Source organism: Heloderma suspectum, chromosome 6 (assembly GCF_057233095.1).
Source record: "Heloderma suspectum isolate Gila_16-S chromosome 6, 16-S_ref, whole genome shotgun sequence".
NCBI classification, from domain to species: Eukaryota; Metazoa; Chordata; class Lepidosauria; order Squamata; family Helodermatidae; genus Heloderma; species Heloderma suspectum.
Window position 1 is genome coordinate 85,674,212 of NC_139463.1, and position 144,179 is coordinate 85,818,390.

The 144,179-nt window shown below is 44.5% G+C and overlaps 1 protein-coding gene across 1 annotated transcript; it reads left to right on the forward strand.

Annotated features, from left to right (window-relative positions):
* The first annotated feature begins 21,672 nt into the window (after positions 1-21,672).
* Positions 21,673-89,210, forward strand: LOC146341677 (scavenger receptor cysteine-rich domain-containing protein DMBT1-like). Its single transcript, XM_084805152.1, has 23 exons — positions 21,673-21,709; positions 24,947-25,285; positions 25,462-25,533; positions 26,102-26,440; positions 26,624-26,695; positions 28,266-28,604; positions 28,785-28,856; positions 29,446-29,523; positions 30,457-30,795; positions 30,975-31,046; positions 31,641-31,718; positions 32,649-32,990; positions 33,171-33,242; positions 33,832-33,909; positions 34,838-35,179; positions 36,640-36,717; positions 40,420-40,497; positions 62,588-62,665; positions 64,214-64,603; positions 65,660-65,734; positions 68,783-69,136; positions 79,148-79,501; positions 88,336-89,210. The coding sequence occupies exons 1-23, from the start codon at positions 21,673-21,675 to the stop codon at positions 88,518-88,520; spliced, it is 4,263 nt and encodes a 1,420-aa protein (XP_084661278.1). The 3' UTR covers positions 88,521-89,210.
* The last annotated feature ends 54,969 nt before the right edge of the window (positions 89,211-144,179 follow it).

Here is a 144,179-nt window from a genome sequence, read left to right on the forward strand (position 1 = left end):
AGCTCCCAGCATACCCCAGCCAGCCATGCTGGCTGGGGCATGCTAGGAGCTGTAGGGCTTTTTTCTGTCCAAACTTGCATAGGATTGTGCCCTTAAGAGCTTTACATACTTACTTCCAAGAGCACAGCCTTCCCCAACCTGGTGCCCTCCAGATATTTTGGAATACAATTTCCAGCATTCCTGATCATTGAGCATGCTGGCTGGGACTGGTGACATTCAAAACATGAGGAGAGCACCAGGTTGGGGAAGATCGCTCGAGTGTAGTTTTTCAGCATTAACAATTGCCCTCTTCCCACTTCTTTCTTTCAGTGATGTGGTTCTCTAACCTTCTTTACTTCAGAACTTTTGTTTTCTTCAACTCTGCTCAGGGACATCATGACAACTCAGCCAATAGCTAAAGGGGCTTTCAAGCAAAAGTCTGGTGAAATCCAGGTATTTGCTTATATAAGAATCAACTTACACTGGGAACCCGTAACAACTTTGTGATCTGTGGACTGGATGCAGATTATTGGTACATATATATTTTTACTAGGACTGGGGAGAAACAATGACATTGACTAAGTAATTTGAGGAGAAATAGTTTTGTGAAATGCTGCTCCTGCAATGTTGTTTGCTGATTCTTCAGCACCTTTACTTCGGAGTAAGTCCCATTGGACTCAGTGGAGAGTACATCTGATTAGTCACCAATAGGATTGCACTGTTAATTTCTGAGTTTCACACACACCCTTCCAGCCCCAAAATTTCATGGGAATTGCATTTTAAACCTTTGGGGATACTTTCAAATAGAGATGGGTGGCAAGTCGTTCTTAGTCATAAAGATTCAAATACAAAAAACTTTTTTAAAAATAGAGTTGCATGGAATGGGACTCCGTGAGAATATTTTTAGCACGCCTGCTTCACTCACTGTCCTTTCATTAAAGAGGTATTTAACTGTACTGCATCTCTCAAATAATATGAGTTGCTGGGAGAATTGGCCAACTCCATTAAAAAGTGTGCTTTTCTGGAGATATTCCATTGCTGTCCACTATAATGGCAACTCCCAGTAGCAAAGGAGAAAGCAATTGGCAACACCCATGTTGAATTTCCCCAAATTCAAAAAGCACCTCAGAATAGGGCTTTTGGGGAAAAACAAAATGGAGGCTGCTCCAATTCTCTTCCCCACAAAAGAATTTCACCTCATCCCTGAAATATAGCCAAAACAAAATAGCTGGCTTTGTGCTGGGTGAAACAGCTGAGAAATGGTCTTTGTGATTTTCGTACAGCCCTAATAATTTCTAGTGTTGCTTCTTCACAGCTGAGAATGAACTCTTTTTCTACTATGCCTGTTACAGTATCATCATTATTAGGTATTTGAATACCAAGCTTAGTAATCCTGTGCCTATCAGTTTGGAAGTGAAACAGGGCCACCCACAGAAAAGGTAGTGGTTTTAGCACATTTGGGGGACTTCTCAGGTATGCAGAAGTATCTTTATCTTTTTCTTTTAAGCACTCGGTGGGAACTGAGGGTATTCAAGTGGCTTCCAGGACCATAGGGAGGGAGGGGGCTAGAAAAATTGAGGAACAAAATTAGCCTACTTGAGCCCCTAATACCTTACATTATCCTGTAGGGGGGATTATGGTAGGATGCATGGATTCCATGAGGTTAAAATACTTACCTTCCTGTGCTGTATGCATGCAGGGGTTCCAAGATGTGGGATAGAGAAAAGAACGTACTTCCCCTTTCCTACTGTTTAGAAAGCCCCCTCCCCTGACAAATAGCAACAAAGCAATCAGGTTTGGTGTTGGCTGCCAGCACTTAAACTGAGCCTTTTTGCACTGTACAGCACAGAGGGGGTGCATGAAGATTTCTGGAGGGTGGAAAATAAAGGAAGTGTCCTTTTCCTTTCCTCTCCAGAAATTTTCCCCACTAAAACCATCCGTGCAAATCAAGAAAAAAAGCCCCAAAGTACTTATGCTCAGTAGCCTCCAGAACCTACAGAATGTTGAGGGTGGCTATTTCAAGTGTGTGTGTGTGTGTGTGTGTGTGTGTGTGTGTATTTGGGGGGTTGGCCTGTCTAAGCTTCTAAGAGCACATAATATGCTGGGGGAAATGGTTGTATGGCAAAAGGTTGAACAAACTCCTCTCCTTGCAATATAAAGGAAGGCTTCAGGAAGGAGGAAAGGAAAAAGGACACCAGTCTTCTTGCCCACACTCCAGAAATGTTTCCACCCTGATATATGCATATTTATTTGTGTATGCATAAATTCATTCACTCACTCACTCACTCAGTGAACTGCCTTTCAGGGCATAACTGCTCTCCCAAGGTGGTGTACAAAATTTCATTTAAAACCAAATAACCGTAACTATCCCATTAAACCCAAAATACGCAACATAGAAAGGGAGTGCTTTTCATTTGGGCCTGCAAGCCAGTCTTCGACCTGAGCCTTTTAATGCTATATAGCAGAGTATGAAAAGCAGAGTGCTTTCAGAAAGGTGTGATAGATAAAAGATGTCCCTTTCCCCTTTCTGAAACGTCTCACTCCCCCGCCTCCATGAGTGTCAGAAGAACCTGACTTCCCGGAAGCGAGGCACAAGTCACAGTACAACCTTCTATTGCAGTAATTCCAGTAATTAGCTATAAGCCTTTACAGTCCCAATAAAGATCCACAGTTAACGGATTACAACCTAAGTCCTAGACCAGAATCAGCTCATGAGCATCCCAACAAAAGACCCAAACAGCCCTGGGTTCCCACAAACAGAATAAATCCAAATTCAGATTCAGAGAGTTCTAGTGAAAGCAAGGAAGCTTTCCAGGTTATCAAAGCGTTGTTTCCATCAGACTCTACAGCTGGTTCCTCTGGCTTAAATACAAGGGAGCGGCCACTAAAGATCAGTACTGGACATTTGATCCTGGTAGGGAAACCTGGCTGTCAGGTGGTTGCTGCATCTAACCAGACACCTCTGAAACGCCCTCTTTAGTTGACGATGCACTAAAGGAGACACCCCTGAAACTCTCTCTCCTGCAGAGAGCTCCTGCTGCTGCCCTTTTCCTGTGGAAGACATCCCTGGTCGAGGAGCAGGGGCCTCCATCAAGGTCAGGCCTCCTACTGTAGAAGACATCCCTGCGTCTCACCTGCTCCCGGCTTGCAAGCCAGTGGGAGGCCTGGAAGAACTGAGTTCTCAGGCATCTGGCTACCCACAGCTGGGTCTGCCTTTATAGCATCCCATCTGACTCAGAATTGGTGTCACAGGCCACAGCTCCCCCCGAACTGGGGCAAGGTCTCACACTGAGTCCCAAACAACACTACAGGGAGGGTTGGAACCTTGAACAGGAACACTTCTATTAGGGCTGAACTTATACCACAACATTTTGTTGTAGGTCCCCACTGTATTTGATCATATTTCTAGGAGAGACTCCATGTGAATGAGTAAAGGGAGTACTTTCCAGCATGGAAGACTGGATAATGATGTACTGCCGAAAAGAGAAATCGTTTTAGATTGGAAGGGGAGCAACAATTTAAAAAGTTTTCCCAAAACATAAACAACACATGAGCTGTATGTGCACTGATCATACATGGGCTTGGGAGACAGCTTATTTACACCCCTCTGAACAGCATGTGGTGCATCCTGGACAAAGGGGAGAGGATGGCGTGGGGGAGAAAAGTGGCTTTGTTGGTTGGAGAAAATCCTCTTAGCTTTCTACTCTTTGTTGAAGAATGTGTAGTTATACTCATAAGAAATGCTCCTCCACCATAGTCTAAGAAAGTGCTCTGTCAGCAATGAAGAGGAGTTGGCTTGCCACAAGTGAATGGTTTTCATGTAAATAGACCACATATGAGTGTTCAGTGTATAAGCATATCCTCTGTGTGTGCATGTGAATGTCAAAACAAGAAGTTCCTCTGAAATTATGTGGGACTCCGCTTGTTCTATATAATTCAGAGGTTTGCATAAAAGCTTTTCGAAGGAAAGCCATCTCTGTAAAAGATATCCATGTGCCTACAATTCCACTTTTGTTTAACAGCCCAGCTACCTGTCCTATTGTACTTTGCCCCTCTGTTTCACTGCTAAGTATGGCCCAGAAGCACAGTTCAATCGCTCTTTCATGGAGGGGACAGAACAAAAAGAGGGCTGGAACAATGAGAGCACCCTGTCACCATATCCTGTAGCTTTCTCGTCCTGGTTGCAGGGCAAATTTCCACCGGAAAATTATTGCACCAATGATTTTTTAAAGGAATTTTAGAGGTAATTTTCCTTGCTTGCCTAATTCAACTTGGCCTTTATCTTTTTCATTGTGCTCTCTTTTACCATAGAAAATGTAATCAGACTCTAACCATAATAGCATCAGAAGAGCAATCCCATATAGCAATAGCAAACTCATTCTCCAAATGCACTGGATAGCCATGCACAAGAGGGAGATATCAGCATGCTTAGGGGAATCTCAATTTTTGTGGAAGTACCCCCCCCCAAAAAAAAAAACTTAGGAAAAAAATTAAGGGGTCACCCTAAACTGCCCAGTGACTGACTATACTCAGTGGTTATAACATTGACTGACAGTTGAGGGGGAGGGTATGGCAAACCAGGACAAAAGGGGATGGAATGGAGTACCCCAGAAAGAGGGTGTGGCTGGCTGGAGCCCTGAATGGGAGCACACCACATTGCAACCCTTTGTTGCAGGCCCCAATTGTTTTTGTTTTTTTGTTTTTTACTTTGCTTGCCGTCCCTGTGTTAGCCGTGATAGGCTACGTAAGTATTTACGTAGCCTATCACGGCTATGATGAAGATGCAAATGGTGGCTGCAGAGTGGCCACCATTCGCAAATCAGCACGGATGGCAGCAGGTAAGTGCTCCGTTTCGCGCGCCTTTCGGGGGTTGGGGGCTTCATCCCACGCGCCTTTCGTGGGTTGGGGGGGTGGGGGCTTCATTCCGCCATGGATTTTGGGGGGCCGAATGCACTGGCATTCGGCCTCACCGAGATCCGTGGCGGAATTCTCTGACATTCCTATTAAACATATCAACATTTAGCTGTACACTGGATTTCACACCCAGTGTGGTGTAGTGGTTAGAGTGTTGGACTGGGACTTAGAAAATCCAGGTTCTAGTCCCTACTCGGCCATGAAGCTCACTGGAGGATTTGGGCCAGTTATTAACTCTCAACTTAGCCTGCCTCACAGGGTTGTTGTGAGGATAAAATGGAGAGGAGGAGGAACATGTAAGCTGTCTTGGGTTCCTTGCAAGAGGGAAAATAAATGTCATAATAAATGAATATAAAATAAATAATAGTATGCATTTAATAAGTGTATAGTTTTTAGAGGAAACACACATCTAAATAAAATTTTGAGAGAAAATTCACATTTAAAATACATTTAAAATACATAATTAAATATGTACTTTGGAATGATTTTTCTTCTTAAAATTGCAGAATTTTAATACAGAAACAGTACAGAACGAATTAAGGGTAAAAAAAACACATGAAAGTGACACAGATTGAAAAGAGACAGTCACCCTTCCCTAACCAAGAAGAATGCACTGGAGTAAGGGGGTTGAGGCTTTTAGCTTTTGATTTCAGTTGAAACTTGAATACTGTAGGGTTCAAAATAAAACCAGCCCAGGTGACACTGAAATTTGACTGTCACATCACATATTTATGGAAAATATTTATGGGAAGCATTGTTTCTACTTGCTCTTGACATGGACATGAAAATGACAAAACCTGGTTATTGCTGCTAGGTCAAATAAATTCTAATGAGGCAAAATTCCTATTACAAAGTTTTTAGAGGCATCAAATTTTAATTTTTGATTTTACCATGCCTGCTATTCTTTTGTTGAGCATTACCATTTTTCTTCCTCACATAATATAATGTGGCAAAGGACAGAAGCTGTGATTCCAAATCTTAATGTTAGGATCAGCCTGCTGCCACCTACTGGATGAAGCAAGATGGAACAGTTAGAACATTTAATACAGAGCAAGATGGACAGTTCCATCCTTATTGTAGACAACATGGACATTATCCACAGTAAGTAGTTTGGTAGGTAGGTAGGTAGGTATGTAATGTTAGTTACCCTCTTTTTATTACACCATCAACATTTATCATATGATTCATGGAATTTTAAGAGGGGTCTAGTCAATGCTGTCTTCCACTTCTAACTTCCCCATATTTTCCCACTGCTCCTTTCATCTTTTTCCTGAATGCAGAAAATCCATTAAGAAAAAAACCCAGAATAGTTGCACAATGCCTTCTGATGGTTAATGCTAGGAGATGTCTGTCTGGAAGCTCCTTTACAGTGCAAACCTATACATGTGTACCCTGAAGTAAGCCCCACTGAGTTCAATAGGGCTTACTCCCAGGGATGTGTGTATAAGATTGCAGCCAAAAAAAGACCACCAAGAGATAACAAAGAATTTTTCCCAGCTTTCAGGATGTTTCCGATCAAGCTTCCCTCAATTTAGTCTCTTTGTCCATCAACTTGTAGAGGGAAAAACAAGGTTCCTGTACACAAGCTTACTTGTCTTCACTGAACATGATCATTTAAAATGTGAAGAAGGTGTGTACGTGGGGATACTTTTAGCAGATTTTTAAAAATCTGTATTTCTGCTGAAGTATAATGCAGACACAATCTGTCTTTCAGACACGGGTTTGATGCTGGTAGTGAGAAAGTTAGCAAATTAAGAAACAGGTGAGGGGATCTGTAAAACTACTGTAAAACCTCACTACGCCATCCTAGAGGTCTTTTTAGTACTACTGAACGAGGTACATTGATTATGTCCTATCTTTGCTTTACCATAGTAGCTTGTTGCAATGGGATGGCATCAGGCCGGCAGTCTCACAAATCAGACATGACCCACTTGACACAGGATGCTACTGAAATGACATTGGTATTCTTCATACAGAAAACATCTGTTAAATGCAGGTGGTGTCAAAATAGATACCAGGTGAGATTTGGGTTTATTATGCCAGGAAAGGTAAGCTAGCTCTTGTGCCTTTACTAGCAGAAGCTTGATCTGAAGAAATTACCAAGCAAGTGAAACTTTTCATGGATTGGGGGTGGGGGTGGGGAGAATGATAGTAGCAGTTAATGGTAGATCAAGCTGCAATACAAGGCACAGAAGCAGGGATCATTTAAAAGTCTGGAACAAAAGATGAACAAAGTTCTGATCAATCAATCATCTATCTACGTATCTAGGTACAAATAGAAAGGGCTGGATGTGCCTCATCTCGGAAGTTAAGCAGGGTCAGCTCCGGTTAGTACTTGGATGGGAGACTGCCTAGGAACCAGGCTTCCTGCACTGAGCAGGGAGTTGGACTCGATGGTCTTGTAGGCGTCTTCCAACCCTATGATTCTGTGATCTCACTTCCACATAGTACATACACAAGATAAAGTTTGCTTCTCCCTTTATTAAAAATTCAGACTAAAGATGGCTTGCATACATTACTTTTCTTCCAGGTTTTATTCCAGATCAAAGTCACCTCTTTGCAACTTTGCTCCTCTGAAAGCTATCCAAAAGATATGCAACATCCAAGCAAGTGCAACAAATACTGTAGAAATACAGCCAGTGGTTCAGTGGGTTGGTTGGAACCAATGTAGGAAGTCTGGCTCTCCTACTCCCATACCATTTCATATACTATATAGATCCACAGGGCTTTTGCTGCGTCCCTTCTCTGTTCAGTGACATCACAGCTGCTCAGCCAACAGGAAAGATGGCTTGCAAGCAAGAATATGGTAACATTCAGGTTTTGGCTTATGTAAGAACCACTTCCTTACTGAAGCTGTGGATGACATGGAAGCGGCTGATATATCAGGAGCTGTGGAATGAATGCAAGTGACTGATATAATCACATTTTATTTATTTATTACTAATTTTGCATCATATGAATTGGGTTTTTTTTTTCCTTTCCTAACACTGCCTGTAAAAGTATCTTCATTATTATTATTATTATTAAAAGTTAAAGAAAAGCCCCCTCCCAAAAAGGCCCAAAGAGGACTGCGCATGCTCAGTGGCATCTAGGAACCATGGCATGTTCAGGGAATTAGGCCTGGGAAAGCCCCTAGCAGTTTATAGTATCCACTAGGGAGAGCCCACCAATTGGTTCTATTGTCAAAGCGCTCTTACTGTCAATTGTTGTTGTTGTTCAGTCATAGATATGATGGTCACCTGAATTAAATTCGCCCATGCTTGTTCGCTGATTCCCAAGATGTCGATGTTCAATCTTGCCATCTTATGTTTGACCACCTCCAGCTTACCTTGATTCATTGATTTTACATTCCAGGTCCCTAAACAATATTGTTCTTTACAGCATCGGATTTTCTTTTCACCACCAGACACATCCACAGCTGAGTGTCCTTTCGGCTTTGGCCCAGCCACTTCACTCTTTCTGGCGCCACTTGGAAATTCTCTCTGCTCTTCCCCAGTCGTATATTGGACACCTTCCGACCTGAGGGGCTCATCTTCCAGAGTCATATCTTTTAGCCTTGTGATACATTCCATGGGGTTTTCTTGGCAAGAATACTGGAGTGGGTTGCCATTTCCTTCTCCAGTGGACCACATTTTGTCAGAACTCTCCGCCATGACCTGTCCGTCTTGGGTGGCCCTGCACGGCATAGCTTATGGCTTCACTGAGTTACACAAGCCCCTTCACCACAACAAGGCAGTGATCCATGAAGGGGCTTACTGTCAGTACATTTCCTCTAATGTTCAACCAAAATCAACCACCATGTAATTTTAGCCATTACAACAAATCCTGCCCTCTGAGGCATCAGTGAACAAGTCTCTGCCCTCATCTATGTGGCAGCCTCTCCAGTATTTGAATGAAATCCCACCCCTGCTCAGTTTTCTCTTCTCCAGGCAAAACACACCCAGTTTGTTCAATCTTTCCTCATAGGACTTGCTTTCCCATACTGCTGACCATCTTCGTTGCCCTCCTCAGCACCCGTTACAGTTTGTCCTCATCCTTCTTAAAGTGTGGCACCCAAAACTGGACACAGAGGAGGACTGGTTAGTGCAGCTGGCTATTGCTGTCTAATCAGCATGAAATAGCCAGGATCACATTCTAATTCTCTCCTCCATTTCCACCAGCAATATTCAGTGGCTGAATCTGCTTTACGGTTCCAGAGTACAGGCACAGAGCCACTGAAGCTGTAAGGTTGCTGATCTGCCTTGCCTGGTGACCTCACTATGCTCCAAAGTAACACTAAATCTGTCACTTGCAAATGTGTGATTTTATTTTTTTTTAAACAGTGAATAGCACCCATGGGATGGTGGTGATCAGGAGGGAGGCAAGTTTGGGGGGTTAGTATCCATGGATCATAATAGCCAACGTCTCTGTAATTGCAATTAGAGGCAGAGTGCCCGAGGTTTGGGGTTTCCTGGTAGAAAGGAAGCCCAATAGCTCTCTCTTTGAAATGAAGTACTGTTTCTGTCTCGTACATGATATTCTGAGAGTATGGACAATTGCTTCAACAGAGACTTAATGCACCAGTGAGCAAGAGCTTTCAACCTACAGTAGTTTATGAACATGTAACCACACTGCATGTTCCTTTGCTCAAATTGGTAACGGTTTGTGTCTTTCATATGACAAGTGGACTGTGGATCTCTGGAATGATACAGATGCAAAGATGTCACATCTACAACAAAATGTACTGTAGTGTGCAGTAAGTTGCATGAACAAATAACTCCAACGGTAGGGTATCAGCCAGGCTACCAGAATTTAAATATCAGACCTTGGCATCTATACTATGTCTCTCTTCTTCTTTGCATGACGATTTTAAACAAAGTACTCATTTGTCCAGTTGTGTGCATGTCCCCCGGAAGGGGTACATTAAACTCACCCTCTTCCATAGCTCCCATAATTACCAGAGTCCACCAGTAACTGCATGCAGCTTTTATTTGTAAGCCTTTGCCTCCAGTTACAGCACTGAGGCCAAGCCAGTGCATAGACTTCCAACTCTGGGAAAGGAATTACACCTTCTTTCCCCGTGCCCTTACTTTAAATTACAAAATATCACTGTAACTCAGAATTCTACAAGCTGACCCTTTCCCACTTCCACCAATTCTCTGAAAATACTTTAAAACCTCCTAGTAGCATCATATAAAAGGCTTTGGCATGAGATGGGCACCAACACTATAGTCAAGATGAACTACTAAACAAGTTAATTTATTAAAGGGATAGTTTGTACATAAAGGATTACTAATATTTACTTTAAAGACTGCTTGCTGACACTTACTAAGGACTCAGGAGACCATGTTTCTAATACAAGCCTTTAATGACTTCTTTTACCTCAGGTCAAAATCCCTAAACTTCACCCCAGCCAAATACACTCACTACCAGGTCCAACTCTTGGTAATAGTCTTCCTCTGACACCAGTACCCTCATGTTGGTACTGGTTGCTTGGCCAGTCTATCTGGGTATTTACTGTTAGCTTGTGTAACCTTCCTCTGGCAAGATCATAGGCCAGCCTCCTGGCATAATGCAGTGACCTGCTCCCTACTCCACATCTTCACCGGCCATGTATGGTTATCCCACAGAGGAGGAATAGCTGAATATTCAGGCTTTAGCTATTCACTTTCTCCTCAGCTTTCTCCTAAGCCTTCTATAACACCACCCACCAACCAGCAGACCTTATCCCTTTCTGACTCCCCACAGACTGACCATCTCAAAACTGAGCTGTCAACTGTCATTTCCCAACTGCTCTTTTCCACCTAGCTGGAATCTCCAGACAATCCACACGGACTTTACCTGATCCAGGTCCCATCTATAAATATTCAAAGTGATTGTCTCTCTCCCCCTTCAGAATATTACCAAGCAGCTACTATTAAATAGGCCTTCAACCCAGCAACAACACTAGGCCTCAGGCATACACAGATACTTCAAAGTCTTTCAGAGGTCACACTGAGTATTTAAAGAACAATAACAGTTCTATATATGGCATTTCTTCACACTGCACTTAACTAAGCCTTAGGAGAGTCATTTCAACCTTTAAGAATGTGGGGAACACTGCTCAAAAGTCAGAACTGCCCCTCACACATATTATTGGAAGTTGGGGGGTGGGGCTAGGAGGAGGACATGTGCCCCTCTTGGAGTCCAGGATGACTAGATTGGGACTCCAGCTTTGGCCTACAGGCCTGAGGTTCAACACCCCTGTGCTAGGGGAACCTCTTTCTTCTGTAGTCCTGGCTGTATTGCTGCTGGAGGATAGGCTGATTTCAGTATGATAGAGCTGGCTTAGAAACTAGCACATTTGCCAAATTCACAACAGGACAGCATGGGAAACTTAGATCTTTGACATGTCACATGGGGAACTGAGGTCTTTGGTGTGAACAGTAGAGTGTCCCTGCAAGGTTCCTGGCAAAGAAAAACAGAGCAGAGCTTTTAGGCCTTAACTCACAAAAAGAGCTGTATTAAAAGGCAACAAGACAACATCACCATTAAGTTACTGAAGGCTGCCCCAGAAGGGAAGGAAGAATGGGGGAGCAGCAGTGATCCAGCCATGTAGGTAACCTACATGGCTGGTTCTAGATGGAAAGAGATGGGGGAGAGAAGGCAGATTGGGGACAAGAAGGAGGGGAGGAAAAGAGAGGGAAGTGAGCCAAAAGAACATGCAGGGGGGAAAGAAAGAAGCCACATTTTTACCCCACCTTAGTCTGCTGTGATGAACTGAGAAGGGAAGAAGAAATCTTCAGCAGTGATGAACTGAGAAGGGAAGAAGAAATCTTCAGCAGTAGATTACATGAAACATCAGGGGTAATGGTCACTATCAGGCCATGGCAGGTATCTACCGCAAAGACTCAGGGGAAATAGGCATAGCAATGAGATTACTCTCTGGAAAATCAAGGGATCCCAAGGCAAATATTAGAAGACAAGAACAAGGGTGTCTTTATGAAAGGGGTTCTCTGGGAAAAGCAAAAGAGTAGAGCTGCTAGGTTGTTGTTCAGAAAAGTGGTAGTAGATACTTGATGGGTGTTTTTGGTGCTAAGTAGACAGTTACTTGCTCAAGGCTTTTGCTATTGTCAATTGTCAATTAATGAGTGGCAATCAAGTTGTTGCCTTAATTGAATTGCAGTCCAGGGAGAGATTGGCTTAGTGCATCTGAGAGTTCTGTAACCCAGAACATTAGGGGTTAGGATACTCTTTTTTTCCATTTCATTGGTGGGTGGAGACTTGTCTTGACAGTTCAGCATCCTCATTTTTGATTGCCACCACTTACCAACTTGGCAACCATAGACAGACAAGATGGGAGAGAAACAGAGACATTCTGGCAACATATATGTATTGTGGGGTGTTCTTCATTGTTTATTGTTTTCTTTACAAACCTGTAGTGGTATAGACTACTACAGGATATGATACCTCCTGTGAGTAGCTTTAGGATGTTCTATTAATTTAACATACTATGTTGAAAAGCACTTTCCAGTACATACTTTTTGCAGAGTAAGCAAACAGGACTAGCATCCCATCCCACCCTTCAACTCAGCTGACAATATGACAAAGATGAATGCTTCACAATGTAGCTTTCATTAACATGATCTGAGTTAACCTGGGGAAGTGAAAGGTGCTTCCTTCAGCTGAAAATGTCTAGGAACCACAACATTGTTATAAACCAAGTAACAAAACAAAAAGTGAAAACTGAGGAGTTGCTGTCAGGGCAAAATCAAGTGGCTTTTTTCAGTTCAGGAAAATTTTAAAACCCTGTTCAGCAGGTCTTTAAAGACCCTTGTGACCTCCTCAATAGCTCCATTCTTTCACCATATCTAAAGGAGCATTTGCCCCAGTTCCGTAGGTTCCTGTACCAACAATCCACGGTTTGTTGGGGTGGAAATGAGTGATGAACTTGAGTGCTTCTTTCTCCCACTCTCACTTTCCCTCCAAGTCTCACATGTTTAGTTTGAGAAGAGACCTCCTGGGTCAAGTTTCCATGACAACGGAAGGAGAAGCTAATGGAGGAGTACCAGATTTTTAAAAGGAATCAGCTTTGCTGCGATTTGGTCCATGCAGGGCTCCATGAGCAGGTTCTCCGCAGCAGTAAGAACTGCTTCATGGACTATACTTCCTGGTGGGGGTTGGAGTGAATGTCATCTGACTGGCAGGGGCTGCTCAACCAATGAGAGACTTCCCCCCTCTCCCGCCTTCTCCTTTCCCCTGAAAGTCCAGATGCACCTGCCTTTCAGGAGCAAGCTTCATTGAGCACAATGGTAGTTACTTCCGAGTAGACACACATGTGCTTGTGCTAGGAAAGGGGGGGGAGAACACAAAGATGGAAACCAGCCCCCATTTTAACTTGCAGGATCTCTGTAACAAAGGGTGGAAGTAGTTTCTTCCTAAGGCAATAAACCAACCATAGGAGAATCGGAGCCTCAAGACCATGCTTTATCACTTTAAACTGTGCCATGTCAGTTAAGGGGGATCTTTGGAAGTTCTGTGGGCATTCAGAGGGCAAGCCTCATTCAGCACAACAGGAGGAAACACCCCTTGACCAGGGTCATAGTGAAAGGCACACCCCTGGGCAGGGCTAGCATACCCAAGGTCAATGCAGGGGATGGGGCACACAGCAACTATAACAGGGAGAGCCCGACTTGAGGAAAAGAATCGGAGTTTAAGCAGTCTCAGGAAATCTGTTTTTTTCCCTGATAAGCTCTGGGGTGGCTGCAACCAGCCACACCACCAGTGCCACAGGCAAGAATAAAAATAGTTGAAAAGGGAAAGAAAGGAAGTGTTGCTATTATCACCAAGAAAAATAAGCCCCTCCCCAAGTTTATAGGTGCTAACATTTGTAATATGTTATTTATAAGATCAATATCCCACCTTATGGCCACAAGGGCTCTCAAAGTGGCTCACAATACTGATAAAGAGCATATACAGCAAAATAGCCATAATATCACAATCCAATCCAAAAGAACTGAGAATCAACAGAACAGCAATAAAGCAATTAAAGTGCAACAATAAAACTGTAACTATGGCTGGGTCACACTGCAGGGAAATCCCGCATGAAGAGGAAGGTCTTAAGCAGAAAAATCAGAACTGTGGGCACGTGTCTGACCTCAATTGGGAGTGTGTTCTGGAGGGTGGGTGCTGCACCACTAAATGTTCTGTAACTTGTACTCCTAAGGCAAACCTCAGAAGTATGTAGCACCATCAGACGTGCTTCTCCTGAGGATCACAAAGGCCAGGCAGGGACATAGGGGGTGAAGTGATCCCTAAGGTAACCGGTTCCAGGTTGTTTAGGGCTTTGTATGTCAACAACAAAAACTTAAACTTGGCCTGGTAGTTGGAACATGCTGCTGAAAAGAGGCCCCTGTTAACAGACTCACAGCTGCATACTGCACCAGCTGCAGGTTCTGGACCAAGCCAAAGGGTAGTCCCATATAGAGTGCATTACAATGATCCAGTCTTGAGGTTACCAATGCCTGAACCACTGTGGCTAAGCTATCACAGTCCAGGAACTGTTGAAGCTGATGTACCAGCTGAAGCTTACAAAAGACTTTCCTAGACACCAATGCCATTTGAGCCTCCAGTGACAAAGATAGATCTAGAAGCATCCCCCAAACATTGCCCCTGTTGCTTCAGAGGGAGTGCAGATGCACCTAGAGCAGGTCACTGACACATTTTCCAGTCCTATGACCCACCTACTCACAGTGCTTCTGTTTTGCCAGGATTCAAAATCAGTTATTGGCCCTCATCCAGCCCACCAGCATGTCTGAGCACCAATCCAGAGCCTGCATGGCCATACCTGATTCAGATGTTAAGGAGAAATAGAGCTGGGTGTCATCTGTATACTGATGACACCTCACTCCAAATCTCTGGACGATCACCCAAAACAGTTTCATATACAGTCAGGGCCAGAAATATTGGAACAAGGATAATTGTTTTGGCAGTTGGCCTCTGAATACCACCACATTGAAGTTGAAAGGAAACACACCCAGATGGGAACGAAGTCAGGACTTTCAGCTGTAATTCAAGGGGTTTGATAAAAGTGGGGCACTACCCATTCAGGAAGGACAGCCAGTGGCATACACACACACCCATCATTGGTGGCTTATAAGTAATGGAACAAACCAACATCATTTCAAACTTAAGGATCGCCTTCAATACCTGGATGAAAATCCTTGGCAGCCAATGACTGCCTGAAGTCTGGAACCCATGGACATGACCAAATACTAAGTTTCCTCCCTTGAGATGCTTTGCCAGGCCTTTACCGCAGCTGCCTTCACCTGCTGCTTGTTTGTGGGTCTTTCTGCCTTCAGTCTTATCTTCAGTAAGTGAAAAGCATGCCCTATTGGGTTGAGATCAGGTGATTGACTCGGCCATTGAAGAACATCCCACTTCTTTGCCTTGAGAAACTCTTGGGTAGCTTTTGCTGTATGTTTTGGGTCATGATCCATCTGCAATATGAAGTGGCGTCCTATCAGTTTGGCAGCATTCGGCTGCATCTGAGCAGAAAGTATAGCCCTGTACACTTCAGAATTCATCCTGCTGCTTTTATCAGCAGTCAGGTCAGGTCATCAATAAGCACCAGTGACCCGGTTCCATTGGCAGCCATACATGCCCATGCCATAACACTGCCTCCACTATGTTTGACAGATGTGGTATGCTTTGGATCATGAGGTGTTCCTTTCCTTCTCCATACTTTTCTCTTCCCATCATTCTGGTACAAGTTAATCTTGGTTTCATCAGTCCAAAGAACCTTATTCCAGAACTGGGCAGGCTTTTTAAAGTGTTTGCTGGCAAAGGCTGGTCTGGCCTGTCTGTTCTTGAGCATTACCAGTGGTTTGTACCTTGTTGTGAAGCCTCTGTATTTACCTTCATAAAGCCGTCTCTTGACTGTAGATGTTGACAATGACATGCTTACCTCCGCAAGAGTGTCCTTGACCTGGCAAGATGTTGTGAAAGGGTTCGTCTTCACCATGAGCAGAATTCTGCAGTCATCTACTTTAGTTGTCTTCCATGGTCTTCCAGGCCTTTTGCTGTTGCTGAGCTTGCCAGTTAATTCCTTCTTTTCCAGGATGTTCCAAACTGTTGCATTGGCCATTCCCACTGTTTTTGCTATCTCTCTGACGGGTTTATTTTGTTTCCTCAGCCTAATGATGGCCTCCTTCACTCGCATGGACACATCTTTGGACCTCATGTTTGGAGTTCCAGTGAGCAGCTACCAAATGCAAATGTAACACTCAGAACCACCTCCAGGCCTTTTATCTGCTTGATTGGTCATGGGGTACCCAGGAAACAGGACACACCTGGCCATGCAGCTGCTTGTCAGCCATTTGTTCCATTACTTATGAGCCACCAATGATGGGAGTGTGTGTATGCCACTGGCTGTACTTCCTGAATGGTTAGTGCCCCACTTTTGTCAAACCCCTTGAATTACAGCAGAAAGTCCTGACTTCGCTCCCATCTGGGTGTGTTTCCTTTCAACTTCAATGTGGTGGTGTACAGAGACCAACTGCCAAAACAGTTATCTTTGTTCCAATATTTCTGGCCCTGACCGTAGATGCAAAACAGCACTGGAGACAGAAGGCACCTCATAGCACAAGTGCCAGTGGGCATACTCCTCCAGCATCACTCTCTGAGACCAACCCTGTGAGTAGGAAAGGAACTACTGCAGTTTAGCCCCCCAATACCCATCCCATGGGGCTGGCTCCAGGAGTATACTATGGGTGATGGTATCAAAAGCTGCAGAGAGGTCAGGCAAAAGGAGCAAAGTTGCACTCGCCTTGACCATTTCTTGGTAAAGATAACTCAACAAAGTAACCAAGGCTGATTCAGTCCTGAAACTGGACCTGAACCCAGACTAGAATAGGCCTAGATACTTAGTTTCATCCAAGAATGCTTGCAGCTGCCCTGCAACAACCCCTCTCAAACACCTTCCTTAAAAGTGGGGTATTCATGACTGGGCAGTTGTTGTTGTTGTTCAGTCGTTCAGTCGTGTCCAACTCTTCGTGACCCCATGGACCATAGCACGCCAGGCCTTCTTGTCCTGAGCTCTCTCCCGGAGCGTGATCAAGCCCATATTCATTGCATCAGTGATGCTATCTAGCCATCTCATCCTCTGCCGTCCCCTTCTCCTTTTGCCTTCAGTCTTTCCCAGCATCAGGGTCTTTTCCAGAGAGTTTTCTCTTCGCATTAGGTGGCCAAAATATTTGTGCTTCAGCTTCAGTATCTGTCCTTCCAATGAGCACTCAGGGTTGATTTCCTTTAGGATGGACTGATTTGACCTCCTTGCAGTCCACGGGACTCATAAGGGTCTTCTCCAGCACCACAGTTCGAAAGTATCAATTCTTCGGTGCTCAGCTTTCCTTATAGACCAGCTCTCACAGCCATACATTACTACTGGGAAAACCATAGCTTTGATTATACTAATCTTTGTTGGCAAGGTGATGTCTCTGCTTCTTACTATGCTATCTAGGTTTGCCGTAGCTTTCCTCCCAAGGAGCAAGCGTCTTTTAATTTCATGGCTACAGTCACCGTCTGCGGTGACCTTGGAGCCCAAGAAAGTAAAATCTGTCACTGGTTCCATTTCTTCCCCTTCCATATGCCAGGAAGTGATGGGGCCAGATGCCATGATCTTAGTTTTTTTAATGTTGAGTTTCAAACCAGCTTTTGCACTCTCCTCTTTCACCCTCAACAAGAGGCTCTTGAGATCCTCTTTGCTTTCTGCCATTAGGGTGGTATCGTCTGCGTATCTGAGGTTGTTGATAATTCTCCCGGCAATCTTAATTCCAACCTGTGATTCATCCAACCCGGTGTTTCTCATGATGTACTCTGCATATAAGTTAAATAAGCAGGGTGACAATATGCAGCCTTGTCATACTCCTTTCCCAATTTGGAACCAATCGGTTGTTCCATGTCCGGTTCTTACTTTTGCTTCTTGACCCTCGTACAGGTTTCTCAGGAGACAGGTAAGGTGGTCTGGTACTCCCATCTCTTTCAGAATTTGCCACAGTTTGTTGTGATCCACACAATCAAAGGCTTTAGCATAGTCAATGAAGCAGAAATAGACGTTTTTCTGGAATTCTCTTGCTTTCTCCATGATGCAGCAAAAATTGGCGATTTGATCCCTAGTTCCTCTGCCTCTTCGAAACCCAGCTTGTACTTCCGGTAGTTCTCGGTTCGCATACTGCTGAAGCCTAGCTTGTAGGATTTTGAGCATAACCTTGCTGGCATGTGAAATGAGTGCAATTGTGCGGTAGTTTGAACACTCTTTGGCGTTGCCCTTCTTTGGAATTGGAATGTAAACTGACCTTTTCCAGTCTTGTGGCCACTGTTGAGTGTTCCAAATTTGTTGGCATATTGAGTGCAGCACTTTAACAGCATCATCTTTTAGGATCTTAAATAGCTCAGTGGAATACTGTCATCTCCGCTAGCTTTGTTGTTACTAATGCTTCCTAAGGCCCACTTGACTTCACTCTCGAGGATGTCTGGCTCAAGTTCAGTGACCACACTATCATGGCTATCAGGGACATTCAGATCTTTCCTGTATAGTTCTTCTGTGTATTCTTTCCACCTCTTCTTAATCTCATCTGCTTCTATTAGGTCCCTGCCTTCTTTGTCCTTTATCATGCTCGTCTTTGCACAAAACGTTCCCTTGAAATCTCCGATTTTCTTGAAGAGATCTCTAGTCTTTCCCATTCTCCCAGTTGTTTTCCTCGATTTCTTTGCATTGTTCATTTAAGAAGGCCTTCTTGTCTCTCCTTGCTATTCTCTGGAACTCTGCATTCAGTTGGATATATCTTCCCCTTTCTGCCTTGCTTTTCTCTTCCCTTCTTTCCTCAGCTACTTGTAAAGCCTCATCAGACAGCCACTTTGCTTTCTTGCATTTCTTTTTCTTTGGGATGGATTGAGTTGCTGCCTCCTGAACAATGTTACGGACATTGTAACTTCTGTCCATAGTTCCTCAGGCACTCTGTCTATCAGGTCTAATCCCTTAAATCTATTCCTTACCTCCACTGTATATTCATAAGGGATATGATTTAGGTGATACCTGAATGGTTTAGTGGTTTTCCCTACGTTCTTCAATTTAAGCCGAAATTTTGCAACAAGAAGCTCATGATCTGAGCCACAGTCAGCTCCAGGTCTTGTTTTTACTGACTGTATAGAGCTTCTCCATCTATCTTTGGCTGCAAAGTACATAATCAATCTGATTTCGATATTGACCATCTGGTGATGTCCATGTGTAGAGTCGCCTCTTGTGCTGTTGGAAAAGAGTGTTTGCTATGATCAGCGTGTTCTCTTGGCAAAACTCTATTAGCCTTTGTCCTGCTTCATTTTGTACACCAAGGCCATGCTTGCCTGTTTTCCCAATGATTTCTTGACTTCCTACTTTAGCATTCCAATCCCCTATGATGAAGAGGACATCTTTTTTTGGTGTTAGTTCTAGAAGGTGTTGTAGGTCTTCATAGAACCCATCAACCTCAGCTTCTTCGGCCTCAGTGGTTGGGGCATAGACTTGAATTACTGTGATGTTGAATGGTTTGCCTTGGATTCGTACTGAGATCATTCTATCATTTTTAAGATTGTACTCCAGTACTGTTTTCCCCACCCTTTTGTTGACTATGAGTGCTACTCCATTTCTTCTAAGGGATTCTTGCCCACAGTAGTAGATATGATGGTCACCTGAATTAAATTCGCCCATGCCTGTCCATTTGAGTTCATTGATTCCCAAGATGTCGATGTTCAATCTTGCCATCTCATCTTTGACCACCTCCAGCTTACCTTGATTCATTAATCTTACATTCCAGGTTCCTAAACAATATTGTTCTTAAATAATATTGTTCCTAAACAATACCTTCTGACCTGAGGGGCTCATCTTCTGCCGTCATATCTTTTAGCCATGTGATACGTTCCATGGGGTTTTCTTGGCAAGAATACTGGAGTGGGTTGCCATTTCCTTCTCCAGTGGACCACATTTTGTCAGAACTCTCTGCCATGACCTGTCCATCTTGGGTGGCCCTGCACGGCATAGCATATGGCTTCACTGAGTTACGCAAGCCCCTTCACCACAACAAGGCAGTGATCCATGAAGGGACTGGGCAGTAGCTATCACAAATCCTTGAGACCAGAAGTGGTCACACTACCACGCCCATCCTTCAAGATGGGAGGCACCACTTCTTCATACAATTATGCATTAATCATGCCCTGGACCCACCTGGTCATCCCCTACCAGCCAGCTGTAATTAGTTATGAGCAACAGGGATCAAAAGGGCACTTGGTTGGCCACATGACTGCAAGTACTTTGTCCACTTAGCCAGGCTGCATTAACTGAAACTGATTCCACAAAACATGACTAGATGAGGCATAGGATGCATCACTTGGATTTGCCATAACTATGGCATCTAAATTACTTCAAAGCCAAATGATTTTATTATCAAAGTGTGATGAAAAAGCAGCACAGGGGGTCTCTGCAGGCTCTAAAAGAAGTCCCTTTGGGGTAAACAATCTCTAAACCACTCTGCTAGGTGGCTACCTTAAGGCTGCAATGGAGGTTGCTAAATTAGCCTATTTCATAATAACTATGATGATATTTCTGATGTATCCAGAGATCCCTTATAAGGCCCTGGTTCCTAGAGGTCTCTGGGTCCAGACTTTTCTTGGGACTCCCCAAAACACCAGCTGCCACCACCTACCGATTTATAGAAAGCAGTAGGACTTTCCTCTTAATATTCATAGTACATGCAGTAAGATATGCCTATCTTCAAATCCATCCAGACCCGAACATAGGTGTTTAAAAATATAAACATGTATTTATTTAACATGTCAATGTTCAGAACAAACAATAACTGATAAATAATCACAGTGATGTTCTAAAAACCTAACACAATGTATATGCTTTCAATGGCTTCTGTCCCTCCCTTCTCACTCACACCCTGTCTCTTACTCTACTGACTAACCAAATTAAATAACTCTGGATCCTAATTCCTCTCACTGTCCCTCTCCAAACTCAACTCACCCTTTCCCTGACTTCTTCCTAACTTTACATATCCTCCTTCTAACTGGCTTCTCCAACCACCACTAACTCCACCCAACATTCCATTCTGGCCTTGGCTGTCAAATATTCCACCACTCACTGTCCTGTTACAATATTGTTTGTAGATTTAAAAAGCTTCTAATCTGTACTGCCTTAAATTGTATTCTTGGCTGAAAGCAATGAGGAATGAGCAGGATGATTATATGGTAGCTGGGGGCAGGGGGATTACTTGAAGAGACATTTGGGAGCATCCCACATGTGAATGTGTAATCATTCACTGTTGAGGAAGAGGGACCATTAACATTCTTAGATGCACCCATGCTATCCCTTCATATATTGCAGAGTGGACCTCCCTGTCTGAAGAAAGGACCTAAGGCAGGATGCTGACTCAGATTAAGCCCTAACTATACTTACAGGATTCATGTGAAATGACCTTGAGCCATTTGAGGGAAGTGAAAGTTGTTGCACAATGTCACAAATGCAGGCAACAGCACTGTAGGTACATGGGCAAGTTAAGCTTGATTAGACTCCTCCTTCCCAGTTTCCACCAGCCCCTTGCCAGCATTTCTTATCCAAATCTTTGCCTATTTTATCAAGTTACATGAGTGTCCCATCAAAAGAGGCATCCAAGCTGAAAGCAATCCATCCAACTGAGGAATCTGCTCCTAGCTGGGTCTCTGGGACCAATGGCTGCCTGCACTCTCCCCTCTTTGGGGAGATATCTAGTAAAGGGGCTGAGAGAGATGGCAATGACCCTTATTCTACTGGCTTGTCTTTGGGGTGAGTTGATCCTTCTCTTCTTAAATCTTCTAGTTAGAGAACAAGTACCTTTTATACTTCTCACAACTCCTTCCATGACTGCTGTGCCAAAGTCAGCTTCAAAAACAAGCAAACTCCTGGGATATTAGAGATCAAACAAATAAGGATCTATAACAAAATGATGCAGCGTATCCCTAGCCCAGTCCAGGAATGTTCTTGTTCAGGGCTCCAGCAATCCCATAACAGGAGCCTTGTAGCACTGTTTGGGTCAAGTAGTATTAGAAGACTATTCAGCTGGAAAGGAGGAAGGAGATCTTTTCTATTTCCCATTCTCCTGAAACCTTTTTTTTTAGTATTATAATGTATTTAAAAATATTTACATCCCACTTTTCCATTAAACAAAATGTCCTTGGCAGTTTGTAAACAGTATTAAAAAAAAAAAAAAAGATGGGTGGGGTGGGGACTATTACAAGTTTTTAAAAGATGGACTCAGGGTGGACAGTACAGAAAAGCAACATAACAAATCTAACAATCTAACATTATTTTGAGGCTGCGTTGAAGGGTGAAACCATCTCAGGGCAGCATACAAGATAAAAACCACATGGATTCATTTTGCAGATTCACTAAAACAATTATCGCAGCATACTAATTGTCTCACGGAAAAGAAAGGTGCTCTGTGATCAGTGATGATGCTTGCTGTACAATATTGAAAACTGAGCTTACAACTTGCATACAGCACAGGTACAACATGGGCCATCTTTGCTGGCCCCAGGCACTCCTCATTGGTATTTGGGCCTGAAAGACCAAGGAAAAGCGTGGGTGCATGGAGGGTAAGTTGTAAGCAAGCATGACAACCACTGAGCTATTTCAACAGAGCTAAACTCCCTTCCGGTAAGGTTGTTGGGGCACTTTCAGTTTCGCTGTCACTGCACTGCTTATTAGTTCCATTTCACAATGAGGCATATATGTATTTCAACGACCTATGCATTTTTTTTTACATACTTGCTAGGAATAATCACCTTAAATACGCTAATTCAATGAACAGAAAGTTATGGTTTACCAAAAGAAAGTTAAGGCTATACAGTTTGCAAACTGTAAGTCTGAAAGTTTTTCAGACTGTAAGTTTGAAAGTTAAGGCTATACATTTTGCAAACAAGCACCAAAAAGCAGGGAAATTGTGAGCTAAGGCTCACAAGCCTTAACACCACATCCTCCCTAAGGGGGCTGAAAGTACAAGTGAAATTCTCTCCCAAAGCAGATAAAACATGTGGACAGGATGGAGAAAATGATATGTAGAAGAAATTATTGGGTTGTAGAAAACAGGTGACAAATACCTTAGGGACACCTATTTTCTTTTCTTTTTCTTAGAGCAGCCCTGCCCAATCTGGCACCCTCCTCCACATGTGTTGGACAGCAACCTCCATCACTGTTAACACTGTAAATTGCTCCCTGCAGTAGAACTCATTACTTCAGTCCTTGCAGCTCGTATGAAGTTCTGTTTGGCAGGCTTGTGTGTGTGTGTTGGGTTGGAGGAGGGCGGGGAGGGGAGGGGAGGGGGGTTGAATCTTCTAGGAAACAAGTATGCAAGGAGCCCACTTTTCCCAGCAGCTTCAGTCACCCCCCCACGAGTGCCCCACACAGCAAAACCTTCTCTTTTTCTTTCTCAGCCACCAATGCTGTGTCACAAATGGCAGCCCCCCGCATTCCGAAATTCAAAATTAACTGTAGTGGGGGAGGGGGAGGGAGGGAAAGAGAGAGAAAGAAAGCTACTGAGCATGTCTTGGCATATTCTTACTCCCATTGACTATCATTACATGGGAAAACCTTAGTAAAAAATAAAAAATTGAAGTTCAAAGAACAATACTTTTCAACAACTCCAATACAGGAAGAATAGAAAGCCATCATTGTTCCACGTGAACACCTTTTGGTCTCTTCAGACACTGTAACTATAAAAAAGGATGCCAAACTCCTCACCCCCCTCAATCACTTTTGACAGAGGGAGGTTTTTGATGGTTTGTTTTGGGTCTTTAAAGTGCTCTTTCTCCCTCAAAATTTTCACGGTATGTAAAATGAACACTTTTTTCCTGAAAACTGAAATCTTCAGAAAGATTGGTCAAGCTTTCAGTTCAGAATGGTCAGAATGCCCCACTCACCCAATCGATCCCTAACAGTAGAACGTTCAATTTACTGAGGTGCCTTAACATTGGTGTCACTACTGCAATGCCTGTAATTACAACTTTGAATGTTCCAAGCTGGCCTAACATTGCATGTGGAATTGGCACCCACCCATTGTTAGTAATGAGGCCTTGCTCAATGTGGATGTGTCCACATTAAGTGTCCAACAAGTATAGACATGTCCAACAGGTTGTACAGTCTGGATTTTGCAAATAAATTGCTACAACACTTCAGTGTTTCTGCAGTCAACAAAGACAGTAACCCATAGTAAATGGATGGATACAAACCTTCCCATGGCTAGAGACATGGAACTACAGAACCTATACAGAGGTTATCTTCATTAAGGAGAGAAGAAGGTTTACCCAATTCATTTACAAAAGAATGTCCAGTAATGTAGGAATAGACAAAATCACAGTGGAGAAACGATATCCAGGGGGAGGGATAACTGAAATGACAAATTTCTTAATAGCAGCCCCTGCCCCTCCATGGAGCAGTCTGACAAGTAGTCCATCTAGCCCAATAATGTCTACTCTAACTGTCCAGCGCTTCAGCCAAATTCTCCCCCCAATTACCTAAATTCTACTTGAGAAGCTGGAGAATGAACATATGAACTTCTGCATAGGGTGAGAAATTCCTTTCAGTTGGTTTTTGACCAGCATTAATCCAATTTCCAGTTCCCATAACTGAGCACAGACTAGAACAAAAGCTGCAAACTAATGTACACAATCTGTACATTTCTGAGCTTGCAGAGTGATTTGCACAATGAAAATAATGCCTTTGAAACATAAGTACATTTGAAAAATGTGCATGAAAAATGTACAGATGCGAATAATGTGAACAAATAGGCTTCTGACAATGGGAAATATTGCATACATTCAAAACTGCTCGTAATAGACGTGTAACTTTTGCAAAATGCACATGAAAAAAAACATTAGCATATATGAAATCCTCCCCCCAAATCCTCCTGCTTGCACCAGGATGAAAGACTCCATTGACATTCGTGGAGGCTTCTTTGCAAATGATCATCCACAGAAGGCACAATACATCTGCTGCTAACCACTATTTAAATTCGATTTTACCTAGATGTGGGTTTCACTGCAAACACCGGCCAACTTGAGATCAGGTTGATGAATGGTCCGAGTCACTGCAGTGGAAGAGTTGAAGTGTTCCATCATGGTGAATGGGGCACCATCTGTGATGATAACTGGGATATCAGCGATGCCAGCGTTGTATGCCAGCAGCTGGGCTGCGGGGATGCAAGATCAGCCCCAGGTGAAGCACAGTTTGGAAGGGGAACTGGTCCCATCTGGCTGGATGATGTCCAGTGCACTGGGATAGAACCAGCACTCAACCAATGCCAGGCAAACTCTTTGGGAGAACATAACTGCAATCATGGAGAAGATGCTGGCGTTGTGTGCATATGTAAGTTCATTAACAATGTGTTCATTCACACTTTACATTTGTCACTGATGATGTCCTCATTATCACATTGTCTTTCTAGTAACTGAGTTATCTTATAGACATTAGTGTCACTATGATGAGGAGCTTTTCTTGAATATGAAAAAAATCACTATTTTCCACTCTTTGATTTCAACCAGCTCCTCCTGACATGGCAGCCTTGCCCACTATGGAAGGATGGCTACAGACCACTTCAGAACTCCACACCTCAGGTAATAAGGAATATTGTATTGTAGAAGAGTCAGACAAGTTGCAAAATCTGGGTTTTGCAGTTCCATTACTCCCACACCTTAGTGTTTCTGCAGTCAATGAAGGCATGAAGTCAGAAAAAAATGAATGGGTGGAACTGTGCCATGGCTAGTGTTGGCTTTTGACCAGAATTGAAACAATTTGCAGCTGCCCTTGCACTCAGACCCAGCCACAGTCTGCAAACGCACTTCTGTTCATTTCAGAGCTTGCAGTGAGATTTGCAGAAAGATAAATAAATAATGCCTTTCAAAACTCAGTACATTTGGAAAAAATGTATAGATTTGAAATTTATCCACAAATAAGCTTTTCTCAATGGGATAAACTGCATAGCTTTGGAACAGCTCACAATTCAGCAAAACACACACTAAAAGGAACATTGATCTATATGACATCCTCCTCCAACACCTGCTATTTGCCCCGAGATTAATGACTACGTTGACATTTGTGGAGGCTTCTTTGCAAATGGTCATCCACAGAAGACACGATCCTTTTCCCACCTGTTGACCACCATTTCTATTCGATTTTACCTAGATGTGGGTTTCACCACAAAGACCGGCCGAGTTGAGATCAGGTTGATGAATGGTCCGAGTCGCTGCAGTGGAAGAGTTGAAGTGTTCCATCATGGTGAATGGGGCACCATCTGCGATGATAACTGGGATATCAGCGATGCCAGCGTTGTATGCCAGCAGCTGGGCTGCGGGGATGCAAGATCTGCCCCAGGTGGAGCACAATTTGGAAGTGGAACTGGTCCCATCTGGCTGGATGATGTCCAGTGCACCGGGACGGAACCAGCACTCAACCAATGCCAGGCAAACTCTTTGGGGGAACATAACTGCAATCATGGAGAAGATGCTGGCGTTGTGTGCATATGTAAGTTGATCAACAATGCGTTCATTGACACTTTACTTTTCTCACTGATAATGTCCTCGTTTTCTCACTCTCTTCCTATCAATTCAGTTATTTTATAGACACTAAATGTCACTATGATTAGGAGCTTTCGCTGAATATGAAAAAAAAAAAAATCACTATTCTCCACTCTTTGTTTGGAAACAGCTCCTACCGAGACGGCAGCCTTGCCCACTGTGAAAGAATGGCTACACAATTCTTCAGAACTCCACACCACAGGTGATAAGGAATATTGTATTCTACAAGAGCTATAAAAGCTGCATTACCTGGTTCTGCAATTCCTTTACTCCCACACTTTAGTTTTTCTGCCATCAAACAAGGCAAAAATTTAGAGAAAATTGATGTGTGCAACTTTGACAAGGCTGGAGATATGGAGCTATAGAATAACTCCTTGATTCAGCCCCTCACCCCCAACAGCCCCTTTTTCCAAGCAGATTCAGCCACAGCCCATTAGGACAGCATACTGTGTCTCCTATGGCTAGAGATGGGTTTTGACCAGAATTGAACCTGGCCAAAGCACAGCAAGCACTTACCTGTCTCGCAAGGCCTCGATTTGCTGAGAATGTTGGGTAAATGCAAAGATGTTAGACAAGAATGGCCATGTCACCCTGAAATGAGTTCTCTGCTCTCTTCCCTGGGATTTCTCCTGAGTTTGCTCCTCCGGCTCATGTTCCTGCTAGAAACTTCAAAGAGATCTTATGGACACTAAATGTCACTGTATGGATGAGAGGTTTTATGCAACAGAAAAATAATCTCTATTTTTCATGCATATTCTAAGCTGTCCCTGTTGATACGGCAGCCTCGCCCACTGTGGAAGATTGGGTACTGATCGACCCTTCACAGCACCATACCTCAGGAAATGAGGAATATTACAGTTTAGAAGATGGGGGGGTGGGGGGTTGGAATGAAACTGCTCACATGAGTACATTTTGCTGCTGCCGGCCAAGAAACAGCCTCGGAATAGTTGGACGGATGGGACGTTGCCTCAGCTGGAGATTTGGAGCTAGAGAACACATCCTAGAGAGACATAATCTTCAGTCAGAACAGAACTGGGTTCACAGGGTTCATTCCCAAAGCAATGTCCACTCATGCAGGAATAGGAAAATTAACTGTAGAGAAGCAATATCTAGGGGGAGGGATAATTAAAGTGACAAATTTCTCCTGAACACCACCTGCCCCTCTATGGGGCATTCTGATTCGTGGACCTTCTACCCAAGTAGCACCTCTGCTAAGTTGCAGTAGTTCGCCATCGTTTCTGCCAAATTCTCTGCCAATTCGCCAAATCTTACTTGAGAAACTGGAAAGTGAACGTATGACCATCGGCAAAGGGGTGTGTGAGACATTCCGTTCTGTGTGTTTTTCACCAGAACTGTTCATGTTTGCAGCTCCTGTAACCAAACTGATACTCAATCACAATCTGTGATCTGAAGTCTGTACACTTCGGAGCTTGCAGTGTGATATGCAGGGAAAGGGGATCTTTGAAAAATGAATCTATCTGACAATATATGCATACAAAACGCAAAGATATGAAAGTTCTACACAAACAGGATTTTGTCAAAGGGAGAAAATGCAAACATTCAAAACTGCTCACATTTGAGGTGTACATTGTGCAAAATGCCATGACAACAAACATTAATAAATAAGAAACCCTCCCCCCAAATCTGCTCTTTGCATCGGGATGAAAAAGTCCATTGGAATTAGTGGTAGCTTCTTTACAAACCGTCATCATCCACTCAAGACACAATCCTTCTCCTGCATGCTAACCACATTTTAAATCGATTTTACCTAGATGTGGGTTTCACCTCAGACACCGGTCAAGTTGAAATCAGGTTGATGAATGGTCCGAGTCGCTGCAGTGGAAGAGTTGAAGTGTTCCATCATGGTGAATGGGGCACCATCTGTGATGACAACTGGGATCTCATCGATGCCAGCGTTGTATGCCAGCAGCTGGGCTGTGGGGATGCAAGATCTGCCCCAGCTGAAGCACAATTTGGAAGTGGAACAGGTGCCATCTGGCTGGATAATGTCCAGTGCACCGGGACGGAACCAGCACTCAACCAATGCCAGGCAAACTCTTGGGGAGAACATAACTGCAATCATGGAGAAGATGCTGGCGTTGTGTGCATATGTAAGTTGATCAACAATGCGTTCATTGACACTTTACTTTTCTCACTGATAATGTCCTCGTTTTCTCACTCTCTTCCTATCAATTCAGTTATTTTATAGACACTAAATGTCACTATGATTAGGAGCTTTCGCTGAATATGAAAAAAAAAATCACTGTTCTCCACTCTTTGTTTGGAAACAGCTCCTACCGAGATGGCGGCCTTGCCCACTGTGGAAGGATGGCTACACACCTTTTCAGAACTCCACACCACAGGTGATAAGGAATACTGTATTCTACAAGAGCTATAAAAGCTGCATTACCTGGTTTTGCAATTCCTTTACTCCCACACTTTAGTTTTTCTGCCATCAAACAAGGCAAAAATTTAGAGAAAATGGATGTGTGCAGCTTTGACTAGGCTGGAGATATGGAGCTATAGAGCAACTCCTTGATTTAGCCCCTCACCCCCAACAGCCCCTTTTTCCAAGCAGATTCAGCCACCGCCCATTAGGACAGCATACTGTGTCTCCTATGGCTAGAGTTGGGTTTTGACCAGAATTGAACCTGGCCAAAGCACAGCAAGCACTTACCTGTCTCGCAAGGCCTCGATCTGCTCAGAACGTTGGGTAAATGCAAAGATGTTAGACAACAATGGCCATGTCACCCTGAAATGAGCTCTCTGCTCTCTTCCCTGGGATTTCTCCTGAGTTTGCTCCTCCGGCTTGTGTCCCTGCTACTTCATCACCAGCAGCTTCCTTCTGTGCAAGAAACTTCACAGCGATCATATGGACACTAAATGTCACTGTATGGATGAGAGGTTTTATGCAACATAAAAATAATCTCTGTTTCTCATGCATATTCTAAGCTGTCCCTGCTGATACGGCAGCCTCGCCCACCGTGGAAGATCGGGTAATGATCGACCCTTCACAGCACCATACCTCAGGTAATGAGGAATATTACAGTTTAGAAGATGGGGGGGTGGGGGGTTGGAATGAAACTGCTCACATGAGTTCATTTTGCTGCTGTCGGCCAAGAAACAACCTCGGAATAGTTGGACGGATGGGACGTTGCCTCAGCTGGAGATTTGGAGCTAGAGAACACATTCTAGAGAGACATTATCTTCAGTCAGAACAGAACTGGGTTCACAGGGTTCATTCCCAAAGCAATGTCCACTCATGCAGGAATGGGAAAATTAACTGCAGAGAAGCAATATCTAGGGGGAGGGATAATTAAAATGACAAATTTCTCCTGAACACCACCTGCCCCTCTATGGGGCATTCTGATTCGTGGACCTTCTACCCAAGTAGCACCTCTGCTAAGTTGCAGTAGTTCGCCATCGTTTCTGCCAAATTCTCTGCCAATTCGCCAAATCTTACTTGAGAAACTGGAAAGTGAATGTATGACCATCGGCAAAGGGGTGTGTGAGACGTTCCGTTCTGTGTGTTTTTCACCAGAACTGTTCATGTTTGCAGCTCCTGTAACCAAACTGATACTCAATCACAATCTGTGATCTGAAGTCTGTACACTTCGGAGCTTGCAGTGTGATATGCAGGGAAAGGGGACCTTTGAAAAATGAATCTATCTGACAATATATGCATACAAAACGCAAAGATATGAAAGTTCTACACAAACAGGATTTTGTCAAAGGGAGAAAATGCAAACATTCAAAACTGCTCACATTTGAGGTGTACATTGTGCAAAATGCCATGACAACAAACATTAATAAATAAGAAACCCTCCCCCCAAATCTGCTCTTTGCATCGGGATGAAAAAGTCCATTGGAATTAGTGGTAGCTTCTTTACAAACCGTCATCATCCACTCAAGACACAATCCTTCTCCTGCATGCTAACCACATTTTAAATCGATTTTACCTAGATGTGGGTTTCACCTCAGACACCGGTCAAGTTGAAATCAGGTTGATGAATGGTCCGAGTCGCTGCAGTGGAAGAGTTGAAGTGTTCCATCATGGTGAATGGGGCACCATCTGTGATGACAACTGGGATCTCATCGATGCCAGCGTTGTATGCCAGCAGCTGGGCTGTGGGGATGCAAGATCTGCCCCAGCTGAAGCACAATTTGGAAGTGGAACAGGTGCCATCTGGCTGGATAATGTCCAGTGCACCGGGACGGAACCAGCACTCAACCAATGCCAGGCAAACTCTTGGGGAGAACATAACTGCAATCATGGAGAAGATGCTGGCGTTGTGTGCATATGTAAGTTGATCAACAATGCGTTCATTGACACTTTACTTTTCTCACTGATAATGTCCTCGTTTTCTCACTCTCTTCCTATCAATTCAGTTATTTTATAGACACTAAATGTCACTATGATTAGGCGCTTTCGCTGAATATGAAAAAAAAATCACTGTTCTCCACTCTTTGTTTGGAAACAGCTCCTACCGAGATGGCGGCCTTGCCCACTGTGGAAGGATGGCTACACACCTTTTCAGAACTCCACACCACAGGTGATAAGGAATACTGTATTCTACAAGAGCTATAAAAGCTGCATTACCTGGTTTTGCAATTCCTTTACTCCCACACTTTAGTTTTTCTGCCATCAAACAAGGCAAAAATTTAGAGAAAATGGATGTGTGCAGCTTTGACTAGGCTGGAGATATGGAGCTAGCCTATAGAGCAACTCCTTGATTTAGCCCCTCACCCCCAACAGCCCCTTTTTCCAAGCAGATTCAGCCACCGCCCATTAGGACAGCATACTGTGTCTCCTATGGCTAGAGATGGGTTTTGACCAGAATTGAACCTGGCCAAAGCACAGCAAGCACTTACCTGTCTCACAAGGCCTCGATCTGCTCAGAACGTTGGGTAAATGCAAAGATGTTAGACAAGAATGGCCATGTCACCCTGAAATGAGCTCTCTGCTCTCTTCCCTGGGATTTCTCCTGAGTTTGCTCCTCCGGCTTGTGTCCCTGCTACTTCATCACCAGCAGCTTCCTTCTGTGCAAGAAACTTCACAGCGATCTTATGGACACTAAATGTCACTGTATGGATGAGAGGTTTTATGCAACATAAAAATAATCTCTGTTTCTCATGCATATTCTAAGCTGTCCCTGCTGATACAGCAGCCTCGCCCACCGTGGAAGATCGGGTAATGATCGACCCTTCACAGCACCATACCTCAGGTAATGAGGAATATTACAGTTTAGAAGATGGGGGGGTGGGGGGTTGGAATGAAACTGCTCACATGAGTACATTTTGCTGCTGTCGGCCAAGAAACAACCTCGGAATAGTTGGACGGATGGGACGTTGCCTCAGCTGGAAATTTGGAGCTAGAGAACACATTCTAGAGAGACATTATCTTCAGTCAGAACAGAACTGGGTTCACAGGGTTCATTCCCAAAGCAATGTCCACTCATGCAGGAATAGGAAAATTAACTGCAGAGAAGCAATATCTAGGGGGAGGGATAATTAAAATGACAAATTTCTCCTGAACACCACCTGCCCCTCTATGGGGCATTCTGATTCGTGGACCTTCTACCCAAGTAGCACCTCTGCTAAGTTGCAGTAGTTCGCCATCGTTTCTGCCAAATTCTCTGCCAATTCGCCAAATCTTACTTGAGAAACTGGAAAGTGAACGTATGACCATCGGCAAAGGGGTGTGTGAGACATTCCGTTCTGTGTGTTTTTCACCAGAACTGTTCATGTTTGCAGCTCCCATAACCAAACAGATACTCAATCACAATCTGTGATCTGAAGTCTGTACACTTCGGAGCTTGCAGTGTGATTTGCGGGGAAAGGGGGCCTTTGAAAAATGAATCTATCTGACAATATATGCATACAAAACGCAAAGATATGAAAGTTCTACACAAACAGGATTTTGTCAAAGGGAGAAAATGCAAACATTCAAAACTGCTCACAATTGAGGTGTACATTGTGCAAAATGCCATGACAACAAACATTAATAAATAAGAAACCCTCCCCCAAAATCTGCTCTTTGCATCGGGATGAAAAAGTCCATTGGAATTGGTGGTAGCTTCTTTACAAACCATCATCCACTCAAGACACAATCCTTCTCCTGCACGCTAACCACATTTTAAATCGATTTTACCTAGATGTGGGTTTCACCTCAGACACCGGTCGAGTTGAAATCATCAGGTTGATGAATGGTCCGAGTCGCTGCAGTGGAAGAGTTGAAGTGTTCCATCATGGTGAATGGGGCACCATCTGTGATGACAACTGGGATATCAGCGATGCCAGCGTTGTATGCCAGCAGCTGGGCTGTGGGGATGCAAGATCTGCCCCAGCTGAAGCACAATTTGGAAGTGGAACTGGTCCCATCTGGCTGGATGATGTCCAGTGCACCGGGACGGAACCAGCACTCAACCAATGCCAGGCAAACTCTTGGGGAGAACATAACTGCAATCATGGAGAAGATGCTGGCGTTGTGTGCATATGTAAGTTGATCAACAATGCGTTCATTGACACTTTACTTTTCTCACTGATAATGTCCTCGTTTTCTCACTCTCTTCCTATCAATTCAGTTATTTTATAGACACTAAATGTCACTATGATTAGTAGCTTTCGCTGAATATGAAAAAAAAAATCACTGTTCTCCACTCTTTGTTTGGAAACAGCTCCTACTGACATGGCGGCCCTGCCCACTGTGGAAGGATGGCTACACACCTTTTCAGAACTCCACACCACAGGTGATAAGGAATACTGTATTCTACAAGAGCTATAAAAGCTGCATTACCTGGTTTTGCAATTCCTTTACTCCCACACTTTAGTTTTTCTGCCATCAAACAAGGCAAAAATTTAAAGAAAATGGATGTGTGCAACTTTGACTATGCTGGAGGCATGGAGCTATAGAGCAACTCCTTGATTTAGCCCCTCACCCCCAACAGCCCCTTTTTCCAAGCAGATTCAGCCACCGCCCATTAGGACAGCATACTGTGTCTCCTATGGCTAGAGTTGGGTTTTGACCAGAATTGAACCTGGCCAAAGCACAGCAAGCACTTATCTGTCTTGCAAGGCCTCGATCTGCTCAGAATGTTGGGTAAATGCAAAGATGTTAGACAAGAATGGCCATGTCACCCTGAAATGAGCTCTCTGCTCTCTTCCCTGGGATTTCTCCTGAGTTTGCTCCTCCGGCTTGTGTCCCTGCTACTTCATCACCAGCAGCTTCCTTCTGTGCAAGAAACTTCACAGCGATCTTATGGACACTAAATGTCCCTGTATGGATGAGAGGTTTTATGCAACATAAAAATAATCTCTGTTTCTTATGCATATTCTAAGCTGTCCCTGCTGATACGGCAGCCTCGCCCACCGTGGAAGATCGGGTACTGATCGACCCTTCACAGCACCATACCTCAGGTAATGAGGAATATTACAGTTTAGAAGATGGGGGGTGGGGGGTTGGAATGAAACTGCTCACATGAGTACATTTTGCTGCTGCCGGCCAAGAAACAGCCTCGGAATAGTTGGACGGATGGGACGTTGCCTCAGCTGGAGATTTGGAGCTAGAGAACACATCCTAGAGAGCCATTATCTTCAGTCAGAACAGAACTGGGTTCACAGGGTTCATTCCCAAAGCAATGTCCCCTCATATAGGAATAGGAAAATTAATTGTAGAGAAGCAATATCTAGGGGGAGGGATAATTAAAATGACAAATTTCTCCTGAACACCACCTGCCCTTCTATGGGGCATTCTGATTCGTGGACCTTCTACCCAAGTAGCACCTCTGCTAAGTTGCAGTAGTTCGCCATCGTTTCTGCCAAATTCTCTGCCAATTCGCCAAATCTTACTTGAGAAACTGGAAAGTGAACGTATGACCATCGGCAAAGGGGTGTGTGAGACATTCCGTTCTGTGTGTTTTTCACCAGAACTGTTCATGTTTGCAGCTCCTGTAACCAAACTGATACTCAATCACAATCTGTGATCTGAAGTCTGTACACTTCGGAGCTTGCAGTGTGATATGCAGGGAAAGGGGACCTTTGAAAAATGAATCTGACAATATATGCATACAAAACGCAAAGATATGAAAGTTCTACACAAACAGGATTTTGTCAAAGGGAGAAAATGCAAACATTCAAAACTGCTCACATTTGAGGCGTACATTGTGCAAAATGCCATGACAACAAACATTAATAAATAAGAAACCCTCCCCCCAAATCTGCTCTTTGCATCGGGATGAAAAAGTCCATTGGAATTAGTGGTAGCTTCTTTACAAACCGTCATCATCCACTCAAGACACAATCCTTCTCCTGCATGCTAACCACATTTTAAATCGATTTTACCTAGATGTGGGTTTCACCTCAGACACCGGTCAAGTTGAAATCATCAGGTTGATGAATGGTCCGAGTCGCTGCAGTGGAAGAGTTGAAGTGTTCCATCATGGTGAATGGGGCACCATCTGTGATGATAACTGGGATATCAGCGATGCCAGCGTTGTATGCCAGCAGCTGGGCTGTGGGGATGCAAGATCTGCCCCAGTTGAAGCACAATTTGGAAGTGGAACTGGTCCCATCTGGCTGGATGATGTCCAGTGCACCGGGACGGAACCAGCACTCAACCAATGCCAGGCAAACTCTTGGGGAGAACATAACTGCAATCATGGAGAAGATGCTGGCGTTGTGTGCATATGTAAGTTGATCAACAATGCGTTCATTGACACTTTACTTTTCTCACTGATAATGTCCTCGTTTTCTCACTCTCTTCCTATCAATTCAGTTATTTTATAGACACTAAATGTCACTATGATTAGGAGCTTTCACTGAATATGAAAAAAAAAATCACTGTTCTCCACTCTTTGTTTGGAAACAGCTCCTACCGAGATGGTGGCCTTGCCCACTGTGGAAGGATGGCTACACACCTTTTCAGAACTTCACACCACAGGTGATAAGGAATATTGTATTCTACAAGAGCTATAAAAGCTGCATTACCTGGTTTTGCAATTCCTTTACTCCCACACTTTAGCTTTTCTGCCATCAAACAAGGCAAAAATTTAGAGAAAATGGATGTGTGCAACTTTGACTAGGCTGGAGATATGGAGCTATAGAACAAGTCCTTGATTCAGCCCCTCACCCCCAACAGCCCCTTTTTCCAATCAGATTCAGCCACCGCCCATTAGGACAGCATACTGTGTCTCCTATGGCTAGAGTTGGGTTTTGACCAGAATTGAACCTGGCCAAAGCACAGCAAGCACTTACCTGTCTCACAAGGCCTTGATCTGCTCAGAACGTTGGGTAAATGCAAAGATGTTAGACAACAATGGCCATGTCACCCTGAAATGAGCTCTCTGCTCTCTTCCATGGGATTTCTCCTGAGTTTGCTCCTCCAGCTTGTGTCCCTGCTACTTCATCACCAGCAGCTTCCTTCTGTGCAAGAAACTTCACAGCGATCTTATGAACACTAAATGTCACTGTATGGATGAGAGGTTTTATGCAACATAAATAATCTCTATTTTTCATGCATATTCTAAGCTGTCCCTGCTGATACGGCAGCCTCGCCCACCGTGGAAGATTGGGTACTGATCAACCCTTCACAGCACCATACCTCAGGTAATGAGGAATATTACATTTTAGAAGATGGGGGGTTGGGGGTTTGTGCAGTGAAACTGCTCACATGAGTACATTTTGCTGCTGTCGGCCAAGAAACACCCTCGGAATAGATGAATGGATGGGACGTTGCCTCAACTGTAGATTTGGAGCTAGAGAACACATCCTAGAGAGACATTATCTTTAGTCAGAATAGAAGTGGGTTCAGTTGTATCTTCAGTCAGAACAGAAGTGGGTTCAGTTCAGAACAGAAGTGGCTAGAGTTGGGTTTTGACCAGAATTGAACCTGGTGAAAGCACAGCAAGCACTTACCTGTCTCGCAAGGCCTCGATCTGCACAGAATGTTCGGTAAATGCAAAGATGTTAGACAAGAATGGCCATGTCACCCTGAAATGACTCCGGCTCGTATCCCTGCTACTTCATCTCCAGCATCGTCCTTCTGTGCAAGAAACTTTACAGTGATCTTATGGACACTAAATGTCACTGTATGGATGAGAGGTTTTATGCAACATAAAAATAATCTCTATTTTTCATGCATATTCTAAGCTGTCCCTGCTGATACGGCAGCCTCGCCCACCGTGGAAGATTGGGTACTGATTGACCCGTCACAGCACTATACCACAGGTAATGAGGAATATTACATTTTAGAAGATGTGTGTGTGGGGGGGTGGGGGGGGTCGGAATGAAACTGCTCACATGAGTACATTTTGCTGCTGCCGGCCAAGAAACAACCTCGGAATAGATGGACGGATGGGACGTTGCCTCAGCTGGAGATTTGGAGCTAGAGAACACATCCTAGAGAGACATTATCTTCAGTCAGAACAGAACTGGGTTCACAGGGTTCATTCCCAAAGCAATGTCCCCTCATATAGGAATAGGAAAATTAACTGTAGAGAAGCAATATCTAGCTGGAGGGATAATTAAAATGACAAATTTCTCCTGAACACCACCTGCCCTTCTATGGGGCATTCTGATTCTTTGACCTTCTACCCAAGTCGCACCTCCGCTAAGTTGAGGTAGTTCGCCATCGTTTCTGCCAAATTCTCTGCCAATTCACCAAATCTTACTTGAGAAACTGGAAAGTGAAAGTATGACCATCGGCAAAGGGGTGTGTGAGACATTCCTTTCTGTGTGTTTTTCACCAGAACTGATCAAGTTTGCAGCTCCCATAACCGAACAGATACTCTCTCTTTTTAAATATATTTTTATTTATTTTATCTTTATAAATGAAATAAACAATACCCCAAATACCAACAACCTGATCAATACTACAATTTCCCGGCAATACAACATTCTGATGAGGACACCACAATAACAAAAAGAAAAGGAAACGGAAAAGAAAAGGAAAAGGAAAAGAGAGGAGGAATGGAAGAAAAAGAAGATTCTTTCCCCCTCCCTCCCCCCTCCCTCTCCATCTCTTTTAAAGAATTAAGTTTAAACTCCAGTACCCCCCAGCCTCCGATGCTATTCTATTTAAAAAACTCTATCTATAACCTTCACAATCTTACAGTTTAATAAACAACCTTACATTTCAATATGTCATCAATCTCATATCAAAGAAACAGGTCTGAAGTTCATTCCCAGTTGCCTATATTAACAACAACAACAATTAAAAGAAATATAGTGTTACATAATAATAAAACTTGAAATAAACCTTCAACAATCAATGCATATTCAGAATTACCCTCAAACAATACATTTAAATACAGCATACCATATCTATTTTGAAATAAAAAATAATAAAAATATAAAGAAAAGCAAGAAAAAAGAAAGAAAGATGGAAGAGAATAAACGAATATATGTATACTCATTTATCTTCTGACCAAGCCTGGATCATGTAGACTAAACACAAGCAGTTAACAAAACTTGTTTAAAGATTCCAGTTCATGGGGTTCTAACAGAAATCTCATGCATTTTTACGTTCAGCCATGCCTCTTCCATTTCATGATTTTGAAACTTATTCATCTGACCTTCAGACACAATACAAAGTGTAGCAGGATATTTTAAGTAATACTGTAAGTTCATTTCTTTTGCTTTGATAAATTGCCTTCTTTTATTCACCACCCTTTGATTAGGGATGTCAGAGAATTCCGCCATGGATCTCTGTGAGGCCGAATGCCAGTGCATATGGCCCCCCGAAATCTGTGGTGGAACGAAGCCCCCGCCCCCCCAACCCAAGAAAGGCGCACAAAACGGAGCACTTACCTGCTGCTGTCTGTGCTGACTTGCGAATGGCAGCCGCCCTGCGGCCGCCATTAGCTTCCTCATCATAGCCATGATAGGCTATGTAAATACTTACGTAGCCTATCATGGCAGCTTCGCAGGACGGAAATGGCGGCCGCTATGGCAGCCGCCATTTCCGTCCACAGCAGCCCGTCCACAGCCGGAACTCTGGTTGTGGGCAGAGCCGTCGTGGAGTGGAGCCGGCCAGGGAGGATTCCGGGGGGAGGGACGAGGCTCTTCCCCCCCACACTGCGAATCACATCTGCGAAAAGGTAAGTGACTTTTGTACATCCCTACCTTTGATGTAATCTGGAAACAACATATCTTTATCTTGTTTCCAGGAAAGGCTTCCACCCTCTCATGCCAAACGCAGGATATAATTCTTTGTGGAGACTTTTGTAAATTGGACTATGATGGTATAGTCAGTCCTTTTAGCATTTGGCACATGAAATGCCTGCTCAATATCAAGTAAATAATCTGATGGGATAGGGAGTATCTCATGCAAAAGTTTATCCACAAAAATAGGCAATTTTACATCATTAGACAGATTTTTAATCCCAATAATACGTACATTGGATCTTCACATGAAAGCCTCCAGTTGAGAAATTCTGTCAGAGACATTTTTAAAACATATTTGTGTCGTAGTTTCATTCCCTACCATTCGATCTTCTAGCTCGTTAATTTTCATCTCCTTTTTTTTGCCATGACTCATTAATTAAACCCATAGCTCCTTGCAAGGCTGTGATGGAATTTTGGATTAAATCCAGACTTTTGGCTTGCTCTGTAAATTGTGAAGATAAAGCCTTTATCAGAGTAAATAATTCCCCTATATCTTCTGTTTTTGAAATTTTTGACACAGGAGGTATGGGGGGACTTAGCGGTAATACCAGCCCCTTTCTTCTCTTCGGTGTAGTCATGTTTCTCTCAAACAGATCTTGCAGGTCCTCCGATGTTCTCAAATATTGTTAATATTTCTTAAATCATCCCTCAGGAGTTGTTGATATTTCTTAAAGTATATATTATTATGGAACACGTCAGCCCTGTTTTCTCCTATGAAATAGGAGTTTCAGAACAACTTTTTGTGTTGGTAAAGCTCTGGGGAGATAATTCTGGAATCCAGCCTCCCCACTAACTCGTTCGGGGTACTTTTCTACAAGATGTTATCCAGAGCTGCTTTGCCCCCCACTTTTAATTCCAGTGGGGAGATGAAAAGGTTTTTCAACCTTTTAAAAAGCTTCTCTGTTTGAGAAAGCTCCCACGGAGAACCCGTGGGAAGCTGCAAGAGAGACATCGGTTCCAACGGGATGTCCTGTAACCAAACAGATACTAAATCTCAATCTGCGATCTGAAGTCTGTACACTTCGGAGCCTGAAGTGTGATTTGCGGGAAAATGGCCTTTCAAAAATGAGTCTATCTGAAAATATATGCATACAAAATGCATAGATTTGAAAGTTCTACACAAACAGGGTTTTGTCAAAGGGAGAAAATGCAAACATTCAAAACTGCTCACAACTGAAGTGTACATTGTACAAAATGCACATTACAACAAACATTAATAAATAAGAAATCCTCCCCCCAAACCTGCTCTTAGCATTGGGATGAAAAAGTCCATTGGAATTAGTGGTGGCTTCTTTACAAACCATCATCCACTGAAGACACAATCCTGTCTTGAAAATGGACTGTGGAATTTTGAGCAGGCTGGAGATACGGAGCTATAGAACAACTCCTTGATTCAGCCCCTCACCCCCAACAGCCACCTTTTCCAAGCAAATTCAGCCACCGCCCATTGGGACAGCATACCATGTCTCCTATGGCTAGACTTGGGTTTTGACCAGAATTGAACCTGGCCAAAGCACAGCAAGCACTTACCTGTCTCGCAAGGCCTCGATCTGCTCAGAATGTTGGGTAAATGCAAAGATGTTAGACAAGAATGGCCATGTCACCCTGAAATGACTCTGGCTCGTGTCCCTGCTACTTCATCACCAGCAGCGTCCTTCTGTGCAAGGAACTTCACAGAGATCTTATGGACACTAAATGTCACTGTATGGATGAGAGGTTTTATGCAACATAAAAATAATCTCTATTTTTCATGCATATTCTAAGCTGTCCCTGCTGATACGACAACCTGGCCCACCGTGGAAGATTGGGTACTGATTGACCCGTCACAGCACCATACCTCAGGTAATGAGGAATATTACATTTTAGAAGATGTGTGTGTGTGGGGGGGGGGGTGCAATGAAACTGCTCACATGAGTATATTTTGCTGCTGTCGGCCAAGAAACAACCTCAGAATAGATGAATGGATGGGATGTTGCCTCAGCTGTAGAGAACACATCCTAGAGAGACATTATCTTCAGTCAGAATAGAAGTGGGTTCAGTTGTATCTTCAGTCAGAACAGAAGTAGGTTCAGTTCAGAACAGAAGTGGCTAGAGTTGGGTTTTGACCAGAATTGAACCTGGCCAAAGCACAGCAAGCACTTACCTGTCTTGCAAGGCCTCGATCTGCTCAGAATGTTGGGTAAATGCAAAGATGTTAGAAAAGAATGGCCATGTCACCCTGAAATGAGCTCTCTGCTCTCTTCCCTGGGAAACTGCTCACATGAGTACATTTTGCTGCTGTCGGCCAAGAAAGAACCTCGGAATAGATGAATGGATGGGACGATGCCTCAGCTGTAGATTTGGAGTTAGGGAACACATCCTAGAGAGACATTATCTTCAGTCAGAATAGAAGTGGGATCAGTTGTATCTTCAGTCAGAACAGAAGTGGGTTCAGTTCAGAACAGAAGTGGCTAGAGTTGGGTTTTGACCAGAATTGAACCTGGCCAAAGCACAGCAAGCACTTACCTGTCTTGCAAGGCCTCGATCTGCTCAGAATGTTGGGTAAATGCAAAGATGTTAGACAAGAATGGCCATGTCACCCTGAAATGAGCTCTCTGCTCTCTTCCCTGGGATTTCTCCTGAGTTTGCTCGTGTCCCTGCTACTTCATCACCAGCAGCTTCCTTCTGTGCAAGGAACTTCACAGCGATCTTATGGACACTAAATGTCACTGTATGGATGAGAGGTTTTATGCAACATAAAAATAATCTCTATTTCACATGCATATTCTAAGCTGTTCCTGATGATACGGCAGCCTCGCCCACCGTGGAAGATTGGGTACTGATTGACCCGTCACTGCACCATACCTCAGGTAATGAGGAATATTACATTTAAGAAGATGTGTGTGTGTGTGGGGGGGTGCAATGAAACTGCTCACATGAGTATATTTTGCTGCTGTCAGCCAAGAAACAACCTCGGAATAGATGAATGGATGGGACGTTGCCTCAGCTGTGGATTTGGGTTAGAGAACACATCCTAGAGAGACATTATCTTCAGTCAGAACAGAAGTAGGTTCAGTTCAGAACAGAAGTGGTTAGAGTTGGGTTTTGACCAGAATTGAACCTGGCCAAAGCACAGCAAGCACTTACCTGTCTTGGAAGGCCTCGATCTGCTCAGAATGTTGGGTAAATGCAAAGATGTTAGACAAGAATGGCCATGTCACCCTGAAATGAGCTCTCTGCTCTCTTCCCTGGGAAACTGCTGACATGAGTACATTTTGCTGCTGTCGGCCAAGAAACAACCTCGGAATAGATGAATGGATGGGAAGATGCCTCAGCTGTAGATTTGGAGTTAGAGAACACATCCTAGAGAGACATTATCTTCAGTCAGAATAGAAGTGGGTTCAGTTGTATCTTCAGTCAGAACAGAATTGGGTTCAGTTCAGAACAGAAGTGGCTAGAGTTGGGTTTTGAACAGAATTGAACCTGGCCAAAGAACAGCAAGCACTTACCTGTCTCGCAAGGCCTCGATCCGCTCAGAATGTTGGGTAAATGCAAAGATGTTAGACAAGCATGGCCATGTCACCCTGAAATGACTTTGGCTCGTGTCCCTGCTACTTCATCACCAGCAGCTTCCTTCTGTGCAAGGAACTTCACAGTGATCTTATGGACACTAAATGTCACTGTATGGATGAGAGGTTTTATGCAACATAAAAATAATCTCTAATTTTCATGCATATTCTAAGCTGTCCCTGCTGATACAGAAGCCTCTCCCACCGTGGAAGATTGGGTAGTAATCGACCCTTCACAGCACCATACCTCAGGTAATGAGGAATATTACATTTTAGAAGATGTGTGGGGGGGGTTGCAATGAAACTGCTCACATGAGTACATTTTGCTGCTGTCGGCCAAGAAACAACCTCGGAATAGATGGATGGATGGGATGTTGCCTCATCTGGAGATTTGGAGTTAGAGAACGCATGCTAGACAGACATTATCTTCAGTCAGAATAGAAGTGGGTTCTGTTGTATCTTCAGTCAGAACAGAAGTGGGTTCAGTTCAGAACAGATTTGGCTAGAGTTGGGTTTTGACCAGAATTGAACCTGGCCAAAGCACAGCAAGCACTTACTTGTCTCGCAAGGCCTCGATCTGCTCAGAATGTTGGGTAAATGCAAAGATGTTAGACAAGAACGGCCATGTCACCCTGAAATGAGCTCTCTGCTCTCTTCCCTGGGAAACTGCTGACATGAGTACATTTTGCTGCTGTCGGCCAAGAAACAACCTCGGAATAGATGGATGGATGGGATGTTGCCTCAGCTGGAGATTTGGAGTTAGAGAACGCATCCTAGACAGACATTATCTTCAGTCAGAATAGAAGTGGGTTCTGTTGTATCTTCAGTCAGAACAGAAGTGGGTTCAGTTCAGAACATAGTTGGCTAGAGTTGGGTTTTGACCAGAATTGAACCTGGCCAAAGCACAGCAAGCACTTACTTGTCTCGCAAGGCCTCGATCTGCTCAGAATGTTGGGTAAATGCAAAGATGTTAGACAAGAATGGCCGTGTCACCCTGAAATGAGCTCTCTGCTCTCTTCCCTGGGAAACTGCTCACATGAGTACATTTTGCTGCTGTCGGCCAAGAAAGAACCTCGGAATAGATGAATGGATGGGACGATGCCTCAGCTGTAGATTTGGAGTTAGGGAACACATCCTAGAGAGACATTATCTTCAGTCAGAATAGAAGTGGGATCAGTTGTATCTTCAGTCAGAACAGAAGTGGGTTCAGTTCAGAACAGAAGTGGCTAGAGTTGGGTTTTGAACAGAATTGAACCTGGCCAAAGAACAGCAAGCACTTACCTGTCTCGCAAGGCCTCGATCTGCTCAGAATGTTGGGTAAATGCAAAGATGTTAGACAAGAATGGCCATGTCACCCTGAAATGAGCTCTCTGCTCTCTTCCCTGGGATTTCTCCTGAGTTTGCTCGTGTCCGTGCTACTTCATCACCAGCAGCTTCCTTCTGTGCAAGGAACTTCACAGCGATCTTATGAACACTAAATGTCACTGAATGGATGAGAGGTTTTATGCAACATAAAAATAATCTCTATTTTTCATGCATATTCTAAGCTGTCCCTGCGGATACGGCAGCCTGGCCCACCGTGGAAGATTGGGTACTGATTGACCCGTCACAGCACCATACCTCAGGTAATGAGGAATATTACATTTTAGAAGATGTGTGTGTGTGTGGGGGGGGAGGGTGCAATGAAACTGCTCACATGAGTATATTTTGCTGCTGTCGGCCAAGAAACAACCTCGGAATAGATGAATGGATGGGACGTTGCCTCAGCTGTAGATTTGGGTTAGAGAACACATCCTAGAGAGACATTATCTTCAGTCAGAACAGAAGTAGGTTCAGTTCAGAACAAAAGTGGCTAGAGTTGGGTTTTGACCAGAATTGAACCTGGCCAAAGCAGAGCAAGCACTTACCTGTCTCGCAAGGCCTCGATCTACTCAGAATGTTGGGTAAATGCAAAGATGTTAGACAAGAATGGCCATCCATCCATCTATTCCAAGGTTGTTTCTTGGCCGACAGCAGCAAATTGTACTCATGTGAGCAGTTTCATTGCAACCCCCCCCCACATCTTCCAAAATGTAATATTCCACAGCTTCCACTTCTGTTCTGACTGAAGATACAACTGAACCCACTTCTATTCTGACTGAAGATAATGTCTCTCTAGGATGTGTTCTCTAACTCCAAATCTACAGCTGAGGCAACATCCCATCCATTCATCCAAAGCACAGCAAGCACTTATCTGTCTTGCAAGGCCTCGATCTGCTCAGAATGTTGGGTAAATGCAAAGATGTTAGACAAGAATGGCCATGTCACCCTGAAATGAGCTCTCTGCTCTCTTCCCTGGGATTTCTCCTGAGCTTGCTCCTCCGGCTTGTGTCCCTGCTACTTCATCACCAGCAGCTTCCTTCTGTGCAAGGAACTTCACAGCGATCTTATGGACACTAAATGTCACTGTATGGATGAGAGGTTTTATGCAACATAAAAATAATATCTAATTTTCATGCATATTCTAAGCTGTCCCTGCTGATACAGAAGCCTCTCCCACCGTGGAAGATTGGGTACTGATCGACCCTTCACAGCACCATACCTCAGGTAATGAGGAATATTACATTTTAGAAGATGTGGGGGGGGGGGTTGCAATGAAACTGCTCACATGAGTACAATTTGCTGCTGTCAGACAAGAAACAACCTTGGAATAGATGGATGGATGGGATGTTGCCTCAGCTGGAGATTTGGAGTTAGAGAACGCATCCTAGACAGACATTATCTTCAGTCAGAATAGAAGTGGGTTCAGTTGTATCTTCAGTCAAAACAGAAGTGGGTTCATTTCAGAACAGATTTGGCTAGAGTTGGGTTTTGACCAGAATTGAACCTGGCCAAAGCACAGCAAGCACTTACCTGTCTCGCAAGGCCTCGATACACTCAGAATGTTGGGTAAATGCAAAGATGTTAGACAAGAATGGCCATGTCACCCTGAAATGAGCTCTCTGCTCTCTTCCCTGGGAAACTGCTGACATGAGTACATTTTGCTGCTGTCGGCCAAGAAAGAACCTCGGAATAGATGAATGGATGGGACGTTGCCTCAGCTGTAGATTTGGAGTTAGAGAACACATCCTAGAGAGACATTATCTTCAGTCAGAATAGAAGTGGGTTCAGTTGTATCTTCAGTCAGAACATAAGTGGGTTCAGTTCAGAACAGAAGTGGCTAGAGTTGGGTTTTGAACAGAATTGAACCTGTCCAAAGCACAGCAAGCACTTACCTGTCTCGCAAGGCCTCGATCCGCTCAGAATGTTGGGTAAATGCAAAGATATTAGACAAGAATGGCCATGTCACCCTGAAATGACTTTGGCTCGTGTCCCTGCTACTTCATCACCAGCAGCTTCCTTCTGTGCAAGGAACTTCACAGTGATCTTATGGACACTAAATGTCACTGTATGGATGAGAGGTTTTATGCAACATAAAAATAATCTCTAATTTTCATGCATATTCTAAGCTGTCCCTGCTGATACAGGAGCCTCTCCCACCATGGAAGATTGGGTACTGATCGACCCTTCACAGCACCATACCTCAGGTAATGAGGAATATTACATTTTAGAAGATGTGGGGGGGGGTTGCAATGAAACAGCTCACATGAGTACATTTTGCTGCTGTCGGCCTAGAAACAACCTCGGAATAGATGGATGGATGGGATGTTGCCTCAGCTGGGGATTTGGAGTTAGAGAACGCATCCTAGAGAGACATTATCTTCAAAGGGAGAAAATGCAAAAATTCAAGACTGCTCACAATTGAGGTGTACATTGTGCAAAATGCACATGACAACAAACATTAATAAATAAGAAATCCTCCCCCAAAACCTCCTCTTTGCATCGGGTTGAAAAAGTCCATTGGAACTGGGGGTGGCTTCTTTACAAATGGTCATCCACAGAAGACACAATCCTTCTCCTGCATGCTAACCACATTTCAAATCGATTTTGCCTAAATGTTGGTTTCACCTCAGACACCAGTCAAGTTGAGATCAGGTTGATGAATGCTGAGTCGCTGCAGTGGAAGAGTTGAAGTGTTCCATCATGGTGAATGGGGCACTATCTGTGATGATAACTGGGATATCAGAAAACTGGAACCTTGCCATTGCTAGAATTGGGTTTTGACCAGAATTGTTCCTGGTCAAAGCACAGCAAGCTTTGATCTGTCTTGCAAGGCCTTGATCTGCCCAGAATGTTAGGCAGATGTTGAAAAGACGTTACTGGATAATGGCCATGTCATCATTAAATGAGCTCTGTGTTCCCTTCCCTGCCCTGAGGTTGCTTCTCCTGCTGTTGTCCCCACTCCTTCATCACCAGCAGCTTCCTTCTGTATAGGGATGTACGAAAGTCACTTACATTCGTGGTGGGGGAGAGGCGCTCTGTACCTCCCCCCGAAATCCTACCCCAGCTGGCTCCATTCCGTGGCGACTCCGCGGAGCCGTCAGCTGGGTGCATCCACACAGGAGGTCTGCGGACGCAAATGGCGCCGTTTGCGTCCCTTCGCTGAGCTGTGATAGGCTACGTAAATATTTACATAGCCTATCACGACAAAAGTGGGGACGCAAATGGCAATTGCTACGCCATTTGCATCCCCAATTTTGCTGTGATAGGCTACGTAAATATTTACGTAGCCTATCACGGCTCAGCGAAGGGACGCAAATGCCATAGCGGCCGCCATTTGCATCCCTGCTTTTGCCGTGATAGGCTACGTAAATATTTATGTAGCCTATCGTGGCAAAAGCGGGGACGCAAATGGCGGCTGCTTTGACATTTGCATCCCTGCTCTGAGCCGTGATAGGCTACATAGATACTTACGTAGCCTATCACAGCTTGCCAGGGACACAAATGGCAGCCAGCATAGCGGCCGCCATTTGCGGCTGCAGCCAGCAGTGGCTGGATCCGCTGGAGCTCCCACTGCCGCGGGAGCTGCCGCTGGAGCCACTGCTGGAGCCAGGTAGGCTCCATTTCGTGGGGCTTTTGTGGGATGGTGGGGAATTCACTGGAATTTGGCCTCCCTGGGAACTGTGGCGGAATTCTCTAACATCCCTACTTCTGTATAAGGAAGTTCACAGACATTTAATAGACACTAAATGTCACTGTATGGATGAGAGCTTTTACTCAACATGAAAATAATTTCTAATTTTCCTTCATATGTTAAGCCATCCCTGCTGATATGGCAACCTCGGCCACCGTAGAAGAATTGGTACTGATCGACACTTCACAGCGCCATACCTCTGGTAATGAAGAATATTACATTTTAGAAGATTTGGGGAGTTTATAAGGATGTACGAAAGTCACTTACATTTTCGAAGGGTGACATTTGCAGTGGGGAGGAGGTGCTCCGTCCCTCCCCCCGAAATTCTCTCCGGCCGGCTCTCCTCCGCGGAGATTCCATGGAGCCGCCAGCCAGGGCCGTCCACAGCCAGACATCCAGCCGCTGGGCAGCCTGAAGGGATGCAAATGGCGGCGGCCGTAGCCGCCGCCATTTGCATCCCTGTATTTTGCCGTGATAGGCTACGTAAATATTTACATAGCCTATCACGGCAAAACAACAACAACAACAGCGAACGCAAATGGCGGTGGCTACGGCAGCCGCCATTTGAATTCCCCTTTTTTTTTTGCTGTGATAGGTTACGTAAATATTTACGTAGCCTATTACAGCGGGAAAAAAAGGGAACGCAAATGGCAGCCACTAAGCCATTTGCACCCCTCTTTTACCATAATAGCCCACGTAAATATTTACGTAGGTTATCACGGCAAAAAAAAAAGGGAACGCAAATGGCGGCAGCCGTAGCCGCCGCCATTTGCATTCGCTGTTGTTGTTGTTGTTTTGCCGTGATAGGCTATGTAAATATTTACGCAGCCTATCACGGCTTCTGCAGGGATGCAAATGGTGTCCCTGCATTAGCCTTGATAGGCTACGTAAGTATTTACGTAGCCTAACACGGCTATAGTGATGAAGCGAATGGCGGCTGCGGCCACCATTCACAAGTCAGAGTGAACGGCAGCAGGTAGATGTCCCGTTTCACGCGCCTTTTGCAGGGGGTGGGGGGGCTTTTGTTCCACCACGGATTTCGGGGGGCCGAATGCACTGGCATTCGGCCTCACCGAGATCCGTGGTGGAATTCTCTGACATCCCTGGTTTGCAATGAAATTATTCACATGACTTAATTTTCCTGCTGGTAATAAAGAAAGAAATGCAGAATGCATGGATGGCCACAGCTGGAGATATGGATCTCTAGAACACATCATAGAGAGAGATTATTTTCAGTATCAACAAAAAATGGTTCACCCATTTCACTTCCAAAACAATGTTGGGTTAAGCAAGAATAGGCAAAATCACATTGAGAAGCAAATTGTAAGGGGAAGGATAATGGAAATGACAAATTCCTACACAGAACAACCTGCTGCTCCATGGGGCATTTTGATTAGAGAGGGCGGAGAAATCCGCCACAGACTCCAGTGAGGCCGGATTCTTTGGAATCTGGCCCCCTGGAGTCCATGACGGAATGGACTAGCCCCCCCGACACCCCCCAAAATCCTCCCCCAGGATGGAACCTACCTGGCAGCAGCTGGTCTGGGTCACCGTCTTGGAATCATAGAATCATAGAATAGTAGGGTTGGAAGGGGCCTACAAGGCCATTGAGTCCAACCCCCTGCTCAATGCAGGAATCCAAGTCAGAGCATCCCTGACAGATGGCTGTCCAGCCTCGTCTTGAAGACCTCCAGTGTGGGAGAGCCCACCACCTCCCTGGGTAATTGGGTCCATTGTCGTATTGCTCTAACAGTCGGGACGTTTTTCCTGATGTTCAGCCAGAATCTGGCTTCCTGTAACGTGAGCCCATTATTCCGTGTCCTGCACTCTGGGATGATCGAGAAGAGATCCTGGCCTTCTTCTCTGTAACAACCTTTCAAGTACTTGAAGAGTGCTATCATATCTCCCCTCAGTCTTCTCTTCTCAAGGCTAAACATGCCTAGTTCTTTCAGTCTCTCTTCATAGGGCTTTGTTTCCAGTCCCCTGATCATCTTTGTTGCCCTCCTCTGAACCCTCTCCAGTTTGTCTGCATCCTTCTTAAAGTGTGGTGCCCAGAACTGGACACAGTACTCCAGATGAGGCCTAACCAGTGCTGAGTAGAGGGGAACTAGTACTTCCCAGGATTTGGAAGCTATGCTTCTATTAATGCAGCCCAAAATAGCATTTGCCTTTTTTTGCAGCCACATCACATTGTTGGCTCGTATTCAGCTTGTGATCGACAACAATTCCAAGATCCTTCTCGCTTGTAGTGTTGTTGAGCCACGTATCCCCCATCTTGTAACTGTGCCTTTGGTTTCTTTTTCGTAGGTGCAGAACTTGGCAATTATCCCTATTAAATGTCATTCTGTTGTTTTCTGCCCAGCGCTCCAGTCTATCCAGATCACTTTGAATTTTGTTTCTGTCTTCCAAAGTATTAGCTATCCTGCCCAATTTGGTGTCATCTGCAAATTTGATCAGCATTCCCTGCACCTCCTCCTCCAAGTCATTCATAAAAATGTTGAAGAGCACTGGGCCCAGGACTGAGCCCTGCGGTACCCCACTCGTTACCTCTCCCCAGTTTGAGAAGGTCCCATTGATAAGCACTCTTTGAGTCCGATTCTGTAGCAAACTGTGAATCAACCAGATAGTTGTTTCATCTAGCCCACTTTGGGCTACTTTGCTCATCAGGATATCATGGGGCACTTTGTCGAAAGCTTTGCTGAAGTCAAGGTATCTTATGTCCACAGAATTCCCACAGTCCACAAGGGAGGTGACTTGATCAAAAAATGAGATCAGATTCGTCAGATTTGTTCTTGACAAATCCATGTTGGCTTGGAGTAATCACGGCATTGTTTTCAAGGTGCTTCCAGATGGATTGCTTTATCATCTGCTCCAGAATTTTCCCAGGGATTGATGTCAGACTGACTGGTCTGTAGTTCTCAGGTTCCTCCTTTTTACCCTTTATGAAGATAGGAACAACATTAGCCCTCCTCCAGTCATCTGGCACTTCCCCCATCCTCCATGATTTCCCAAAGAGAATAGACAGCGGTTCTGAGAGTTCTTCTGCCAGTTCCTTTATTACTCTTGGGTGCAGTTCATCTGGCCCTGGAGATTTGAACTCATTCAAAGTAATTAGGTGTTCCTTGACCGTATGCCTATTGATCTCAAGCTGCGATCCTGCCCCTTCATCCAGTACTTCGCCTTTGCCAGGGGGGTCATAGACCCTCTTTTGGGAGAAGACTGAGCCAAAGTAGGAATTGAGCACCTCTGCCTTTTCTTGGTCATCTGTTATTTTGCCATCCTTATTTAATAGCTGAACCACCATTTCTTTCCTCTCCCTTTTACTATGCACATAGCTAAAGAAAGCCTTTTTGTTGTTTTTAGCATCCCTCGCTAACCTCAGCTCCTTCTCAGCTTTAGCCTTCCTGATGCCATCCCTGCAATTCTGGGCTACCTGCCTGTACTCTTCCTTTGTTACTTGGCCTTCTTTCCACTTCCTATATGTGTCCTTTTTTGTTTTCAGGTCATCTCTAAGCTTTTTGTGAAGCCACATTGGCTTCTTCTGTTGTCTTCCACCTTTGCTTCTTGTTGGAATTGTTTGTGATTGTGCCTTGAGAATTTCCTTTTTTAAAAGCTCCCACCCACCTTGGACTCTTTTTCTCATTAGAGTCGCTTGCCATGGGGCATTACTGATCATTGCTCTGAGTTTATTAAAATCAGCTTTCCTCAAATCCAGTGTACACATTTGACTACACTCGGCTTTTGCTTCCCTTAGAACCAAGAACTCAAGTACAACATGGTCGCTTTCCCCCAGAGTTCCTGTAACTGCTACTTTATCCATTAAGTCATCTCTGTTGGTTACGATCAAGTCAAAGATAGCCAATCCTCTAGTTCCTTCCTCTACTTTCTGTAGGAGGAAGTTATCCGCCACACGTCAGGAATTTCCTGGAGGGGGCATGTTTTGCAGAATTTGTCTCCCAACAAGTATCAGGCAAATTGAAGTCCCCCATTACTATTAAATAGGGATGTACGAAAGTCACTTACTGTTTCGTGGATCTGCTTCGCGATGGGGGGGAGGCGCTCCGTCCCCCCCCCAGAATCCTCGACAGGGGGGAGGCGCTCCATCCCTCCTCCTGGAGTCCTGCCCGGCTGGCTCCGGCTGGGCAGCAGGGACACAAATGGCGGCTACCGTAGCCGCCACCGTTTGTGTCCCTGTATTTAACCATGATAGGTTACGCAAATATTTACGTAGCCTATCACAGCAAAGTAAAAAGAAAAAAACGCGTATGCAAATGGCGGCTACGGCTTAGGAAGCATTACTAACAACAAAGCTAGTGGAGATGACAGTATTCCAGCTGAGCTATTTAAGATCCTAAAAGATGATGCTGTTAAAGTGTTGCACTCAATATGCCAACAACTTTGGAACACTCAACAATGGCCACAAGACTGGAAAAGGTCAGTTTACATTCCAATTCCAAAGAAGGGCAATGGCAAAGAGTGTTCAAACTACCATACAATTGTGCTCATTTCACATGCCAGCAAGGTTATGCTCAAAATCCTACAAGCTAGGCTTCAGCACTATGTGAACTGAGAACTACCGGAAGTACAAGCTGGGTTTCGAAGAGGCAGAGGAACTAGAGATCAAATCGCCAACATTCACTGGATCATGGAGAAAGCAAGAGAATTCCAGAAAAACGTCTACTTCTGCTTCATTGACTATGTTAAAGCCTTTGATTGTGTGGATCACAACAAACTGTGGCAAATTCTTAAAGAGATGGGAGTACCAGACCACCTTACCTGTCTCCTGAGAAACCTGTATGAGGGTCAAGAAGCAACAGTAAGAACCGGACATGGAACAACCGATTGGTTCAAAATTGGGAAAGGAGTACAACAAGGCTGCATATTGTCGCCCTGCTTATTTAACTTATATGCAGAGTACATCATGAGAAACGCCGGGTTGGATGAATCACAGGTCGGAATTAAGATTGCTGGGAGAATTATCAACAACCTCAGATACGCAGACGATACTACCCTAATGGCAGAAAGCGAAGAGGATATAAAGAGCCTCTTGTAGAGGGTGAAAGTGGAGAGTACAAAAGCTGGTTTGAAACTCAACATTAAAAAAACGAAGATCATGGCATCTGGCCCCATCACTTCCTGGCATATAGAAGCAGAATAAATGGAAGCAGTGACAGATTTTATTTTCTTGGGCTCCAAGATCACCGCAGATGGTGACTGTAGCCATGCAATTAAAAGACGCTTGCTCCTTGGGAGGAAAGCTATGGCAAACCTAGACAGCATAGTAAGAAGCAGAGACATCACCTTGCTGACAAAGGTCCGTCTAATCAAAGCTATGGTTTTCCCAGTAGTAACGTATGGCTGTGAGAGCTGGACTATAAGGAAGGCTGAGCGCCGAAGAATTGATGCTTTCGAACTGTGGTGCTGGAGAAGACTCTTACGAGTCCCCTGGACTGCAAGGCGGTCAAATCAGTCCATCCTAAAGGAAATCAACCCTGAGTGCTCATTGGAAGGACAGATACTGAAGCTGAAGCTCAAATATTTTGGCCACCTAATGCGAAGAGAAAACTCCCTGGAAAAGTCACTGATGCTGGGAAAGATTGAAGGCAAAAGGAGAAGGTGACGGCAGAGGATGAGATGGCTAGATAGCATCACCGATGCAATGAATATGGACTTGAGCACACTCCGGGAGAGAGCGCAGGCCACGAAGGCCTGGCGTGCTATGGTCCATGGGGTCACGAAGAGTCGGACATGACTGAACGACTGGACAACAACAACAACGGCGGCCGCCATTTGCGTTCCTTATTTTTCGCCATTTTAGTCTACGTAAATATTTACGTAGACTATTACGGCGAAAATAAAGGGGAACACAAATAGCATAGTGGACACTATTTGCGTTCCTTTTTGATTCGTCGTAATAGTCTACGTAAATATTTATGTAGACTAAAATGGTGAAAAATAAGGAACGTAAATGGCGGCTGCCGTAGCTGCCGCCATTTGCGTACGCCATTTTTTTAATTTTTTTTTTACCCAGAAGTGATAGGCTACATAGCCTATCACGTCTGGGTAAAAAAAAGAAAAAGACCAGATTGCAAATGGTGGTGGCGGCAGCCGGTTGGAAGACCAGCTGCCGCCGCCGCCACCACCAAAGCCGCCGCTGGAGCCGCCGCCGTCCGGAACATCCGCCCCAGGTAAGTCTCGTCCCGGGGGGGGATCCACGGGGGGCCGGGGGGCAGGCCGTTCTGCCATGGATTTCGGGGGGCTGAATGCACTGGCATTCGGCCTCACTGAAATCTGTGGCGGAATTCTCCGCCATCCCTACTACTACATCATGCTTCCTTAAAACATTGGCTATTTGCTTTTCAAAATTTCATCCTCGTCTTCTCCTTGATTGGGTGGCTGGTAGTAGACTCCGACCACCAGGTTCCTTTTATTCTTTGCTCCATGTATTTTTATCCAAATGCTCTCGATGGGGCTACCAAGCTCATCCTCTTGTATTTCTGTGCAGAGATACTATAGGGATGGCAGACAATTCCGCCACGGATTTAAGTGAGGCCCCGAAACCCATGGCGGAACGGCCTCCCACCCCCCGTGGATTCCACCCTGGGACGAAGATTACCTGGGGCGGATGTTCCGGCAGCAGCGGCTCTGGCGGCAGCTCCAGCGGTGGTGGCGGCTGGTTTTTCAACCGGCTGCTGCAGCCGCCATTTGCGTCTGCTGTTTGCTGTGATAGGCTACGTAAGTATTTACGTAGCCTATCACGGCAAGCAAAAAAAAAAACAGCGTATGCAAATGGCGGTGGCTATGGTGGCCGCCATTTGCGTTCCCTTTTTTTCACTATTTTAGCCTATGTAAATATTTATGTAAGCTATTACAGTGAAAAAAAGGGAATGCAAATAGCGTAGTGGGAGCTATTTGCATTTCTTTTTTTCACTGTAATAGCATACGTATTTACATAGGCTAAAATGGCGAAAAATAGGGAACGCAAATGGCGGTCGTCGTAGCCGCCGCCATTTGCGTATGCTGTTTTGTTTTGTTTTTTGGCCTGCCATGATAGGCTACGTAAATACTTACGTAGCCTATCACGGCAGCCTGGCTGGACGCAAATGGCGGCCGCTACAGCGGCCACCATTTGCGTCCGCAGCAGCCTGTCCACAGCCAGAAGTCCGGCTGCGGACGGCCCTGGCCGGCTGCTCCGTGGAGCCGCCACAGAGCAGAGCCGGCCAGGCAGGATTCTGGGGAGGAGGACTGGATCGCCTCCCCCCCCCGTCGAGGATTCCGGGGGGAGGGGCAGAGCACCTCCCGCCCCACCGCAAATCACATCTGCGAAAAGGTAAGTGAGTTTCGTACATCCCTAGATATGTATTTTTCACATACAGCGCAACCCCATCTCCCTTTCTGTTCCTCCTGTTCTTTTTGAAGAAGTTATATCTTTCAATTGCTGTATTCCAGTCATGAGAGTCATCCCACCAAGTCTCAGTTATACTATCAAGTCATAATTTCCCTCTTGTATTAAGAGTTCAAGTTCGTTCTGTTTGTTTCCCAGACTCTGGGCATTAGTATATAGACATCGAAGACCATGTGCTTCATAGTCTGGCTTCCTTCCTACATGTGTCTGAAGGCTATTACTGGGCACTATTAGAGCTGTTCCCTCCATTGCAGTGCATGAGCCTACATCCATTGTTACCCCCAACTTTACGTCTCCCTTCCCCGTAGGATTCAGTTTTATGCACTGTGCATTAATGTACTTGCACTGTGATTCATGTCAAAAACAAAAAAAAGCCTTTGAAAAATGAGTTCATTTGAAAATGTGTTTATGAAAAAGTGCATAGGTTTGAAAATTTTACATGAATAGGCTTTTGTCAAAGCGAGAAAATGCAAACATTCAAAAAATGCTCACAATTGATGTGTACATTTTGCAAAATGCATGTGAAAAGAAACATTAATATGTGAGGAAATCCTTCCAAAAATCCTGCTCTTTGCACTGGGATGAAAGACTCCAGTCCATTGGCATTTGTGGAGGCATCTTTGCAAATGGTCATCCACAGAAGACACAATCCTTTTCCCATCTTTGTCTTTCTAGCAGTTGAGTTATTTTATGTACACTAAATGTCACTATGATTAGGAGCTTTTGTTGAATGTGGGGAAAAAAATCACTATTTTCCACTCTTTGATTTGAAGCAGCTCCTCCCAACATGGCAGCCTTGCCCACTGTGGAAGGATGGCTACAGACCATTTCAGAACTTCACACCTCAGGTAATAAGGAATATTGTATTGTATGAGAGTCAGACAACTTGCAAAATCCGGGTTTTTGTAATTCCATTACTCCCACACTTTAGTTTTTCTGCAGTCAACAAAGGCATAAATTCAGAAAAAAATGGATGGATGGAACCTTGCCATGGCTGGAGATATGGAGCTATAGATTAAATCCAAGTATCACTACCCCCCACAGCCCATTTCCCCAGCACATTCAACCAGCCCCCCTGAGTCCACCATACAACATCACCTATTCTCAGGAAATTCTGTTCAGGACAGAGGAGGATATAGTCAATAGCTGAAAGATCTAATCCATATGTTAGATCACAGTAACTGAAAATCAGAATAAAACAGGGCCTCGGGGTCTCATGGGATTGCACTTCAACTCAGGTAGAGGGAGAGTTCAGCTGAAGCAGACGAGAATGATTTTATCTGCAGTTTCTTGCACTTATGACATGATGAGCAACTCGGCAAGCGCTAATCTGTCTCGCAAGGCATAGATCAGCTCATAATGTTGTGTTAATGCAAAGGTGTTAGAGGAGTATGGCCATGTTGCCCTTAAATGAGCTCTGTGCTCTCTTCAGTGGGATTTCTCCTCATATGTTTCTCCTGCTGCCATCCCTGCTACTTCATCACCATCAGCTTCCTTTTGTACAAGGAACATCACAGAGATCATATAGACACTAAATGTCATTGTATGGGTGAGAGCTTTTGCTCAACATAAAAATAACCTCTAATTATCATTCATATTTGAAGCCATCCCTGATGACACAGCAACCTCATCCACTGTAGAAGAATGGGTACTGAACGACCTTTCACAAAGCCATACCTCAGGTAATGTGGAATATTAGATTTTAGAAGAGTTGGGGGTTTGCAGTGCCATTACTCACATAATTCAATTTTCTTGCTGTCGACAAATACATAAATATATAATAGATGGACAGATGGGAATTAGCTACACCTGGAGATATAGAGCTATAGAACACATCCTAGAGAGAGATTATCTTCAGTAACTACTAGAGATGTTGCAAGAGTCTGTGGGTGGCAGTGGTGGTGGTGAACAGCCCCCTTTAGTGATGATCAATGGGATATAAGGGATGCCAGAGTTGTATGCCTGCAGCTTGGCTGCAGTGTTGAAAGATCAGCCCCAAGAAAACCACAATTTGGAAGGGGAGCTGGTCCCATCTGGTTCAATGAAGTCCAGTGCACAGGTACAGAACCAGCACTCAGTCAATGCCCAGAAAGCTCTTGGGGAGAACATAACTGCAATCATGGAGAAGATGCTGCCATTGTGTGCACATGTAAGTTGATCAACAATGCGTTCATTCACATCCTCATTATTTTGTTGTCCTTCTAGCAGTTGAGTTGTCTTATGGACATTAAATGTCACTATGGTTAGGAGCTTTTATTGAATATGAAAAAAACCACTATTTTCCATTAATTTATTTGAAGCCACTCCTACCAACATGGCAGCCTTGCCCACTGTGGAAGGATGGTTACAGACCACTTCAGAAATCCACACCTCAGGTAATAAGGAATAAATGCCAAGTTCTGTACCAAGGAAAAAGAAACCACATGCACAGTTACTAGATGGGGGACACTACTAAGGTAGAGGGAGAGTTCAGTTGAAGCAGACATGAGTGATTTTATCTGCAGTTTCTTGCAAACATGTCATGACAAGCCACTCAGCAAGCACTAATTGGTCTCACAAGGCATGGATCTGCTCAGAATGTTGTGTTAATGCAAAGGTGTTAGAGGAGTATGGCCATGATGCTGTTAAATGAGCTCTGTGCTCTCTTCAGTGGGAAGGTGGGGCTGCCAGAGGCTGTTCGGGAAGGAGCTTGTGGGGAAAGAGGACCAGCCAGCTGCACCAGGTGGACCCTGAGCCTGTTTCTGCCCCTGGCAAACAGGCACTTAAGGCGGGGCTGCCAGAGGCAGCACCTCGGCGTCGCACCAAGTGTGACGCTAAGTGCGCACTTAGCGTCGCACTTGGAGACGAATGGAGCAGCACATGAAGACCCACCCACCACCTCTCCAGAGACACCAGCAGCCACAGATACCAGCAGCAAATAGCAGCAGCAGAGGGCAGCAGCTTTAAAGACCAGGGAGAAAGGGGCAAACAGAGATTTTATCTGCTCCTTCTTAGCTGCTGTTCTCTTTTATCTCTTTTATCTTTTATATTCTTTTATATTGTAGTATATTTTATATCTTAACATTTTAATAAGTGCCTGGGAGGACTATTGAGCAACTCAGGGGGTCATGGAGGTGCCACCATAACTGTGGTCACGGGCAGGGGGAGGTATGGCATTGGGGGATTAACAGGACAGCTGAGGAGAGGAGGGGCTAGACACTTTACAGCTGTCCCATCTTCTGGTTCTTCCCCCAACATGATGGTTCCTGGCGACCTTACCAGTCTGCCCTTGGGTCTGGTGTAGAGATGTCAGAGAATTCCGCCACAGACTCCAGTGAGGCCGGATTCTAAAAAATCCGCCCCAGAATCTGTGGCGGAACGGCCTCCCGCCCCCTGCCCCCCCCCCGCAGAATCCCTCCGGGACAGAGCTTACCTGGGGTGGATGCGGTGGCAGCAGCTCCGGCTGGTCTCCCGGCCAGCCGCTGCCGGGCTGCTGCAGCAGGAAATGGCAGCCGTCGTAGCAGCCGCCATTTGCGTGCTTGCAGGCAGCCGTGATAGGCTACGTAAGTATTTATGTAGCCTATCACAGAAAAGAGAAATGGCAAAGCCATTTGCGTCCCTGCTTTAGCTGTGATAGGCTACATAAATATTTATGTAGCCTATCATGGGATACTGTAGGGACGCAACGGGACGCCATTTGCGTCCGCACCACCCCGGCAGCAGCTGGAGGCTATGCTGCAGATTGGCCTGGCTGGTGGCTCTGCGGCATGGCCATGGAGTGGAGCTGACCAGGCAGGACTCCGGGGGGGAGGACCAGATCGCCTCCCCCCCGTCAAGGATTGCGGGAGGAGGAATGGATTGCCTCCCCCGCCCAGTGGATGCTCCGACCGGAACCAGGTAAGGGATTCGTACATCCCTAGTCTGGTGGTACTGCTGCTGAATGCCAGGTCAGCCCAAAATAAAGGGATGGCGGAGAATTTCTCCACGAATCTCCGGGAGGCCGAATGCCAACGCATTCAGCCCCCCGAAATTGGTGGTGAAATTCTCCGCCGGCCCCCCGCCCCCCCCGGGATGGGACTTACCTCGTGCGAATGTCCCTCTTGGCGGCGGGTCCCAGCGGCGTTTTGGTAGAGGCGGTGGCGGCAGCCGGTCTTCTGACCAGCTGCCGCCGCCGCCATTTCAAAATAAAAAAGGAAAGTAAAAAAACCAAACAAACACACCCATGATAGGCTATGTAACGATTTACATAGCCTATCACGGCTAGATTTCCAAAGTCAGCCATGATAGGCTACGTAAATCGTCACGTAGCCTATCACGGGTGACTTTGGGGAAAAAAAAGTGTGTATGCAAATAGCGTTCCCTTATTTTCACTATAGTCTACACAAATCTTTACGTAGACTAGACGTGCCAAACTAAGGAATGCAAATGGCGGCGCCCCATGGGCGCCGCCACTTGCATATGAACTTTTTTTTTCTTTTTTTTCAAAGTCACCCATGATAGGCTATGTGACGATTTACGTAGCCTATCAAGGCTGACTTTGGAAATCTAGCCGTGATAGGCTACGTAAATCATTACGTAGCCTATCACGGGTGTGTGTGTGTTTGTTTTTACTTTACTTTTTTTTTTGCGGCCGGGTAGACGGGGCGCTCCTCCCCAGCCTGAATTTCGGCGGTGAGGGATGGGGCGCCTCCCCCCTGGCCTGAATTTCGGCCGGGCGAGGCGGGGCACCTCCCCCCCTCGCCTGAACTTCGGGGGGAGAAACGAAGCGCCTCCCCCCTACCGCGAAGCAAGCTGCGGGACCAGGTAAGTCCCTTTCGTCCATCTCTACTCATCCATGATTTGATTGTGGATGAGGGGGCTGACCTGGTATGTATTACTGGGAACTGGGAGGGGTCACTCTCTCCCAGCTGTGCCCTCCTGCGTACTCAGTGCAGCACCAACACGGGGGGTTGCCGTGGTCTATAGGAATTCAATCTCCCTCTCTAGGCTTCCTGCTTATTTGAGTGCAGATCTTGAGTGTTTGTACCTTGTGCTGGGTATCCAGGACAGATTAGGGATTCTGTTGGTGTACCGCCCACCCCGCTGCCCATCAGACTCCTTGCCTGAACTGACGGAGGTGGTCTCGGACTTGGTGTTGAGGACCCCCAGGATGATGGTCCTGGGGGATCTCAACTTCCATACCGAGGCTGCTGTATCCGGGGCGGCTCAGGACTTCATGGCCGCCATGACAACGATGGGGCTGTCCCAAAATGTCATTGGCCCAATGCATATAAAAGGACACATGCTTGATCTGGTTTTCTCAACTGGGCAGGAGGATGGTTATCTGAAAGTGGAGGAATTAACATCTGTCCCTTTGTCATGGTCAGATCACTTCCTGTTGAGGTTTAGACTCCTGGCAGCCTTCCCCCTCTGCAAGGGTGGGAGACCTATTAAAATGGCCTGCCCCCGGAGGCTAATGGATTCCGATGAATTCCAGAGGGCTCTGGGGGATTTTCCTGCTGGTATGGCTGGTGCTCCTGTCGAAGCCCAGGTCGCTCTGTGGAATGCAGAGATGACTCGGGCAGTTGACACAAACGCGCCCAAGTGCCCTCTCCGTCTGAGCAGAGCCCAGCCAGCTCCTTGGTATACACCTGAGCTGAGGACAATGAAGCAAGAGGGGAGACGGCTAGAACGCAGGTGGAGGAAAACTCGTGCTGAGTCTGACCGAACACAGGTAAGAGCTCACTATTGAGCCTACTCTGTGGCGGTGAGGGTGGCAAAGAGACAGTTCTTTTCCACCAGTATTGCATCTTCTCAGTGTCATCCAGCAGAGATTTCCTGAGAGGTTCATGGCCTGTTACATTCTGGGCCAGGGAGGGAGATGGCAGAACCCTTGGTGGCACGCTGTGATGAGTTTGCAAGGCACTTTGAAGATAAAGTCACTCAGATTCGTCATGAATTGGACACCACGATTAGTGTAGTTCCATTGGTAGAGGTGTTGAGAGCACCGTCTGGTCCAGTTTTATTGGATGAGTTTCAGTTACTGAGGCCTGAGGTGTTTGGCCAAGTCCGAGCAACCACTTGTGTGCTTGACCCTTGCCCTTCATGGCTTATTAAATCAAACAAGGAGGGGATGTCCGGTTGGGTCCAGGAGGTTGTAAATTCCTCCTTGAGAGAGGGAGTGCTGCCTGCCACTTCAAAAGAGGCAGTAATTAGACCACTTCTGAAAAAGCCTAACCTAGACCTGGAGGATGTTAACAATTATAGGCCAGTGGCCAACATCCCCTTCCTCGGCAAGGTGCTTGAGGGGGTGGTTTCAGTACAGTTCTAGGCACTGTTGAATGAAACGGATTATCTAGATCCATTTCAGTCAGGCTTCAGGCCTGGTTTTGGAATGGAAACTGCCTTGGTCACCCTGTGGGATGACCTCTGCCGGGAGAAGGACGGGGGAGTATGACCCTGTTGATTCTCCTGGACCTCTCAGCAGCTTTCGATACCATTGACCATGGTATCCTTCTGGATAGGTTGTCTGGGTTGGGAGTTGGAGGCACTGCAGTAGTTCCGCTCCTGCTTGGATGGCCGATTCCAGAAGGTGGTGCTGGGGGATTATTGCTCTGTGCCATGGCACTTGTGCCATGGGGTTCCACAGGGCTCTATTTCATCTCCCATGCTGTTTAACATCTACATGAAACTGCTAGGGGAGGTTATCTGGAGGTGTGTGGGCTGAGGTGCCATCAATATGCGGATGACACCCAGCTCTGCCTGTCTTTCTCATCAAACCCAGGTGAGGAAGGCTGTTCTGAATCAGTGCCTGGGCACAGTAATGGACTGGATGAGGGCCAATAAACTGAAACTCAATCCAGACAAGATGGAGGTACTGTTAGTGGGTGGTTCATCTGCCCAGCTAGGTGATATTCAAACTGTTCTGGAGGGGGTTGCACTCCCCCTAAAGGATCACGTTTGTAGTTTGGGGATGCTCTTGGATCCAGAACTGTCATTTGAGGCACAGGTTAACTCAGTGGCATGGAGCACTTTTTATCAGCTTAGGCTGGTATACCAGCTATGCCCTTATCTGGACAGAGACAGCCTAGCTACAGTTATCCATGCTCTGATAACTTCTCGTCTGGATTACTGCAATGTGTTATATGTGGGGCTGCCTTTGAAAATGGTCCGGAAACTTCAGCTGGTCCAAAATAGGGCAGCAAGATTGTTAACAGGGACTGGCCAGCGAGCTCATATTACACCAGTACTTTTTCAGCTGCACGGGCTGCCAGTCCATTTCCGGGCCCGATTCAAAGTGCTGGTATTAACATTCAAAGACCTTAACAGCTTGGGGCCAGGTTATCTGAAGGATCGCCTCCTCCCATATGTGCCTGCCTGGACCTTAAGATCATCCTCAGCAGCCCTTCTCTGTGAGCCCCTGCCAAAGAAAGTGAGGCAGGCGGGTGGCTACTAGGAGGAGAGCTTTTTCTGCTGTGGCACCCCAGCTGTGGAATGAGCTCCCTAGTGAGGTTCGCCTGGCACCTACATTGTATTCCTTTCAGCGCAAGGTGAAGACCTTTATATTTTCCCAGGCATTTTAGCTCCTAGACTTTTAGCTTTGCCATTTTAAATCTGTATTTTAAATTCCTGCGCTGCTGCTAGGTTTTATTCTGGTTGTATTATTGTGGTTTTAATGTTCTATATATTTTAAATTGTTTTATTGTGTGCCATTTGGTTTTAATTTTTGTGAACCGCCCAGAGAGCTTCAGTTATTGGGTGGCATAGAAATTAAAATAAATAAACAAACAAACAAATAAATTTTCTCCTCATATGTATCTCCTGCAGCTGTCCCTACTACTTCATCAGCAGCAGCTTCTTTTTGTACAAGGAACATCACAAAGATCCTACAGACACTAAATGTCACTGTATGGGTGAGAGCTTTTGCTCAACATAAAAATAATATCTTATTATCATTCATATTTTAAGCCATCCCTGATGACACCACAACCTCGCCCACTGTAGAAGAATGGGTACTGATTGACAGTTCAGAAAGCCATACCTCAGGTAATGTGGAACATTAGATTTTAAAAGATTTGGGGGGTTTGCAGTGCCATTACACACAGGATTTAATTTTCCTGCTGTCAACAAAGACACAAACTCACAATGGATGGATGGATGGATGGATGGATGGATGGGAATTTGCTGTGGCTGGAGATATGGAACTATAGAACACATCCTAGAGAGTGATTAAATTCACTAAAAACAGAAATCTGTTCACCCATTTCATTTCCAAAGCAATGTCCAGTTCCAGTAACGCAGGAATAGGCAAAATCACATTGGAGAAGCAAATTCTAAGGGAAAGTATAATTGAAATGACAAATTTCTACTTAACAGCACCTTCCCCTGCATGGGACATTCTGATCAGTGTTCCTTCTGTCCCAGTAGTGTCTACTCAAAGTTTCAGTAGCTTTCCAGCGTTTGAGCTAAATTCTCTCCCAGTTTCCCAAATTCTGCTGAAGTAGCTGGAGAGGGAACGTGTGACCTTCTGCATAGGGATGGGTGAGAAATTCCTTTCAGTTTGTTTTTGACTAGAATTGATCCAGTTTGCAGCTCCCAGAACCAAATGGAGATCCGATCACAATGTGCAATCTGAAGCCTGTATATTCCGAGTTTGTGGTGTGATTCTCACAAAAAAACGAAGAATGCCTTTGAAGAATGAGTACATTTGAAAAGATGTGCATGGAAAAATGCATAGATTTGAAAATTTTACACAAACAGGCTTTTGTCAAAGGGAGAAAATGCATACCTTCTAAATTGCACAGACGTGATGTATACATTTTGCAAAATGCAAATGAAAATATACATGAATTTATAAGACACGCTCCACCAAAACCGGTTATTTGTATTGGGATGAAAGGCTTCATTGGCATTAGTGGAGGCTTCTTTGCAGATGATAATCCACAGAAGACACACTCCTTCTCCTGCCTGCTAACCACTATTTTAAATGGATTTTACCTAGATGTGGTTTTGACCTCAGACACAGACACATTTCAGATCATTGGTCCATCTAGCCCAGTCGTGTCTACTCTAATTAACAGTAGTTCCCCAGCATTTCAACCAACTTCTCCCACAATTTCCTAAATTCTCCTTTAAATGCTGGAGAGCAAAAACACATCACCTTCTGCATATAGATGCATGAGAAAGTCCTTTCAGTTTTTTTGACCAAAATTGATCCAATCTGCAGCTCCCTTAACCAAACACAGACCCGATCACAATCTGCAATCTGTAGTCTGTGCATTCCCAATCTTGTGGTGTGATTCAGATTCACGCAACAAAAATAATACTTTTGAAAAATGAGTACATTTGAAAAATGTGCATGAAAAATGCACTGGTTTGAAAAATGTGCACAAATAAAGCTTTTGCCAGTGGGAGAAAAAGCATATCCCCGGAACTGCATACAATTGATGTGTACATTTTACAAAATGCTCATGAAAATATACATGAATATATTTGAAATCCGCATGACAGAACTGCCATTTGCAATTGATTATCCACAGAAGCAACAATCCTTCTCCTATCTGCTAAAAACTATTTCAAATGTATTTTACCTAGATGTGTGTTTGACCCCAGACACAGGCCGAGTTGAGATCAGGCTGATGAATGGTTCCAGTCGCTGCAGTGGAAGAGTTGAAGTGTTCCATCACGGAGAGTGGGGCAGTGTCTGTGATGATGATTGGGATATCCGGGATGCCAGAGTTGTATGCCAGCAGCTGGGCTGTGGTGTTGCAAAATCAGCACCACATGCAGCATATTTTGGAAGTGGAACTGGTCCCATCTGGCTGGATGGCATCTACTGCACAGGGACAGAACCAGCACTCAATCAATGCAAGGCAATGGATTGGGGAAAACATAATTGTGATCACACAGAAGATGCTGGTGTTGTGTGCTCATGTAAGTTCATCAATGGCAGGTTGATTTGTACTTTACTTTTGTCATTATCGTGCTTATCAACTGGCTAGAGAAAACATTGGCCTGGTGTATTCCTGTGCTATTAGCAGCACTTGATAAAGTGAAATCAGTGGATGAACATTTCATCTCTTGGAGAGGACCATTACAAGTAGTTGTGAGGTGGGCTAGTCTGACCTTATCTCAGGGCATTCTGAATTCTGGTCTGGACCAGGGACTGGATCTGCCATAAGTATTACAGTGGCAGCTGATATTTTCTGCATCAGGAGACATATGTTTGTAAGGACCAGCTCCCTGAGGTTGTATATATTGCCACAAGAGGACAAGTCCCATCCTCATTTCATCATTTGACCCTAAAACCAGCCAGTGGCATTACAAGATTTCCCATCAGCATATCTATGCAAGAGGTGTTTCTCTCAAATGCCAGCATTACCTAGGAACCTACTGTACATACATAATTACCAAAAGTCCTGTAATTATGATAAGTGGTGTGTTTATTGGAACCCACGTCCCACTGTTTAAAAAGAATGGTGTTACTGCTGTTCTCTCCTCTGATGTTTTCACTAGTTGGTGCTTTTTATTCACTCCCCCTGTGGTCTGCCCAGTCTCTTTCCTCTCTCCAATCTTCCACCCTGCCTTAGAAATGATGCCTCACAAAAAAACCTCTTCCTCAGAAAACTGTCTGGCAGCCCATTGGGGCCAAAAGAGCTTATGCTCATGGCTACACTTTTGTAAGGTGAAAATACTGCAGGGCTGGTGCATTAGTACTCTGGCTAATACTTGCAAGGTTCCTGAGCATATATTAGTGGAATGGTAGACTGTGAAAAAATGAAAGGAGCATCTTGATTCTTTTTAGCCTGTAATCCATTCCGTTAGCTATCCTTCTGGAGTTGGGAGGGTTGGAACTCTGCCTGTTGAGCTTCTGCCTTCATATGTACTTGTATATGTTATACTGCTGTGGCAACAAAGCTTATATTACAAAGGCAGATGTTCAACAGTCAGACATACGGTGTACCACTGAAATATATTTGGGGTTAGGGAATTTTTTGTGAATTATGATGAAATCACTAATTTCCATTCATTTATCTGAAGCCCTATCTAGAGATACATCAGTCTCACATACTGAGGAAGAATGGCTACAGAACTCTTTAAAATCGCTTCTGTCAGGTAATGATAAATGTTACGTTGTAGAAGAATTAGACCACTTGTATAATTTATCTCATGCACTACTTCCCCTATAATGGATGTGTGTGTGTGTGTATATATATATATATTTCTATACTGCCCAATAGCTGAAGCTCTCTGGGCAGTTCACAAAAATTAAAACCACAAAGCTTTACTCCACAAAGTGCAGCACGAAACAATATACAGTATGAAAGCTTAAACCCACAATATAACAGTACAACCAGAATAAAACCTAGCAGCAATGCAGCGATTTAAAATACAGATTGAAAAGGGCATTTTGCCACTTCATAGTTCACATAGCTGATTTTTTTTCTACAATCAACCAAGACCGCAGCCCAGAATTATTGCGATAGATGGGATTTTGCTTTGGCAGTAGATATGAATCAATATAAGCACAGGAAACTAGGGTTGTGTGAACTCACCCCCATCCAGGTTCTCCTGACGCCCGCCTAGCCACTGCCCCTGGTTGCTAGTCCCCAGACCACACTTGAGCTCCTCCCATGCTCAGCGAGCAGCCGGCACTCACCCAAGCGGCCGCACCGAGCTCCGTGGTTGCCTTTTTTTGACAAATAAAATAGCGATCACAAAAATGCGCATTTTTGTGAAGGTGCATATTTGTGTGTGTGTCCAAAAATGCATATTTTTTTAAATGTTCATTTTCATGCATACGTGAATATGTGCATTCACAAAATGCACATATTTGAACATATGTGAATATGTGCATTTTCTCGAATGCACATTTTCGCATGTGCGCAAATATGCGCATTTTTGCGATTGCCATTTTATTTCTCAAAAAATGGCGACCACGAAGCTCAACAAGGCCGCTGGGGTGAGTGCAGGCCATTTGCTGAGCATGGGCAAGGGGAGAGCAGGGGCTGGGGCTCGGCGAGTGGGGCTCAGTGGTGTGGCAGGGTGGGTGGTTCTGCCGGATTCCTGGACTTAATCCAGTGCCCACACCATCCCTACAGAAAACTGCCTTATGTTGGGTAAGACCATAGGTTAATCTAACTCAGTAGTCTCTACATTTACATCAAGGTTCCTGTGAGCAGATTTGGCATTTTAAATAAGTATTGTGGGTGCAGCCATAAAATGGCTGCTGTGGACTATGGCTAGTCACAAAATGTTGGGGGACAGCACCATTCTGTCTTTCTGTGTGTGTATTCTCCCCCCCTCCCCTCTCTCTCTCTCTCTCTCTCTCTCTCTCACACACACACACACACAGAGAGAGAGAGAGAGAGAGAACACAGAGCATTTTCCCCTATGCAAGTAAACCATGAGATTTTGCCATTCATTTGTATGGAAGGGGAGCTGCACTGCCCAGAAATGACTGGAGAAAGGGTCTGAAGGGGGGGGGGAAGGCTGTTTTCCCCAAGGGTCCTTGACTGGGAATAGGCTCCCCTGCCCTCCACAGTTGTTTTTCAGCTGCAGTGCAGCTTTTCATTCCTATGCAAGAAATGGAGTAATTACGCCATTCACTTTCAGGGTAAAAAAGAAATTTCTTCCAGTGGGAAGAATAATCCCTAGGGAATGAGTGTGAAATGGTTATGGTTGCCCAATTGACGACAGGGTAGAAATAGGGCATGAGCACAGAGTTGAGCATGATAACCCACCGAAGAGGCCAAAGGACCACAGAGGATAATGCATGTGATAGAGACATTCAGAAAGGAACACCATGTATAGGTGTTTCCATACTAATGCTAGAAGCCTCTGAGCCAAGATGGGGGAGCTGGAGTGCTTGGTTTTAAAGTAGAACATATAGTGGTCATAACAGAAACCTAGTGGGACGGATAGATCCAGTGGGAGATGGTCATCCCCAGATAAGAATTTTATAGGAAGGATAGGAAAGGTTGTATTTGGTATGGTGTCACTCTGTGTGGCAAATAGAACATAGTGTCAAATAAACTAGAAAATTCAAAAAGGACAGACCAAATAGCTGTGGGTGTTAATGCCAGGGCCCAAAAGTAATTTAGTACTGGGGACATGCTATCATCCCCCTGACCAAATGTCCAGGGTGATCTTGATCATGAGAATGAAATCAAGGAGGCATCCAAAGGAGATAGTGTTATAATAATGGCTGAATTCAATCTCCCTTATATAGACTGGATAAATGTATGTTCTGGTCTCCACAAAGATGTAACATTTCTAGATACCCTTAATGACTATCACTAGAACAGTTAGTCATGGAACCAACCAGAGGGGAGGTGACCCTGGGCTTGATCCATAGTGGTGACCAGGACCTAGAGCAAGACATGAGTCTTGTTCAACTAAGTGGAAACTGTGACTACAACACTATCAAAGTTACTTTTTATGTAAGTGGAATACGATTTGCAAAGTCCAACACAGTAACATTTGACTTCAAAAGTGGAAGCCTCTAAAAATAGAAGGGATTGGTAAAAAAAGAAAAGAAAAAGAAAGTTGAAAGGGGAAGTCAAGAGGGTTATCTCTCCAGAATGCTTAGGTGTTACTCAAAACCACAATAACAGAAGTTCAGCTAGAATATATACCACAGGTCAGGAAATGTACCACTAAGTCCAAGACACCAACATTCTTAATGAACAATGCCAAGGAAACTATTCCAGAAAAGAAGACTCTCCTGGTGGTTTTATACAGGATAAGTCTATCAGTGGTTAGTATTCATGATGATTATATGTTTATGATGATGGATATATGAGAATGGATCCAGATGTAGTTATACTTAGAAGAGTCAAATCAAAATCAATGGGTCTACTCTAACTAATACTAAATCTGGATATAATCCATTGCAGTATCTGAAGCAGTATGCCTCTAAATGCAAGTTGCTAGGGAACATGAGCAGAAGTGTGCTAGTGTATTCATGTCCTGTTAGTGGGCTTCCCATAGGCATCTGGTTGCCCACTGTAGGTGCTGGACTAGATATGTGTAGTTTTTCATGACAAGTTGAAATCGGGCTGGTGAACAGTTCAAGTCACTGTAGTGTTGGACTTGAATTATCCCTTTACTGCCTTTGGAGCTCTTTAAAATAAATTCACTTTGACCTTTTATTTTACCTAGGTGCAGTTTGGACCTCAAATATTGAAAGCCCATTCTCAGAGTCAGGCAAGATTAGGCTGGTGAATGGTCCCTGTCGCTGCAGTGGAAGGGTTGAATTGCTTGTTAATGGTGAGTGGAGCGCTGCTTGTGATGTCGGCTGGGGCATGGAGGAAGCCAGAGTGGTATGCCGCCAACTGGACTGTGGAGAGGCAAGACTTGCCCCAGGTGGAGCACGTTTTGGAAGAGGAACTGGCCCCATCTGGCAGAATGAAGTCCTATGCACAGGGGAAGAATCCTCTCTCAGTCAATGTGCAGCAATCCCTTGGGGATCATATTCCTGCTACCATGGAAAAGATGCTGGTGTTGTGTGCTCAGGTGAGTTTGTTAACTGTCAGGTTAGTTCACACTTTCATTTGGACATGATCAGGGTTGCCTACTTTATGGAAGAAAATCCTGGCCTGGCCTATTTCCATGCTGTTTAGAGTATATTGACATGCAAGAATCAGCGAGTGGTGCTTAAAATATGGCATCCAAAGAAGCGTTATCACCTACTAATATCTGTACGCTGCACATTAAGCTAATGTTAATGGAGAAGACCAAAAACTGCCAGGAAAAAAATGGCAGACAAAGTAATCACAAGATTAATTTACCAGATACATCTTATGGGGGAATATTTATTTGAATGCCCTCCCCTATTAAACAGATTTGGAAAAACAAGATAATATGTGTAGAAAAGAAAAACATGTATCTATTCAAACCTCCAGTCCTAATTCCCGTAGAATACAGTGGGACCGTTATAGAGCCTGTTTCCTAGGGGTTGGGGGTGTTCATTTTCCTCCAGATCTTGCAGGTCTGACTTAACTTGTTCCTCAGCACCATGCCTCAGAGATCCACTGGCTGCCAGACATCATCACTCCAAACTGTTTCAGCAATCCCCCCCTCCCCAAGAAAGAGGGGAAAGAAGGTTCCATTCCAGGGGCTGCTGAGGGGGATATTATTATATTCTCAGGAAAGGTCCTGGACCTCCTCGTTGCATTTCTCTGGGTAAAGTAGCCCTTGAAACCCTGCCTTCTTGTTAGAATCAATTATGTTGCACACTATTTAGGCACAAAAAAGGGTTTTTTTTAAAGTTTTATTTGTTCAGCTTGCACAAAATCAGAGCACCAGAAGATGCTTGTGCTCTGATAAACTGCTCCCGTATTCTGATTAACTCCCCTCTTTTAATAGCTTACTTGGTCAATTCCTTATATGTTTCAGGTGTCCTTTGCAAAAGTGATCCTTTGCCTATGTTCTATTTCTATTCATTTCTTTTAATTCTTTAAAATTGAGTTAAAGGAATAGAGTGGAAGGGAAAATACCCCACAGGGCCTATATAGGGAACAAGCCCAAGACCTTGGCATTGTTACTACCACACTCAAAAGCCTAAACCAACCAAATAAACTACTAAATAACACATAGCTTCTCACCGTACCTCCTCAGGGCCTTCATTCCACTGCTCTAAACAGGCAGCTTTCGCTAGCGGAAGCTGTTGCTAGGCAACATAGTTTCCTACTGAGTTTGTGGGATGATGCGCCTTACTGCCAACCATAAGCTCAAATAAACCCCAAAATTGCATTATAAATCTTTTTTAATGACAAATACATTACACTACTGGGGCAAGATGTTCCACTTGTTCTAACATACAGAGAGAGAGAGAGAGAGAGAGAATTTTCAAAAAGACATAGTACCAACTGAGAAATCACCTAATGAAAGTCAACTCCAGCAAAGACTATGGAACAATCCTGACCACACAACCACCCTCAAAATGCTGGAGTCACCCATCAAACTGATGAAGGATAAGCCGTTTCTCATCCTTTATACATCAAAATCAGTGTTGTTGTTCAGTCATTAAGTCGTGTCCAACTCTTCGTGACCCCATGGACCATAGCATGCCAGGCCTTCCTGTCCTCTGCTCTCTCCCGGAGTATGCTCAAATTCATATTCATTGCATTGGTGACACTATCTAGCCATCTCATCCTCTGCCATCCCCTTCTCCTTTTGCCTTCAATCTTTCCCAGCATCAGGGTCTTTTCCAGGGAGCTTTCTCTTCGCATTAGGTGGCCAAAATATTTGAGCTTCAGCTTCAGTATCTGTCCTTCCAATCAGCAGTCAGTGTTGATTTCTTTTAGGATTGACTGATTTGACCTCCTTCCAGTCCAGGGGACTCGTAAGAATCTTCTCCAGCACCACAGTTTGAAGTAGGGATGTCGGAGAATATCTCCACGAATCTCCGGGAGGCTGAATGCCAACGCATTCGGCCCTCCGAAATTGGTGGGGAAATTCTCCTCCCCCCGCCCCCCCTGGGATGGGACTTACCTCGCGTGAATGTCCCTCGCGGCAGCAGGTCCCGGCGGCATTTCGGCGGCGTTTCGGCGGCGGCCGGTCTTCCGACCAGCTGCCGCCGCCGCCATTTCCAAGTAAAGTAAAAAAAAACAACATGATAGGCTACGTAAAGATTTACGTAGCCTATCACGGCTGACTTTGAAAATCAAGCCGTGATAGGCTACGTAAATCTTTACGTAGCCTATCACTTTTTTTTTTACTTTACTTTTTTTTTTCGCGGACGGGGAGACGGGGCGCTCCCCCCCGGCCAGAATTTTGGTGGGGAGGGGCGGGGCGCCTCCCCACCCACCAAGAATTTTGGGGGGAGAAACACAGCGCCTTCCCCCACCCCCGAAAAAAGCTGCGGGACCAGGTAAGGGACTTTCGTCCATCCCTAGTTCGAAGGCATCAATCCTTCAGCACTCAGCCTTCCTTATAGACCAGCTCTCACAGCCATACGTTGCTACTGGGAAAACTATAGCTTTGATTATACGAATCTTTGTCGGCAAGGTGATGTCTCTGCTTCTTACTATGCTGTCTAGGTTTGCCATAGCTTTCCTCCCAAGGAGCAAGCGTCTTTTAATTTCATGGCTACAGTCACCGTCTGCGGTGATCTTGGAGCCCAAGAAAATAAAATCTGTCACTGCTTCCATTTCTTCCGCTTCTATATGCCAGGAAGTGATGGGGCAGGATGCCATGATCTTCGTTTTTTTAATGTTGAGTTTCAAGCCAGCTTTTGCACTCTCCAATTTCACCCTCAACAAGAGGCTCTTGAGATCCTCTTCGCTTTCTGCCATTAGGCTGGTATCATCTGCGTATCTGAGGTTGTTGATAATTCTCCCAGCAATCTTAATTCTGACCTGTGATTCATCCAACCCGGCGTTTCTCATGATGTACTCTGCATATAAATTAAATAAGCAGGGCGACAATATACAGCCTTGTCGTACTCCTTTCCCAATTTGGAACCAGTCGGTTGTTCCATGTCTGGTTCTTACTGTTGCTTCTTGACCCTCGTACAGGTTTCTCAGGAGACAGGTAAGGTGGTCTGCTACTCCCATCTCTTTCAGAATTTGCCACAGTTTGTTGTGATCCACACAATCAAAGGCTTTCGCGTAGTCAATGAAGCAGAAATAGACGCTTTTCTGGAATTCTCTTGCTTTCTCCATGATCCAGCGAATGTTGGCGATTTGATCTCTAGTTCCTCTGCCTCTTCAAAACCCAGCTTGTACTTCCGGTAGTTATCAGTTCACATACTGCTGAAGCCTAGCTTGTAGGATTTTGAGCATAATCTTGCTGGCATGTGAAATGAACGCGATTGTACGGTAGTTTGAACACTCTTTGGCGTTGCCCTTCTTTGGAATTGCTATGTAAATTGACCTTTTCCAGTCTTGTGGCCACTGTTGAGTGTTCCAAATTTGTTGGCATATTGAGTTAGGGATGGCAGAGAATTCCGCCACAGATTTCAGTGAGGCCGAATGCACTGGCATTCGGCCCCCCGAAATCCGTGGCGGAACGCCCCCCCCCCGCGGATCCCCCCCGGGATGAGACTTACCTGGGGCGGATGTTCCGGACGGCGGCGGCTCCAGTGGCAGCTCTGGCGGCAGCAGCTGGTCTTCCAACTGGCTGCCACGGCCACCATTTGCAGTCTGGTCTTTTTTTTTTTTTTACCCAGACGTGATAGGCTACGTAAAGACTTGCGTAGCCTATCACGTCTGGGTAAAAAAAAAAAAAACGGCATACGCAAATGGCAGCAGCTATGGTGTCCACCATTTGCGTTCCTTATTTTTCACCGTTTTAAACTACGTAAATATTTACGTAGACTAAAACGGCAAAATATAAGGAAGGCAAATGGCGGACACCGTAGCTACCGCCATTTACGTACGTGTTTTTTTCTTTACTTTGCCGTGATAGCCTACGTAAATATTTGCGTAGCCTATCATGGTTAAATACATGGACACAAACTAAGGCCCTATTATGGTTAAACTAAGGCCCTATCATGGTTATAAACTAAGGCCCTATCATAGTTAAATACATGGACGCAATTCCTAAGGCCCACTTGACTTCACTCTCTAGGATGTCCGGCTCAAGTTCAGTGACCGCAGTATCATGGCTATCAGGGACATTCAGTTATTCTGTGTATTCTTTCCACCTCTTCTTAATCTCATCTGCTTCTGTTAGGTCCCTGCCTTCTATGTCCTTTATCTAGGGATGTCAGAGAATTTCGCCACGAATCTCAGAGAGGCCGAATGCCAGTGCATTCGGCCCCCTGAAATCGTGGCGAAACGGTCTGCCACCCCCCCCGAGACGGGACTTACCTTGGGCGAATCTCCCTGGCGGCGGCGGCGGGGCAGCGGCGCAGCGGCAGCAGCCGGTCTTCCGATCGGCCGCCGCCGCCACCATTTCCAGTAACAAAAAAACAAAAAAACGTGATAGGCTACGTAAAGATTTATGTAAAGATTTACGTAGCCTATCACATAAAGATTTACGTAGCCTATCATGGCTAGATTTTTAAAAAATACTGTGATAGGCTACGTAAATGTTTATGTAGCCTATCACGGCTGAGTAAAAACAAAAAACAAAAACCGCGCGTACGCAAATGGCGGTGCCCATGGGTGCCACCATTTGCATTCCTTATTTTGGCACGTCTAGTCTATGTCAACATTTACGTAGACTACGGCGAAAATAAGGGGAACGCGAATAGCGTAGTGTCTACATTTGCGTACGCGCGGGTTTTTTGTTTTTTTTTACTCAGCTGTGATAGGCTATGTAAACATTTACGTAGCCTATCACGGCTGACTGCAGGGACGCAAACCCGGCCAGGATGCAACTTTGCAGACCCGGCCAGCCAGGACTCGCAGCGGGAGGGACGGGGCGCCTCCCCCCCGGCCAGAATTTCGGGGGGGAGGGACGGGGTGCCTCCCCCCGGCCAGAATTTTGAGGAGAGGGACAGGGCACCTCCCCCCCACCTCGAATCACATTTCGTCAAAAGGTAAGTGACTTTCGTACATCCCTACCTTTATCATGCACGTCTTTGCACAAAATGTTCCCTTGAGATCTCCGATTTTCTTGAAGAGATCTCTCGTCTTTCCCATTCTGTTGTTTTCCTCGATTTCTTTGCATTGTTCATTTAAGAAGGCCTTCTGGTCTCTCCTTGCTATTCTCTGGAACTCTGCATTCAGTTGGATATATCTTCCCCTTTCCCCCTTCCTTTTCGCTTCCCTTCTTTCCTCAGCTACTTGTAAAGCCTCATCAGACAGCCACTTGGCTTTCTTGCATTTCTTTTTCTTTGGGACGGATTTCGTTGCTGTCTCCTGAACAATGTTACGGACCTCCATCCATAGTTCCTCAGGCACTCTGTCTATCAGGTCTAATCCCTGAAATCTATTCATCACCTCCACTGTATAGTCATAAGGGATATGATTTAGGTCACACCTGAATGGTTTAGTAGTTTTCCCTACGTTCTTCAATTTAAGCTGAAATTTCACAATAAGCAGCTCATGATCTGAGCCACAGTCAGCTCCAGATCTTGTTTTTACTGACTGTATGGAGCTTCTCCATCTTTGGCTGCAAAGGACATAATCAATCTGATTTTGATATTGACCATCTGGTGATGTCCATGTGTAGAGTCGCCTCTTGTGCTATTGGAAAAGAGTGTTTGCTATGATCAGCATGTTCTCTTGGCAAAACTCTATTAGCCTTTGCCCTGCTTCATTTTGTACACCAAGGCCATGCTTACCTGTTATCCCGGTTATTTCTTGACTTCCTACTTTAGCATTCCAATCCCCTATGATGAAAAGGACATCTCTATATCCTAAAACAAACCTCTCCTACACTGCCATTATCTATTGAGCCATTTTCTAAGTAAAAGCCATAGCACCTACACCCCACACCTTGATTGCTGGTTATACTGTTGGAATGTCATTAATCTGTTTCAGCCTTAACATAGGGTTACAACTGCATCCCTATTATGAATGTTGCATTTACAATACTATGTGCAGTTCAGGTTGCCCACTCTGATCATATATTCAAGCTGGAAAAGGCACCTACATTAATCAAGGTTTTGGAGCAGATGCACTACAAGGAAAAGCTAAAGTGTTCGTAGCTTTTTAGTTTAGCAAAAAGATGACTCAGTTGGGATATGCTTGACATTTGCAGAATTATTAGTAGTGTAGAAAAAATAGAAAAGGGGATTTCTTTCTCCTCTCGTAAGGGAAAACAAGATAATCTATAGCAGCTAATTGGTAGATTCAGGAATAAGAAAAGGAAGTAATTCTTCACATGATATGTGATTAATACATGGCATTTACTGCCACAAGATGGAGAGAAAGTTATTAATTTAGAAGGGGCTTTGTAAAAGATACAAGACAAGTACATGGTGGAAAGGTCTTACCAACAGCAATTGCCAAGCGTAAGTCACTCACCATCACTGAACCCTCAGGTATAGGGGCAGTACACCTTTCAATGTCAGCTGCATGGGAGAAAGAGAGAGGGAAGATCATCACTTCCATGTCATACATGTGATCATCTGAAAGTATCTGGCTGTCTCCTATTGGAAATGGAATACTGGCCTAGGTGGGCCTGATCCAGCAAGGGTATTCTTACTCTTCTGCCTTTACCATGCAATCTTTTTCTGCCCAGTCCCATAAGCTATGCCGTGCAGGGCCACCCAAGACGGACAGGTCATGGCAGAGAGTTCTGACAAAATGTGGTCCACTGGAGAAGGAAATGGCAACCCACTCCAGTATTCTTGCCAAGAAAACCCCATGGAACATATCACAAGGCTAAAAGATATGACGCCGGAAGATGAGCCCCTCAGGTCGGAAGGTGTCCAATATGCTACTGGGGAAGAGCAGAGGGTATTTCCAAGTAGCGCCAGAAAGAGTGAAGCGGCTGGGCCAAAGCCGAAAGGACACTCAGCTGTGGATGTGTCTGGTGGTGAAAAGAAAATCCGATGCTGTAAAGAACAATATTGTTTAGGAACCTGGAATGTCAGATCAATGAATCAAGGTAAGCTGGAGGTGGTCAAACATGAGATGGCAAGATTGAACATCGACATCTTGGGAATCAGCAAACTCAAATGGACAGGCATGGGCGAATTTAATTCAGGTGACCATCATATCTACTATTGTGGGCAAGAATCCCTTAGAAGAAATGGAGTAGCACTCATAGTCAACAAAAGGGTGGGAAAAGCAGTACTGGGGTACAATCTTAAAAATGATAGAATGATCTCAGTACGAATCCAAGGCAAACCATTCAACATCACAGTAATTCAAGTCTATGCCCCAACCACTGAGGCCGAAGAAGCTGAGGTTGATCGGTTCTATGAAGACCTACAACACCTTCTAGAACTAACACCAACAAAAGATGTCCTCTTCATCATAGGGGATTGGAATGCTAAAGTAGGAAGTCAAGAAATCACCGGGATAACAGGCAGGCATGGCCTTGGTGTACAAAATGAAGCAGGACAAAAGCTAATAGAGTTTTGCCAAGAGAACATGCTGATCATAGCAAACACTCTTTTCCAACAGCACAAGAGGCGACTCTACACATGGACGTCACCAGATGGTCAATATCGAAATCAGATTGATTATGTCCTTTGCAGCCAAAGATGGAGAAGCTCCATACAGTCAGTAAAAACAAGACCTGGAGCTGACTGTGGCTCAGATCATGAGCTGCTTCTTGCAAAATTTCGGCTTAAATTGAAGAACGTCGGGAAAACCACTAAACCGTTCAGGTATCACCTAAATCATATCCCTGATGAATATACAGTGGAGGTGAGGAATAGATTTCAGGGATTAGACCTGATAGACAGAGTGCCTGAGGAACTATGGACGGAGGTCCGTAACATTGTTCAGGAGGCAGCAACTCAATCCATCCCAAAGAAAAAGAAATGCAAGAAAGCAAAGTGGCTGTCTGATGAGGCTTTACAAGTAGCTCACGAAAGAAGGGCAGCGAAAAGCAAGGGAGAAAGGGGAAGATATACCCAACTGAATGCAGAGTTCCAGAGAATAGCAAGGAGAGACAAGAAGGCCTTCTTAAATGAACAATGCAAAGAAATCGAGGAAAACAACAGAATGGGAAAGACTAGAGATCTCTTCAAGAAAATCGGAGATCTCAAGGGAATGTTTTGTGCAAAGACGGGCATGATAAAGGACAAAGAAGGCAGGGACCTAACAGAAGCAGATGAGATTAAGAAGAGGTGGCAAGAATACACAGAAGAACTACACAGGAAAGATCTGAATGTCCCTGATAGCCATGATAGTGCGGTCACTGAACTTGAGCCGGACATCCTAGAGAGTGAAGTCAAGTGGGCCTTAGGAAGCATTAGTAACAACAAAGCTAGCAGAGATGACAGTATTCCAGCCGAGCTATTTAAAATCCTAAAAGATGATGCTGTTAAAGTGCTGCATTCAATATGCCAACAAATCTGGAACACTCAGCAGTGGCCACAAGACTGGAAAAGGTCAGTTTACATTCCAATTCCAAAGAAGGGCAACGCCAAAGAGTGTTCAAACTACCGCACCATTGCGCTCATTTCACATGCCAGCAAGGTGCTGCTCAAAATCCTACAAGCTAGGCTTCAGCAGTATGCGAACCGAGAACTACCGGAAGTACAAGCTGGGTTTCGAAGAGGCAGAGGAACTAGAGATCAAATCGCCAACATTTGCTGCATCATGGAGAAAGCAAGAGAATTCCAGAAAAACGTCTATTTCTGCTTCATTGACTACGCTAAAGCCTTTGATTGTGTGGATCACAACAAACTGTGGCAAATTCTTAAAGTGATGGGTGTACCAGACCACCTTACCTGTCTCCTGAGAAACCTGTACGAGGGTCAAGAAGCAACAGTAAGAACCAGACATGGAACAACCGATTGGTTCAAAATTGGGAAAGGAGTACGACAAGGCTGCATATTGTCACCCTGCTTATTTAACTTATATGCAGAGTACATCATGAGAAATGCTGGGTTGGATGAATCAGAGGTCGGAATTAAGATTGCCGGGAGAATTATCAACAACCTCCGATATGCAGACGATACCACCCTAATGGCAGAAAGCGAAGAGGATCTAAAGAGCCTCTTGTTGAGGGTGAAAGAGGAGAGTGCAAAAGCTGGTTTGAAACTCAACATTAAAAAAACTAAGACCATGGCATCTGGCCCCATCACTTCCTGGCATATAGAAGGGGAAGAAATGGAAGCAGTGACAGATTTTACTTTCTTGGGTGCCAAGATCACCGCAGACAGTGACTGTAGCCATGAAATTAAAAGACGCTTGCTCCTTGGGAGGAAAGCTATGGCCAACCTAGACAGCATAGTAAGAAGCAGAGACATCACCTTGCCGACAAAGGTCCGTCTAATCAAAGCTATGGTTTTCCCAGTAGTAATGTATGGCTGTGAGAGCTGGACTATAAGGAAGGCTGAGCGCCGAAGAATTGATGCTTTCAAACTGTGGTGCTGGAGAAGACTCTTACGAGTCCCCTGGACTGCAAGGAGGTCAAATCAGTCCATCCTAAAGGAAATCAACCCTGACCGCTCATTGGAAGGACAGATACTGAAGCTGAAGCTCAAATATTTTGGCCACCTAATGCGAAGAGAAAACTCCCTGGAAAAGACCCTGATGCTGGGAAAGACTGAAGGCAAAAGGAGAAGGGGACGGCAGAGGATGAGATGGCTAGATAGCATCACGGATGCAATGAATATGAACTTGAGCACGCTCCGGGAGAGAGCGCAGGACAAGAAGGCCTGGCGTGCTATGGTCCATGGGGTCACGAAGAGTCGGACACGACTGAACGACTGAACAACAACAACAACAAGATATTTTCAGTATAATGATCCAAGAAAAAAAATCCCTTATTCCACCTACTGACTCATGCTCTGATGTATGGGATTGCCCAGGGGCAGGTTCATGCCAAGTTGAGATCAGACTTGTGAATAGTATAGTTCATCATTGTAGTGGATGACATGAATTGTCCCTTAACAGCATGTGGGGCTTTTTGAACTCATTTCGCTTTGTCACTTGTTCTATCTAGATATGGTTTGGGACTCAAATATTCCAAGCTCACACTCAGGCCCAGGTGAGATTCGGCTGGTGAATGGTCCAAATCGCTGCAGTGGAAGGGTTGAACTGCTTCGTAATGGTGAGTGGAGCACTGCTTGCGATGTCAGCTGGGGCATGGAGGAAGCCAGAGTTGTATGCCGGCAATTGGGCTGCGGAGAAGCAAGACTAGCCCCTGGTGGAGCACATTTTGGAAGAGGAACTGGCCCCATCTGGCAGAACGAAGTCCTATGCACAGGAAAAGAATCCTCTCTCAGTCAGTGTGCAGCAATCCTTTGGGTATCATATTCCTGCCATCATGGAAAAGATGCTGGTGTTGTGTGCTCAGGTAAGTTTGTTAACTTTCAGGTTAGTTCATAATTTCGTTTGGGCATGATGATGGGCTGTCTACTGTCCCAGGGTGGGGACAGGTCTCCTGGCCTATTTCCATGCTGTTAAGAGTATCTTGACATGCAGGAATCAGTGAGTGATGCATAAATATGGCATCCAGAGAAGCATTATCACCGTGTAATATCTGTACACTGCACATCAAGCTGATGTTAATGGAGCAGAACAAAAGCCACCAGGAAAACAATTGGCAGCCCTATAATAAGACAATTGCTAGATCTACACCTTGAGTCATATCATTATGATCCCATCGTGGCAATGCTATATCCCTCTTGTGCATTTACTGCTCATAGGACACACAATGACGTTTGTTGCAGTATATTGGATAATGTGGAATAAAAAGCAGAAAATAACATTACAAAGGCAGTATATCGAATGTGTAATATGCCCCAACAGTTATCAGTGCACTTCAATACCACTATAAAGTGGTAGTGCAGATCTAGCCAAAGTCATCACAAGATTAATTTACCAGATACATCTCATGTGGACATCTCCTCAGTGGCTTCCTCCCTAAGGTGTAAACTGTGACCTCAAGGAACTGGGGGGCAGGGGAGGCTGTTAGAAATTTACCAGTAGGCAGAGGAGAAGTGGCTGAGGATCATCAGGATCAACAGCCCTTCCAGCCCCAACCACCACTGCAACACAGGGAAACATTTAGACCAGCCCTGGAACAGGTCTAAATGAATTCTTTCCCTTTGAGCTGTCTTAGTTACTAAACTCATACAAGTACATACACCTCTTCAGATGACAAATGGACAGATATTCCCCTAGATGGCCTGTGTGGAAGATGTAGAAGAAGAGTAAGGAGGAATGCTTTACCTGTGGCTATCCCATACTAGAATAGTAGCTTGAGTTGCATGACAGCCTCAGTTCTGTAAACATGTGTCTATTCCAGTGAAGATAAATCTGGGACTTAGGTCCACCACTCTGCCACTGACAGCCATCCAGCTCCAAGGTAATGATGAAGCTGAAACTAACCACAGCAAAGGATACCATGCTATATCCCAATTGCCTAAATAATGTGTCTGTTAGGGGTGCAGCCCTTAACAACTGTAATTGCTGGCACTAATCAACAACACTTCAGAAAGTTGGTGGCATAGAGAGTTTTCAGTTCTCTTTTTAAAAATGTAACATCCTCTTCCCTGGAACTGTGGTTTCACAACAGAAATAGATACCCTGCACATGTTTTAATGAACTACTCTCTTTTAATAGTTCACTTCAGTAACTGTAGTTCAAAGGAGAGAATGGATAAGGCAGAGCTGGGCGGGGAATATTTTTGAATAAACAAGGGTGGTCTCAGTTGTAATGGATAGACAATATATGCATGCTCTGATTAACTCACCACTTTTAATAGCTTACTTGGTTAATTGTTTATGTGTTCCCAATGTCCTTTGCAAAATAATAATAATAACAACAACAACAACAACAACAACAACAACAACAATAATAATAATAATAACATTGATCTGTTTTCTATTCCTATCTATTTCTTTTAATTCTTTTAGAATTGAGTCAAATGAGTAGAGGGAAACAGAACCCCACCACCACCACCCTCCTTAGCCTAAATAGGGGCCAAGCCCATGACCTTGGCATTATTAGCACCACACTATAAGTTTAGAGCCTAAACCAAACAACTGTGCTACTAAATCACATGACCTCTCGCCCCACCCCCTCAGGGCCTTCATTCCACCACTCTAAACAGGCAGCTTTCTCTTGCTGATGCTGTTGCTAGGCAACACAGTTTCCTACTGAGTTTGTGAGAGACAGACCTTTTCACCAACAATAAGCTAAATAGGCCCAAGAATTGCATTTCATTTCTTTAAAAAAATCACAAACACTACTACTAGGGCAAAATGTTCCTCTTCTTCAAACACACACACACAGAGACAGAGAGAGACAGAGACAGAGACAGAGTTTTCCAAAAGACATAATACAAACTGAGAAATTGGCTGATAAAGTCCTACCCCAGCAAAGTCTATGGGAGAATCTTGACAAAACCCTGTCAAATTGCCAGAGTCGCTCAACAAACTTATAAAGGATAAGCCATTGTTTATCCTTTATACCTCAAACTCAGCATAGACCATCCTAAAACAAACCTCTCCTACACTGCCAAGTTTCAAAACTATCTGTTGAGCCATTTTCTAAGTATATGCCATAGCACCTACACTCCACACCCTGATTGGTGGTTATACAGTTGGAATGTCATTCATCTATCTCAGTCTTAATCTTCTCTGTATAAATAAAAGGAAGTGATTGTATGTAGGTCCTCAATGGACTCGAAAAACATACATCCAATTGTTATGAAACTTTTAGGATTTGTTCTACCTCTATCTGGGATGGTTTAGGCATATTGAAAATTTCGACTACCATCTTGAACCAAAAACGCAGCAAATATACATATTTTAAAGATGTACTGCTTCAATATCATTTGATTGATTTCAACCAAACTTCCCATCATGATTCAGCACTGCAGCAAGCAGATTTAAACCATACAACATTCATTTATTTCATGTTTTTTAGACATTAAAAAACAAGCCCCAAATATTAAAAACAAACAAACAAAAGAAAAATACCCACACTAAAGTAAGAAAAAAGAACAAGCACAGTTTGAAGCCAGGGAAGATTAGTAGGCCCTCCCCTCTGCTGTGGGGCAGCTCCATCTAAGGGGGATGGAGTGGACAGACCCCTCCCCCAGGGGGCTATAGGGGTAGACCATGGCAGGGGCTGTGCCTAGGGGTGCCAGCAGGTATGCCTTCACTCAGATGGGGCAGGCACAATGTCTCCAACTGTGACAGCTGTGTAAATTTGCTTGAAGGCTTCTCTGGAGGCAATTCCAACCCGTGCAAAGCTGGGTCTGTTCTCTAGTGCTATATAAATTAATAGCATTTGTAGAAGAGAGTAAAGTAATTCTAGTGCCTGAAATATGCCCACAGCAAGCACACAGCATATGTGGACAAATGCAGGGGCTCTGGGCTCCCAGCAAGGCCCACCACTACTCACTCTAGGTATGGTGACCCCCCCTCCCCATCTTCTTGGTCCAGTCAGACAGGAGTGCTGGACCCATGTAGTGGCATTTGTCCAACCTCCATCTTGCCTCCCCAGAATACAATGCCATATATATGCAAGGAATTGCATTCTGGGGAAATTAAAATGGCAGCAGGGAAGAGTCAAGCCACATGTGCCTAGCGCTCGTGTCCATGTTGCTGTTAAGCTACATACCCCAGAGTTGCTGCTGCTCGCAGGCTGCGAACTAAGCTGCCTGCTTGACAGGAGCTGCTTAGCATGAGGAGGCATAAAGCAGTCCTGACTGCAGTGCCAGCCCCGTTTGGCTGGTCCCACCCACCATCTTTTTGGTTCACCCAGAATGCAATGCCAAATGGATGTTTGGCTCTGCATTCTGGGCAAACCAATTTGGCAGTGGGATGCAGGCAGCTGCATGGGTTTTGTGTTCCAGTTAGGTCTGCTGGATGCATGCCACTGGACAGCCACTACCCCCCACCTGTTAAGCCTGCAAGGAGGCCTTGCCCACTGGGAGTGGCCTGCTGGGTATGGGGACTGAGGGCATTTTGCCAATGGCCCCCTCAAACCTGGAGCTGGCCCTGGTTTCATACGTTCTGACATTCCTAAACAGCAAAGTACAAACTTCATCTGTCTTTGTTAGCAATGGGAAGAATCTCTCAGATACTTTCCAAGTGGAGGGACGGGATTGCGGGTTGGAGAAAACAAAGATCCCATTTCTGTCTGAAGAGCATGGCAGAATAGCCACCAAGAAAAGCAACCACACAGAGGCAGCTTTGTGTGAGCAGTTTTCCACATGGGTCTTTTTAAAAAACGGGATTTTCAGTGCTACAGTAAAAATGGATAGGACTTGTGGGTGGGTGACAGTAGTTCTCACAAGTAGCTTGCCATGTGCAGCTGCCTTCATAGACTGCACATACATTTTGGGAAACAGTGTTGGTCAACCTACCCCTTAAGGTATTGGTGAGTGAGTCAATGCTAGAGATGTGAAAGCTTGGAAAAGATAGCAAAAAAATCTTGACACCGCCCCCACCATCCCAATTTTCAAAAGCTCCTGCGGGAAAACAGAAAAAAAAACAGCTTTTTACTTTTTCTTTTTAAATCTGTTTCCCCTCCATTTTTTCTGTCCCCCACCCCACACCCCCAGGCCTTCACCTCTCTAATCAATGCACAAGAATGTTGCCTGACAACCTCTTAGACATTTGCACTGCAGAAGAAGAGACAAATGCAGAGAACTAAGATGTGGTTACGCCCACATATCCTTACATACAGTAGAGAATGGATAAAGATGGTGTTTTTGTACCCAAGGATATGTGTGCATAACACATGTGGTCTGGGAGATACCCACTTGCTATAGTTTCATTACCAGAACTTCAGAGTACTCACAACACCCACAGGAAAGTAAGATTGACCAAGTTACGTTTTTTCAATATCACTATACTAAACCAACCTGCATGGTTAGACACAGGGTTGGAACAGTAGGAAGACACTAAGCCTCATATTATACCTGATACCAGAAGCTCCAGGTTGCCCCTGCGTGCTGAGACTAGAAAAGGTTTTTCTTCAAAAGCATAGCCGCAGCTTTAATTCTTCATGTGCTCCCAGCTGATGTTGAGAATGAATAATTCATCCAGATGCTGGGCCCATGTGGCTCGACTTTTCCCTGCTGACATTTTAATTTCCCCAGAATGCAATCCTTTACGTATATATGGCACTGTATTCTGGGGAGGCATGATGGAGGCATGGAGAAGTGCCACTATATGGGCTCAGCACTCCTGTCTGGCTGGACAAGGATAGGGGTGTGTGTGCCATACCTAGAGTGAGCAGTGGTGGGCCTTGCTGGGAGCCCAGAGCCCCTACACGCTTTGTGCTTGCCCTGGGCATATTTCAGGCACTAGAATTATTTCACTCTCTTCTACAAATGCTAATAATTTATATAGCACTAGAGAACAGACCCATCTTTGCACAGGTTGGAATTGCCTTTAGGTGGATCCAGAGAAGCCTTCAAGAAAACTTGCACAGCTGTCAGTTGGACACATTGTGCCTGCCCCATCTGAGTGAAGGCATACCTGCTGGCACCTCTAGGCATGGCCCCTGCCAGGGTCGGCCCCTGTCAGGGTCCACCATAATAGCCCCCTGAGGGAGGGGTCTGTCCACTTCATCCCCCTTAGATGGAGCTGTCCCACAGCAGAGAGGAGGGAGCAGGCCTATAACTCAGCCTACTAATCTTCCCTGGCTTCAAACTGTGCTTGTTCTTTCTTTCATACTTTAACATGGGAGTTTTACATCATACATGGGAGTTTTTCTTTTGTTTTTTATTTGTTTGTTTTTTCAATATTTGGGGCTTGCTTTTTAATGTTTAAAGAAACATGAAAAACATGAATGTTGTATGGTTCAAATCTGCTCGCTGCAGTGCTGAATCATGATGGGAAATTTGGTTGAAATCAATCAAATGGTATTGAAGCAGTACATCTTTAAATATATATATATATTTGCTGCCTTTTTGGTTCAAGATGGCAGTCAAAATTTTCACTATGCCTATACCATCCCAGGTAGAGATAGAACAAATCCTAAAAGTTTCATAACAATCAGATGTATTTTTTCGAGTGCATCAAGGACATACAAACAATCATTTCCTTTTATTTAAATAGAGAAGAACAAGAAGACTAATGGTGTAGAGAAAATAGAAAGGGGGATTTCCTTGTCTTTCTCTCATCATAAAGGTCAACCAGAGAAGCTGATTGGTAGATTCAGGAATGAGAAAAGGAAACAGTTCTTCACACAATGTGTGATAAATACATGGCATTTACTGACACAAGGTAGAGAGAAAGTTATTAGTTTAGAAGGGGCTTTGTAAAAGATGCAAGACAAGTACATGGTGGAAAGGTCTTATCAACAGCAATTGCCAAGAGTAAGTCACTCACCATCACTGAACCTTCAGGTATAGGGGCAGTACACCTTTCAATGTCAGCTTCATGGGAGAAAGAGAGAGGGAAGTTCATCACTTTCATGTCATACATGTGATCATCTGGAGGTATCTGGCTGTCTCCTATTGGAAATGGAATACTGGCCTAGGTGGGCCTGATCCAGCAAGGGTATTCTTACTCTTCTGCCTTTACCATGCAATCTTTTTCTGCCCAGTAGATATTTTCAGTATAATGATCCAAGAAAAAAAATCCCTTATTCCACCTACTGACTCATGCTCTGATGTATGGGATTGCCCAGGGGCAGGTTCATGCCAAGTTGAGATCAGACTTGTGAATAGTATAGTTCATCATTGTAGTGGATGACATGAATTGTCCCTTAACAGCATGTGGGGCTTTTTGAACTCATTTCGCTTTGTCACTTGTTCTATCTAGATATGGTTTGGGACTCAAATATTCCAAGCTCACACTCAGGCCCAGGTGAGATTCGGCTGGTGAATGGTCCAAATCGCTGCAGTGGAAGGGTTGAACTGCTTCGTAATGGTGAGTGGAGCACTGCTTGCGATGTCAGCTGGGGCATGGAGGAAGCCAGAGTTGTATGCCGGCAATTGGGCTGCGGAGAAGCAAGACTAGCCCCTGGTGGAGCACATTTTGGAAGAGGAACTGGCCCCATCTGGCAGAACGAAGTCCTATGCACAGGAAAAGAATCCTCTCTCAGTCAGTGTGCAGCAATCCTTTGGGTATCATATTCCTGCCATCATGGAAAAGATGCTGGTGTTGTGTGCTCAGGTAAGTTTGTTAACTTTCAGGTTAGTTCACAATTTTGTTTGGGCATGATGAAGGGCTGTCTACTGTCCCAGGGTGGGGGGACCTCTCCTGGCCTATTTCCATGCTGTTAAGAGTATCAGTGAGTGATGCTTAAAATATGGCATCCAGAAAAGCATTATCGCCTTGTAATATTTGTACACTGCACATCAAACTGATGTTAATGGAGTAGAACAAAATCCACCAGGAAAAAAAAAAAGGCAAATTGTGATGACAAAGTCATTGCAATATTAATTTCACAGATACATCTCATGGATGCATATTTATTTGAATGCCCTCCCCCATTAAACAGATTTGGAAATACAAAACGGTATGTGTATTAATGTAATACGTGCATTTATGAAAAGGGAGCTAACCTTTAAACCAGCAATCCTAATCCCCATAGAACACTGTCATAAAGCCTGCTTCCTGGAGGTGTTATTTATTTGTTATATTTCTATACTACCATATTGCTGAAGCTCTCTGGGCCATTCACAAAAGTTAAAACCATAATATACAACAGTGTAATAATATAAATCCTTTAGAAGATTAAAACTACTGAATAAAACCAAATTAAGAACCAGAGCAACAGCCAGCAGTAGTGTAAGAATCTAAAAACACAGTAACAGATTTATGGAACAAAAACCAAAAACTGAAGGATTAAAAAAACTAGTGAAGTAAAAAGGCATTCACCCGGCAGAAAAGTCTCCAACGGAGGTGCCAGGCAAGCCTCTTTGGAGAGGACATTCAACAACCAGGATACCACCACTGTAAAGGCCCCAGGTCTTGCAGGTTTGACTTAACTTACTACTTGGGGCCATGCCTCCAAGATCCCACAACGCCCAGAAGTCCTCACTTTGGATTATTTCTGCATCCCCACAAAAGTGGTTCCAGGGCATAGTCTGAAGGCATATGAGAGACAACCACGGTGCTGAAGCTAAGCAGGTCTGGGTCTGGTCAGTGCTTGGACGGGAGACCACATGGGAACCACATATAGCCACCTTGAGTTCCACAATGGAAGAAAGGTGGATATAAATGTAATAAATAAATAAATGAAATGGAGCTCCTTTACAGGGGCTGCTGAGGGAGATATATTATATCCTCAAGATATATAATATATACCAGGAAAAGTCTTGGGCCACCTCTCCCAATCTGTTTAGGTAAAGTAGCTCTTCAAAACCTCCCTGGTATACACTGCTCAGTTACACCTTTTTAGGCACATAAAGGTTTTGATTGGTTGTTTAGCTTGCCTCACACACCAGTGTATAGCACTGAAATCAGCAGAGGTTAGGGATGGGCGAACTAGCAATGTTCGAGGTCTCTAGGATTCTCCAAATGTTGTCTTGCCACTCATCTCATGCCCAGTGCCCATTCACATTGGTGACTGCTACTTGCTTTGTGCAAGTGGGAACATTGTGCAAATCAGGAGTGATCGAATGTGAAATTTGTGCAAATGTATCCACATTACACAGATTTTTCCCAATTTGCACAACTTTCCTCCATTGATTAAAGTGGGGCTGATTCAGTGTATGAGGGGAATCTGACTGTGAAAACTGCGCAAATAGAACGTGAGCACATTTTTGGCTATTTATGAACTTTTGGGCAGACATGTGCTCATAATCGCAATCATGTTTGGGATTTGAATGTGCATGTTTGGAAGCAAAAACAAAATTCTCATACAGCCCTGGCAGAGATTTTTTTTTTCTCATAAATATATAGGGATGGACCCAGACCTGTGTAGATCTGTGTAAATCAATGGGATAAGTAAACTTTGACAAACTTAAGTCCCATTGATTTCAGTGGGTCTGCTGTAAGTATGGCTCAATCTGGATCTAACCAATAGAAATTGAAAGACAACTGGTCTAATCAGCTTTTAGAATGGATGAATGTCTTTAAGATGTTATTATGATTAGCCAAAGTAAGCAAGACTTCCATGGTCAGATGGGAAGTGACAGTAGTTCATCTGATCATCACTTTGTACAGTGCTTTCTAATTACTGTGACATATTCCTCTTTGTCTTACACAAAAGAGCACCACTTCAAGAAGCAATTGCCAGCAGCAACCATGGAACTACGTCTGGGAAAAATAGAATCTAAACTTGATCAAATGAGTGATAACATTCAGCAAATAAAGAGGAGTCAGAAGCTCCTGGAGACCTTTTTCCAAAATATTCTCAAACACCGGCCTCCAATTCCAAAACTACCAGAACACTGAAAGACAAAATGTTGTCCAGTCTTTTATTCAAAGTTCCATTTTCACTTTTCATTTGTTTGTTTGTTTTAAATTGAACTTAAATTGTTGTTGATTTCATGTGATTTCTTCATGTTGAAATTCTGAGTAGTTAAGTCATGTATCAAATTCAATATATCACATGGTCAAATAACTTCTGTGTCTTGCTTGTGAGCAGTCAGACTTGGAAAGTTAAGATTCTTGGGATTAGACTGTCCCATTAAGAGGAAAGTGTGGTCATGTTGTCTGAGAACATACATTTTATACTGAGTGACATAGGGATTTTCTTTGTACTTTAATGACTGTACTGGAAAACTGAAACTACCAGTATAGTATATTCACTGCTATTTTGGGAAGTACGCAAGGGCAATCTGTCCATTCTCTATTTTACAACTGCATATGTGCTTTCCCCATCAAAGTGTATTTTGTGATGCAATTGGAGATGTGCATCAGTTCAGACATCAGCCAAGATATTCAAGGAGCTCAAACAAAAGACAAGTTTCCTGTAGGGATGTCAGAGAATTCCACCACGGACTGAAATGGGATCGAATTCCCTTCAGTCCGTGCCACAGAATCCTCTGAGGAACGGCACGAGGTCCTGCAGAGCTAGCAGTCATGCGGCTTTTTTTTGTCGTCCGCAAAGGGTTGCAGAATTTTCGTAAATAAAAACGCAGTGTAGTATATTCCAATAATAAATACGTAAGGTTTTTTTTTTTTTTTTTTAAGAATGAATGTGCTTACTGCCTTGTTTGTGGGTGTTCTTTTTAAACTGAAATCCTCCATCTCCGTTTACTTTCAGCCAAAACACTTCCTCCTCCTAGAGGCTTCCCAAAAGAAGGCTGTCCTAGGTGTGCCTGAGCGATGCACTCTTTGTTTAAAGCAATGCTGTTTTAAAGAAAGAAAAAGCCTTTTAAAATGACTATGCCAATCCTGGAGCCCTGCATGAGGTATTATTCTCCCTGCTAAGCTTTATACATCCAGTGTTGTTGTTGACGTTGTGAGGCTAAAATGGAGAGGAGAACCAACTCTGTGCATGTCTACTCAGAAGTAAGTCTTATTGAGTTCAATGCGACTTACTCCTACACATGTCAGCACCCCACTTGCCCTGAGCTCAGCTTTGTATTTCCACATCCAGCTCATTACCAAACCTCCTGTTAGTTATCTCACAGGGTGACTTTGGGCTGGCCTCTAACCACTACACCACACTTCTGTTATGAAACTCATGAAAAAGAGACAGTATAATGGAAAGTTCTTTCTGAAGCAGTCACACTTGTACAAATGTAGCATGAAGGGAAAGATTAGCAAGCTTCTCTTTGAAGAAAAAGCACACTCTGCACATGCTCAGGGAATGGACAAAATGAGGAATAAACATACCAGGGAATATGAAGAACTATATTCTTCCATTATGTGTGTGTGTGTGTGGGGGGGGGAGATTCTCTCTCAATCCAGCCGTTTCCCTGGTATGCTTATTCCTCATTTTGTCATCTTGAACCAAAAATGCAGCATGCATGCATGCATGCATGCATGCATATATATATATATATATATATATACATACACACACACACACACACACACACACATACATATTTTAAAGATGCACTGCTTCAATACCATTTGATTGATTTCAACCAAACTTCCCATCATGATTCAGCACTGCAGCGAGCAGATTTAAACTATACAACATTCATGTTTTTAGACATTAAAAAACAAGCCCCAAATATTAAAAACAAGCAAACAAAAGAAAAACACCCACACTAAAGTAAGAAAAAAGAACAAGCACAGTTTGAAGCCAGGGAAGATTAGTAGGCCGAGTTATAGACTTGCTCCCTCCCCTCTGCTGTGGGGCAGCTCCATCTAAGGTGGATGGAGTGGACAGACCCCTCCCCCAGGGGGCTATAGGGGGACCATGGCAGGGGCTGTGCCTAGGGGTGCCAGCAGGTATGCCTTCACTCAGACTGGACGGGCACAATGTCTCCAACTGTGACAGCTGTGTAAATTCGCATTTCTGCCTTTGGTAATGAGCTGGATGTGGAAATACAAAGCTGAGCTGGGGGCAAGTGGGGTGCTGACATGTGTAGGAGTAAGTCGCATTGAACTCAATAAGACTTACTTCTGAGCCGACATGCACAGAGTTGGTTCTCCTCTCCATTTTAGCCTCACAACATCACTTGCAAGGCTGGATTTGGAAATAGGAAGCCTAGCAGGGGGAATAATACCTCATGCAGGGCTCCAGACCGGCATGGTCATTTTAAAAGGTATGAAGAAAAAGGAGAAACTTTTAAAAGTTTTTCCTTTATTTAAAACAGCATTGCTTTAAACAAAGAGTGCATCGCTCAGGCACACCTAGGGCAGCCTTCTTTTGGGAAGCCCCTAGGAGGAGGAAGTGCTTTGGCTGAAAGTAATTACTGCAGTCTCAGGGCAGGGGAAAAAATACATAAATATCTATGAAAAATAGCGATTCTTACGGAAGTTATGCAGACTCACGGAGATGGCTGGGCACTAGGGATGGCGGAGAATTTCTCCCCGAAACTTCGGGGGGCCGAGCGCCAACGTGTTCGGCCCCCTGAACAAGTTTCGGGGAGAAATCCTCCGCACCCCCCCGCACCCCGCACCCCCCCCCCCCGGGACGGGACTTACCTTCGCCGAATGTCCCTCCCGGTGGCAGGTCCGGCCGGCTGTTCGGCGGGTGTTCGTGCGGGGCGGGAGCGGCAGCCAATCTTTTGACCGGCTGCCGCCGCCGCCATTCCAATAAAAGAAAAAAAAAAACGCCCCCGTGATAGGCTACGTGACGATTAACGTAGCCTATCACGGCTAGATTTGCAAAGTCATCCGTGATAGGCTACGTAAATCGTCACGTAGCCTATCACGGGTGACTTTAAAAAAAAAAGCGCGTACGGATAATGGCGGCCCCCATAGGGAGCTGCCATTCCCGTTCCTTATTTGGTCGCTGTAGTCTACATAAAGATTTACGTAGACTACAGCGACCAAATAAGGAACGGGAATGGCGGCTCCCTATGGGGGCCGCCATTAGCGTACGCGCTTTTTTTTTTTTTAAAGTCACCCGTGATAGGCTACGTGACGATTAACGTAGCCTATCACGGCTGACTTTGCAGATCTAGCCGTGATAGGCTACATTAATCGTCACGTAGCCTATCACGGGGGCGTTTTTAAAAAAAAAAAAAAACTTCCGAGTTCGCGGCCGGGCAAGGCGGGAAGCCTCCTCCCCGGCCTGAATTTCGGCCGGGCGAGGTGGGAAGCATCCCCCCCGGCCTGAATTTCGGCCGGGGCAAGGCGGGAAGCCTCCCCCCCGGCCTGAACTTCGTGGGGGGAGCAGCGAAGCGCCTCCCCCCCACCGCGAACAAGCTTCGACGAAAGGTAAGTGACTTTCGTCCACCCCTACTGGGCACCGGAATTACGGTTGTTGGTATGGATTTATCTTCATAATTTTCAGAGCAGAAAAAAAGAGAGGAGAATTCTGGGGGCTTGTGAAGGACGGAACGGAGCACTGGCTACAAACTGTGGAAGTCAAGTGGCACTGAAAGTACACAATTCGTACATCCCTAGTTTCCTGCAGTGTGCTAAGCTAACTACAGAGTAATAGGTTTTACTATCAGATGTCCATGAATAGGACTTTCACTTTTGCTTGCCTTGAGGGAGTATCTGACCCACGTCTTGCACTTGACAAAAGAGTGTTAATAGCTGGAATATTCCAGTGATGTATCTCCACAGGAACTAATCTTCCTTAAGTCTTCCAACTGGGGCAAAAACAGTCCTTCCTCCACCCCCACCCCCACCCCGCTAAGGGTGATGTCATCTAGGTGCATGTGAAAGGAAAAAGGACAGCCTGCTATTTGCTTTTTTGCTTTGTCTTTTTAGTGTGGCAGATACTGAGAGACACACAGAAAGCTCAGTCTAGGCTCTGTAAGATAAATGCATTTTGGGGTGCTGAGTGCCTCTCTTTCTTGGAGAGCTGATGTAGAGCAATGGATTTGGCTGACTGATGTAGAATTTAAGATATGCTCAGATGCAGGGCCGGCCCTATCATGAAGTGGGCTCAAGCGCCTGCATCCGGCAGCGCAAGAGTGGGAACAGCAGTGAATTGCGCCACTCTGCCCATACCCTGCTAGGAGGGCCCCCCCCACACACACACACCTTGGTCCAGCAAGGCTTACTTTAACCTCTCTTGCAGCCTCCCTCTCTCTGAGCTGGAGGAGCCAGCGCCAGCCCACGCCCAGCACTGCTGTTGCTGTGCCTGTGCCATCCAGTTTCGCGGAAGCAGCCACATGGGCCAGGCTTCGAGGACCTGGTGGCTGCCTTCTCAGTGCTGCTGGAGATACTGGCACCAAGCTGGAGCATGAAACCCTTGTGCCTGCTGATAGGAAGCCTCTACTTGGTGCTGCACCTCTTCAGCCTCATCAATCCTGTGTCCCCTCAGCAAGCCTAGATGGTCAAGGAGCCACATGACAACCTGGCTAGCATGTATCGCCCACTGTGGTAGCAGACATGACACTCCCAAGAACATCCTGGCCACCATCAGACAAGTCAGCTCAGTCAGTCTGGTGGCAGAGGCCAAAAAAGGCAGTGAAGCAGGGGGTGGGGGGGAGAAAGAGAGAGAGAGAGGAGGAAGTCTGAGGGAAAAATAAGTGAAAAGAAACTTTACAAAATTAATTAAAATGGTAAAAGAAATACCTGGGATGAAGCCATGTTGAACTCTATATGCCTTACTTCTGAGGAGACATGTAGGTGTAATGAGGAAATTTGGAGCCCTGATGCAGCAGCTGCCTCACTTGCCTCCGCACAGCCCTGGGCCGGGGCCACAGGATGAGCAGCCAGCTGGCCTCTTCTCCATCATGTCTCTCACCCAGCCCTTCCCAATCTGGTGCCCTCCAGATGTTAGACTACAAATCCTATCATCCCCAAGCCAGCAGGCCAATATGTTTCCTGGAGCTGATGGGAGTTGTCATCCAACAAATCTGGAGGGCACCAGGTTTGGGGAAGGCTGAAGCCTACTGTGTTTCTTCTTGGCTGTTCCTGAAGAGGGTGAGGGCCTAAAGTGCACTTTAACAACAATCCTGATGGCCTTTAAATACATTTGTTAAGTAAAGCAGCTTTTCTCTTGTTCTCCCTCTCCACACATGCATACATATTTACGCCATATATCTGCTTTGCCCTTACTTGAGAGTAAGCCCCATGGGGCTTTCTTCTATATATATGATAGGGTCACTATTTTATCTGAGGTAGAAAAAACCATTTACATCATTATTGTTGTCCATATTTGAGTTATTATTTAATTGATTGGATGTATAGAATACTTCATCCCAAAGGCTCAGGCCTGGTAACAATATGCTAAATAATCTACCTTATCTTTCCCTGTTACTGGCAACCAAATGAAAGTTTGAATAAAACATGTCTTCAGCTGCTTCCAGAAGATGCAGAAACTTTGGTGTTTACAGTATATGTGGTACTTTACAGAAAAACATAAGCAAAAAAAGACAGGTCTCCGTCCCTAGAAGCTTACAATCAAAATTTAAATTTAATTTGTAATCTAAATTTACATAGCTGTTTGAAACTGAACTTTTGATTATATAAATTTATTATTATTATTATTATTATTATTATTTACTCCTTTTTCCTCACACCTGTTTGATATAATGTGGCTTTAAGAAGTAAGGGTGTGGAGATGTGAATGGCCCAGACCCTTGTCCTCCTCCTGAAAATATTCCCCCATTGTTTTGAACTTTTTATTTAAAAAACACACAAAGCGGATGTCAAGAAGAAGGAGGGAAGGAAGGATCCCCGCCACCAGGACCAGCCCCAACCTCCCTGCAAGGGAGGACTGCCCAGGACCCGATCCCGGGGTCCCCTTCCCAAAAACAGGACTGGCCAAACCCAGCCTTTCAATCCCCCAAAATACCCCGTAGCCACCCTTGTAAGCCAAGAGGCACTGAAATTAGCACTGAGGTTATGCAGAGAGATCACACCAACTAAAGGTTGGATAAAGGTTTATTAAGATCAAAATAAAAGGGCAGAGGGAAGGGGAAGAATGGAAGTAGCAAGTTACACAGAGGGTACAAAGCTAAATCACTTAACTATAAACAGAGAGCATCATGAATGCACACCCAAGCAAAATAATAAATCTACCGGGCCTACCCTTACATGCCTACGTGTGGATCTCCCTGGACAGCAGCTAGCCATCTGCAGGTCCAGGACCACCAGAATGAAGGGAGACCCCATGCCTTGACCTCAGCCAACTGTTAAAGCCCAGCCCTGATAACCCAGGGCAGATTTTGCCTCAGCCAATCACTGGCTCAGTCCCTGAGTGGACCGCCCTGGCCTCCAAGAGGCTGGAACACCCCACCACCTCCAGCTGTTGGCACTTTCTAGTTAGCTGGAGCTGCGTCTGGCCTTGGGCAAAGGGCCAAGGAGCCCCTTGATTACAAACAATTCCGGGTGGTTACATCCGATGTGACAGCCTGACCCGATCTTATGGCAGAAAGCAGGCCGTTATCTTTGACCGCTGGTTTACATAGTCTTAGCTGAGGGGTGTGTGTGTGCGCGCGAGTGTGTGTGTGTGGGGGGGCTCATTACTACATCACCCTTAAAACTCATTGTTCTTGGCAGTTTTCCAAACTATACTCCAGGACCAGCAGCCAGAGCCAGATAAAACATCATCCTATCCCACCCATACAATTTCAGGGCAGGAAAGGAGAACAGGGCCACAGCAACACACCAGCTCCCTCAGTAAGTGTGTTTAGGATTGGTGCCTTTCCGTACTTCACAGTGCACAGGGGTGGGGTGGAGAAATTTTATAGCAAAGTTTCTTGATGATCATGAAAAAGATGGAGGCACATGAGTGCTACAAATGAGAAGCAAGATGATGTCTTGTTCAGCTTCTGAATTATTAATATTGATTGTAATTGTACCGGTAATTGTTCCATTACCTAGCCAAGTTGTACCAGGTTTTTTTTTGGGGGGGGGGATTTTCTGGTTCGCCTCAGGCAGCAACATGTCTTGGGCCGACCATGCTGCGATGCTTCAAAAACCAATGCAGGACCAGGACAACTTGGGGCATCTTTGCCGCTCCCAGGCACTCTTGTCTTCCTAATTTGGATTTGGGACTGAAAGACCCACGACAAGTATGGATGCATGGAGGGAAAGCACAATTTATGACATTGGCATTGCACAACATCATCACTGATAGCTGATCACGGAGCAAATTAGTTAAGGCATCAGCCTTTGCTTCCAATTTCCTGGCATTTTGGAGTTTGGAGCAACGTGAGATAGCATTAACTCTGGTTTTTTGAACTGGCAGGGGTTTTTTTACCATTGAATTCCTTAGTTTTTGAAAAGCAAATATTTCCCCAACTACTTGCTTTTACATTTGCCACTCTCAGCATTCTATGAACCAAAATGTGGGGTACAAGATACTATATAATAAGAAGTGTGCAAGTTTGGGAACAGGGCTTATTCACTGGAAGCCAAAGCATATGACAGCTTCTCAGTGGCGGCTTTCTAGGGGGGGCGGTTAGGGAGCTGAACTGCCTCCCTTCCTCATCATCATCTCTCCTCTCACCCAGTCTCCCCAGCTGTTCTCTTCTCCTTCTGTGCTTGCTTGGCGATCTTGGGGCAGCTGCTGCTGCATTACCTAAACTAGAAAGTTCAAAGTTCTCCTCCTATCCAGCAGCAGCAGTGCCATTTTGGCAACTGTGCACGCATATGCATGCTCATGCAATGGGCTAGCCCCATCACAAGTTTACAGAAAATAAAGAAAAAAGACATGCTTTGTTTAAGGGAGCACAGGTGGGCAGCCAATCAAATGCAACCCTGCTCCCTCCAAAATGGAGGGGGTCAAAAGAGCTATCATAAGGTGCATAAGGCCAAGTGAAGAGTTAATGTGGTGGTCTGGGCTGGCTCAAATAGCCTTTGCTTGCCTGGCCAGCCTGGCAGCTCATTCTGAGCACATACTGTGTGAGAGTGGGAGGAACAGCATGTTTTAACTGACTCCATCTTGAGGATGGAGCAGCTGAATTCCATGATGGGGGGGGGCACGTGCTGGTTGAGACAATTTCAAGAATATTATTATCATACCACTATGATGTTTTCTTTTGTACCGTTTCTTGCTGCTGGTGGTTGCTGATCTCCTTTGTTCATTTCTGGGTGGGTAGGAGATTTTTTTCCTGCAGTGGTGGGTCATTTCCCTCAGCACTATTTAAAAAAACAAAACCTATTCCCACCAGAGACCAATTCATTCATTCAAAAATCCTTCCACAGAGTTATGACTGTCACTGAAGAAAAAGGTTGGGGGAATGCATTCTCCTACCTTCCCTGATTATCCACCACCTCCCAGGCATTCCAGTGATGGGGAAGATCATGTTGGGCCTTGCGCGAAGTCTCCTTCTTCTCCTTCCCCTGCCTTCCCCTCCCAGGCAGTCCCACTATGGAGGCAGCAGCAGCGGAGGCCCTCCAGCCCGAGACTACTTGACCAGGGACTCAGGGGGGTGAAGTGAGCTGTCTGTGGCCATTTCATTTCTCTTCCCACGTGGCATTTTCTCTCTTCCCCCTGCCCTGAATTCTGATCAGCTGTGAGGCAGAGTACAGACACTATCTGTGGCTGCAAGTGTGATGAGAGTCCCATAGACTCTGATTACATGTTAAGACTTTGTTTTTTAAAAAAACTGGAATTGAATTTTTAAAACAAGAAATAGCATTCCACCAGCTAGAATAGAAGAGGAAAGGACATCATCAATGTTCAAAGTGAGTAGCCTATAATTTCTGCAGAAATAGTGCACAAATAAGGTCACCAAACAGTTTTTCAATGTTCATTTTAACTGAGTGAGGTTTTTTATTTCTTTTACTCTCTAAACTGCTCTTTCTCCTTCAATTTTTCACCAAACGTCCTGAAATTTTCTGGATATGTAAAACCAACAGTTCTTTCTGGCACATATAAATTTTGGGAAGATTGGTGCAACTGTTCCAGTTTGCTTAACGTTAGAACAACCAACCTCTAACTACCATTTTATAATGGTAGGACATGTTTTTTACTCATGACTTTTAATCAATTTTAATTTAAATTCAAATATTTCCATGTTCTAATTCCAACCAAGTGACATTGATATTCTACTGTTACATCACATTTTCATTGAAAAAAATTATGGAAAATATTCTTTTTACTTGATCTTGACATGAACATGAAAATGACAAAACCAGATTACTGCTGCTTGGTCAAATAAATAACGTGCCTGCTATTCCTTTATTGAGCATTGCTATTTTTCTTCACCACATAATACAATGCAACAAAGATAAGGACAGATGCATTCCAACTCTTATTGCTAGGATCAGCCACATGCCACCTACAGGATGAAACAAGATGGAACAGTTAGGACGTTTAATACAGAGCAAAATAGACAGTTCCATCAATATTGTAGACAACATGGATATTATCCACAGTAGGTAGGTAGACATATTATGTTGGATACCTTCTTTGTAAAGCCCGATAGCCTTAGGGTGCATACAGATGAGGTTTTTATCACACCATAACCATTTATCACAGTATTCATGGAATTTTATGAGGCATCTAACCAATGCTGTCTTCCATTTGTAACCCTCTAGTATTTTCCCACTGCTCCCTCTATTTTTTTCTGAATGCAGAAAATCCATCAAGGGGGCGGGGCGGGGGAGACAGAATAGTTGCACAATGCCTTCTGATTGGTAGCACTAGGAGTGGTCTGTCTGGAAGTGCCCTCACCCCGCGCCCGGCTTGCCTGGCTGCGGGGGGGGGCTGTTGCGGGTGGCGGGGGGAGGACAGGACAAGGGTGAAGGCCATTGGCCTTCACCCCTGGTGTCACTAAGGGGCGGGTCAAGCCGGCCACTATTTAGGCCGCGCTGCCCCGCAGCCTCCTCATTCCGGCTATTCCAGCTGGAATTTTCGCGCCCTTTTCAAGCGGCAGCACATCGGCAGCGTCCTCCATCCGCCCTCGATCTTGGTGGCGGCAGCAGCGCGGCGGCGGCAACCCCAGGGATGAGGCAGCAGTGTGGTGGCACAGCTGCAGCAGCAACCCCGGGGATGAGGCGGCGGTGCGGCAGCGGCAACCCCAGGGACGAGGCGGTGGCTCGGCAGCGCGGCGGCACCCCCGGGACAAGGCGGCTGCGTGGCAGCAGATCGGCAGCGGCGGCAGCGGCGGCATTCCTGGGACAAGGCAGCCACTGAGCTGCGTGGTTTGTGCCCCTTCCCCAGCACAAGCGAGAGGCTTTTCACCCTTCCCTCCCCCTTTCTTTGGTGGTCCCCGTTCTGGTTTCCGCGGCGTTTCTGCCCCCCCCCCAGCTGATTTCAGGAGGGGAAAGTCTCCTGTTTCGCCCCTTTCGCGCTCCATAACACCTTCACAGTTGCGTGTTTGTGTGGGCTTGGGGGGGTCTCTGTTTGCTTCCTGGCGTTTCCGGGTAGCTGTTATTAAGGTGAGGGAAGGGAAAGGGTTCTGGTGCCTGGGCTTACCTCCTCCTTTTCACCTCCGTGGCCGTTTATCTGTGGCTGCCTTCAGCGTGCTATCGGCGGCTTCTTTCCTTGCGTCCCCAGAGTACAGAGATTTTCCCGGGCTTTCTTTAGCACTCTGCCGACCCCTAGTGGCCTGTTGTGCCTTCAACCCCCTTTGCTTCATAAAGGAAGAAAGGGGGAGGGAGGAGAAAATAAATTTAAAACAAAATAAGGGAGCAGTTGTTTAAGGGGAGCACAAGTAAGGCACAAGGCTTCGCCTGGAAAGTATAGCGTGCAATTTAATATAAATAATAATAACAGTAATTAAAGACAAAGCAAGCAAACAAACAAATAAACAAATTAATTTACACACAATTAATAGTATAATAATATTACCAATAAATAAATAAGAATTATAGAAAGAGAAATTGGAAACATACCAAATATATCCATACACAAATTTGTTGAAAGGACATAGGGTAAGCGCATTTCAGGGTTCCATCCTAAAGCCGGTTGGCAGATCTGCCAACACACAGTGATGCCACCCAAGAAGGGTTTGGGGGGAAAAAAGGCAAGGGCAAAGCCGCTTGCCCCCCAGCTAAAGCCCCCTGCCTCCCAGCTAAGTGCCACTTCTGTAGGGCCAACTGTTCCTCATCCGACAATGAGGATCAAGACTTGGCCCTCATTCTGGCTGCTGAGCGGGACTTAGGGATCCCTGCATTAATCACCCCTGCCAGGCGGGCTCCCCGGACTTCAAGGGTTACTAGAGGGCAAGCTCGCAAGGATCTATTAATATCTATTTCAGAGAGGCTGGCAGCAATCGAGGCTTCCAAGGAAGTCGTCACCGTCACTGGGAAAACAGCATCTGCACCAGCCCCAGCGCTCGCATGCTCATCTTCGAAGCAGCCCCCTCCGGTGCAAGGGTCGCCGGCACCTGTCTCACTGGCTCCTGCAGTTTTGGACTGCAGCCAGATCCCTGACATGGCAACCAACCTTGGTTCAGGTGAGGTTCCGGTACCTGGGGGGTTTCGTGCCACCGACTGGCCATTACCAGTTCCCGCCATACGGGTGGTTCCCCATTTCAGCGGGGATGAGTTGGCCTTTTCACACCCCAGTAGGGGGCATCCCAGGGTTCCCTCATCCAGGTGTACCACCCCACTGCTTTGGCCCAGGTTACACACTCCCGGCACTAAGCCATGCCACACCGGGTGGGGCCGCCATTACGATGGGCATCCCTGCATCTGCCCAACCCCAGGGGGCCCCCGTCCCCACTCCAAACCTCGCAGGTGGGGTTGACGGGGGGAGCACCCACGGCCCCTCCAGCTGCTGAGCCTCCTTCAGCTGGTGACAGAGTGGCTCCTCAGCACGCCCCATCCGCCATGGCTGCCTGCGCAGCTATGCGGCAAGGCCCGGTAGGCGAGAGCTCCGAGAACCTTGGGCAATCCCGATCGGGGGTACATCCACGCCCTGGGATATCACCTATTGCCAGCAACAAAAGAGAAAATACTCCAGGGAGAATTTGTTGACATCTTCTCCCTGTTATTCCGTGAGTCTGAAACAAACGAAGGGGAGAAATCTGGCCATAGGGATCAGGAGAGGGTCAGGCGTAAGAAGTAGGGGTGGACGAAAGTCCCTTACCTGTCGTCGAAGGACGTTCGCGGTGGGGGGGAGGCGCTTCGCTGCTCCCCCCGCGAAGTTCAGGCCGGGGGGGGAGGCTTCCCGCCTCGCCCCGGCTGAAATTCAGGCCGGGGGGGAGGCTTCCCGCCTCGCCCCGGCCGAAATTCAGGCCGGGGAGGAGGCTTCCCGCCTCGCCCGACCGCGAACGCAAAAGTTTTTTTTTTTTTTAAACGCCCCCTGATAGGCTACGTGACGATTCACGTAGCCTATCACAGCTAGATCTGCAAAGTCAGCCGTGATAGGCTACGTCAATCGTCACGTAGCCTATCACGGGTGACTTTAAAAAAAAAAAAGCACATACGCTAATGGCGGCCCCCATAGGGAGCCGCCATTCCCGTTCCTTATTTGGTCGCTGTAGTCTACGTAAATGTTTACGTAGACTACGGCGAAAATAAGGGCAACGCTATTTGCGTTGCCCTTATTTTCGCCGTAGTCTACGTAAACATTTACGTAGACTACAGCGACCAAATAAGGAACGGGAATGGCGGCTCCCTATGGGGGCCGCCATTATCCGTACGCGCTTTTTTTTTTTTTTAAAGTCACCCGTGATAGGCTACGTGACGATTGACGTAGCCTATCACGGCTGACTTTGCAAATCTAGCCGTGATAGGCTACGTGAATCGTCACGTAGCCTATCAGGGGGCGTTTTTTTTTTCTTTGATTGCAATGGCGGCGGCGGCAGCCGGTCGAAAGACCGGCTGCCGCTCCCGCCTCGCTCGAACACCCACCAAACCGCCGGCCGGACCCGCCACCGGGAGGGACATTCGGTGAAGGTAAGTCCCGTCCTGGGGGGGGTGCAGGGGGTGGGGGGGTTCGGGGGATTTCTCCCCGAAACTTGTTCGGGGGGCCGAACACGTTGGCGCTCGGCCCCCCGAAGTTTCGGGGAGAAATTCTCCGCCATCCCTAGTAAGAAGGTGTCACGCACTTGGGCAAATTGGCTGCCCAGCTTTTTAATATATATGGGTGTCATTCAGCAAAAGCACCCAGAGCGTGGTTGGGTCCTCACTAAGTATTTGGATATTATATATAGGGCCTACACCAAATACGAGGGTGGAGCCTGGCTGGCCTATGACAAATCCTTCCGTATGCGGGCGGCATTTGACCCCACGTTGCGCTGGGACGCCAAAGATCAGGATCTTTGGCTGCAGTTTATGACCTCTGCCAGGCCGGGTTTTGTGAGCGATCTGTTAGTGGGCACATATTAGCTAAGCCGATGCCCGCCTCAGCCCCTAAGGCTGGGGCGGGACAGCTGGTTCAACACCGCGCTCTCTGTTGGGAGTTTGGTTCCAAGGGCGTCTGCTTTAAAAACCCATGCAGATTTCACCATGCGTGCTCCATTTGTGGGGGACAACACGCCTTCATTGGCTGCCCAAAGGCCAAAGGTCAGCGGGGCCCAAATCAGGAATGGCAGGGTGGCAGGAAGCCCGGGGGCAGCACACAACCTCCACCAAAAGGGGCCCAGTCTAATTAAGTTGCAGCCCCTATGGTGCCTTTTGAAGCGCTACCTGCTTCAGGAGGACGCCCGCTACTTGGAAGAGGGATTTTCCCTGGGTTTTAGGATTCCGTTTCAGGGCCAACGCCAGGCCCAAATTTGCCGGAATCAGAAATCTATTGCAGGTTTCGAACACCTAGTCTTGGATAAGATCAATAAGGAAGTGGTCACGGGGCGGGTCATTGGTCCATTCGATTCCCCTCCTTTCCCCAACCTCAGGGTCTCCCCTTTGGGCATTGTGCCTAAAAAGGCCACAGGTGAATACCGGTTGATCCACAACTTGTCCTTCTCCAGGGGGGAGTCCTTGAATGACGCCATTCCTGAGCACCTGTGCTCTGTTCACTACACGCCGTTTGATGCGGCAGTATCTATGGTGAAGGCACTGGGCCCTGGGGCCCTCATGGGAAAATGCGACATTAAATCCACATTCCGCCTCTTGCCAATTTTCCCCGACGATTTCGACCTTGTAGGATTCAGTTTTTCTGGTCAGTTCTACATCGACAGGGCCCTACCAATGGGATGTTCCATGTCCTGTGCTATGTTCAAGAAGTTCAGTTCCTTTTTGGAATGGGCTGTGATTGATAAAACCAGGTCCCATAGCGTCGTGCACAACTTTGACGATTTCCTATTTGCGGGTCCATCTGGCACCCCCCAGTGCGCACGGCTAATGCAGGAATTTTCCGCCCTCACAAATGAGCTGGGTGTACGGATGTCAGAGAATTTTGCCACGAATCTCGGGGAGGCTGAATGCCAGCACATTCGGCCCCCCGAAATTGGTGGTGAAACGGTCTGCCCCCCTCCACCCCCCCGGGACGGGACTTACCTTGGGCGAATCCTCCTGGCGGCGACGGTTCCGGCGGCGGTTCGGCAGTGGTTCGGCGGCGGTGGCGGCTGCGGCAGCCAGTCTTCCGACTGGCTGCCACCGCCGCCACCATTTCCAGTAAAAAAACAACAACAACAACAAGAACATGATAGGCTACGTAAAGATTTACGTAGCCTATCACGGCTAGATTTTTAAAAAATACCGTGATAGGCTACGTAAATGTTTATGTAGCCTATCACAGCTGAATGAAAAACAAAAACAAAAAACCATGCATACTCAAATGGTGGCGCCCATGGGCGCCGCCATTTGCGTTCCTTATTTTGGCACGTCTAGTCTACGTAAACATTTACGTAGACTACAGCGAAAATAAGGGGAACGCAAATAGTGTAGATGCCACGCTATTCGCTTTTCCCTTATTTTCACCGTAGTCTACGTAAATGTTTACGTAGACTAGACGTGCCAAAATAAGGAACGCAAATGGCGGCGCCCATGAGCGCCGCCATTTGCGTATGCGCGATTTTTTGTTTTTTGTTTTCACTCAGCCGTGATAGGCTACGTAAACATTTACGTAGCCTATCACGGCTGACTGCAGGGATGCAAACGGCGGCGGCTATGGCAGCCGCCATTTGCGGCCCGGCCAGCCAGGATTCGGGGGTGGAGGGACAGAGCGCCTCCCCCCCTGGCCAGAATTTCGGGGGGAGGGACAGAGCGCCTCCCCCCCCAGCCAGAATTTCAGGGGGGAGGGATGGAGTGCCTCCCCCCCGCCAGAATTTCAGGGGGAGGGACGGAGCGCCTCCCCCCCACCGCGAATCAAATTTCGATACAGGTAAGAGACTTTTGTACATCCCTAGGGGATGTTGGAGAGTTCCGCCACGGATCTCAGTGAGGCTGAATGCCGGTGCATTCGGCCCCCCGAAATCCATGACGGAATGAAGCCCCCTGCTCCACCACCCCACAAAAGGTACGCGAAATGGAGCACCTAATTCATGCTGCTTTGCGAATGGCGGCCCCATGTGCGGCCGCCATTCGCTTCTTCATTATTGCTGTGATAGGCTATGTAAATAGTTACATAGACTATCATGGCTAATGCAGGGATGCCATTTGCGCCCCTGTCTTTCGCCGTGATAGGCTACATATATATTTATGTAGCCTATTACGGCAAAAAAACAGGAACGCAAATGGCAGCCGCCGTAGCCACCGCCATTTGCATTCCCTTTTTTTTTGCCGTGATAGGCCACGTAAATATATAGGTAGCCTATCACGGCGAAAGACAGGGGCGCAAATGGCATAGCGGCCACTATTTGTGCCCCTGGCTTTTGCTGTGATAGGCTACGTAAATACTTACGTAGCCTATCACGGCAGCCTGGAAGGCTGACACTCTCTTAACTCTTCCTCAAAGCCTTGTTTACATTCCCAAACACAAGCATGTTGTTGTTTTTTCCAATTGGGAAAACTGAACATTTTTTCAATTGGGAAAAATTTGCATTTTAAAAAGTACACAATTTCCCCATTTGTAAGAATAAACATTTTTTTAATGGGAATTTTTCATGACCAAGAATGTGCATTTTCCCCTATAGGCTAAACCATTAACATGCAAATTTTAGGAGGATTTGTGCTTATGTGCTTTCCAACACATATGAAAGTTTGGGAAGTTGTGAACATTTGCCGAGAATTGTGTTCCTGCTCATGTTTAGGGTTGCAAATGGGACATGTTTATATGATTTGTGAACAGGAATGAAAGTCTCCTATATCCCTACTCCCAGGTGAGTGTGTATAGGATTACATGCTTAATATAATTTAGGGTGTGAGGGTGCAGGCACAGAGCCATTGGAACTGCAAGGCTTCCAATCTGCCTCACCTGCTGCTCTCACTGAACCTCCCAGTAATCTAATCTGTGGCTTCTCAAGTTGCCCCAAGAGGTTCAAGTTTGTAACTAGCAGACCAAATGTAAGTATTCCGAAGGAGAGGAAGAAGATTTTCATTGATTATCTTTGAAATATGTTATAAATATTCCAAACTTAAAAGGCAAACCACATAATTCATGTCATATTTTATTAATTATAATTATATGACATCAACTCTGCAGCCAGTTTTGTAGATTTGTCAAGATTGCACGGCATTCGGAGCCCCTGTTACTCTGTCCTATTTATGCTCCTGTGTGAATTTAAGAAACCAGAGGCTCACAAATCAGTTAAGAAAACACAGTTTTGTTATGACTGATTTAATTCAGTTTGGGTGTACTCAGACTCAGCCCTGAACCTGGATGTCCAGGTCTTGACAGTGGCCAGGAGTGCGTTTGCACAGCTGAGGTGAGTGCATCAACTGTGCCTATTCCTTGAGATGTCTTTTCTGGCCACAGTCAGAAATGCCTTGGTTACATTCCATTTGGACTATTATAATGCACTCTATGTGGACTGTCTTCAAAAACTGTTCAGAAACTTCAGCTTGTCCAGAGTGCTGCAGCCAGACCGTTGACGGGGGCTGGTTACAGTAAGCATGCAACTCCCTTGTTATAGCAACTTGGCTGACTGCCAGTTTGTTTCCAGGCAGAATTCAAAGTGCTGGTTATCACCTATAAAGGCCTATACGGTTTGCAACCAGGCTGCCTGAAAGACCACCTTCTCCCATATGTGTCTGCCCAGTTGCTAAGCTCTTCTGGAGAGGCCCTTCATTTCAGAGGTTTGGTGGTGACCCAAGAGAGCGCCTTTTTGGTGGCTGCTCCCAGGCTATGGAACCCCCTCCCTAAAGGCAGTTAGGTTTGCTCCCTCTTTGATATCCTTTTGCCTGTAGGCAAGACTGCTTTAAGAAGGCCTTTAACCTGTTAGTGGGTCTGGTTGGGTGCTGTGTGTGTATGTATGTATATATATGTATATATATATATATATATATATATATATATATATATATATATGTATGTGTTTATTGCATTTTAATGTATTGTTTTAATCAATTTTAATTGGTTTGCTAAGCCTCGTTGCCAATATTTGGTAAAAAGGCAGTGTACAAATAAATAGAATACATAAATTCCACTGCAGACACAAATCAGCATAACCGAATTCCCCAATATACAATGCCAGAGGTCAAGATTAATTGACTAGGCTTGCTTATTGACAGATACATTAGACATCCAGTAATGTCAAACAACCAGAAATGTATCTCCTAGCACTCTCCTTGGATGATTATAGCCAGCTCTTCTGTGTTTGTAAGAGCTCAGAGTGCCTAGGGGTTTCCTGGTAGATGTGAAACCCAGCAACTTTCTTTCAAAATTACACACTTTATGTTTCTGTTCCATAATGTTCTGCAATTGTGGTCACTTGCAACAGCAAAGACTTAAAATAGTTCACCCTGCAGTTCAATGGGCTACACTGTGAAGTGTGAGTGTTCAAATAAGCAACCACACCACAAATTCCATTACACAAACTGAGAACTGCTTGTGACTGTCATATAAATAGATTGCGGTCATTTTAAATGATGTCAACAGATCCAAAGATGTCAGCTCTACAACAAAGTGTGCAGTAAGTTGCATGAACAAATAACTCTATCATATGGATCAGAGTCACATTGCTGGAATTCAAATACCTCAGCAATTGTTATCCTTTCATAGCAAAGCCATTAAAATGTTTTAAAAAATAGAACTGGGGAAAGTCACTCAGAAGGGAAAATGTATATTCTGTACATTTTTCAAATGTGTGCATTTTTGTATGCATGCACCCATTGACTAAAGTGTGTTTATGCACATTGTAGAAAGTTTTCTTTATTCATTTTACAAATGTGTGCATTTTTGTTTTGTGGAATGTGTTACAAGCTTAGAAATGTACAGATTTCTGACTGCAAATTGTGTTTGTGTTCAGGAGGTGTGAACTGGGCAGTCTGGCATAAAAATATGAACCCAGTGAATTTCTCAACCATCCCCACTTGTGACTGTTCTATTGCCTTTCTAATAAGAAGCATCATTACAGTAAATCATCCATCAAAGCCTTCCCACAGTGGTGGTATAATGGAGATAACACTCACCTGGGGCACTACAGGTTTCTAGTCTTGTCAGATGAATATCTTTAAAATTGGACATACCATAAAGATATTTTAGTGGCACGAAAATACTGGTTTTTGATCCATTTGAAGGTCAGCAAGATCATACAGCCTTATGCATCCTTAAGAATGTTTAGGGTTACACCAGTAATTAAAACTTATTCAAAAACCCCCGTTTATGGATGATCAAGTACTTTGGTTTGATAAATATCTCTATGGAATAAACTGTTCTAGATTTAATTTTTTTTTTTTTTGTAATTCTTAACTTTGCTGAGCTTTTACAAAAATGGATTTCTAGCCAATATTATCAAAAAGTGTTCATTCCAATAAAAAAATTGGTGTCCAAGTCTCCATAAGTGATACTAGTGTAATAAAACCATTTATCCTTTAGATAATAACAGCCATTAAAATATTACATCATAAAATCATGCCTCAATTATTCTAATGATTAATTAAAATGCTGAGAGTCATCAGGATCATCTTATGAATACATCCTTGAGAACATTCACAATTACACAAGTAATCAACAATAAAAAAATATCCTTAGATCACCTCACAAAAAAGTGGAAGAGCAAGTACTTTGATTTCAGCTGATATATGTCTCCATGGAAGAAATTGTTCTAAATTAATTGAGTTTATTCTATGCATGTATTTATCAAAATATTTATACCCCACCTTTTGACTCTTCAGTGGAGCATCCAAGGAAGCCACCAAAAGCAGTAAAATTCAAATTTTAAAACAGTCATGAATAAACAGACAACAAAACAACATGGACAGTTGTGAGTAGGATCATTTATTAGTAAACTTTAAAAGTTTGCTCATTCTATTTTGTTTAAAGCATACATATATCACCTTTCCACTTGCCAAGCAGTTACCTCTTACGGTTAATAAAATCATGTGTGAATTATTTCAAAAAGTAGCTTTAAAAAGGACCAAGGGTATTCTCCCTCCACCCCCAATCTAACATCAGTTTGTTCTTATCATCATTAAAAAGAATGTTTTGTGTGTATGTCTTACTGGGAAACAATGATTTCACGGAGTGGTGAAGTATATCCAGAGATAGAGAGATAAGAAAAAGAAACACTAAATGAACCCAGCATGGCACACGTTTGTTTAAAAAAAAATCCACTGAATATAATAGCTACAATTTTGCTTTTGTTAGTTATAACTAAATGCTATTAAAAAAACTAATGGAACTTAGTTATAACTAACTCAAGTCGCAGTTTTTCAATGGAGTTTAGTCATAGCTAATGTAAGCTGGATCAGTGCAGAGAGTTAGGCATGCCCAAATTGATATAGTATTTATTAATATTTTTCTTAAAAGAAACCAAGGAACAGGTGGAAGAATATGTACACACACAAATGACTGGCTGTCGAATCAAAGTATCTTAAGATTATGGGCTTTTAATGTGTTTCTTGAACAGGCCACCACATATCCATTGCTGTGCAGCAGCAAATCTCTTTAAAGCAATCCCAAGAGTTTGTAATATGGCACAGAAATTTGCTATCAAAGGGGGGGAAGTCAATGTCATGTTCAGCTTTTACAATAACTCCTTGCACAAAAATGAAATTGAATGAGAATCCCCTTACAGTTTTCTAGCATTTGGTTTTGTACTCCAAGCTCCCCCTCCACCCCCACCCAGCATGGCTCTTGTAGTAAAGATGGGAAAAGGTAAATGACAAAGGTGGAACATGTTTCCGTGCTGGCAGAAGGAAGCACACACAAAGTGCAGAGGTTGGAAATGGGATTTAGAAACCCTGGAAGAGTGTATTATATAGTTGACCCCTTCTTCATTACTGACCCCTACGTTATTGCCTTTTATAAAATGCTCAAGCACCAGCTGACTAAATAAAGAAGCATGATCAATTTATATTATAAACCACTCCAGTCTGTAAAAACATACCTATTAAACCTTGATATACTCTAAGCAAAGACAGAAGAACCCCAGCAAGCATATCATTACAAATGCAGCAGTAGCCGCTCAACCTCCAAACTATCCTGACGTTTCTGCTGTTGGCACAGTATCTCATACTCTTCAAGATGAGGAGGTTTTAGACAATGCTGAAGGTGGTTACTAGTTCCCAGTTCTCTATTCCTTATTGCACATGTAAGTTCAAAACAAAGCTCAATCAGTAAACCTAACCAGAAACGAAAGTCGATATGCTCCTGCAACTCAAAATAACCTTTGGCCAATCCCATGTTATATATCTCTGTGACTGTGGGGCAGGGCAGGCAGTCCACTTTGAGATGCACAATAATTTTCTCCAATCAAAATTGTTGCCTTTCTGCAATGTTCTTTAACACACGATGACCCTAGGTGACAATTACAAATAAAGGTCCAGGGGTATGTATCCCAAACTAAGCTTTGAGCCTGCAAGTCATACACATAAATGTCCAGAAGAGTGTGTCCTTCTTGAGATGGGATAGACTTGCATTTGACCCAAAATTTGGTTTGCAAAATGCTGTCAAGGGTTTCTGTAACAACCAAAATATGTAAGAATGAATAAGGAACTGGTAGGTGAACCCCACAATAAGCTTTGGACCAGACCAAATCATATATCCAAACCTCCAGGACAAAGAGCCCTCTACAAAATGCCATACAATTTCATCTAGCTCACTACTTCAATTGGGCATGGCACACAAATGTCACCAATATACAATGCATACCCAGTTGATAAAATACTGCTTTCAACGTTTTCTTCAGCATAAAAATAAACAGCATAAAAATAAACTTAAGTACATTGTGTAAAATAAAACATTTCATTTTACACTAGTATCATTATAAGTGGATGGATGAAGATAGATTAGATAGATAGATAGATAGATAGATAGATAGAGATAGATAGATAGATAGATAGCAAGCCACAAGGTTATCCCCCAAAAGCATATCCCTAACCCCCCAAAGCATTTCCCTCTTGACATGTGCATGAGTATTACAAAACCTGAGATGGTTACAGTTGCTTGGTGAAATAAATTCTAATAAGGCAGAATTCCAATTACAAAGATTTTAGAGGTATCACACTGTAATATTTGCTTTTAAACATAACAGCTATTCATTTCTTGAGCATTACCATTTTTCTCCACCACATAATACAATGCAGCAAAAATAAGGACAAAAGCTGTGATCCCACATGTTATTGCTATGATCAGCTTGCTGTAGCATGCAGGATGAAACAAGATGAAACAGTTGGGACATTTATTACAGAGCAAAATCTGGACTCATCAGAGTCTGTTGTGGATTTCTCAGGCATCTCTAGTTGTGGTCCTCAAGCCAGATAACACAAGGTGATACCACAAAATATATATGTATTGCTTAAACAGTATTAGGGAATAACAAAACTTGGCAATGATGAAACGAGCAAAACATATTACTACATATAATGCAATTAGGATGATTAGATGCATAAATAGAAATAATGGCTAGTGTATTTCTTCATAAAATTAAAGTCCTATTCCTCTCAACCAACGAAGCAGTCATCCTTAAGATCTTATAGTTACCTATCTGACAGGCATGGTTGGCAGAGCTTAGGTAGGCTTCTTGTTCTCCCAGGGTCTTTCTGGTCAATCAGGTACAAATCTTACTACTTATAACATCCTACCTAGCAATACCTCTAGTTCCATTATCTGAAACATACATCTATGCACCTTGAGTTTTTCGACTCAATCATAATTTCTACACATCACCTCAGGAGGACTTCTCCACAATGCAGCTTATTTCAGGTAGTGTAGAAGTGCAGCCAGTGGTTAGGTGGGTTGGTTGAAACCAATGTGGGAAATTTGGCTCACCCACTCACATACCACTTCAATATATTGTGTGGAGCGCTTACTCTATGATCCACAGGTCTTTTGCTGCTTCTCTTCTCCACCTCTGATCAATGACATCACAGCAGCTCAGCCAATAGAAAAGCTGGCTGGCAAGCAAGAATATGGTAACATTCAGGTTTTGCCCAATGATGCTGACTCTTGATGCCAATCTTGCATTTTAGATTTAAAGCGGAACACAATTTGTAAATCTCTCCTACCAAATGTAAATCCCTGGGCCATGTATGCACTGATGGCCCCTGGGAATGGCAGGCAGCTGATTTTACCCTTCTCTGAATAGCATGCTCTGCATTCTCATGCTTGTTACTAATGCTAATGGAGTTAGGAAGAGGAGGAGGTGATGTGGCCATGACTGGAGAAGAAAAGCCTCTTTTCTTTCCAAACGTTGTAGTAGAATGGGTAGCTTGGCATAAGCAGATTTATGCCTATATGAGACCTGTACAAGACTTATATTTAGGCTATTGCAATCCATTCTATGCGGGGCTACCCCTGAAGAGTGTCCAGAAGCTTCAACTGGTGTAAAATGCGGCACCTAAGCTGCTTCCACCTGAAGTGTTTATTGGGTGGCAGTCCAGGGAGGGAATCACACAACCACGCATAGACAAAGATGGGTTATAAATGGCCACAACTTTATTGGCTACTGCTTAAAAAGTTTAGTGTGGCATAGGGCAGGCTCTGGTCATTGCACAGCCTGCCTCTTGACCAATATCCTCCTCAGCCCATGTACTAGGTGGCCCAAAAGGGTAAGCCAGAGCTTGGAAGGCGGGTTGTGCCATGGTGTGGGCTGCTTGCATGTTTCCCTCCCTGCCCCCCTAGGAGTGATACCAGCATACAACCTCTGAGCTGGCCTGGTGCGCTGTGGCCCCTTTCCCAAGATCCCTTACATGAGGCTGGTATTGCTGGGGACTGGGGTATGCACCCTGTTTCCCTACTGAAATGGATCAAGCCCAGTGCCATCGGGCCACAAGAGGTGGGTGGTGTTCCCCACCTGACTCACCACCAAATTTACTGCAGCTGGAACCCAGGCTGAAGTGCCTTATGAATGCCATGAATCCAGGCTTCCTGGCCTTTGTCTGTAAGGTGAGTGCCTTTGGACCAAAACAGTTCTTGCTCATTAAAGGTAATGTTTCAAGGTGCTGGTTTAACCTATAAAGCCTTACATGGCTTGTTGGGACCACAATACCTGATGGAGCACCTCTCCTGACATGAACCTACCCGTATCCTACGCTCAACATCTAAGGCCCTCCTCTGGCTGCCTACACTGAGGGAAGCTTGGAAGATGGCGACAAGGGAGAGGGCCTTTTCAGTGGTGGCCCCCAAATTATGGAATGATCTCCCTGACGAGGCCTGCCTGGCATCAACATTGTTATCTTTTCGGCTCCAGGTTGAGGCCTTTCTCTTCTCCCAGGCATTTGGCAGTATATGATAAGTGTTTAATCGATCCTGGAATGTCTTATGGTTATGGCTGTTTGTTTTGAGATTGTTTGTTTGAAGTTGTTTTAGATATATGTTTCTTTTGTGTATATCGTCTGTTCATGTGTTTTTTTATGTAAATGGTTTTTAATCTCTGTATATTGTATTTTTAATGTTTTTAATCTTTGTAAACCACCCAGAGAGCTCTTCAAAGATCATGCCTGAATTAGAAAAAAAACAATCGTGGAGAAGCCACGATTCTTCGAAGATAACGCCTTAATTTAAAAAAAAAAAAAAAAACAGCCAAAGCAGGGAATAGAAGGGGGTAAAACTTAGTCTCATTTGAAATGACAGAACAACCCCCTGCTCAATGCAGGAAGCCTGATTCCCAGGCGGTTGCCTATCCAACTACTGACCGGGGCCAGCCCTGCTCAGCTTCTGAGATCAGACAAGTGCACGCACATCCAGCCCTTTGCTTGTTGCTGAGGAAACATTGAGTGCTGAGGAAGCTATGTGATCAGTAGCCAGAAGACGACATGGGGCCGTCAAGAGCTGTGAGCATGGTGGGCGTGGAATCAGCAGAAACAGGAAGAGTTTCTCATACTCCAATGAGAGCCTCTGTCTTTAAGAGCAGGAAAACAGCACTGCACTCAAGTGTGAACCGAGTTCGTGCATTTGATGAAGCACTGCAATGGGGAAAATGGATGAGTGTGGATAATCACGTTTTGATGCGAGAGCGTTTAACCCGACAGGACACCGAATTCGTTGCGATGGCGGGCACAATGTAAATCGGCCCTCTGTTGTGTGATTGGAGTGCTTCTTTAAAGGAGTTCCACCTGAAGAAATACACTACACTATTTAAGCAACTAGATCACAGGCTGTAATAATGTTTCCATTATATGTGTTTATAAAGCGCCATTTTCATGGTAACAACAATACCTTATTTGCACCTTCTCAATCTGCAGCGATTTTGGGCAAAGTACTTAGAACAAGTCAAGGAAAGGCATCAGTTGCACACAGGACATGGTTTTTCTTAGGTTTTTTGCCATGGCAAAACAGTCTCTTGCATAGCAGTGCCTTGTTTGTGAATTGACTGTTGGGGAAATTGACTCTGTGTATGATAATTAGTTTCCCTTGTTCATCGCTATCTTAAACCGGGGCCTGGCCAGGGGCCACACACTAAACAGATTCAAGGATACCAATATGACTCGAGTCCACTTGTGTGAAAGAATGATTTATTGATGGAAAATGGATGCAGAGAAAGCAAAAGAAAGCTTACATGTCCCTTAACTCTTGGTTCAGCCACTCTGGTTTCCAGGGGAGTGGCAGGGCACCATTCCTCGGGACTGGTTATCTGAGCAGGTGGTGCACCTTCCCCCTCAGACAAGAACAGGTAACAGGCCAATTTGCTCAGGATTTTATAGAGCAAGCCTCACTAAGTTAGAAAACTGTCAGAAAGTGCACACGCTGCTCCCCCCCCCCCCAATAACTCACACACTTCTACCAAGGCCTTTCTCTCTTGGCAGCAAAATAAGTTGCTCACAGTACAGAAAGAAGCATCCCTTATCAGTTAGAAGGTACACAATGTGAAGAGTGACTATTGTGCATTGTTTTAGCTTCTGTTAGTAGCAAAAAGCGTGCCCTTCACTGTATGTGAATACAGCTATGAGAACCCACTCTAAAAACATGAAAATTGCCAATCTCTAGTAAATCAGTGTACATGTGCAATTAAACACTTCATTAAATACTGCATATGATTCTGGGCAAATTCACACCTGACTGCCTGCCATTCTTCCAAAACCAAATCCAATACAATAGCATTACATAAAACCTATTTCACTCTGCATCGGCAGTCTACCTTCCCTAAGATGCATACTTCTCTTCTTACACAGACAGTGTAAAAAAAGTTTAATACAACCCATGGAGCAATGCTGAAAATGCACCTCCGCCCCACCCCTTTCAAAGGGATGCCTTTGAAAGGGCAAAGCCAGCCAGCTCAGAACCAACTGGATCCACAACTTCAAAGCTTTCCTCAGGCAGGAGGCTACCAAGCCCTGGTCAACCACGTGCCTGACAGAAGGAGAACCTTTGAAACCACAAACCAAGTATCTGAGAGCCAGCCAATCCATGCCTTCAAAGCTCTCCTTTCTCAGGCGGGATAGCCGAGGAGGTCTATGCAACTCAGGGTAGCTTACTGCCTGAGGACAGAAGCCTTTGAAAGGTGCCTTTGGGGTGCTGGTCTTAGAACATGCTCCTAGCACCTTCCACCAGCAGTGCCCACCCACCCAGCCTGTGGCAGTCTTTTCTGAGGGAAGGGCTGGTAGGGACTGTGTTAGGGCCAGTGTGGTGTAGTGGCTAGAGTGCTGGACCGGGAGTCAGGAGATCTGGGTTCTAGTCCCCACTCAGCCATGGAAGCTCACTGGGTGACTTTGGGACAGTCACAGATGTTCAGCCCAACCTACCTCACAGGGTTGTTGTTGTGAGGATAAAATGGAGAGGAGGTGGATTGTGTATGCCACCTTGGGTTCCTTAAGGAGGAAAAAAAGGGGATATTATATATATATATATATATATATATATATATATATATACATACACACACACACACACATACATACATATACACACACACACACACACACACATACAGTACTGTGCAAAAGTCTTAGGCCACCATTAGATTTGTTGTTTTAGCAATGGTATAAAGACCATATATGATTATTTCTCAGTCTCTTCATTAGAGTACAACCAGAAAATACAGGAAATTTGTACACAGTATTCAACGACAGAAAACAAATCAGAAAAAACAGCTTCCATAGGCTAAGGTGGCAAGTATTTAGTGTGACCTCCCCTTACACTAGAGTAACAGCAGGCGCCTGGCTCCCCTAAACCTAAATGGAATGGAACCCTAATTACTGTCATTGCTAACACCTGTATATGTCCTACTATTTCATGGCAAACTGACTATGTGGAAAAAAGGTCTTTTACACCAGGTTTGTGCAAGACATGCTTGAGCAGTACATATACATGTTGTATGAGTATAATTCATTGGCAGCTTGCTAATAAGACCAACTTTCAATCACATCATTCCAGTCAAAATGCCAAAGATCACAGAATTGGGCAGACATAAAATCATATCTTTGCATCAGCAAGGCCACTCTCAAAGGGAAATCAACAAACAAACTGGATACTCAAGATGTGGTATTCAAGCTGTTATAAAGAAATTTGAAGAATCAGGAGAGGTCAAAGACAAAAAAAGGACTGGAAGGCCAAGAAAACTTTCAAAGTCTGATGAGAAGTTCCTCATAGTTTCTTCTCTGAGAGACCAGAGGAAGTCCAGCAGGGACCTGGCTCAGCATCTGGCAGCTGCATTGGGATGCCAAGTTGACCCTCCTACAGTCTAAAGAAGCTTGATCAGGAATGGTCTACCATCTTCGTGGAAGGGTAGCAGCCAAGAAACCACTTTTGCAGAAGGGGAACAGGATGAAAAGGCTAAGATATGCTAAAGCTCACACAGACTGGAATGAGGATCAGTGGAAAAGAGTATTATGGAGTGATGAATCCAAGTTTGAAATTTTGGGGTCCAGTCGTCGACAATATGTGAGAAGAAGAGTTGGAAAGAGATGGATGAATGAGTGCTTGTGGACTTCAGTGAAACATGGTGGAGGGTCTGTCCTGGTTTGGGGCTAGGGATGTCAGGGAATTCCGCCCCGGACTCCATGGTGGAACGGCCTCCCGCTCCCCTGAGGAATCCCCCTGGGACGAAGCTTACCTGGGGTAGATGCGGCGGCAGCGGCTGGTCTCCCGGCTGGCCGCAAATGCGTGGCTGCTGCGGCCGCCATTTGCGTGGCTGCCTTTACCGTGATAGGCTACGAAAATACTTACGTAGCCTATCACGGTCACGAGCGGGGGCACAAATGGCATAGCGGCTGCCATTTCCCTCCCTGTTCTTTGCCATGATAGGCTACGTAAATACTTACGTAGCCTATCATGGCCGCCTGCAAGGACGCAAATGGTGGCTGCTACGATGGCTGCCATTTGCATCCGCAGCAGTCTGGCTGCGGCCGGAATTCCGGCTGCGGCCGGCCCCGGCCAGCGGCTCCATGGAGCCACTGCGGAGCGGAGCCGGCCGGGGAGGATTCTGGGGGGAGGGACGGAGCACCTCCCTACCACCGCGGATGCACCGGAGCGGAATAAGGTAAGTGTTTTTTATGTCCCTATTTGGGACTGCATTTCTGCCAGTGGTGTCGGCGATGTCCATATTGATGGGATGATGAATGCTGAAAAGTACAGACAGGTTTTAGTTCATCATGCCATTCCTTCTGGAAAGCGCCTGATTGGGAATGGTTACATTTTTCAGCATGATAATGATCCCAAGCACACTGCTAATGCAGTGAAATCATATTTAGTGAGGAAAACAGCTGATCAAACACGGACAGTCATGGACTGGCCTCCACAGAGTTCAGACCTGAATATTATAGAGGCAGTATGGGATCACCTGGACAGAGAAAGAAATAAAAGACAACCTACATCTAAAGAAGAACTCTGGGAAGTGCTGAAAGAAGCCTGGTATAATATACCAGAAGATTACTTCAGAAAACTTCAGGACAGTCTCCCCAAAAGATGTGCTTAGAGCCAAGGGAGGTCACACTAAATACTGACTTTTGCCTGTACATATTTCCTCTATTTTCTGTTTGTATCTTAATACAGAGATCGAAAAATAATTATGGATGGTCATTAAAACTTTGCTAAAACAACAAAGCTACTGGTGGCCTAAGACTTTTGCACAGTACTGTATGTGTGTGTGTGTGTGTGTGTGTGTATATATATATATATATATATATATATATACACATACATACATACATACACACACACATACACACATACATACAGTACTGTGCAAAAGTCTTAGGCCACCAGCAGCTTTGTTGTTTTAGCAAAGTTTTAATGGCCATCCATAATTATTTTTTGGTCTCCGTATTAAGATGTATATGTATATATATATATATATATATATATATATGAGATTGGGTGCTGTGGCTGGAAAGTGCTCTGAGATGGTTCGAGGCACTCCATCCCCCCCCCACACACACATCTGGATTTGGGCCTGATAGACCAAGGAAAAGTGTGGGTGAATGGAGAGCAAGTTATATGCAAGTATCATTTGTGACATTGCACAACATTATTATTGATCATGGGGCACATCTGTTAAGGCATCAGCCTTAACTTCCAATTTCCTGGTTTTGTGGAACTTGAGCCTTTATGCTGGTCCTAAACTAGCAGGGCTTTTTAAAAAAATATTGAATAAATATAAGTAGACCAATTGTGTATACTAAAAAAAAAAAAACCTACCCACCCCAAACACCACTATGTATGTTTGAAAACTGAATAAAAGTACTAATGAAAGTACATATTCTACGAGTGGGAATGTGTGTGATAGGGAAGCACGGTTTGTACCTTACACAATTGCATCAGACAGGAATTAATTTGGGGCCTATGAAGCTATTGATTTTGGAAGCTGCAGCTGTTCAATTCTGCCATTATTTAATTACTTCTTGTTATGAATGGAGGAACAATCTGCTTTCTATGGATGTATCAGGTTGAAATTCATAAATTGTGGCTGTCAGAATGGATTGGAGAATTTTAAAACTGTAGGATTCCTGCTTCGACATTCACTACACTAGATATTGTGGTGGTGGTGTACTGGGCATTTTATGAATGTGACAGACAGAGGTTCATTAGGTAAGTAAGTGTTTGGGAAATCTGCATCTGTTGAATTTCATAGAATCGTAAAATAGTAGGGTTGGAAGGGGCCTACAAGGCCATCAAGTCCAACCCCCTGCTCAATGAGGAATCCAAGTCAGAGCATCCCTGACAGACGGCTGTCCAGCTTCGTCTTGAATGCCTCCAGTGCGGGAGAGCCCACCACCTCCCTAGGTAATTGGTTCCATTGTTGCATTGCTCTAACAGTCAGGAAGTTTTTCCTGATGTTCAGTCAGAATCTGGAATTTCTGCCTAAACACATCTCCCTGACACCAATGTTGAGCTGAATGACACCCAAAGTGTGGGTGCATGAAACCTGATTTCTACATGAGTAAAATATGTGGGACTGTATGAAGTCTTTACTACTTACATAGGGCAGAAGTTTACACTGCAATGAGTTAACAGTCTTATCTCTGTATCGCTTATCTCTAATAGTGCTGTCTCTGAATCGCTGTGTGCCCTTTTTTAACCATCTATAAAATGGGGACTCTTTTCTCTGTCTGAAATTTTAAAGACCTGATCCCTTGGTGGGGTAGAGGAACACCTGCAAATTTCATGCCAGTTGCCTCTAAAACACAGATATTATGGGCAGCAAGAGGAGCAGCTGTGTCTTTCATTGAAAACAATGAGAACAACAAAAACAAATGAAATACTAATGAAAATAAATTTTATTTTAATGAATGCATAACTAAACAAATTTTGTTAACAAAAAACCTTTTGGTTTAATATGCTGTGTTAAGGGCTTTCCATGTTCACTCAAGCTCCAAAATGCCAAGAAATTGCAGCTGTTCGGGGCCACACTTTTAGCAAATGTGTTGTTTGGGCAATATGCATATGGTATGGAATCTTCTGCTGTAGCTAGTTCCAGTGTCACCACTGTCTTGGAGCTGGATGGCTGTCAGTGGCAGGGTGGTGGACCTAAATCCCAGATTTGTCTGTTCATTGGAACAGAGACATGGCATCTATGCAACTGAAGTTATCATATAAATTATGCTACATTCCATGTTACAAGTAATTGCAACTAACATGCATTTTTTAAAAATAAATAAATAGGGTGTGAGGAGGAGGAGGGTAGGATTGGGGCTGCACCATATGAGGAGGGGGTTAACCCTTCTACTGCTGCAATCCTGAGGACATTCTCAGCCTCAAAGCTGTTATTAGGTGTTTGAGGGAAGCACCCACTGGCATGTGGTCTGATCCTGCTTGCCTCACCCCATGGTAGCTATTTAAAAATGCTTAAATGGTGCCTATTAATTGCTTACACATAATACCTCACCGAGGTTCGCCAGTGAACTTGTAAACATCACAGTAAAGGTGCTGGCCATGGACTTCTACATTATTTAATGAGAGGATCTGCTATCACTCTGTTGATAGAGCAAACTTAACTTCATTTGAGGGAGAATAGGATGTCAATCATCACAAACAAACTGATTCTAGCTCTAAGAAGTGCCTTCTCATGTCATTGCTTTGAATTGATGAGATTTGAACTGGGGGCTTCCCAGTTCACACAAAGCTGGCTGGGTGGGTAGGTTATACATGCGATAAAAAATAAAAGTGGGACATAGATGCCCTGTTCCACTGAGCATACAGTCAGGGCCAGAAATATTGGAACAATGTTAACTGTTTTGGCAGTTGGCCTCTATACACCACCACATTGAAGTTGAAAGGAAACACACCCAGATGGGAGCAAAGTCAGGACTTCCAGCTGTAATTCAAGGGGTTTGACAAAAGTGGGGCACTAACCATTCAGGAAGTACAGCCAGTGGCATACACCCCTCCCCCATCGTTGGTGGCTCATAAGTAATGGAACAAATGCCTGACAAGCAGCTGATTGGCCTGAGGTGTCCTGTTTCCTGGGTACCCCATGACCAATCAAGCAGATAAAAGGCCTGGAGGTGGTTCTGAGTGTTACATTTGCATTTGGTAGCTGTTCACTGGAACTCCCAACATGAGGTCCAAAAAGGTGTCCATGTGAGTGAAGGAGGCCATCATTAGGCTGAGGAAACAACATAAACCCATCAGAGAGATAGCAAAAACAGTGGGAATGGCCAATGCAACAGTCTGGAACATCCTGAAAAAGAAGGAATTAACTGGCAAGCTCAGCAACAGCAAAAGGCCTGGAAGACCACGGAAGACAACTCAAGTGGATGACCGCAGAATTCTGCTCATGGTGAAGAGGAACCCTTTCACAACATCTAGCCAGATCAAGGATGCTCTTGAGGAGGTAGGCATGTCATTGTCAACATATACAGTCAAGAGACGGCTTTAGGAAGGTAAATACAGAGGCTTCACAACAAGGTGCAAACCACTGGTAACGCTCAAGAACCGAATGGCCAGATCAGCCTTTGCCAGCAAACACCTAAAAAAGCCTGCCCAGTTCTGGAATAAGATTATTTGGACTGATGAAACTAAGATTAACTTGTACCAGAATGATGGAAAGAAACAAGTATGGAAAAGGAAAGGAACAGCTCATGATCCAAAGCATACCACATCATCTGTCAAACATGGTGGAGGCAGTGTTATGGCATGGGCATGTATGGCTGCCAATGGAACTGGGTCACTGGTGTTTATTGATGACCTGACCGCAGACAAAAGCAGCAGGATGAATTCTGAAGTGTTTAGGGCTATACTTTCTGCTCAGATTCAGCTGAATGCTGCCAAACTGATAGGACGCCTCTTCGTGTTGCAGAATGGTGTAATTTATGAACTGATCAGCTCTTTTCTGTGCACTTTTCTACATGAGGTTGTTGATCACTGTATCTACTTTAAGTTTCATCACAGAGGTGAGATCTGAGCTCTACACAAAGAAAGCTTTTCCTTTCCTGCTTTTCTGCTACATAACTTCTAGGTGGTGCTTTGATATAGTGGAATAGCACAATTACACAAGTAAGAAAATACTCTTTCTTTCACTTTCAGAATGAAAACCCTATTTTCCCCACTCTAAAAAAATGGGAAAGTGCTCTTAAAAAACACAGAAGTGAAACTAGAAGATCACAGCATCATCTAAAGAACCCATAAACAACCGTGAGTAAGGAATCATAAATAAATGCCCGAAGTAGACAAAGTCTGTGTGATTGACTGATGTACATATAATTTGGGGAAAATAATATAGAAGGTGGTAGATGAGAGTGTATATAGGCAAGAGGTGGATAGGCAAGAAGTGGTAGCATTACCATTTCAACCCTAAACATGCCCACTCCAGTGCTGCAATGAAATGTGTAGCTTAACTGTTTTCAGCCACATGAATGTGTTCATGTGCACATTGGTGGTGACCCTGAAATTGTGTGTGTGTGTGGGGGGAGAACTTCAATAAATTGTGGTGTTGGACACTTCCTTTAGGAATTGGCAAACGGGAATAACTTTTCTTCCTTTACACTTTTAAAACAAAAGCCTCATACATGTTCTTAATAGTGCAACGGTTTTCAGCCTCTCCATAGCTTTCCACAAATCTTAGAAAGCTCATGGGAAAACAATAGCCTCTGTAGCCGACTCACCTTCTTAGAATGTCACAAGATTTCCCAAGGGCATTCTATGAAGTGTGGAAAGCTGCAGAGGGGTAATATCACCTGGGCCACCATGCCCACAGAATAAGTGTGACATCTAGAAAGTACAGGAGACTGTGGAGATGCTGGGGGACCTCATGCTGCTACAAGTCTGTGTGTGAGTCTTTTGTTTTAAGCTTGTAATGGAAGAAAACACTTTCTTTTCAGCCACCTTGTAATATAAGGTAAGCACCAAATATTTTATTCATGTATGTATTAGATTTATAAGCTGTCTTTTAGGGTACAACCTTCCCAACCACCACCACTCTGAAAAAAACACCAAATTCATCCTGTCTCCACAAAGTAGCAGAAAGTTGGCCCCCATTTCCACACACAGTACTAGTAGACTTCTTGTCAAATTCCAGACCAACATCTCCGTTTTCCTTGTAACGCTCATTATAAAGGCACAAATAACTGGCTGTCCCAGTAAGAAGTAGAAAAGACTTGACAAACATGTTGTCTTCAGCAATGCCACAGAGAACTCATAAATGTACATGGGACATTACCTGCCCTGTAATTATCAAAATTACTGTGATTCATTTGATTTTCCATTGAAGTCCACATGGCATTCTAATGGCCAATACAACTGCTAATAATTAAGACTGGGGAGGACGTTATCAGTTGAATTATTCCATTCAAAGGGAAGATTGAAGAAAATGTCAGACTCCAGCAATCTGAAGTCTGCCATATTTACCTTTTATAATCTGGGAGTCAAGGGGCAGCCATAGTGGCATTAATGAATATGTAGATGCAGGGAAATTTCTGTCAAATAGGCAGATTTGCCCTCAGGATGATGATGCTATTAGTGTTGGTGCTGGTGACACTTTCTCCTGTGGTGTGCAAAATGCACACCAAGAAATGCACCATCAGTGAGCCCATCCCAATTCTTCACAAGTATTATTATCCAGGTGACTTTCTCATTGGTGCCATTGCTTCTCAGATCTTCATACCTTCTGATGAGACGGCTTTCAGCAAACATCCCATTCAGGCACTGATTAAAGAGCCCATGTAAGGAAGCTTTGTGCAGTATTTGCTTTTGAAGAAAATATAAATTGATCCAGATGATATTTGCAGCTTGAACAATTGTAATACTTTCCTTCCAAAACTGCTGTGAAAGCCATGTTTTGTACATATATATCTTTTTTATATTCTGATTCCCTCCCATAGGATGGTGATCTTGGAAACCAGAGGAAACAGCTACTCTTTCTATCACTAACATGAACACCACACTTTGGTGTTTGGAGACAAGCATGCACAGCAAGAGCAGGAGACAGATAATAGTGCAGAAATGTCATGCCTGCCCCAGGATCATAGTTGCTCTGTCAATGCATTAACTAGGCAGTAGCAATAATTAAGACAAAACTGGAATAGTTTCATTACCTTTAAATTCATAATAAGTTAATTCCAAGATTCATTTGAATATGTACAAGAATAGGTCTCTGACATTCTACATGATGCTTTTGTCTAGCTCCATGTTTTTGCACAGAGATAAGTAATGACTAAGGGTTCTGGTGTAGAATGACAATAACCTGTTAGAATGTGGGTGGGAAGTATGTTGAATATACATTTCTTCTCTTGATAGAGTTGGATGAAAACATGGCGAATCTTCAACAACCTCTTGACAAAAAGAATCCAACTCAGTGTGCCCTTTTACATGCATTCATACGATTGCACATGGATAGGAGGGAATTCCTTTTAATATCTGGAAGGTAGCCGTTCTCCATTAGTCCCATGTCATAAGTTTCTTTTGAAATATGTGTATGTTTCTAAGGATGCAATCCTATATGCACTTAATTGGAAGTGAAACCCACTAAAGTCAATGGAACTTACTATCAACTAGACATCCTGCAGATGTATTAGATAGCACCTACTGATATATTATACATTTATTTATTTATTACATTTTTATACTGCCCAATAGCTGAGGCTCTCTGGGCAGTTCACAATTAATGGGCCAGGGAGACAGGCAGATAGTGCTATATATAAAATAAAAATACGTTCTCTTTGTTTTGACCTTACTGTGCATTTCCCTGAAATGTGTTCATATTGCCCATTTTAATACAAACCAGTTTTAACCCTCCATCAATAGAAAAGTTAGTGGAACCACATCAGTAGTGGGACCAAATGTACCCCAAGAAAACCATACAAGTAAAATATCTGGCAGAAGTAAGTTATTAAGCAAGTAAATGATCCCAGGCTTGAATTTGTTGTCTAAATTGCTACATTGTGATGCACTGAAGAAAGGAGAATCACTCTCATTTCTTTGGTTTATAACTAAGAAGTGTTAAATCCTTTGAAAACCACAAACACTGCTGTTCACATGTCTGGATTGTGGACAAGGCATGCTGAGGGAGTTTCTGATTTTCACCAAATGGCACAAATTGTTCATCAGTGGTCACATTCTTATATGATATGAAGAACTATGGGAGATAGGGGCCAAAATGATCTCCAAAGCCAAGTAAGTTAAGTTTTGGTGGGAAATGACAGCTCTGATGAAAAGAAATAAAATAAACGTTTTCATTCTCATGATTTTAGGGGTCAATTCTACCGCTTTTGGATTACTGTAATGTGTTGTGCATGGTTCTGCCCTTGAAGCCATGTGGATGGTGTTCCACAATCAGGGTGCCACAGCAGAGAAAGCCCTCTCCCTTGTTGTTACATAATGTACAATGGTACTTGGAGAAGAGCCTCCCTGATTATGTTAAAGCACAGGCAGGCTGAGACAGGTGGAGGCACTCCTACAGATATCTGGAGATCAAACCATTTAGGGGTTTAAAGGTAAGCACCAGCACCTTGAACAGGTCTCAGTCAAATGGACAGCCAGTACAGCTGGTTTAGAATTGCTGTACTATGACTCCAGCTGGTTGTACCAGTTAAAATCCTGTCTGCCGCAGGATTGTAACTGGTACAACCTAGCCAAAACCTTGAGGTGACTTCAAGAACAGCCCTGTGTGCAACATATTATAGTAGTCCAATAGAGGTAGAATTAACCAGTAACACCATGAGAATAAAAACATGGGTCCCCCCTCCCACTTAAATTAAGGGGGAAGTCTGAAACATGATGTGGCAATTCACAGGTCATCATGGTTGAGACTATCCAGAATATGAAGTTGTGGAAGATGCATATAAACGTTTTATGTATTTCTTTTTCAGAGCAGTTGGTGTGGGTAAGACAGGGTTAAATATGTCTGTAAAGGAGATGGCAGTATGGATGTCATGAACTGAAGCAGATGCTCTTGGTGGAGCACAAAACAGTTGCAAAACATTTTTAAGTGTAAAATATCTCAGTCAAATGGCATGTGTCTGTCATTGTAGTGTACTGCTTAAGAATTATCAGCATGTCTTGGCCTTAGTATTTGCTGCAAAGGAGATCAACAAAACCCCCTGGATTTTATCCAATGTCACTCTGGGGTTCCATATCTATGACAACTATTTTCACGCAATGCGGACATGTCATGCAACAATGGAACTTCTTTCCACATGGGACAAATTTAACCCCAACTACAAATGTGACATCCAGAGCAATCTGGTGGCTGTCATCGGTGGACTTAGCTCTGACACTTCTCTCCACATTGCAACCATCCTAGGTACTTACAAAATTTCACAGGTAGGAGGAGAGGTGTGAAGATGTACAGATCATATTCATGTGTCTTGTCTTTACAGATGTCATGTGGTTTGTAGACAGAGAGTGGTTCATTGAAATAAGAACACAAACCTTGCATGATCTTTGACTATCAACTGCAGGATGATGAAAAGCTACTTTCATAGTTAATTCATAATTGGGAAAACATGACCTTCTCTTACTAACAAGGAGAGACAGAAGAACTGTTCTTTTTTTAAAATGTGTTTCTCCCCCACCCCCTTAGATAACCAGTACAACACCTGAAACAACAACAACAACAACAACAACAAAACACAGACAAATAAATATCCACTGGTGAAATGGCTCAATTGTCCAAAGTTATGGGACTTTCCCCACACACAGTCCAACACATTCAATATTTTGAAGTTGACCATTTAATAAGCTCAGTCTGCAATGGTGTTTGCCAAAGAGATGTTCTCTGAACATAGGAAGTTTCAGTCCAATTAACTAGGCATCAGGAAAGCTTTTTTTTTTTTTTTTTTGGCTCCTAGACAGGATGAAATGTTACTTCTAAGCAGTTTTAACAGCTCACATAATTCCAACTATTTACAATATAATTTAGAGAGACCTTGCAGTGATCACTGCTACTGCTTCTATCCTGCCATCTGGTAAGTTTTGGAGAAGAAAAAGTGTTTTAGGAGCTCATGGAAAACTAGCTGGTAGATCATGAGGAGTGGTGGAGTGGGGAATAATCTAATCCATTTACTGTTTGAGATCTCTTGAAAGCTCATAGAAAGACTCATTTTTTTTAAGCACTCACAAGGAAAGACTGGAAAATGAGTAGATATTATCAAGCTGAACCAAGTGGAATTCACTTTTCATTAGTGGGGACAGTTTGCATGGTTCTTCTCCCAACCACATTTCATTGTACGTGGCTTTAAAATCTGCTAATATATTACTGATAGAAAACAGAATGTCAATGTAAAATGTTAGGAATTTTTCCAAGGTTATACATTATTGTCAAATACTAATTATTTCTTATATTTATATGTGTGGCTTCAAAGACAGAGCAAATCATCTCAGAACAATACTGTGCTCAATGAAACTCTTCAGTGGTGTTTGAAGACCTCCAATAAGAACTCATTAAAATGACAGAACCCCCCAAATTCCATTATATTCTCAGCAGCAACAGTCTTCAAATAAGCATTATATGTACACAGTGGAATAATCCCAGATCATATCCCAGAATGCAGGACACGGACTAATGGGCTCAAGTTACAGGAAGCCAGATTCCGTCTGAACATCATGAAAAGCTTCCTGACTGTTAGAGCAATACGACAATGGAACGAATTACCTAGGGAGGTGGTGGGCTCTCCCACACTGGAGGCATTAAAGATGAGGCTGGACAGCCATCTGTCAGGGATACTCTGACTTGGATTCCTGCATTGAGCAGGGGGTTGGACTCGATGGTCTTATAGGCCCCTTCCAACCCTACTATTCTATGATGCTATGATGCTATGATGCTATGAATCTATTTCTGACCTCACTTGATTAGTCAGGGGGTGGGGGGCAAACCTAAAATTTGGTAAGTCCACTTTATGAGCTGTATCCAATACTGTCACTCCACTCCTGCCATTTCTGTTGCGCTAGTGGGACCCACCAGTAATCCTGGAAATGACAAGAAACATTAATTTCTGGATCAGGACAGATCAGCAAAGCTCTCTTCTGCAAACTTGGCTGACCTGCCCCATTCTGGGAATGAGTGCTCTTGATCCTGATTGCTGCTGGATCCAATAGCTTCCCATTGAGCTAGCTGTTGGTTCTGCTAGTGTTCAGGCAGTGTTGGATACTGCTCTATATCTGTCCACACACACAAAGAACAACCTTATTTCATTTTGAAAATTGTTCTTTGTATCTTGCTCTCTGCACCTTGGTACACCTCCCATTCTCTTTTCCCCTCTTTTTTTTTTTTTAGCTCATTTATGGTTCTACCTCAAAGAGGAGTGATAAAACTCAAGTCTTTCCTTCCTTTCTGATGATTCCAAATAAAGCTCATCAATATATGGCATTACTCCAATTACTTCTGCATTTAAGTTGGATATGGATTGGGGTGCTTGCAGTGGATGATGATGATGGAGAAAGATTTGTTCAGACTGAACTTCCTATATTTTTCCAGAATGGCATCTGTTTTGACTTCATAGAGAAAATCCCCAGATTCAATTTTGTCTCCGAAATTGATAAAGTGGCAGCATGGATTGAGGAAATATATGGTGTTATCATGAAGGGAACAGCCAATGCATTGGTGTTTCATGGAGAAATCCAGGCCATGATCATTTTGGGAACATTTCTGTGTGTACCACAAACAGAAGTTCATCCAGGAGGTAAAGTGTAGATAATGTCAGCCCAAATGGATCTTTCATTACTGAGTTTCCAAAGGAACTGTGATGTGCAAGCTTTACATGGTGCAATTTCTTTCAAGGTTCCATCAAATGAACTGACAGGATTCCAAAATTTTCTTCAGATCATAAACCCTTCCTGGACCAAAGATGATGGCTTCATTAAAGACTTCTGGCAGCAAGCATTCAACTGTAAACTGTCACATTCTGCTGCAGATGAAATAGTAGGAGAAATCTGCACTGGAAGGGAGAAGCTGGAGAGCCTTCCTGGGCATTTTTTTCAAACAAGCATGACTGGCCATAGCTACAGTATCTATAATGCTGTTTATGCTGTGGCACATGCTCTCCAGGCCATGTGTTCATCCAGTTCCAAACACAGACTAATGGTGTATAAAGGGAAAGTGAATGTTCAGAATCAACAGCCATGGCAGGTAATATTCTGAGAGGATTAATGCAGGAGGACACCATGTTGTTGTTGTTCAGTCGTTCAGTCATGTCCGACTCTTCGTGACCCCATGGACCATAGCACACCAGGCCTTCCTGTCCTGCGCTCTCTCCCGGAGCGTGCTCAAGTTCATATTCATTGCATCCGTGATGCTATCTAGCCATCTCATCCTCTGCCATCCCCTTCTCCTTTTGCCTTCAGTCTTTCCCAGCATCAGGGTCTTTTCCAGGGAGTTTTCTCTTCGCATTAGGTGGCCAAAATATTGGAGCTTCAGCTTCATTATCTGTCCTTCCAATGAGCACTCAGGGTTGATTTCCTTTAGGATGGACTGATTTGACCTTCTTGCAGTCCAGGGGACTCCTAAGAGTCTTCTCCAGCACCACAGTTCGAAAGCATCAATTGACCCTCGTACAGGTTTCTCAGGAGACAGGTAAGGTGGTCTGCTACTCCCATCTCTTTCAGAATTTGCCACAGTTTGTTGTGATCCACACAATCAAAGGCTTTAGCGTAGTCAATGAAGCAGAAATAGACGTTTTTCTGGAATTCTCTTGCTTTCTCCATGATGCAGCGAATGTTGGCGATTTGATCTCTAGTTCCTCTGCCTCTTCGAAACCCAGCTTGTACTTCCGGTAGTTCTCGGTTCGCATACTGCTGAAGCCTAGCTTGTAGGATTTTGAGCATCACCTTGCTGGCATGTGAAATGAGTGCAATTGTGCGGTAGTTTGAACACTCTTTGGCGTTGCCCTTCTTTGGAATTGGAATGTAAACTGACCTTTTCCAGTCTTGTGGCCACTGTTGAGTGTTCCAGATTTGTTGGCATATTGAATGCAGCACTTTAACAGCATCATCTTTTAGGATTTTAAATAGCTCGGCTGGAATACTGTCATCTCCGCTAGCTTTGTTGTTACTAATGCTTCCTAAGGCCCACTTGACTTCACTCTCTAGGATGTCCGGCTCAAGTTCAGTGACTGCACTATCATGGCTATCAGGGACATTCAGATCTTTCCTGTATAGTTCTTCTGTGTATTCTTGCCACCTCTTCTTAATCTCATCTGCTTCTGTTAGGTCCCTGCCTTCTTTGTCCTTTATCATGCCCGTCTTTGCACAAAACGTTCCCTTGAGATCTCCAGTTTTCTTGAAGAGATCTCTAGTCTTTCCCATTCTGTTGTTTTCCTCGATTTCTTTGCATTGTTCATTTAAGAAGGCCTTCTTGTCTCTCCTTGCTATTCTCTGGAACTCTGCATTCAGTTGGGTATATCTTCCCCTTTCTCCCTTGCTTTTCGCTTCCCTTCTTTCGTGAGCTACTTGTAAAGCCTCATCAGACAGCCACTTGGCTTTCTTGCATTTCTTTTTCTTTGGGACGGATTTTGTTGCTGCCTCCTGAACAATGTTACGGACCTCCGTCCATAGTTCCTCAGGCACTCTGTCTATCAGGTCTAATCCCTGAAATCTATTCCTCACCTCCACTGTATATTCATCAGGGATATGATTTAGGTCATACCTGAATGGTTTAGTGGTTTTCCCGACGTTCTTCAATTTAAGCTGAAATTTTGCAAGAAGCAGATCATGATCTGAGCCACAGTCAGCTCCAGGTCTTGTTTTTACTGACTGTATGGAGCTTCTCCATCTTTGGCTGCAAAGGACATAATCAATCTGATTTCGATATTGACCATCTGGTGACGTCCATGTGTAGAGTCGCCTCTTGTGCTGTTGGAAAAGAGTGTTTGCTATGATCAGCATGTTCTCTTGGCAAAACTCTATTAGCTTTTGTCCTGCTTCATTTTGTACACCAAGGCCATGCCTGCCTGTTATCCCGGTGATTTCTTGACGTCCTACTTTAGCATTCCAATCCCCTATGATGAAGAGGACATCTTTTTTTGGTGTTAGTTCTAGAAGGTGTTGTAGGTCTTCATAGAACCGATCAACCTCAGCTTCTTTGGCCTCAGTGGTTGGGGCATAGACTTGAATTACTGTGATGTTGAATGGTTTGCCTTGGATTCGTACTGAGATCATTCTATCATTTTTAAGATTGTACCCCAGTACTGCTTTTCCCACCCTTTTGTTGACTATGAGTGCTACTCCATTTCTTCTAAGGGATTCTTGCCCACAGTAGTAGATAGGATGGTCACCTGAATTAAATTCGCCCATGCCTGTCCATTTGAGTTCGCTGATTCCCAAGATGTCGATGTTCAATCTTGCCATCTCATGTTTGACCACCTCCAGCTTACCTTGATTCATTGATCTGACATTCCAGGTTCCTAAACAATATTGTTCTTTACAGCATCGGATTTTCTTTTCACCGCCAGACACATCCACAGCTGAGTGTCCTTTCGGGTTTGGCCCAGCCGCTTCACTCTTTCTGGCGCTACTTGGAAATACCCTCTGCTCTTCCCCAGTAGCATATTGGACACCTTCCGACCTGAGGGGCTCATCTTCTGGCATCATATCTTTTAGCCTTGTGATACGTTCCATGGGGTTTTCTTGGCAAGAATACTGGAGTGGGTTGCCATTTCCTTCTCCAGTGGACCACATTTTGTCAGAACCCTCTGCCATGACCTGTCCGTCTTGGGTGGCCCTGCACGGCATAGCTTATGGCTTCACTGAGTTACTCAAGCCCCTTCGCCACAACAAGGCAGTGATCCATGAAGGGGGAAGATGAAATACTAGAAGCCAAAAACATAAAACAGGTAAACAAAAACATAAAACAGGGAAACAAACAGGGAAACAATCACAGTCCAAAATCATAAGATTTTCTCACATATTGCCCGATGCATTCAATACTTTACAGTTCCTTAATGAGTCAGTTCCACATAGGATGGCATTGTCCTAAATATGTCTGGTTTCAGTTGTAATTACATAATCATCCCAGCAACAGAGAGGTGCTTGAAAGTCATGGGAAATGAAATTTCAATTTTGATCTCTCAGTTGATGTTTGAAGGGGGAAAGTACTACACTGGGACAAGCATTATTTATTATGTATTTATTTACAATATTTGTATACTGCTTCACATCCAAAGACTTCAGAGTGGTGAACAGCAGATAAGATAAAAGAATTCAAAAAAACCTGTTAAAGTAATTACTATTGTTAAAAAGAAACAGAGTTCTGATAAAATCATAGCCAGTCACTCAAGGAAGGCTTCCTGAAATAAAAATGTTTTCAGGAGGTGCTGGAAGCAACACAACGTTGGTGCCTGACTGACCTGCAAAGGCAGGAAATTCCATAGGATGGGGGCCACCACACTAAAGGCTGTTCTCCTGGTGGGCTCCAATCAGGCCATAGGTCCAAGCCTGAGCTCTCAGAATGAGCACTCCCATTTCATGTTGAAAACACTTCTCTCTCTCTCTCTCTCTCTCTCTCTCTTGTTTCTCCCACCCTACCCCACCCCCTCTTTAGTTAATGTATGGCCCTGCTTCAGCAGTGAGTGATAAAACCTGAGTCTTTCCCATTTTCCAGAAGGTCACAAAAGAAACACAGCAATTTCTGGGGATTCTCCAGTTGCTACTGCATTTGGATCAGGATACTTTCTGTGGCTGATGACAATGGAGAAATGTTTCTGCAGACCACACTTCCCATGTTTTTTGAGAAGGGTGTCTGTTCTGATTTATATAGAGGAAATCCCAACATTCAATTTTGCTGATGAATATCTTTACATGCTGATGTAAGTTCAGAAAATATTTGATGTTATCATGGAGAGAACAGCCAGTGTACTTGTGTTTTATGGAGAAACCCAGACCATGATAATCTTGGGAACAGTTCTATGTATACAAGATACAGCAATTAATCCAAAAGATAAATTCAGCCCATATGTATATTGCAACTCTGGCCTTTCAACAGTGTTTGGAATCACAAGTGTTTCATGGTGCAATATCCTTCACAAGTCACTCAAATGAATTACCAAGTTTCCAAAAATTTATTCTGCTCAGAAATACTTTTTGGTCTGAATATTATGATTTTCTTATGGCCTTCTAGGAACAAGCATTCCATTGTAATTTGCCAAATTCCATTCTGGGCTCAAATGATGGCAAAATATGTACTGGAGAGGAGAAACTGGAGAGTCTTCCTGGGACTTACTTTGAAGTGGACACAACTCATAGCTACAGCATTTACAATGCATTCATCCAAATCCAAACACAGAGCAATTGTGGAAGGAGGGAGCTTGAATAAACTCAGAACAATGATCAGTAAGGTCCCATGGCAAGCGATGCTAACGAGAAAAGGAGTCCAAGATGGGTGGGAGCTTTTAAAAAAGGAAATTCTCAAGGCACAATCACAAACAATTCCAACAAGAAGAAAAGGTGGAAGGCAACAGAAGAAGCCCATGTGGCTTCACAAAAAGCTTAGGGATGACTTGAAAACAAAAAAGGACATATATAAGAAGTGGAAAGAAGGCCAAGTAACAAAAGAAGAGTACAGGCAGATAGCACAGAATTGCAGGGATGGCGTCAGGAAGGCTAAAGCTGCGAATGAGCTGAGGTTAGCAAAGGATGCTAAAAACAACAAAAAGGCTTTATTCAGCTACGTGCATAGTAAAAGGGAGAGGAAAGAAATGGTGGTTCAGCGATTAAATAAGGACGGCAAAATGATAACAGATGACAAAGAAAAGGTAGAGGTGCTCAATTCTTACTTTGGCTCAGTCTTCTCCCAAAAGAGGGTCTATGGCCCCCCTGGCAAAGGCGAAGTACAGGCTGAAGGGGCAGGATTGCAGCTGGAGATCAATAGGCATATGGTCAAGGAACACCTAATTACTTTAAATGAGTTCAAATCTCCAGGGCCAGATGAACTGCATCCTAGAGTAATAAAGGAACTGGCAGAAGAACTCTTAGAACCGCTGTCTATTCTCTTTAAGAAATCATGGAGGACGGGGGAAGTGCCAGATGACTGGAGGAGGGCTAATGTTGTCCCTATCTTCAAAAAGGGTAAGAAGGAGGAACCTGGGAACTACAGACCAGTCCGTCTGACATCAATCCCTGGGAAAATTCTGGAGCAGATGATAAAGCAATCCATCTGGAAGCACCTTGAAAACAATGCCGTGATTACTCGAAGCCAACATGGATTTGTCAAAAACAAGTCCTGCCAGACAAATCTGATCTCATTTTTTGATCAAGTAACCTCCCTTGTAGACCATGGGAATGCTGTAGACATCATATACCTCAACTTCAGCAAAGCTTTCGACAAAGTGCCCCATGATATCCTGATAAGCAAACTAGTTCAAAGTGGGCTAGATGAAACAATGATCCGGTGGATCCACAGTTGGCTACAGAATCGGACTCAAAGAGTGCTTATCAATGGGACCTTCTCAAACTGGGGAGAGATAACGAGTGGGGTACCGCAGGGCTCAGTCCTGGGCCCAGTGCTCTTCAACATTTTATGAATGACTTGGAGGAGGAGGTGCAGGGAATGCTGATCAAATTTGCAGATGACACCAAATTGGGCGGGATAGCTAATACTTCAGGAGACAGAAACAAAATTCAAAGTGATCTGGATAGACTGGAGCGCTGAGCAGAAAACAACAGAATGACATTTAATAGGGAGAAATGCCAAGTTCTGCATCTAGGAAAAAGAAACCAAATGCACAGTTACAAGATGGGCGATACGTGGCTCAACAACACTACAAGCGAGAAAGATCTTGGAATTGTTGTTGATCACAAGCTGAATATGAGCCAACAATGTGATGTGGCTGCAAAAAAGGCAAATGCTCTTTGGGGGTGTATTAATAGAAGCATAGCTTCCAAATCCTGGGAAATACCAGTTCCCCTCTACTCAGCACTTGTTAGGCCTCATCTGGAGTACTGTGTCCAGTTCTAGGCACCACACTTTAAGAAGGATGCAGACAAACTGGAGAGGGTTCAGAGGAGGGCAACAAAGATGATCAGAGGGCTGGAAACAAAGCCCTATGAAGAGAGACTGAAAGAACTGGGCAAGTTTAGCTTTGAGAAGAGAAGACTGAGGGGAGATATGATAGCACTCTTCAAGTACTTGAAAGGTTGTCACAGAGAAGAAGGCCAGGATCTCTTCTTGATCATCCCAGAGTGCAGGACATGGAATAATGGGCTCAAGTGACAGAAAGCCAGATTCCGACTGAACATCAGGAAAAACTTCCTGACTGTTAGAGCAATACGACAATGGAACCAATTACCTAGGGAGGTGGTGGTCTCTCCCACACTGGAGGCATTCAAGACAAGGCTGGACAGCCATCTGTCAGGGATGCTTTGAGTTGGATTCCTGCATTGAGCAGGGGGTTGGACTCGATGGCCTTGTAGGCCCCTTCCAGCCCTACTATTCTATGATTCTATGAAGCTTCAAAATCTACAGGCATGGAAGGTAATCTGCAATGTGGAAGGTCATCATCTCTACAGGTGCAAACAAAAGTATCTAATATTTGGGAAATAATGTCTCTTCACAATTGGTTCATGACCTCACCAACTCGGTGTGCTTCTTCTTTTATCAGTTAGGAACTCCACATCAATTCCTATTTAGGATAAAATCAAAACCTGTAGAATAAGGAAGAAAACCCATATCCACCTCTTCCTTTATTATAGAAAAAATAAATAAATCCTTGAAGGACAGTTAATAAATCCTTGAAGAGTCATCACTTTTGCATCTTTTTGTCTAATGTGTCCCTGTCTTCCATTTTCCATTTAGCTACACCACTTCCCAAGAAAGGTCTCCTTTAACATCACAGCTGGGGACATGATTGCCCTTGACCACTGTGGAGAATTAGCAGCTGGCTTTGATATCATCATTTGGGTCTTTTCCCCAAATCAGTCCTTTTGAAAAGTGAAAGTTGGAAGGATGGATGCCCAGGTTCCTCCAGAACAAGGAACTGCCATTATAGAGGAAGCCATCTCATGGCACAGATGGTTTAAACAGGTCAGATCTCACAACAGGTTATTTGAGAAGTATTGATCACTGAGGGCCATATTAGATGTTATAGATGTAAGTAACATATTTCCAACTTTGAAAATCAAAAGCAGCCTTGGGGGGCCTTACATTTTTTCTTCAAAAGAGTGACAAGCAGGAGAAGGGAGAAGCTACTTAATACTTTTCCTGCTGGTTATCTTTTCTCCACTTTTGCTCTTATAATCCCCTCAGCTGTTTCTCCTCATGTGAGGTTTATCCAGGTTCTGTCCTGGACCCAATTTAATATCTGGAGAATTGACCTGTGAATTTTGTAAATGGGAAGATTTGTAACAACACTGAAAAAGAGGAAACTTGAGTCGTAATTCACATACTATGCTAGAAACATACATTCTAACTATTTCGTGTGTTCGAATTGAGAAAATAGTGGATTAAGACAATGGACATTTACCATATGCATTTATAATATCCACAAAACACTCCCCTATTCATCTTGCAGATCAAGCTTATAAAAGCTTACTGTACAGAAGTAGAAATGAGAGGTGCATACCAGGTCCTGCTTAGAACCTCACCAATAACATTCTTCTATGCCAAAATCCTATTTCCTTAATCATTGTGATACAAATTCCCAGTTCCTGAATGGTGGTTAATCTCTGCTTTCATTCAAGCATAGGTGCTGCCCTTCTCCATGTGTAATGACAATTGCCATCTTGGTTACAGTAGGAAAAAGAAGGAAGGGGAGCCATTCTGTTGCTATGCTTGCACTCCACGTCCAGAAGGAAAGGTTTCTGATCAGAAGGGTAAGACATGTCATGTACAGAGTGTGACGACTCACCACAGTTGCTGGTATTACCAGCCCACTGCCACTATTTGAGGGATTTTTTTTCTGTTACCCTCAAGTATACCAAAGTAATTTTGTTGCTGTTTTGAAAGCTGTTGACTCTAATCACATGGGAACTAACTTCATCCAAGCCACACTAGATATGCAACTATAATTCCCCCCCCCTCTTTTAAATAACAGTAACACTTTTCATTATCCTCATAAAGCCTGGTAAATAATCCAAACCAAATTGACAACAACTTTACCCCTTCTCCTTCAGTTCCCCCAGCGTTCACCTCTCTTAGCTGCTCACTCCTCATGAACTGTTTACAGAACCCCACTACCCAATCCTGTCTCAGGAAAGATGCCCAATATATCATCACTATGTCCAATCAAAAAAGATTGTTTGTCTCTCTTCTTTTTTCATACTAACCAACATATCACTTTGTATTTCTCAATATGCATATAATCTGTTGAACTTTAATAAACCCAAGAATCCTCCATTTTACTATATTAAAAAAAAGCAATGGGGATCTGGAAGGGGAGGGGATCTGAATTAGAGTCATCCCGATAAACAAACTTTTTAAGAGCTTTTCTACATGAGATGTTTATCATGTGCTTGTCATTTCCTACTCATGGCTGTTTACAGGTTCTTGTAATGTGTAGGGCTTCTGTATTAAGGGTGGCCCAAAACAGATACACCCAATTAGCCATCCCATTTGCAGGAGGCAAACTGAGGGTAGCCTGTTCGGTTCTGGTTCACAATGTCACCCCTTTTCTTGCAGATTTTTTTCAAACTGAGGGCTTTGGTGGGGTGGCAGCAGCATCAGGGTTCTGCTGCCATCACCATCCTTCTTTCCCAGTGTTCCTCAGGGAAGAAAGAACTAGGGATGTATGAATCCCTTACCTTGTTCCATTGTGGGGCTTCCGCGGTGGGGGGGAAGGCAATCCGTCCCTCCCCCCCGGAATCCTCCCTGGCTGGCTCCGCTCCACGGCGAGTCCACACAGCCTCTGGCCAGGGCCGCCCGCAGCCAGACCTCCGTCTGCTGCCAGGCTGCAGCCACAAATGATGGCTGCCATAGCAGCTGCCATTTGCATCCCTGCATTAGCCATGATAGGCTACGTATATATTTACGTAGCCTATCACGGCAAAGAGCAGGGACGCAAATGGCGGCCACTATGCCATTTGTGTCCTGCTCTTTTCGTGATAGGCTACGTAAATATATACGTAGCCTATCACGGCTAATACAGGGACGCAAATGGCAGCCACTACGCCATTTGCGTCGCTGCATTAGCCATGATAGCTACGTATATATTTACTTAGCCTATCACGAAAAGAGCAGGGATGCAAATGGCGTAGCGGATGCTATTTGCGTCCTTGCTCTTTGCAATGATAGGCTACGTAAATACTTACATAGCCTATCACAGCTAAAGTAGAGAGGGAAATGGCGGCCGCAGACTGGGGCCACCATTCGTGGCTGCAGACCAGGGCAGCAGACAGCCTACAACAGGTAGGATCCATCCTGAGGGAGTTTCGAGGGGTGGTGGTGGGGATTGCTCCGTTCTGCCACGGACTCTGGGCAGAATTCTCTAACATCCCTAGAAAGAACATGCTAGCATGCCAGAGTTATTCTGCTGCCCACCAAAGCTATAACCAAAGCCAGTAGCTTAGAAAAGAATGTTAAAGAACTGGGGGGGGAGAATGAAAAGAGGGGAGCTGAAATGGTTTTGAATGGGGAGGGGGCTTACAATTACAACACCTGCTCTAGAGCTCCCTGGAATTGGTGTGTGATTTTTGCTGATGTCCACCCATTCTTTAACAACTAACATTGGAACATCAGCAGCTAGGAAGGATCAGCTCATATACAGTAGGTCAGTTAGGTCACAGGAACACATCCTTATACTGAGTCAAACCATTGGTTAATGTGGCTCAATATTGTCAATATTGACTGAAATCTTTCCCAGTCCTACCTGGAGATGAGAGAGATCAAAGCTGTGACTTTCTGTGTGCAAAAATATATTTCATTTCCTGAAATTTGAGCAGCTTTATCTGTAAAATGTACAAAACATTTGCTAATTACGCAAATCTCGTGGTGGGTTAGGGAAGAGTTAAGCAATCACCTCCAGTGCTTTCGCACTCTAAACCTCCCCCTTCTGATGTTGATTTGCAGTGAGAAGCAGAATCCATCTTTGTGGCTGCTATTTCCCCCACCCCCACTTCCACATCATTTCAGCCACTGGTAAGCAGCCACCTCTCCAGCCAAGAAGATCGTTACCTTGTCGTGGTGCTGGAGCTTGAGCACCTCAATGACACCATGAGCTAAACCGTGAAGGGACACCCAAGACGGGAAGGTCATGGCAGAGAGGTCAGACTAAATACGATCCCTGGGGAAGGTAACGGCAACCCACCCCAGCATTCTTGCTGTGGAAACTTAATGGATCAGTACAACCAGAGATATGTCGGTATACCTGGGACTCCCAGGTCAGAAGATGGTCAAAATGCTACTGGGGAGGAACAGAGGATAAGTTCAACTAGCCCCAGATGTGATGACGCAGCTAGCTCAAAGCCATAAGGATGGCTAGTGGCCGACGGTGCTGGTGGTGAACGACGAATCCGATGTTCTAAAGATCAACACACCATAGGAACCTGGAATGTAAGATCTATGAGCCAGGGCAACTTGGATGTGGTTATTGGGGAGATGTCAAGATTAAATATAGACATTGTGTGTATCAGTGATCTGAAATGGACTGGAATGGGCCATTTCACATCAGGTGACCACCAGATCTACTACTGTGGACAAGAGGACCACAGAAGAAATGGAGTAGCCTTCATAATTAATAATAAAGTAGCTAAAGCAGTGCATGGATACAATCCAAAAAATTACAGAATTATCTCAATTCGAATTCAAGGTAAGCCATTTAACATCACAGTGATCCAGATATATGCCCCAACCACAGATGCTGAAGAAGCAGAAGTAGATCAGTTCTATGAGGATCTGTAGCACCTACTGGATAATATGCCAAAAAGAGATTTTATTTTCATTACAGGAGACTGGAATACTAAGGTGGGTAGTCAAACGACACCTGGAATTACAGGCAAGCATGGTCTGGGAGAACAAAATGAAGTGGAACATAGGCTGATAGAATTTTGCCAAGACAACTTACTGTGCATAACAAACACTCTCTTCCAACAACCTAAGAGACAACTTTATACATGGACTTCACTAGACGGTCGACACCGAAATCAGATTGACTACATCCTTTGTAGCCAAAGGTGGTGGACATCTATACAGTCGGTAAAAACAAGACCTGGAGCTGACTGTAGTTCAGATCATGAACTTTTTATTGCCCAATTTAGAATCAGACTAAAGACAATAAGGAAGACCCACAGATAGGGATGTACGAAAGTCCGTTACCTGAACCCGAAAGGTGATTCGCAGTGGGGGGGAGGCGCTCCGTCCCTCCCCCCGAAATTCTGGCTGGGGGGGAGGTGCCCCGTCCCTCCCGCCTGAAATTCTGGCCGGGGAGGAGGCGCCCTGTCCCTCCCGCCGCGAATCCTGTCCTGCCGGGACGCAAATGGCAGCGGCTGTAGCCACCGCCGTTTGCGTCCCTGCAGTCAGCCGTGATAGGCTACGTAAATGTTTACGTAGCCTATCACAGCTGAGTGAAGAAAAAAAAACGCGCATGCACAAATGGCGGCGCCCATGGCCGCCGCCATTTGCGTTCCTTATTTTGGCACGTGTAGTCTACGTAAACATTTACGTAGACTACAGCGAAAATAAGGGGAACGCTATTTGCATTCCCCTTATTTTCGCCGTAGTCTACGTAAATGTTTACGTAGACTACACGTGCCAAAATAAGGAACACAAATGGCGGCACCCATGTGCACCGCCATTTGCATACGTGCGTTTTTTGTGTGTGTTTTTTCACTCAGCCATGATAGGCTATGTAAACATTTACGTAGCCTATCACGGTGTTTTTTAAATATCTAGCCGTGATAGGCTACGTAAACATTTACGTAGCCTATCACAGTGCTTTTTAAAAATCTAGCCGTGACAGGCTACATAAATCTTTACGTAGCCTATCACGTTTTTGTTTTGTTTTTTAACTTGGAAATGGCAGCAGCGGCAGCCAGTCGGAAGACCGGCCGCCACCGCTGAACCACTGCTGAACCGCCGCCGGAGCCGCCGCCACCAGGGACATTCGCACAAGATAAGTCCCGTCCCGGGGGGGCGGGGGGCAGACCGTTTCTTCACCAATTTCGGGGGGCTGAACGCGCTGACATTCGGCCTCCCCGAGATTCATGGAGAAATTCTCTGACATCCCTACACAGATCAGTTAGATATGAGTTCACTAATATTCCTCATGAATATGCAGTGGAGGTGAAGAATAGATTTAAGGACTAGATTTAGTAGATAGGGTCCCGGAAGAACTATGGACAGAAGTTCGCAACATTGTTCAGGAGGCGGCAACAAAAAATGTCCCAAAGAAAAAGAAAACTAAGAATGTAAGATGGCTGTCTGCTGAGACACTGGAAGCAGCCCAAGAAAGAAGGAAAGCAAAAGGCAACAGTGATAGGGGGAGATATGCCCAATTAAATGCAAAATTCCAGAGGTTAGCCAGAAGAGAGAAAGAATTATTTTTAAACAAGCAATGTGCGGAAGTGGAAGAAGATAATAGAATAGGAAGGACAAGGGACCTCTTCCAGAAAATCAGAAACATCGGAGGTAAATTCCAGGAAAAAATGGGTATGATCAAAAACAAAGATGGCATGGACCTAACAGAAGCAGAAGAGATCAAGAAAAGGTGGCAAGAATATATGGAAGATCTGTATAGGAAGGATAATAATAGCGGGGATAGATTTGACGGTGTGGTCAGTGAGCTAGAGCCAGACATCCTGAAGAGTGAGGTTGAATGGGCCTTAAGAAGCATTGCTAATAACAAGGCAGCAGGAGACAACAGTATCCTGGCTGAACTGTTTAAAATCTTGCAAGATGATGCTGTCAAGGTGATGCCTGCCATATGCCAGCAAATTTGGAAAACACAAGAATGGCCAACAGATTGGAAAAAATCAACTTATATCCCCATACCAAAAAAGGGAAACACTAAAGAATGTTCAAACTATCGAACAGTGGCACTTATTTCACATGCCAGTAATGCTCAAGATCTTGCAAGGTAGTCCCCAGCAATTCATGGAACAAGACTTGCCAGATGTACAAACTGGGTTTAGAAAAGGCAGAGGAACTAGAGACCAAATTGCCAATATCCGCTTGATAATGGAGAAAGCCAGGGAGTTTCAGAAAAACATCTATTTCTGTTTTGTTGACTATTCTAAAGCCTTTGACTGTGTGGATCATAACAAATTGTGGCAAGTTCTTGTTGGTATGGGGATACCAAGTCATCTTGTCTGCCTCCTGAGGAATCTGTATAACGACCAAGTAGCAACGGTAAGAACAGACCACGGAACAATGGACTGGTTTAAGATTGGGAAAGGAGTATGGCAGGGTTGTATACCCTCACCATACCTATTCAACCTGTATGCAGAACACATCATGCAACATTCTGGGCTTGATGAAACCAAGGCTGGAGTTAGGGATGTCAGAGAATTCCGCGACGGATCTCGGTGAGGACGAATGCCAGTGCATTTGGCCCCCCGAAATCCATCGTGGAACGAAGTCCCCACCGCCTCCACCCCACGAAAGGTGTGCGAAATGGAGCACTTACCTGCTCCCGTCTGCACTGCTTTGCAAATGGCAGCCGTCCTGCGGTCGCCATTCGCTTCCTCCTCTTAATAGCCATGATAGGCTATGTAAATACTTACGTAGCCTATCACGGCTAACACAGGGATGACATTTGCGTCCCTGTGGAGGCTGTGATAGGCTACGTAAGTATTTACGTAGCCTATCATGGCAGGGGGGGAACCCAGCGTACACAAATGGCGGCGGCTACCTCCATTTGCGTACGCTGGTTTTTTTTCTCCCCTGCCATGATAGGCTACGTAAGGGGGAGAAAAAACCCCAGCATACGCAAATGGCGGCGGCTACCACCATTTGCGTATGCTGGGGCTTTTCCCCCTGCCGTGATAGGGTACGTAAATATTTACGTAGCCTATCACGGCTCAATACAGGGATGCAAATGGCAGCGGCTACGACAGCCACCATTTGCATCCCTGCAGGGCTGCCCAGCGGCCGGATGTCCGGCTGCGGGTGGCCGGAGCCGGCCGGCAGCTCCATGGCTTGGCCACGGAGCGAAGCCAGCCGGGCAGGATTCCGGGGGGAGGGACAGAGCGCCTCACCCCACCACGGATTGCCCGGCACGGAGCCAGGTAGGTGTTTTGTACATCCCTTGCTGGAGTTAAAATCAGTGTAAGAAACATTAACAATCTCAGATATGCAGATGATACCACTTTGATGGCTGAAAGTGAGGAGGAGCTGAGGAACCTTATGACAAAGGTGAAAGAAGAAAGGGCAAAAGCTGGGTTGCAGTTAAACCACAAAAAAACCAAGATTATGGCAACCAGCTTGATTGATAACTGTCAAATAGAGGGAGAAAATGCGGAGGCAGTGACAGACTTTGTATTTCTAGGCGCAAAGATTACTGCAGACGCTGACTGCAGCCAGGAAATCAGAAGACGTTTACTCCTTGGGAGGAGAGCAATGACAAATCTTGATAAAATAGTTATGAGCAGAGACATCACACTGACAACAAAGGTCCGCATAGTTAAAGCAATGGTATTCCCCATAGTAACCTATGGCTGCGAGAGCTGGACAATAAGGAAGGCTGAGTGAAGGAAGATAGATGCTTTTGAACTGTGGTGTTGGAGAAAATTCTGAGAATGCCTTGGACTGCCAGAAGATCAAACCAGTCCATACTCCAGAAAATAAAGCCAGACTGCTCACTTGAGGGAATGATACTAAAGGCAAAACTGAAGTACTTTGGCCACATAATGAGAAGACAGGATTAGGGATGTATGAAACACCTACCTGGCCGCCATTTGCGTCCCTGTATTGAGCCGTGATAGGCTACGTAAATATTTATGTAGCCTATCACGGCAGGGGGAAAAACTCCAGCGTACGGAAATGGCGGTACACCCCCCCCGCCATGATAGGCTATGTAAATACTTACGTAGCCTATCATGGCCCCCGCAGGGATGCAAATGGTGTCCCTGCGTTAGCCGTGATAGGCTACATAAGTATTTACGTAGCCTATCACGGCTATGAATAGGAGGAAGCGAATGGAGGCCACAGGACGGCCGCCATTCGCAAAGCAGCGCGGATGGGAGCAGGTAAGTGCTCTGTTTCGCGTGCCTTTCGCGGGATGGGGGCAGCGGGGACTTCGTCCTGCGCACCTTTCGTGGGGTGGCGGGCGGGGGCTTCATTCCACGATGGATTTCAAGGGGCCAGATGCACTGGCATTCAGCCTCACCGAGATCCATCGCGGAATTCTCTGACATCCTTAGACAGGATACCCTGGAGAAGATGCTGATGCTAGGGAAAGTGGAAAGCAAAAGGAAGAGGGGCCGACCAAGGGCAAGATGGATGGATGATATTCTGGAGGTGACGGACTCAACCTTTGGGGAGCTGAGGGTGGTGACAGCTGACAGCAAGCTCTGGTGTGGGCTGGTCCATGAAGTCACGAAGAGTTGGAAGCGACTGAGTGAATAAACAACAACAAGCAGCCACCTAGAAGAGTTCATCTGTTTCTGCTGCACACAGCAGCAACAGTACAGAAAATAGAATTCAAGAAGATAGAGAGCCACCACCTTGCCACAATGGGAGTAAGCAACCCTGAACCTTCTGAATGAATTCCTCCCCCACATCCAGTTTCATCCCAGCTCCCCCAAATTTTAAGCCAATGGTTCACATAGGAGAAGTTTCAGCTTGGTCCTACTCCCAGCTCAAATCCAGTGCTCAGGTGCTTGCAGATGCCCTGTTTTTGGTTGATTTCAGTCCAAATGGGTTACACTTGGAAATGTCTAACCACTAAAAATAAAGGAATGAATAAATAAATAAACTATATATTTGCATTAAATAGTTAAAAATATCATGAACCCCTGGATTTGTTGGTACATGCACTTTGGAGGAGGGGAGAGACATTGCTTCCCAATCATGGCTAAGTAAAATCCAGTGCTTCTGAGCCTTTCTACATGAGGTTTTTATTGTGTGCTCATGATTGCTTACTAATGGTAGTCTGCAGGTCCTTTACATGACATGGTCATCCACCAGGGCCTCTCCTGTGCTTTGCAACCATTCATGTGTGTGTGTTTTTCCTAGTGAGGAAAGTGTGGTATTTTTTTCTAAATGGCCTCTACAATGCCATAGAAATCTGATGTGATTGCGCAATTCTGCTATACCACAGGGCCACCTAGTGATTGTATAATGAAACATATAGAAAGGCAGAGAAAGAACAACCCCAGGAAAAAAAGTGTAAAGGAGCTGATCTTAATGCTGCAAAGAATCCAGAAGCCTCAGGTGTGGGTTAAAAGCTTCATGTAGAAAAGCCCTC

What these genes read in the sequence shown, in the direction of transcription:
- LOC146341677 (XM_084805152.1), top strand. Translation starts at nt 21,673, where the DNA reads ATGGCAATGACCCTTATTCTACTGGCTTGTCTTTGGG. An exon ending in TTCAGAACTCCACACCACAG is followed by an intron (nt 31,047 to 31,640) that starts GTGATAAGGAAT and finishes GCATATTCTAAG; the next exon opens with CTGTCCCTGCTGATACAGCA. An exon ending in TGCTGGTGTTGTGTGCTCAG is followed by an intron (nt 69,137 to 79,147) that starts GTGAGTTTGTTA and finishes TGTTCTATCTAG; the next exon opens with ATATGGTTTGGGACTCAAAT.